At 50.1% G+C, this 112582-nt stretch overlaps 9 protein-coding genes and 1 pseudogene across 11 annotated transcripts; 5 read left to right on the top strand and 5 right to left on the bottom strand.

The window, feature by feature from the left end:
- Positions 1-321: 321 nt before the first annotated feature.
- Positions 322-1386, top strand: ADM2 (adrenomedullin 2; the record flags this gene model as incomplete). The annotated part of the gene is made up of 3 exons (XM_080706120.1): positions 322-437; positions 798-896; positions 1050-1386. 3 exons carry the CDS (start codon positions 322-324, stop codon positions 1384-1386), a joined length of 552 nt encoding a protein of 183 aa, XP_080562246.1.
- A 12172-nt stretch (positions 1387-13558) lies between these two features.
- On the top strand, positions 13559-15781 carry MIOX (myo-inositol oxygenase; the record flags this gene model as incomplete). The annotated part of the gene is made up of 10 exons (XM_080706639.1): positions 13559-13573; positions 14012-14092; positions 14289-14369; positions 14530-14692; positions 14816-14883; positions 15009-15118; positions 15193-15260; positions 15345-15394; positions 15479-15591; positions 15673-15781. The coding sequence occupies 10 exons, from the start codon at positions 13559-13561 to the stop codon at positions 15779-15781; spliced, it is 858 nt and encodes a 285-aa protein (XP_080562765.1).
- Positions 15782-23587: 7806 nt separating this feature from the next.
- On the bottom strand, positions 23588-27223 carry LMF2 (lipase maturation factor 2; the record flags this gene model as incomplete). The annotated part of the gene is made up of 14 exons (XM_080706119.1): positions 23588-23887; positions 23973-24069; positions 24142-24253; positions 24340-24508; positions 24582-24764; positions 24837-24933; positions 25008-25113; positions 25184-25318; positions 25475-25616; positions 25797-25975; positions 26048-26265; positions 26377-26405; positions 26480-26733; positions 27130-27223. The coding sequence occupies 14 exons, from the start codon at positions 27221-27223 to the stop codon at positions 23588-23590; spliced, it is 2115 nt and encodes a 704-aa protein (XP_080562245.1).
- Positions 27224-27677: 454 nt separating this feature from the next.
- Positions 27678-41664, top strand: NCAPH2 (non-SMC condensin II complex subunit H2; the record flags this gene model as incomplete). 2 transcript variants are annotated; one of them, XM_080706629.1, is made up of 20 exons in its annotated part: positions 27678-27785; positions 33439-33540; positions 35948-36003; positions 36343-36427; positions 36502-36570; positions 36709-36788; positions 36873-36994; positions 37302-37385; positions 37974-38095; positions 38949-39020; positions 39273-39339; positions 40026-40133; positions 40275-40328; positions 40459-40529; positions 40608-40701; positions 40777-40848; positions 40960-41009; positions 41103-41204; positions 41303-41452; positions 41524-41664. In XM_080706629.1, 20 exons carry the CDS (start codon positions 27678-27680, stop codon positions 41662-41664), a joined length of 1809 nt encoding a protein of 602 aa, XP_080562755.1. The 2 variants fall into 2 exon arrangements, with proteins under 2 accessions (XP_080562755.1, XP_080562754.1); XM_080706628.1 differs by having other exon boundaries at positions 40954-41009.
- Positions 41665-41926: 262 nt separating this feature from the next.
- SCO2 (synthesis of cytochrome C oxidase 2) lies at positions 41927-42724 on the bottom strand (the record flags this gene model as incomplete). Its single annotated transcript, XM_080706645.1, has 1 exon — positions 41927-42724. Exon 1 carries the CDS (start codon positions 42713-42715, stop codon positions 41927-41929), a length of 789 nt encoding a protein of 262 aa, XP_080562771.1. The 5' UTR covers positions 42716-42724.
- A 1709-nt stretch (positions 42725-44433) lies between these two features.
- Positions 44434-48950, bottom strand: TYMP (thymidine phosphorylase; the record flags this gene model as incomplete). The annotated part of the gene is made up of 12 exons (XM_080706118.1): positions 44434-44570; positions 44667-44849; positions 44927-45067; positions 45151-45381; positions 45466-45628; positions 46009-46127; positions 46331-46460; positions 47048-47146; positions 47833-48035; positions 48170-48369; positions 48432-48673; positions 48717-48950. 12 exons carry the CDS (start codon positions 48948-48950, stop codon positions 44434-44436), a joined length of 2082 nt encoding a protein of 693 aa, XP_080562244.1.
- CIMAP1B (ciliary microtubule associated protein 1B) lies at positions 48950-50394 on the bottom strand (the record flags this gene model as incomplete). The annotated part of the gene is made up of 6 exons (XM_080706638.1): positions 48950-49030; positions 49155-49295; positions 49376-49497; positions 49586-49690; positions 50013-50216; positions 50286-50394. The coding sequence occupies 6 exons, from the start codon at positions 50392-50394 to the stop codon at positions 48950-48952; spliced, it is 762 nt and encodes a 253-aa protein (XP_080562764.1).
- A 12560-nt stretch (positions 50395-62954) lies between these two features.
- On the top strand, positions 62955-63379 carry LOC308270314 (small nuclear ribonucleoprotein Sm D3-like; annotated as a pseudogene). The gene has a single exon. The product of its transcript is annotated as a small nuclear ribonucleoprotein Sm D3-like (transcript).
- Positions 63380-70927: 7548 nt separating this feature from the next.
- On the top strand, positions 70928-74698 carry KLHDC7B (kelch domain containing 7B; the record flags this gene model as incomplete). Its single annotated transcript, XM_080706117.1, has 2 exons — positions 70928-72259; positions 72821-74698. 2 exons carry the CDS (start codon positions 70928-70930, stop codon positions 74696-74698), a joined length of 3210 nt encoding a protein of 1069 aa, XP_080562243.1.
- A 1418-nt stretch (positions 74699-76116) lies between these two features.
- On the bottom strand, positions 76117-106006 carry SYCE3 (synaptonemal complex central element protein 3; the record flags this gene model as incomplete). Its single annotated transcript, XM_080706644.1, has 2 exons — positions 76117-76274; positions 105898-106006. 2 exons carry the CDS (start codon positions 106004-106006, stop codon positions 76117-76119), a joined length of 267 nt encoding a protein of 88 aa, XP_080562770.1.
- Between the last annotated feature and the right edge of the window lie 6576 nt (positions 106007-112582).

Raw genomic sequence — 112582 nt, 5'->3', positions numbered from 1 at the left:
CGGTCGAGCTCCGCCTCCTGCTGGAAAGCCTATTTAGTGCTCTAAGTGCCGCGGAGAGCGGAGGCTCAGGTCCCCGGCAGGACCCCACGCCGCCAGCTGGCCTCCGACCCATCTGCTCCGCGCTCCAGGACCCGCCAACAAATCCTAGACTCGCCGTCTTCTCCGCGCGCCCCGAAGTACGCAAGTACTCAACATGCCTAAGCCCAGGGGTCACCGAGGGCTCCCGAGCCCGCCGGCGCGGGGGGGGGGGGGGTGGCTAGAGGCGGAGGCCGCCCCCACCTGCCAGCCTCACCGCTTCCTTCCTCTGCAGCTCCGCCCGCCATGGCCCGGCCCCTGGCCGTCACGGTGGCCCTGGGTTGCATCAGCCTCTTCTACCTGCAGCTCCCAGGTGCACTGTCTGGTGGCCTGGGAAGGGGCCCCTGGCCAGCCAGAGCCAGGTGAGTGCGGGTTGGGACCAGCAGGAGCCCTGGTCCAGAGAGCAGGTGTTCCCCACCTCTCCCCCTGGGACTCCCCTGATGGGGCTAACCTTCCAAATCAAGAGCTCCACCCCACACCTTCAGCTCTCCTGAGCAGAACTTCTCTTCCTTTGCTCCCCACTACCTGGGGTAGTTGCCCCTCACATGCTGGCAAAACCACCCCTCCACAAGAGGGGGCTGTTGGGAGAGGGGAGACTGAAGGCATCCCCAGGCCAGCAGGCTGGCTGCTCATCACCCTAAGGGAAGGGCTGAGAGGGGTCACTCTGAATCCTGGGAGTAGTGGCCCACAGAGGCCAGGCTGCCTGTGTGCCCTTTGCCCAGGGAGACGCTGCAGGGACATGTGATCTGGGCTCCTGAGACAGCCAGGCTGCTGGGACTGAGCTCCCGAGTGGTGGGCTTCCCCTGGCTGCGCTCCAGGCTGTATGTAGATGGGGGCCGTGGGCTTCCCCTGGTCCTGAGCCAGGCTGTTAGGGAAGCCGTGGGCTTCCCCAGCCATTGGCCCCAGGCCCAGTGGAGGAGAAACTAGGTGGGACTTGGCTTTGAAAGATTTACATTCTCCCCTCCTCCCCACAGGGAGCCCTCAGCTCAGACCCCTTCCAGAGGCCTGCGACCCCAGCACTCTGCACGCCAGCCTGTGGTCTGGAAGCCTCGTCAGGTTCCCCATTCACAGGGGAAAGCCAGCCTGACCTCCATCATAGGTCAGCCTCTTCAGGATGGTGGTCGACGACACTCAGGCCACCGGAGACCTCTGGGGCCCCGAAGACCCCAAGCCCAGCTCCTGAGGGTGGGCTGTATGCTGGGCACCTGTCAGGTGCAGAACCTCAGCTACCGCCTATGGCAGCTTGTAGGGTCAGCCGGCCGGCGGGACTCAGCTCCTGTAGACCCCAGAAGCCCCCACAGCTATGGCTGAAGTGGGCTTGGCCACACCCCTGCCCATCCCATCCCAGCTGGAGTGCTGCGCCCTGGAGCTGCAGCTGAGCCCCCACCCGGCCCTGTCCTCGGAGCCCTGGCAGGCAGCAGGTCCCACAGCAATAGCACCCATGGGTCTTTGGCCACATAAACCCACCCAGATGTGTAGACCCAGTCAGTCTACTCCCAGCATCTGCTGCCCAGGGTCCCTGCACCTCAGAACTGTACACACTCCGGGGGCAGGTGCTGGGCAAAGGTGGCTAGCACCAGATGCCAGAAGACTTCAGAGAGGAGGGGTCTGCTTGAGAACATGGAGGAGAAGCCAGGGTGATGACCACCAGAGCCACCTCTGAACAAGTGGGCCCCAGGCGGCCCCCCAGGAATCAGGCCCTGCTGGGGCCTCGCCAGTGAGGCACCATTTGCCCTTCTGTGTGTGTGAGACTCACTGGAGGCCCGCGACATCTCCCTGACTGTGCCAGGAGACGGCACTGGGCTGCTATGCTGAGCACCCTCAGCGGGGAGGGAGGAGGTCGTGAAGGAACCTCTGCAGATCCAGTGGAGACTCCACCTGGATCCCCTGCGGGCAGCCACGGAAAAGGGCTCAAGGTCACTGCTGGACAGGGCAGAGACACCCCTTCCTATCCCCAGCACAGGGTAGAACTGGGGTAGGGGCAGGATTCCCCTAGCCCAAATAAGCAACTTAAGATTCACCCCTGCAAGCTGGGCTGGCGCACGCTTGTAATACCAGCATTTGGGAGGCTGAGACAGGAGGATTGTGGTTCACAGACAGCCTCAGCTATTCAGTGAGACCCTGTTTCAAAATAAAGAATAAAAAAAAAAAAAATAGGGCTGGGTTCCATCCTCAGTACTGCCAAAAAAAAAAAAAAAAAAAAGATTCATCCCTCCAAGCTGGGCGTGGTGACGCAAACCCTTTATTCCAGTACTTGGGAGGCTGAGACAAGAGGATTTCAGGTTCAAGACCAGCCTCAGCAATTTAGATCCTATTTTCAAAATAAAATAGAAAGTGGGCTGGGGGTATAGCCCAGAAGTAAAAGACCCCTGGCTTCCACTTTCAGTACCACATTAAAAAAAAAAAAATCCACCATTGTACTGAACTTGGTGGTACAGTCCTAAAACTTGGGAAGCTGAGACAGGAGAATCGCAGGTCCAAAGCAGCCTCGGCAATGTAGCGGGGCTCTCAGCGACTTAGCAAGACCTTGTTTGCAAGACCTTGTTTCCAAATAAGAAATAAAATGGCCGGGCATGGTGGGCACGCTTGTAATCCCGGCGCTTGGGAGGCGGAGACAGGAGGATCGCGCAGGTTCGAAGCCAGCCGCGCTGGCGTAAGAGACCCTGTTTCAAAAATATAAAATAGGTCTGGGAGTGTAGCCCAGAGGTAGAAGGGCTTCCAGGAACCCCAGTACCACCAAAAAAAAGAAAGAAAGAAAGAAAGAAAATGGGGATGGGATATAGCTCAGAGGTAAAATGCCCCTGGGTTCAACCCATAATTCACACTCATGCACGCGCGTGTGCGCGCGCGCGCACACACACACACACACACACACACACAATGAAAAGGTCCACCCCTGCAAACCAGGTATAGTGGTACATGCCTGTAATCTCAGTACTTGGGAGGCTGAGGCAGCAGAATCTCAGGTTTAAGGCCAATTTACTGAGACCCCCAGCAACTTTGTGAGACCCTGTATCAAAAATCAGCAATGAGAGCCGGGCATGGTGTCACACGCTTGTAATCCCAGCATTCGAGACGCTGAGATGGGAGGATCACGGTTCACGGACAGCCTCAGCTACTAAGTGAGGCCCTCTGCAACTCAGTGAGACCCGGTTTCAAAATAAAGAACAAAAAATAGACGCTGGGTTGGGAGGCAGAGACAGGAGGATCGCGCTGGCTTAGGAGACCCTGTTTCCAAATAAAAATGTAAAAATAGGTCTGGGAGTGTAGCCCGGAGGTAGAAGGGCTTCCGGGTACCCCAGTACCACCAAAAAAAAAAAAAAAAAAAAATAGGGCAGGAGGTGTAGCTCGGAGGTCGAACGCCTCTGGGTTCCACCCCCAGACCCACACACACACAAAAAATCAGCAAGGGGCCAAATGTGGTAGTGCACACTTGTAATCCCAGCATTTGGGAGGCTGAGACAGGAGGAAGGAGGTTCGAGGACAGCCTCAGCTACTTAGTGAGGCCCTTTGCAACTCAGTGAGGCCCTGTTTCAAAATAAAGAATAAAAAATAGCTGAGTGTGGTAGCTCACACTTGTAATCCTGCGCTTGGGAGGCAGAGACAGGAGGATCACACACAGGTTCAAAGCCAGCTGCGCTGGCTTAAGAGACCCTGTTTCCAAATAAAAATATAAGAAGTAGGTGTCTGGGAGTGTAGCCTAGAGGTAGAAGGGTTTCCAGGAACCCCAGTACCACCAAAAAAATAAAAAATAATAAAAAATAAAAAATAGGGCTGGAGGTGTAGCTTAAAAGTAGAATGCCCCAGGGTTCCATTTCCAGTACTGCAAAATAAATAAATAAATAAATAAATAAATAAATAAATAAATAAATGTACTGGGGTGCAGCTCCTCAGAGATAGGCCTCTGTATTTAATACCCAGGATCAAAAAGGAAAGAAAGAAAGAAAGAAAGAAAGAAAGAAAGAAAGAAAGAAAGAAAGAAAAAGGTAGAATACCTCTGGATTCAAGCCCCAGCACCAAAAAATAAAAATAAAAAAGAAAGAAAGAAATTTACCTCTGGGCTACAGTGTCCATCCGTAATTCCAGGGATGCTGGAGGTTGAGGTTATAGGATCACAAGTTCAAGGCCAACCTGGGCAACTTAGCAAGACCCTGACTCAAAAAATAAAAAAAGGGCTCCAGTAGAGCCGGGCGTGGTGGCGCATGCTTGTAATCCCTGCGCTTGGGAGGCTGAGACAGGAGGATCGCGCAGGTTCGAAGCCAGCCTCAGCTACTTAGTGAGACCCTGTTTTAAAATAAAATGTAGAAAAGGTCACGCCGGGCGTGGTGGCGCACGATTGTAATCCCCGCGCTTGGGAGGCGGAGACAGGAGGATCGCGCAGGTTCGAAGCCAGCCGCGCGCGCTGGCTTAGGAGACCCTGTTTCCAAAAATGAAAATGTAAAAATAGGTCTGGGAGTGTAGCCCGGAGGTAGAAGGGCTTCCAGAAACCCCAGTACCACCAAATAAAGAAAAAAAAAAATATATATATATATATATAAAAGGTCTGGGAGTATAGCCCGGAGGTAAAAAGCCTCTGGGTTCCACCCCCAGTACCACCAGAAAAAAAAAAAAAAAAAAAAAAAGGGCTCCAGTAGAGAACTCCGAGGTTCAATCCCCAGTAGTACAAAAAAGACAAGAAAGACCTCAGGTCTCAAGGGGGTGGGGCAGCCACACAAGGATGGGCTCCCTCCACAGGCAACGCAGGCCCCCCCCGTGCAGGCACCCAGCAGAACCGAGGTTGGGACAACATGGGTAGACAGGCTATTCCTCTGACCCCTGCGAGAGCACGAGGAGGTGAGACCAGCCAGGGAGCAGAGCTTGGTATGTGTGAGCTCTGTAGGTGCTGGCTGGCACAACTGGAGTTCAGAAGGGTAGTTATCACTTAGCAGTCACTCCAGCCGAGGCCAGCCATGTGCCCCTGGTCACGGCAGTGCCCACCGCAGAGCCCAATCTTAGAGTCTCTGCAGGCCTGCATCAGGCTCCCGGCCCCAAGGTAGGAGGGTCCTGGAGTTGCCCAGCTGTGCTCCCATTCTGCTCAGGAACCACCTGGATCAGGTAACTCATTTCCCTCCACTGGGCTGTGGGGGAGAGTGTGCTGGGGAGCACAGAAGGCAAAAGGCAGGCTGCCTTGAGAAGCCACGGCTCCACCGGGACTGGGGCTCCCTGGGCAAGGAGCTGGAGGCCCTGCCCACAGGAGGTGTGGCTGGAGCCCTGAGTGTGAGCTGAGCTGGATGGCAGCCTGCGGAGTGAGGTGCCCTGTGGCCACTGGAGGGTGCTGGCGGAGACAGGTGGGCAGTGAGGATGGACCTTGGGGTTCTGGGAGCAGAGGTGGGGAGGAGCCAGCCAGCTGGAGAGAGGCAGGAGCTCAGTCCCCATGTTCAGCTCTGCCAAGACCCTCCCAGGCTCCCTGGGTGCTGGGCAAAGTCCAGCCTTGCACCCATCCTGCGCCTGCTGTGGTCAGTTCATCAGCACAGGCTGTTCCCTCTTCCAGGAACATCCCCTCCCCCTTGGCCCTTCGTGCTCTCTGCCTCCTCCTGACCCAGACCCCTGGGTGGTCTACGGTCCCCAGAGTTCCGTCCACAAGTGGCCTCGGCCAGGGCCCCGAGCCTGCAGTCAGGAGGTCGCCTGTCACGGATCGCAGCCTCGGATGTTGCATGGTACACAGCCACACTCGGCTGCCACCTGATGCCTCCACCATGCAGAGTTCCAGCAGCAGTGCCCTGCACCCCGGCGGCCTCCCAGCCCCCCTCCCACCAGGTCTTCCTCTCATAGCCACATCCAGATCCTCTCGGCCCCTCCTAGAGAACCTTCCAGACAGGCCCTTTCCCTGACTGAGGAGCCACCGCTGTGGGGGTGATGGCCCCAGCCAGGTCAGCAGTCCAGCCTGCCTCGTGGGGCTGCCCTTCCAGCAGGACAGCGAAGCAGAACGGCAAAGGCAGAAGAGGGAGGACGGGCCGTTTTCAGTAGCGAGTGTTGGCTGGGTGTCCCCCACAGTGTCCTCTCTGCACAGCCAAGGAGGGCCCTTTGAACAGAAGCCAGCTCCAAAGCTTCGTGCCCAGGGCTGGCCTTCAGCTCCTCTGCTCTGCGCTCTTCTGTCCCCAGCGGCCCGCACCTGTGGCTGCCTGGCAGGCGCTTCTGTCTGCTTGGTCACCACTGTGTCCTCAGAGCTAGCGGACCAGAGCTGTGTTGCTTTAGCGCTGGTCAGTGCTGGCTGGCTGATGGAGCCCTTGGTCCAGAAGCCTGGCCAGACCTCAGACAGGCTGCCCTCGGGCCTCTTCAGGACTAGGCCAGACCTTGGCCCTATCCTCGCTGAGCCTGCCTAGCCAGGGCCAGCAAGAACCCTAAGCGTGTTTGTGGAGACCCCCTCCTACCCACCGTGTCTGATCACCGCCTCTGGTAAGGGTCCAGCAAGGTGGCTTCCCCAAAGCCCATCTACCCTTTAGTCTCGGCAGCTTCCCACTCAACCACCCGCCCAGTGCTCCCTGGCTGTACAGACCCAGCTGTTTGGGCTGTATTCTGTTCCACTTCTCGGTTGCCACAGTCTCAAATAAAATTCTCCTTGCCATCTTGAAAGTGTCAGAATAATGTATTTTCTCTTCCTCCCTCCCATGGTCCCTTCCTTCCTTTCAGTGTTGGGAAGCATCCTGGCACTGAGCTGTACCTGCAACCCTAATAATTTTCTTTTCTTTTTCTTCCTTTCTTTCTTTCTTTTTTTTTTTTTTTTGTACTGAGGTTTTACCTCTGAGTTATACTTTCAGCCTGTGTGTGTGTGTGTGTGTGTGTGTGTGTGTGTGTGTGTGTGTGAGACGAGGGATTGAACCCAGGGGCGGCCTACCTCTGAGCTACATGCCCAGTCCTATTTTATTTTACCTCTTATTTATTTGTTTAGTTTTACTCTATTTTTTATTCTTTTTTTGTATGTGTGTGTGGGTCTGGGGATGGAACTCAGGGGCCTTCTACCTCTGGGCTATACTCCCAGACCTACTTTATATTTTATTTGGAAACAGGGTCTCTTAAGCCAGCTGAGGCTGGCTTCGAACCTGCGCGATCCTCCTGTCTCAGCCTCCCAAGCGCAGGGATTACAAGCGTGCACCACCACGCCCGGCTTTATTCTTTATTTTGAAACAGGGTCTCACTGAGTGCAAAGGGCCTCACTAAGTAGCTGAGGCTGTCTGTGAACTGCAATCTTCCCATCTCAGCCTCCCAAATGCTGGGATTACAAGCTTGCTCCACCACGCCCATCTTATTCTTTATTTTGAAACAGGGTCTCACTAAGTTGCAGAGGGCCTCACTAAGTAGATGAGGCTGGCCATGAACCTATGATCCTCCTGTCTCAGTCTTCTAAGACCTGGGAGTTTCCTTTTTTTTTTTTTTTTTGGTACTGAGGATTGAACTCAGGGGCATTCTACTTCTGAGCGACAACTCCTTCCCCTTTTTACTTTTATTTTGAAATAAGGTCTCACTAGATTGATGAGAGTCTCTGAGAGTCTCATTACTTGCTAAGGCGGTCCTCGAACCTGCAATCCTCCTGTCTCAGCCTCCCAAGTACTGGGATTACAAACATGAGCCACCATGCATTCAGTCTCCAAGCCACACTCCCAGCTCTATTTATCTATTTATTTATCTTTGTGCTGCTGGGGATTGAATCCAGAAACATTCTACCTCAGAACTGCACCCCCAGCCCTATATTTATTTATTTATTTATTTATTTATTTATTTATTTATTTTTTGTGTTTGATACTGGGGATGGAACCTAGGGCATTCGACCTCCAAACTACACCCCCAGCTCTATTTTTTTTTAATTTTTTTATTGGTGCACTGTATTCATACATCATAATGGGATAAAAAAAACTTTTGTAGACATACATGCACACATCGCCCAGTCAGCCCCCACCCGATCCTCACCACATTCCCTCCCCATCCCTCCTTCCCATGCTTGGCTTAGTGGTTGACATCTAGTATTATAGCAATTTATCCAAAATTAAAAATGATAATCTCACATAACAGTTTCATTTGATTGATACCAAGCTTTTGATAACTTAAGATAACATTTCAATATTTCTTTTTGCTTTCTTTCTTACCAGAGAATATTTTTTTCTTTTTTTTTTAGGTGAAACTATCATATATTTATATATTTATTTTTCAGAAAAAAATCTATCCTAATATGGAATATGGACTCTAGATACCCAAAACGATCTCGAAAAAGAACAAAGCTAGAAGATATATATTTTCTGATTTCAAACCATATAAAGCTACAGTAATTGAAACAGTGTAGTACTGTTCTAAAGGCAAATATATAAAACATTGGAGTTAAATAAAAGCCTTGAGCTAAATTCTTCCATATATTGTCAAGTTATTTTTGACAAGGTTTCCACGAACATTTGGTGTGGGAAATAATAATCTTTTAACTAAATATTGTTGAAAAATAATAATTACACAAAAAGAATAAAATTGAACCCTTTCCTAATCCCATATACAAATATTAACTCAAAATAGATAAAAGACCTAAATATAAATCTTAAAACTATAAACTTTTAGAAGAAAATCTGGGTCATAAAACCTCACAACATTGAAATTGGCAGTGATTTCTTGGATATGCTTTCAATGGCACAGGCAACAGAAGAGTATACAAACTCCCTAAAAAATTAAAAAAAATATTGTATATACAAAGACAATGTAAACAGAGTTAAAAGTTACTGATAGAATGGGATAAAATATTTCTAAATGCTATATCTGAAGGTATATTAATATTCCAACTAGAAATCCTAAAAATTAACAACAATAAAAGCAAACAATACAATTTAGAGATAGGTAAAAGACTAACATAAATAATGAATCTCCACAGATAACTAATCTTAGTTGTCTGTTGGATGGAAAATCTTGTTTCTCTGGTTCTGGTGTGTGTTACCTATTTCTTCTTTGTAGTTAATCTCTTTGAGTATTTTCTCTAGTGCTGGTTTTGAAGACATAAATTCCTTCAGTTTCTGTTTGTCATGGAAGCTTCTTATTTCCCCATCTAATTTGATAGAAAGTTTTGCTGGGTAGGAAATTTTTGGCTGGAAGTTGTTTTCTTTCAGAGTTTGGAATATGTTACTCCAAGCCCTTCTGGCTCTCATGACTTGGTTTGGGAAGTCTGGAGTGATTCTAATTGGTTTGCCTCTGAATGTCACTTGGCCCTTTGCTTTTGTTGCCTTTAAGATTCTCTGCTTGGCTTCCACATTGGTCATTTTGACAATTATGTGGCGTGGGGATCCTCTTCTCCGATCCTGTCTAAAGGGAGTTCTATAAGTTTCCTGGACCTGTGTATCGACCTCTTGCTCTATGTTTAGAAAATTTTCTGCTATTACTTCCTTGAAGAGATTGTTGATCCCTTTAGTTTCACCTTCTTTTCCCTCCTCTATTCCAATTATTCTTAGGTTAGCTCTCTTAAAATGGGCCCATATTTGTTCAATGTCAGATTCCTGCTGTCGGATATTTTTTTCTAAATTAGAAACTATGCGTTCATTTCTGGAGTGATCATCTTCTAAGAGCGAGATTCTGTTCTCCATGTGGTCTAATCGGTTGTTTGTACTTTGAATTGAGGCCTTTACTTCATTAATTGCATCCTTTATCTCTTTTTGGCTCTCTCTGAATTCTTTTTTGAAACACCTCTATTATTTCTACAGTTATTTTCCTGATTTGATCTTCTAGAAATCTCTGAATTTCTGTTTTATCGGGTTCTGAAGTTGTGGGGTTGTGGGCATTCATTGCTCCATTGTTATTCCTCTTTCCCATGATTTCGGAAGTTTGTGCCTTCTCTGGGTTCTTCTCTTGGGTCACTAAGACTTCAATTAAGGTGCTCTGGATCTCGAGTCTGTGGTATCTCGGTCCCCACTACTCCTTTACTGGGTTGTATCGCAGAGTCTCAGACCCAGGGAGTTGATAGAGGCTGCTTTAGACCATGGGGGGGTGCCAGGTTGGGTGTTCTCCTATGGTGTGATATCTCTGCCACTGCCACTCCCCCACTGGGTCAAGTCCCTGGGAGTCAGTACTGGGATTTCTCCTCTGGGGCCCGCAATTTGACTCACTGTTGTTGAGTGCGCAGATGGAGCTGTAGTGGACTTGGTGAATTCGCTGCTGCTGCTGCTGCTGGTGGCGATATGGCGCCACTGCCACGCCCTCAGCCGTGAGGCTGGCATATTTCTTCTCTGGTTTTGAGCTCTGCTCTGAGTCCCTGCAGCATGTGCTGAGCTCAGCCACTGGGAGCTTTAGATGCTCCCTGCGCCAAAAAATCCCACCCGGCTGTTCCGCAGCGGCTCACCTCGGCTCGCTGTAGCTGTTGGTGAGCTCGCCGCTGCCGCTGGCAGTAAGGCGCTGCTGCCGCGTCCTCGGGCGTGAGGCCAGCGTATCTCCTTTATGGCTCTGAGCTCCGTTCTGAGTCCCCTTCCTCTCTGGAGCCTGGTGATTTTTTTGTTTCTCTGGTGATAGTGTTTTCTGGCTATGAAAGGCGCTGATTTTGTGGTAATGGAGATTGGTTGTTAGCAGGGCTCTTAAGCCCCGCTTTTCTCGGTCGCCATCTTCCCGGAAGTCAGCTCTATTTTTTTTAAGTCCTTTTTATGTTTAAAACAGGTCTCACTGAGTTTAGAAGGGCCTTACTAAGTAGTAGCTGAGGCTGTCTGTGAACTGCGATCCTCCTGTCTCTACTGCTGGAATGCTGGGATTACAAGCATGCACCAACACGCCTGGCTCCTATTTTATCTTTATTTTAAACAGGGTCTTTCTAGGCTGATGAGAGTCTCACTACTTGATGAGGCTGTCCTCAAACCTGCGATCCTCCTGTCTCAGCCTCTCAAGTACTAGGATTATAGATGTGGACTGTCACACCTGGTTTTTGGTTTTTATTTTTTATTTAATTTAATTAATTTATTTATTTATCTATTTATTTATTTATTTTTGCGGGTCTGAGAATAGAACCCAGGGGCATTTTTATTCTTTCTTTCTTTCTTTCTTTCTTTCTTTCTTTCTTTCTTTCTTTTGCGGGTCTGGGGATAGAACCCAGGGGCATTCGACCTCCAAGCTACAGCCCCTGCCCTATTTTTTATTCTTTATTTTGAAACCGGGTCTCACTGAGTTGCAGAGGGCCTCACTAAGTAACTGAGGCTGTCCGTGAACCGCGATCCTCTTGTCTCAGCCTCCTGAATGCTGGGATTACAAGCGTGCGCCACCACACTCGGCTTATTCTTTATTTTGAGACAGGGTCTCACTAAGTTGCAGAGGGCCTCATTAAGTAGCTGAGGCTGTCTGCGAACCATGATCCCTCTGTCTCAACCTCCCAAATGCTGGGTTTGCAAGCATGTGCCACCACACCCAGCTTATTATTCTTTATTTTGAAACAGGGTCTCACTGAGTTGCAAAGGGCCTCACTGAGTAGCTGAGATGGTTTGTGAAACACAGTCTTCCTGTCTCAGCCTCCCAAATGCTGAGATTACAAGCGTGCACCACCAGGCCCAGCTCCTCCAAACCTCTTTTTTTTAATTTTTTATTTTGAAACAGGGTGTCACTATGTTGCAGGAGGTCTTACTAAGTAGCCGAGGCTGGCCACGAAACTGTGATCCTCCTTTCTCAAGCCTCCCAAATTACTGAGATTACAAGTATGCATCACCATACATACCTGGCTCTGGTTTATATTTTTTATTTTGAAACAAGGTCTCAGCAAATTGCAGAGTGCTTCACTAGGTTGCTATTTGTCTTGGCACTGATACTTGAACTCAGAGGCATTCTACCTTTGAGCTATCCCCACAAACCCTGTTTTATTTTTATTTCTTTTTTATTTTTTATGGTGCTAGGGATTGAACCCAGGGGTATACTACCTCTAAGCTACACTCCCAGCCTAATTTTTTTATTCTTTTTTTTTTTTTTTGCGATACTGGGGGTGGAACCCAGGGGCATTCCATCTCCGAGCTACACCTCAGCCTATTTTTTATTCTTTATTTTGAAACAGGGTCTCATTGAGTTGTAAAGGGCCTCACTAAGTAGCTGAGGCTGGCCACGAACCATGATCCTCCAGTCTCAACCTCCCAAACGCTGGGATTACAAGCGTGCGCCACCACGCTCCGCTTTATTTTTTATTTTGAAACAGAGTCTCCCTAAGTTGCGGAGGGCCTCCCTAAGTAGCTGAGGTTGGCAGCAAATCTGTGATCCTCCAGTCTAAGTCTCCCAAGTACTGGGATAACAAGCATGTACCACCACACCTGACTTTTTTTTTTGGTGGTACTGGGGTTCCCGGAAATCCTTCTACCTCCAGGTTACACTCCCAGACCTATTTTTATACTTTTTTATTTGGAAACAGGGTCTCTTAAGCCAGCGAGGCTGGCTTAGAAACAGCACAATCCTCCTGTCTCCGCCTCCCAAGCTCAGGAATTACAAGCGTGTGCCACCATCCCCGGCTGCACCTGACTTTTTTAAAGCTTATCTTTTATTTTTTATTTTTATTTTTGCGGTATTGGGGATGGAACCAAATGGCATTCTAACTCCGAGCTATACCCCCAGCCCTATTTTTTTTATTCTTTATTTTGAAACAAGGTCTCACTAAGTTGTAGAAGGCCTCACTAAGTAGCTGAGGCTGGCTGCGAACCCTGATCCTTCTGTCTCAGCCTCCCAAATGCTGGGATTACAAGTGTGTGTCACCATGCCAGGCTCCCTTTATTCTTTATTTTGAAACAGGGTCTCACTCTAGTTGCGCAGGGCCTCACTAAATAGCTGATGCTGTCAGAGAACTGTGTTCCTTCTGTCTCCGCCTCCCAAATGCTGGGATTACAAGGGTGCGCCACAATGCCCAGTTTTGTTTTTTATTTTGAAACAGTCTTGCTTAAATTGCTGAGGCCAGCCTTGAACCTGTAATCTTCCTGTTTCATCCTTCCAAGAACTGAGATTACAGGTGTGTACCACCACACCCTGCTGAGTAATTTTTTCTTTAACAGAATCCTGCTTTATCATACCACACAGGCGCCCTGAGGACACATTTTTGCTTTGAGAGCTATGGCCCCAGGAGAATATGTGCTTTAGGGTGGGGTCTGGGGTCTGCACTGGGAGGGGCTGTGGCGAGGATTTGTTGAAAGCTGGGGGCAAACAGAGAGGCTGGCCATGGAGTTGTGTTCCGACGTTGAAGCAGGTCAGTTGCTGAAGGACAGGAGATACTGAGAGCAGGGAAAGGGCTGGGGCCACTGGGGACTGCTCTGTGCTGACACATTAACTTGCCGAGGCCAGGAGGAGGACAATGGTCACTCATTACCAAAGCCCAAGGCCAAGGGGTAGGTAGTACCCGGTCACTTATGTAACCTGTGGGCATATATAGGGGCACCTGGGCCGTGGACTCTCGTCCACCTGCGAGATTCTCTTCTGAGGGGCACCTGGACCGTGGGACTCAATCCGCAAGCCTTGTGTCTGAGTGCCGTCCCCTCTCAGGATGAAGGTGGTTATGGTGAGTACCCAGGACAGGGCAGGAGCAGCTCCCAACTGCTCACCAGGGAAGCAGCAGCCATGCCCCCTGCTTCCTGTTGGTCCAGGTCAAAGGGCTCCCTCTTTCCTGTTGGGGTCTACCTGGGGCAGGGCCAGCAGTCCTCATCTCCCTTGATGGACTCAGACGTCCTCCTAAGAGCAGCTTCCATTCTGCAAGGATGCCGAGTGGAGTTGGCAACCCCTGCTCTGGAGGCAGGCATGGGGACAAGGCCTGGCAGATACGAACCCGGGGGGTGAGGGCGCCTCAGACCTGCCAGGGCTGTGCAGGGGCTGGGCCGGTGCTCAGGCGTACTCAGCCCACCACCTGCCTCCAGTGAACCCAAGGGTCCAGCCCGAGGAGGCCCTGGTTTCCTCTTGGCGCAGCACAACAGTGAATGGGACAGACTCCCCATCTTCCTAGGGCCCGGACCCTTCTCTGGTCTATCGACCTGATGTGGACCCAGAGATGGCCAAAGACAAGGACAGCTTCCGAAACTATCTCGTGAGGACCCCTCTCCGCCCCCTCGGGCCCAGCCCTCGCCATCCCTGGGGTAGCAGCCCTGCCCCTTCCCACAGCTCCAGGGGTGCCCTGGGGACGCCCCTGCTTATTCACCCCCAGGGGCCTAGCCTGGGGGTGGGGGCCAGCATTCTGGAGGCCAGCCAGCCTGGCACAGCCTCTGCTGCTGTCTGGCTTGCAGTCGGGCCCCCTTCTGGACCGGGTCTTCAGCACCTACAAGCTCATGCACACCCACCAGACAGTGGACTTCGTTAGAAAGAAGGTACGCATGTCTGCTCTGGAGCAGGCTCTGAGGGTGGCCCTGGCCTCAGCCCCGTGTGCCAGGGTAGAGACAGAGGCCTCTGTGGATGTTTCTGTGGACATGCCTCAGCCAGTCCCAGTCCTTCTGTCCTGCGAGGGTCTAATTTCTCCCTTCCCCTTAGCACGCCCAGTTTGGGAGCTTTTCCTGCAAGAAAATGACTGTCATGGAGGCTGTGGACATGCTGGACGGCCTAGTGGACGAGTCGGACCCGGACGTGGACTTCCCCAACTCTTTCCATGCCTTTCAGACAGCGGAGGGCATCCGGAAGGCCCACCCAGACAAGGGTGCGCCCTCTTCGAGTGGTGGCCCCGCCCTCTTCCAGGGGCCCACTGGGGGAGCCGGCCTGGGCTCCGGCTCTCTGGCCAGCATGGCCCCTGCGGTCTGATGACCCCTCTTACCTTCTTCAGACTGGTTCCACCTCGTTGGGCTCCTGCATGACCTGGGGAAGGTCCTGGCTCTGTGGGGCGAGCCCCAGGTGAGGGCCGGGAGAAGGTGAAAGGAGGTGGCCTCGGGTCTGGGCCTGCTTGGGATACCGCGCCGGGGGTAGGCTGTCAGGGGTAGGGCGCGTGCCCCCACCCACGGCTGCCTGTCCCTCGCTAGTGGGCAGTTGTTGGAGACACCTTCCCTGTGGGCTGCCGACCCCAGGCCTCCGTCGTGTTCCGTGACTCTACTTTCCAGGACAATCCTGACCTCCAGGATCCTCTATACAGGTGACCCCCTGTCCCACAGCTGGCTCTCCCCCTCCCCAGGCCTCTGGGTCCCTCATCCGCCTCTCTCTCTACAGCACAGAACTCGGCATGTACCAGCCGCACTGTGGGCTAGAGAACGTCCTCATGTCCTGGGGCCATGATGGTGAGGCCAGTCAGGGGTGAAGGGAGACTGGGTGGGGACAGGTGAGCCTGAGCCTTGGGGGCCGTGACACCCTCTCTCCCGCAGAGTACTTGTACCAGATGATGAAGTTCAACCAGTTCTCCCTGCCTGAGGAGGTGGGTGGGGAGCGTGAGGGAGGGTCCAGCCAAGCCCCGCCCATGGGCCTGAGCCTGAGCCCGAGCCTGGTGTGACCTCTGCAGGCCTTCTACATCATCCGCTTCCACTCCTTCTACCCGTGGCACACTTCGGGCGACTACCGGCAGTTGTGTAGCCAGCGAGACCTGGACATGCTGCCCTGGGTGCAAGAGCTTAAGTACGTGCTGGGGGAGGCAGTGGCGGAGCCCGGGGGCCTGGGGGCTCCTTCTCCAGGCTCACCGCCCCTCCTCTGCTGCAGCAAATTTGACCTCTACACCAAGAGCCCCGACCTGCCAGACGTGGAAAAGCTGCGGCCCTACTATCAGGGGCTCATTGACAAGTATTGCCCCGGCGTCCTGAGCTGGTGAGCTGTGACCAGCCTGCCAGCCCTTGCTCACCACCTACCCAGCCCGGGCACTGGCTGGCACAGTGAAGTCCAGCCAGCCTTGCGGGGGACCCCACACCCAACCTTCAGTCACCACCTCCTCTGGCCACCAGCCTGGGGGAATAAAGACCATGAAAGAGCCCACGGGTCTGACTCTTCACGGGACTCTGGGCGTATTGTGTGGCAGCAGAGATAGCTGCAGTAAAGGGGCAGAGCCACATAAGCATCCTGCGCATCCTCCTGACTCCTGGTTTAGAGCCTGAGGAAACATCGCCTGGCTCAGACCAACATTCTATCTATCTATCTATCTATCTATCTATCTATCGGTACTGGGGATGGAACCCAGGGGCATTCTATCTCCGAACTACACCCCCAGCCCTATATTATTTATTTATTTATTTATTTATTTATTTATTTATTTTGGTGGTACTGGGGTTCCTGGAAGCCCTTCTACCTCCGGGCTACACTCCCAGACCTACTGTATATTTTTATTTGGAAACAGGGTCTCTTAAGCCAGCGAGGCTGGCATCGAACCTGCGCGATCCTCCTGTCTCCGCCTCCCAAGCACGGGGATTATAAGTGTGCACCACCACGCCCGGCTATTATTCTTTATTTTGAAACAGAGTCTCTCTAAGTTGCAAAGGCCCTCACTAAGTACTTGAGGCTGTCCATGAACCACGATGATCCTCCTGTCTCAGCCTTCCAAATGCTGGGATTACAAGTGTGCACCATCATGCCTGTCCTAGCCCAACATCCTAGAACTAGGCAAGCTTGGTGTCATAGTTCACCCCTATAACCCTAGTATTTGGGAGGCAAAGACAGGAGAGTTGAAGATTCAAGAACAGCTTCAGCAAGTAGCAAAACTCTCAGCAACCCAGTGTGACCCAGTTTCAAATCAAAAAGTTAATGCTGGGCGTGGTAGTGTGCACTTGTAATCTCAGCATTTGGGAGGCTGAGACAGGAGGATCACAGTTCTTGGACAGCCTCAGCTACCTAGTGAGGCCCTTTGCAATCAGTGAGATCCTGTTTCAAAATAAAGAATAAAAAAAAGAGCTGGGAGTGTAGCTCAGAGGTCGAATGCCCCTGGGATCCATCTCCAATACCGGGGGGGAAAAATAGGGCTGGGGAGCCTGGCGTGGTGGCGTGCAATTGTAATCCCAGAATTTGGGAGGCTGAGACAGGAGGATCATGGTACATGAACAGCCTCAGCTACTACTCAGTGAGGCCTTTTACAACTCAGTGAGACCTAGTTTCAAAATAAAGAATAAAAAATAGGGCTGGGGGTGTAGCTTGGAGGTAGAATGTTCCCAAGTTCAAGTTCAATCCCCAGCACCACACACACATACAAAAAAAAAAAATGTTGAGGCATGCCTGTAATCCCCAAACTTGGGAAACTAAGATAGGAGGATCGCAGGTTTGAGGCCAGCCTGAGCAATTTAATGAGGCTCTCAGCAATTTAGTGAGACCCTGTTTCCAAATAAGAAAGTAAATTGGGCTGGGAAGTATAGCTTGGAGGTAGAATGCCTCTGGGTTCAATACCAGTACCAATAAATAAATAAATGGAGCTGAGCATGGTGGTGCACACCTGTGATCCTAGTACTTAGGAGGCTGAGACAGGAGGACCACAGGTTTGAGGACAGCCTCAGCAAAACAATGAGACTCTCATCAACCCTGTGAGACCCTGTTTCAAAAAGAAAAACAAAAATAAAAACAGAGCCAGGCGTGGTGGCACACGCTTGTAATCCCAGCATTCAGGAGGCTGAGACAGAAGGATAGCAATTCACAGGCAGCCTCAGCTACTTAGTGAGGCCCTCTGCAACTCAGTGAGACCCTGTTTCAAATTAAGAATAAAAAATTGGGCAGGGGGAGTAGCTTGGAGGTCAAATGCCTCTGGGTTCCATCCCCAAACCTGAAAAAAAAAAAAAAAAACCCAAACCAAAAAACAGTTGGGGATGTAGCTTGGAAGTAGAATACTCTTGGGTTCAATCAATCCCAAATACAAAAAGAAGAAGAGAAGGAGGAAGAGGAGGAGGAGGAGGAGGAGGAGGAGGAGGAGGAGGAGGAGGAGGAGGAGGAGGAGGAGAAAATAGGTGTGAGTTGGGCATGGTGGCGCACACGTGTAATCCTAGCATTTGGGAGGCTGAGACAGGATTGCAGTTCGTGGACAGCCTCAGCTACTTAGTGAGGCTCTTTGCAACTCAGTGAAGTCCTGTTTCAAAATAAAGAATAAAAAATAGGGCTGGGGGTGTCATTCACAGATAGAATGCCCCTGGGTTCTATCCCTAGTACCCTTCCCCCCCAAAAAGCCAGGTGTGGAGGCGCTGGGCTGTAATCCTGGTACTGCTACTTGGGAGGCTTAGACAGGAGGACCACAGGTTCCAAGGGCAGCTCCAGCAGTGAACCTAGCAAGACCCTGTTTCAAAACAGACCAAAAAGGGGGGCAGGCCAGGGAGGAGGAGTCAGATGAGGCCACTCCCCTTCTCCTTAAGGAACAGCCCAGCTCAGGTATATGGAAGGAGAGGGCTGTGAGATCAGGGCATGTTCTTTGGGGATCATAGACTTGCCCCTGCCCTGGGGAGGAGGAGGAGACAGGTTGAGGTCCTACCCCTTGCCCTAAGGACTGGCCTAACCAGATCTCCTGGAATAAGATGTTGGGTCTCTGGGAACTGCCAGTCTAACCCATGCTGGCTCTGGAAAAGGAGTCAAAATGATGGTGGTCCCATCATTTTGCCTGGGCTGCCTAGGCAAGGTACAGAAGTGAGATGTGACCCAGCCCCTTGGCCTGAGGCCTCAGACCTGGCCTTATAGAAAGGGAGGCCTGAGCAGCCCCTTCTCCAGAGGAAGAGCCCAGCAGAGGTATTTCAGGTGTGTGGGAAGCAGTAGGATGTGGCACCCCACTTGGAGATCACAGCCCCGCCCTAGGTCCTTAGCAGCCTCCCCTGCAAGCATCCCACACCGCAGGGGGAGCAGTGTGGGGGTCAGGCCTCAGACCTGACTAAGTTCTGCGTTCCTCATTTAGGGAGAGTTTGGGGAGGGAATGGGATTATTGAGGCCTCAGTCCAGGGGTCCAAAAACATGTACCCCGGTATTGTCCCACATGTAGAAGACCAGGGAGGAGGGAGGATTCTTCTGAGTAGTCCTCTAGCCAGGAAGGAATAGAAGTTTCCCTTGTGAGACAGAGCTTGCAGGAAGGAATGCAGAAGTGTATTGTCACCCCCAATTTGTTAATCTGAGTTTTTCTGTGTGTATGGTATTGGGGATTGAACCCATTCTACATTTTTTTTTTTTTTTGCGGGTCTGGGGATGGAACCCAGAAGCATTCGACCCCTCTGAGCTACACTCCCTGCCCTATTTTTTATTCTCTATTTTGAAACAGGGTCTCACTAAATTGCAGAGTCTGGCCACGAACACCGCACGATTGTAATCCCAGTATTCGGGAGGCTGAGACAGGATGATTGTGGTTTGCGGACAGCCTCAGCTACTTAGTGAGGCCCTTTGTAACTCAGTGAGACCTTGTTTCAAAATAAGAATAAAAAATAGGGCAGGGGGTATAGCTTGGAGGTCGAATGCCCCTGGGGTGCATCCCCACACCCGCCAAAAAAAAAAAAAGAACAAAAGTTAAAAATAAACCAAAACTGGAGGTATAGCTCAGAGGCAGAATTCACCTGTACATCCTGGCCCTATTTTATTTTATTAAAAAAATTTTTTTGGCCGGGCGTGGTGGCGCACGCTTGTAATCCCCGCGCTTGGGAGGCAGAGACAGGAGGATCGCACAGGTTCGAAGCCAGCCGCGCGCGCTGGCTTAGGAGACCCTGTTTCCAAATAAAAATGTAAAAATAGATCTGGGAGTGTAGCTCGGAGGTAGAAGGGCTTCCAGGAACCCCAGTACCACCAAATTAAATAAATAAATAAATAAATAAAATAAAAAATAAAAATTTTTTTTGTGGTAATAGGGATGAAACCCAGGTGCATTCTACCTCTGAGCTACACCCAGCCTTATTTTTTATTCTTTATTTTATTTATTTACTTATTTATTGTGGGTCTGGGGATGGACCCCAGAGGCATTTTACTTCCAAGATACCCCCACCCTATTTTTTATTCTTTATTTTGAAACAGGGTCTCACTAAGTTGTGGAGGGCCTAAGTAACTGAGGCTATCTGGTCTCAGCCTACTGTCACTGCATCATGCATGCCCTATTTTTATTTTTGAAACAGTGTCTCACTAAGTTGCTGAGGCTTGCTTGGAACCTGCAATCTTCCTAAGTACTGGATTGCAAATGTTTACCACCAGCCCTGTGGGGCTGGGGATCCTTAGCTTAGACTTAGTGCACCCTTAGGCTCAATTCCCAGTAACACACCCACACCCACCTATGGACATGTGGGGAATGAACACTAAATCAACCATTCCCCCCCCACCATGGAGCTGGGGGGTGCTAGAACTCAGGGTCTTATGCATGCTGGGCCTCAAAATCAATCATCTGAATGTCCACCTACATTTAATTTTTTTCTTTTTTTGTAGTATTGAGGGTTGAACCCAGGAGCATTCTACCTCTGAAATACACCGCCAGCCCTGTTTTTTATTCTGTTATTTTATTAATTTATTTTGGTGGTACTGGGGGTGGAACCCAGAGGTTTTCTACCTCTGGGCTATACTCCCAGGCCTATTTTATATTTTATTTGGAAACAGGGTCTCATTAAGTTGCAGAGAGCTTCACTAAGTAGCTGAGGCTGGCTGAGAACCTGCCATCCTCCTGTCTCAGCCTCCCAAGAACTGGGATTACAAGCATGTACCACCATGCCTGGCACCAGCCCTACTTTCCTCCCTCCCTCCCTCCCTCCCTTCCTTCCTTCCTTCCTTTTTCTTCTTCCTCTGTCTCTCTGTTTCTGTCTCTGTCTCTCTCCTGTACTGGGGATTGAACCCAGGAGTGTTTTATTCTGTATTTGAAACAAAGTCTCACTAAGTTGCAAGGAGCCTCACTAAGTAGCTGAGGATGTTTGTAAACCAAGGTCCTCCTGTCTCAGCCTCCCATAGACTGGGATTACAAGCATGTGCCATCAACCCAGCTCCGCGCGCGCGTGTGTGTGTGTGTGTGTGTGTGTGTGTGTGTGTGAGTGCGCGCGCCCCCGCACATGGTACTGGGGATATAACCCAGGGGCATTCCACCTCTGAGCTGCAGCCCCAGCCCTATTTTTTTTTTTTTTTTTTTTTTTGGTGGTACTGGAGTTCCTGGAAACCCTTCTACCTCCAGGCTACACTTCCAGACCCATCTTATATTTTTATTTGGAAACAGGGTCTCTTAAGCCAGCAAGGCTGGCTAAGAACCTGTGTGATCCTCCTGTCTCTGCCTCCCAAGCACGGGGATTACAAATGTCAGCCACCACGCCTGGCCCCAGCCCTATTTTCTATTCTTTATTTTGAAACAAGGTCTCCCTGAGTCGCCAAGAGCCTCACTAAATAGCTGAGGCTGTCTGTGAACCTCCAGTCTCAGTCTTATTTTATTTTATATGTTGAAACAGGGTCTCACTGAGATGAGAGGGCCTCACTAAGTTGTAGAGGCTGGCTGCAAACCTGTGATCCTCCTGTCTCAGCCTAAGTACTGGGATTACAGGTGTGTACCACCACACTCAGCTAAAAGGAAATTCTGACTTGTATTATAACATGGGTGAGCCTTGACGATATTATGCCAAATAAGATAAATGAGATTTAAATGGAAAAGAAAACATTGTGTGACTTGCCTTGAGGAACCTAGGATAAAATTCAGAGACAGAAAATGAAGAGGCTGCCAGGGGCTGAGGAAGAGCCACTGTTGAGTGGGTTAGGGCTTCTGTTTGGGGCAAGAGAAAAGTTCTGGATGGTGACTGATAGCCACATGGGACTTCTTCAGGTGATGAAAAGCCAGACATGGTGGCACACACTTGTAATCCTAGTACTTGGGAGGCTGACAGGAAGATCATAGGTTTGAGGACAGCCTCAGCAAGTAGTGAGACTCTCATTAACCTAGTGAGACCCTGTTCAATGCCCCTTGATTCAATCCTCAGCACCATTAAAAAGAAAGAAAGAAAGAAAGAAAGAAAGAAAGAAAGAAAGAAAGAAAGAAAGAAAGAAAATTCAGGCGATGAAAAAATTATAAATTGGCCAGTGATGAAGACACAACTCTGAGCCGGGCGTGGGGCGTGCACTTGGAATCCCAGTGCTTGGGAGGCTGAGACAGGAGGATCGCAGGTTTGCGGCCAGTCTCAGCTACTCAGTGAGGCCCTCTGCAACTTAGTGAGACCCTGTTTCAAAATAAAGAATAAAAATAGAGCTGGAGGTGTAGCTTGAGGTAGAATGCTCTGGGTTCAATCTCCAGTACTGTGAGAGAGGGGGGGTGGAGGGAGGGAGGGGAGGGGAGGGGAGGGAGGGAGGGAAAGAGAAGGGAAGGGAAAAGACAAGAGAGACAACTCTAGATACACCAGAAGTTATTCAACTGTGTACTTTACTTTTTTGTGGTACTGGGGATTGAATCCAGAACCTTCTATCTCCATGCTACACCCCCAGCCTATTTTATTTTTTATTTGGTAATAGGGTCTCACTAAATTGTTGAGGCTGGCTTTGAAGCTGCAACCCTCTTGTTATAGCCTCTCAAGTACTGGGATTACAGGTATTTGCCATCATACCCAGCATCACTAATGTTTTAAACCAAACCCAGCTCCTATCCTGTTTAGTGTGGGTGTAAGTGCCCTGTGAAGCCATCTGCAAACTTGCACCACAGGCTCTGCTGAGCATGGTACCACATCTGTCCAGATGGGGGAATGGGGGCTGCCAGGGGTCTGTGGTGAGAGCATGGGTGGGGTGGACAGAGGCCAGCTGCAAGGGAGGGTGGTGTGCCTTCCTGAATGACAACTGACCTCCAAGGGAAACCCTGACGTGTGAATTCCTGCCTCTACTGGCGTCCTTCCCAGGCCAGAGGCCGCCGGCTGCACCTTTCCTCTGCTCCGGGCCGGGGGCCTCTGCCAACCTACAGCCCCCTCCCTTCCTCAGGCTCTTTGTTCCCCTCACCCCTTGCCCACTCTGGACCTTTTGTCCTTTCTCAAGGCCAGGCAGTAGAGGAGGGAAACTCTGGGTTCTAGCAAGTTCTGTGGCCCCTGGATGGTTCTGGTAATGCCCAACTGTGCCACAGGACCAGGGTAGCAAGAACGCCAGGCTGTGCTGACCTCCAGGTTCCTCATGGCCAGGCCCTTGTGCCTACTGAGGGTCGGGAGGGCATCCATGAAGCAGATCGTGACACGTGCATGCGGGGCTGCGTCTTCAGGCCTCCCAGCAGGAAGGACACGGTAGGCACACAGCCAAGCATAAGGAATGCCTTTATTAGTGTATGGCTGGAGGACGAGGGGGCTGGGTGAAGCTGACACTGTAAGTGACCACTCTCCTCTCCTCAGTGAGTACACCTTACCCCTCCACGCCGGAGCTGGGCTTGGGGCCTCTGGCCTCAGACCCTGCAGCCCAGGGCAGGGGTGGGCCTTCCACAACCTGGTTAAAAGGTTCCAGGAAGGGTCCCCAGCTGGGCCCACATGCCCACCTGCTGGGCCAATCGCTGAGGCAGTGGAGTGACTGGGAGGAGTGTTGGGTGTGTGGGGAGGCCAGCAGGCCCAAGGTAACACTCGGCGCCTCTGGCAGGCGGCACTTCAGCCTAGGCCTGCCAGGCAGGACTGGCTAAGGCACGGTGGCTAGGCCATCTCCTGCAACAGGCTGGAGCTCTGCAGGGCCCTGACCCTGTGGGATGTGTGGCTGATTTAGGACTCGTGTGTGGCTACTTTCTCTGCCGGGGAGGCCGGGAATTGCTGCTGTAGTTGTTAGTAGCTGGGCTGGCCTGCTCAGAAATAGTTCCAGCGTCTTTGGGGACTGGCTTTGGCTTCTCCCCTCTGGCTGGCGGGGAGGACCGGCATGACCGGGGGGCCAGCAGGGCCTGCATAACTCTGACAGTCCCCACAGCCCCCAGGAGCCCCCAGAGCAGGGCGGGAGGCTCCATGGGAGACAGTTGCGTCCGGATCCAGTGGAGGGCCTGGGCCAGGGTGCTTCTGGGGCTGTGGGCCCGGGGTGGGCTCTTGTCCTGTGAGGGCAGGATTGAGGAAGACCTACAGGTTCAACAGGGGCCAGCCCTGTCACTGCCCGCAGCCAGGTGGACACCGTCCTACCTGAAGTCCAAACTGCTTGAGTAGGGTCTCCAGTATTGGGTCTCCAAGGGACACGGGCGGGAAAAACTCCTCTACCCACTGGCGGCGCCACCACCGGCTACAATAGGGCGGATGGTCAGTACATAGTTGGAACCCAGGTCCCAGACCCCATCTGGTGCCCAAGCCTTACCCCTGCTCCCCAGGCTGAGAGAACCAGTACTTGTAGCGCTGGGCTCGGATGTAGGTGGGTGGCTGCTTATAAAAGGGATACCTGGCGACGTGACTCTGGACCAGCTGGATCACTGGCGGTAGGGAAGGGACTCAGCACGACCCAGCAAGTGCCCTCTCCACTCTTCCCCACACTCCAGCCCCCAGCCCCAGTCCTCACCTGGCTCCTTGCCCTGCAGTAGGCGGAGCACCAGGCTGGTGAACCAGGGGCTATGTGTGTGGTGGCCCAGGGCTGCGAACCACATTTGCCAGTCCAGGCGTGGCTGGTGGGGCACTATGACAGGCGGCGGGCGGCTCATATTCCCAGGCTTGTACATGAACTCGATCTCCTGCCGGGGAACGTGTGGTCAGCTGGGCTGGCGGTACCAGGTCCCCAAGCCCCCTGACCAGCTGGACGCTCACCGTCCAGTGGTGTCCGTCGTAGCTGCCTTCAAGCACTACCTCAGGGCGCCCACCCAGGCCTGTCATCCGGCGGAAGAGGCCATACGAGTTGGCAAGCTGTAGGTGTCCCACGGCACCCGACAGGCGGTGAGCCCCTGTCCAGAGGCGCCCATGGGTCTCGGGCTCCACGTAGGAGTAGGGCACCTGAAGCGGGCAGGCAGAGGCTCAGGGCTGCCCCAGGCCTCTTGTGCCCTGTGCCCCCAGAGTGCTACCCACCAGGCTGATCAAGAACAAGGCCACCGTAGCAGTACCCATGATGGAAAGCTGGACGGCGGCACAGAGCTTCTGCGGCCATCCCCGCACCTGGGTCCACCTGTGGACAGGGAGCCCAAGTGTGGTCAGGCCTGCCCCGGAAGCTCTCGCACCCCACTACTCCTGAATGCCTACCTCCACAGGGAAGTCAGCAGCTCCCAAGCCAGGGAGGCCACCCCCAGCCACACGGTGGGCAGGGTCACCATCTTCAGCCACTGGGAGAACTGGTGGAAGGTGAAGGCTGCCGAAGGAGGAGGGTGTAAGGCAGGCTGGCCCAGTCCCTCCCCGCTGGGCTCCCAGTCAGCACTCACTGGTTCTGGAAAGGATGATGCGCTGCTGCCAGTCAACCTCCAGGCCAAAGTAGTGCAGGGTGCCATAGGCCAGCAGCCCGTAGACAGCCAGTTCCAGCAGCAGGGACAGTGTGGCCAGCAGGGCCTTGGGCCAGGCTGTAGAGCAGGACAGTCACAGTTTGGGTGAGGGTGCACAGCCAGGAGGCTACGTTGAGCTAGAGCAGGACTCTCAGGGGTTACTGGACGGAAGGAGAAACCCTGGGAGGGGAGCAGGAGTGGGGATGCCGGCCATCCTGATAGGCTGATGCTCACACGTAGCCATCCTCTTATGGCGGTTGAGGCCGGGTTTGGCAGCCAGGTGCTGGTCATCCAGGAGGGCAGTGGTGAGCACCAGGGTTAGAAGGTTGAAAAAGTTGTAGTTGCCAGTGATGATAATCAGGACTTGCAACAGCACCTGGAGGAGTGCCTGCATTCAGAGCTGCAGCTCTGTGCAACAGCACACACCTTTGCACCGGAGTGACATCCCTCTGCCTTCTAGGTATCCTAACGGCAGCCACCCGTCCCCGGGGTTGCCCTGTTCCAGTGCAACCCACTGGCCAGTGTTCAAGAAGCCCAAGCCTTGTCCCCTACCCACCTGGGCATAGAAGGAGGCCAAGCGCAGGCGGCGAATGGGGGCAAAGAACAGTGGGGGCACTGCGATCTCGATGAGGAAGGTGGCTACCACGCTGAGCTTATGCAGCCAGATGGGCAGGTGATGGGCAAACCAGGCCATGGGCGTGGGCAGGCACTGCGTCTCATAGTGGTAGGTGAGGGCTGTGGGTGATGGTGGGTGATCAGTACTGGGCAGAACCTCCAGACCACCCCAGGTCACACCAAGACTCTCACCAGTAAGTCCCCACCATGTGGGGCAGCGGCTGGTCAGCTTGACTACGCCTGAGGCAAACATGAGGCGAAACAGCAACCAGCGCACCAGCCAGAAGGGGAGGCCTTCATGGGGTGAAACACCTGCCAGCCTGCCCTGGGGGCCCTCCTTGTGTTTGGGCAGCTGCCTCAGTGGGGCTACCAGCACAGCCAGGAAGCCTGTCTCCAGCAGCAGAGAGTCCCTAGAGGGAGAGGAAATAGTGCAAAGGGCTCCTCCCCATCAAGGGTCTCCCCTTGAGGGTCCTCTAGGAGAGGCAAACAGTCCCATCAGCCCTGGCCCAGGAGTCACTCACCACTGGAAATAGAGGAACACCTGGCCCACCTGCAGGGAGAGGGCTGTCAGGGAGCAGGCAGGGCAGAGTGTAGGTGGGGCTGGAGGGCCAGGGTCACACTTGCCTGGTAGGCCGACAGGTAGGCAGCCCAGAGCAGCAGGTAGAGGAGGGGGTGGCGCAGTGGGCGCAAGAGCAGGGCACCCAGGGCCAGCACTGTGCCCAGAAGGCTCAGCAGCTCCAGGCCCTGGGCTGTGTCCAGACCCAGCCTCGGTGCCTCCCACAGCAGGGTCGGTGTCTCCCATAGTTGCTGCCAGCGCCCCTTGCCCTGGGGGCGCAATGTCCTCCGTGCAGGCAGGATGCCCTCTGGGCCATAGAGGCCTGTGGAAGAGCAGATTAGGGCCAGGCCCTGCAACTGCCCTCTCACATTAAATTCAGCCTGAATCGGGGTCTGCAGGTGACTCCCACCCCAGGCAGGGCCTGCAAATGCTCCGCCAGATGCCCCCACCCCGTCAGAACCTGTTGATATCCACCCAGGTCCAGAAGGACTGTCCGACTCTCTGGGTCAGCACCTCCAGAGTCAGGCAGAGCCCATTTCCCTCTCCTACGTGGTCCACTAGGTCTGAGCGGAAGTCCATTCCACCCCGGATAGGAATCACCCCCTACACCACCGCATCAAGGCTTAGACCTCGAGCCCACCCAGATGGCGCGGGGTGGGGCGCGAGGATGCAGTGCCCGGACCCGGGTTGGAGGGTGTCCCGCCCTTGGTGCCCTCACCCGGGATCTGCGTGTAGAGGGAGGCGAAGGCGAACATGAAGACGGCGGCCACGCCCTGGAGGAAGAGCTGCCGCGGGAGCCGGGAGCCCGCCATGTCAGCTACGCCGCCACCGGGAGCAGAGCTGGCGGGTCCTGCGGCCCCGCCCCGGACGGCCCCGCCCCTCCCCGCGCCCAGCCAGGGCCCGGCCCAAGCTCCGCCCCGGGATTCCACGCGCCCCGGGCAGGCCCCGCCCCTCGCCCAGGCTCCATTCGCTCGGCCTCGCCCAGGGCCCCGCCCCGAAGCTGGCCCCGCCCACCGGAGCCCGACGCCCCGCCCCGCCCCGCCCCGCCCCGCCCCCGGGCGCAGCTCCGCTCTGCTGGTGCACCTGGCGCTTCCGGGCGCGGGATTTTTAAGCCGGTGTGCGTCATAGATGCGCGCGGCGCCCAGCTTATGTACTTCCTGGGCGGGAACAGCAAAATGGCGCCAGAAGCAGTGGCTGGCTGAGCCGGCGGGCACCCACGGAACCCGTCCTGCAGCCCCCGCCCCGGCCGCCCGGCCCCTCCCGGACATGGAGGACGTGGAGGCGCGCTTCGCCCACCTACTGCAGCCCATCCGCGACCTCACCAAGAACTGGGAGGTGGACGTGGCGGCCCAGCTGGGCGAGTATCTGGAAGAGGTGAGCGCGCGGGATGCGCGGGCCGGCGCGCGAGCGTCCAGCCGCCTGAGGTCCGCGGCCGCCGGGCTCTCGGGCTGCGCTGGTTCTCAGGCTCGCTTCTTGCCCCGCGACTCCCTCCCGCCTCTTGCAGCCGTCCCGCCCCCGTTAGCCTGCGGCTGTCATTGCCGTGAGGTGGTCGGTGGGTGGCGACCGGCCCTTTGCTCCAGGGTTAACAGGACACACTAGGAAGCACGGTTGTTTTCGCCCTCGTTAATGTGCGCGTGTTTGAGATAATGGATCGCTGTGTAAGAGCCATTTCTTATCTCGGATGTCCAACCTGTTGCAAGCCGGTTGATTTCTGTCAGCATTTACTTTCTCCCACATTTGGCACCTGTGTCCATTCCTCTGCTAAGGAGCTGCCTGCTGCACTGCACAGGACTTTCACTTTTAAGCCCAGCACAATCCGGCTTCCGCGGCCTGTGCTTACACATGTCTTGATCAGTACTGACCTTCATCTTACCAAATCCAATAGATACCAGAAGTGTCATCTGACTCAATCGGCAGCATTTGACCACTTGTTTATAAAACAGTGTTGCCAGCCGGGCGTGGTGACACACGCCTGTAATCCCAGTATTTGGGAGGCTGAGACAAGGGTATCGCAGGTTCCGAGCCAGCCTCAGCAGGTTATTGAGACACTCAGCAAGCTAGTGAGACCTGTTTCAAAATAAAAATTAAGCTGGGCAAGGTAGCATATGCTTGTAATCCCAGTACTTGAGAGGCTGAGACAGGAGGATCACAGGTTCATGGCTAACCTCAGTTACTTACACCCTCCGAAATGTAGTGAGACCCTATTTCAAAATAAAAAATTAAAAACTAGGGCTGAGGGTGTAGTTTGGAGGTAGAATGCTTCTGAGTTCCATCCTCAGTGAAACACATACACACACACACACACACCCCATAATGATGTCATGATTTTCTTCCTATTTCATTGCTTACATTTTTTTTTTTTAACTTTTCAGTGTTGGGGATTGAACCCAGGTACAATCCCCAGCTACACTCTCAGACCTATTTTATTTTGAAATTGCTTTTTATTTTTTGTACTGGGGATTGAACCAAGAGCACCCTACTTCTAGAAACACTCTCAGATATTTTATTCATCTAGTGTTTTTGTGTGTGTGTGGTGTTGTGGATTAAACCCACACCTCTGAGCCACACCTCCCTATTTTATTTTTTGTTTGGAAACAGGGTCTTGCTAAGTTAATGTGAGCCTCACGGAATTGCTGAGGCTGGCAACAAACCTGCAGTACTTGGAATAGAACCCAGGGGCGTTCTACCTCTGAGCTACATTCCCAGCCCTATTTTTTGTTCTTTTTTTTTGTGCTTTTATTGGTGCATTATAGTTTCACATCATAATGTAAATCATGTTGACAATGACATACATGCACACACTTTTATTTTTTTTTAAACCGGGCATGGTGGTGCATGCTTGTAATTCTAGCACTTGGGAGGCTGAGACTGGAGGGTCGCAGGTTCAAAGACAGCCTCAGCAATTTATTGAGGCTTTCAGTAACCTAGAGAGTGAGACTGTTTCCAAATAAGAAATAACAGGTGGCTTTGGGCTTAGATGGGACGTCCAGCCTGGCGTCTGAAAAGGCTGATGGAGCGTGATCAGGCTTAGAGCTGAGGCCCACTTCAGGCCCCCTACACATTCCAGGCTTTCAGGGCCTGGCCACTGCAGCCCTCATGCTCTGTAGACTCGTGCTGCTCCCCACCTGGACTCCCTTTGTCCTTCAGGAACTAGTGGTGAAGGTGCTCCTTGGTGACAGCCTCCAGGCCTCCCTTGCTTTGTGCTCCCACAGTGCCGCCTTGGCGCTCTTGCCAGCCTGCCGCACGCTGTGGCCATGTTTGGGCATTGCTTGTATTTCTTGCTGTTTCTGTGGGCATTGCTTGTATCTCTGCTAACTGCTTCTGTTTGGATGGTTGCGCCTAAAGTACCATGCCTTTACTTGCCTGGTGAGCTTATATCTCCTTCTCACACTGACATGACCACTTCATTAGTTCATCAAATGTTTACTGGGGACCATCATCAGGCATTGAACCAAAGGCTAGAATTACCCTAATGCTGCTCACAGTCTGCCTCAGACTTTGCTCAGTTTGGGGCGCGAGTCCACTCACGATCGATCTCAGAAAAGATGGGGGAGGATAGGGTGCCCGTACTGCAGTCACTTATCTGCAGTGATTCTTTCCCTTCTAGGAAATAAATTTCTATAAGTTCCTATTAGTGGCGCTTCTGAAAAGAACCTGACATGGATCAATGCTTCTTGTGCAATCGAACACTTTATTCTAGACACAAGATTTTTTATATATTCCCATCTCCCAGTGATTCTCTAGTAAAAAAGTGTAAACACCCAAAATACAATAGAGGGATACACATGCAGATTACCAGCCCTGAACAAGACAAAAGTAAGGCCTGTGATATCACAGGTCTTTGTGATTGAAATCAGTCCCATGACCCCAGGTGGGTCTTGTGCTCTGATTCAGCCCCTTTGGCCTTGCAGCTGCAGAGGCTTTTAGTGGGCTAATTCCAGAAGAACAAAAGTCACACCCAAAATCACTTGAGGAGTCCGGTTTTTAAGAGTTTTCTTTAACCCTTTCGGAACTTTTATTCCTAGGGCTTAGTCCAATGTCCTTCTCTATCTAGCAACCTCCTTGAGCTGAATGGGGGACGAAGTCCGAGATTCCAGCTTTATTTCGATGAATGTCTGGGTTCATCGAAGAAAAATGGGTTTTTTCTGCAATACAATCTGCTGTCTGAAAGCTTAAGCAAACTCATAACACAGTTTAGCAGGTAAACACCAAGAAATAACATGAAGTTTTTAGATTTAGTTGTCAAATATACTTCTCTAGCAGCTGAGCACTTTTCCTCAAACGATAGGCTTATTAACCAGGTGGTGTGCAAAGGTCAAGATTCCTTTCAGCCCTTGGCTAATGAAGGTCAAAGATAGGGGAGGAGTTCTGCATTTGTAATTACTAACTGGAATGCTGCCACTGCATCTGAATTCTAACTAAATTTTTATTACCATTTGAACAAAGCCGAGGACGTTTACCAGAAAGTTTATTTTCCACGGACTCAGTTTCTCTCACAGTCCTGATCTTACACCACCGGAGCAATTCGTGTGGAGAGTTAAAAGAATCATTACCAAAAGAATAATAGTTATGAAAGAATATCTAAGAGTGGAGAATACTTTTGGCCAGCGACCACACCTTCTCTCGGGGCTATTTCTCACTTTGAGATTTTGCCTATGGACTGCATGAATAATTAGCATGTAGATGCCGAGAGGGCGTGGCTGTAGCTGGTATCTGCAACAGTCCACTAAGAAGAGACTTGAAAATAGTGCAACAGAGCTGGGTGCAGTGGCACACACCTGTAATTCCAGTATTGGGAGGCTGAGACCAGAGGACGGTAGGTTTGAGGACAGCCTCAGCAACGTAGACTCTCAGCAACTAAGTGAAAATGTTTCAAAATAAAAAAAAATAAAAGCTGGGCATGTGGCGCATACTTGTAATCCCAGCATTTGGGAGGCTGAGACAGGAGGATCATAGTTTGCAGACAGCCTCAGCTACTTTAGTGAGACCCTTTGCAACTCAGTGAGACCCTGTTTCAAAATAAAAGAATAAAAAATAGGTCTAGGGGTGTAGCTCAGACGTAGAATGCCCCTGGGTTCCATCCCCAGTACCACAAAAAATAGTAAGTAAATAAATAAAAAGAAAAGCAGTTGGGGTGTAGCTCAGAGATAAGATGTCCTTAGGTTCATTCCCTGGTATTCCCCCCAAACAAAACAAAACAAAAAACAGCGCAAGCTGGGCATGGTGGCTCAGGTTTGTAATCCCAGTACTTGAGAGGCTGAGACAGGAGAATTCCAGGTTCGTGGCCAGCCTCAGCTACTTAGTGAAGCCTTTTGCAACTAAGTAAGACCCTGTTTCAAGGTAAAAGAATAAAAAATAGGGCTGGGAGTGTAGCTCAGAGGTAGAATGCCCCTGGGTCCAAACCCTGTGCCAACAAAACAAAACAAAAACAACAAAAAACTCAGCATGTAGGTATGTACATGTAATCTTAGTGCTTGGGAGACAGACAGGAAGGATTGCAAGTTTGAGGCCAGCCTCAGCAATTTAGCAAGGCCCCTCAGCAACTTAAGCTTTGTTTCAAAATAATAAAATAGGGCTTGGGGTGTATCTTGGTGGTAGAATGCTTCTGGGTTCAATCTCTAGCACCCCCCCAACACATATACAAAAGGCTGGGGTATAGCTTGGAGTAGAATACCCCTGGCTTAAATCTTTAGGACCAAGAAAAAGGTGGGGGGCCTAGGAGATAGTACAGTCATAGAATCTAGCATATGTAAGGTCCTGGTCTCAATCCCCAGCACCTCAAAAAAAAATTCTGGGTCTGTTTGGTATCCCTGGAGATCCTTAGCAGTCAGCTGTCAAAGAGGTGCCACAGTTCCCGCAGCAAGCTGGTCTAGAGGTAGGTTTGGGAATCAGAAGGTGGTTGGTAGTTTGGGCAGGGGGGGTGAATGAATACATCGGTGGAAGGTATACCATGGGGGAAAGCAGATGCGGTTGGAGCCCCAGGACACTGGTGTTTAAGAGGACACAGAAACTGGGTTTGGAAGCTGGGCATGATGACACACGCTTGTAATCCCAGCATTTGGGAAGCTGAGACAGGAGAATCGCCGTTTGCGGACAGCCTCAGCTACTTAATGAGGCCCTTTGCAACTCAGTGAGACCCTGTTTCAAAATAAAGAATAAAAAATAAGGTTGTGGGGGTAGCTCGAAGGTAGAATGCCACTGGGTTTTATCCCCAGTACTACAAACAAACAAACAAACAAACAAAAAAATGGGTTTGGTGGCGCATATCTGTAACCCCAGTACTTGGGTGGCTGAGACAGGAGGATTGCAGATTCAAGACCAGCCTCAAGCCGGGCTTGGTTGCTAACGCTTGTAATCCTAGCATTTGGGAGGCTGAGACCGGAGGATCACGGTTCATGGACAGCCTCAGCTACTTAGTGAGGCCCTCCGCAACTCAGTGAGACCCTGTTTCAAAATAAAGAATAAAAAATTGGACAGGGGTTGTAGTTTGGAGGTCAAATGCCTCTGGGTTCCATCCCCAGACCCACACACACAAAAAAAGACCAGCCTCAGGAACTCAGCAAGACCCTGTTTCCAAATTTAAAAAGAAGGGTGGGAGCATAGATTGAAGTGCCCTTGGGTTCAGTCCCCAGTAAGGGGGGGGGGATTCAGGGGCCAGGGCTCAAGGGGCCAAGGGTTGTGGAGGAAGGAGGATGCTTGCTGGACTTGATTCTTAGTTCTTTGCTCAAAGGATGGAGTATGTCTGAGTTGGCCCTGACCCGCAGTACCTTCCCAGGGACCTAGTGCGCAGCTCCAGCCTTGTGGACAGTGTCCTCTAGGGCCCTACGGTCTAGAACCTGTATGGTCTCAGAGCACCCAGGAAGTCAGGGAAATCACAAGACCTGTCTCCCCACCAGGAGCACCCAGGGACAGCGGGTGTGCCCAGAGCAGAGCTAGAGCTGTCAGTCTGCCAGCAGGTGGGGCGGCCCCGGGAGGAAGTGGGTGGGCTTGGCCTTGGTTTTCCTTGCATGGGCATTATTTCTCGCAGCTGGACCAGATCTGCATTTCTTTCGATGAAGGGAAAACAACAATGAACTTCATGGAGGCGGCGTTGCTGATCCAGGGCTCAGCCTGTGTCTACAGTAAGAAGGTGGGCCCCGCCTAGCCACTGGCCTGGTGCTTTAGTGGCAAGTGGGTTGTGGTTTTGTCTTGTTGGGGCAGACGGCAGGGCTCATCCCGTGTGGCCTTACCAGATTCCTTCACATTTTTTAATATGAAATAAACTTGGGCCGGGCGTGGTGGCGCACGCTTGTAATCCCCACGCTTGGGAGGCCGAGACAGGAGGATCGCACAGGTTCGAAGCCAGCCTCAGCTACTTAGTGAGGCTCTCAGCAACTCAGTGAGACCCTGTTTCCAAATAAAGTATAAAAATAAGTATGGGAGTATAGCCCAGAGGTAGAAAGCCTCCTGGTTCCACCCCAGTACCACCAAAAAAAAAAAAAAAAAAAAAAAAAAAAAAGAAAGAAAATAAATAAACTTGGGGCCAGGCATGGTGGCACATTCTTGTAATCCCAGCCTTTGGGAGGCTGAGATAGGAGGATCACACGGGTTTGCAGCCAGCCCCAGCTACTTAGTGAGGCTGGAGGTAGAATGCCCTTGGTTTCATCCCTAGTACCGAAAGGAAAAAAAAAAAAGAATAAAAAATAGGGCTGATGGGCAGGCCAGATGTGGTGGTGCATACTTATAATCCCAATATTTTGGAAGCTTATACCAGAGAATTGCAGGTTTTGGCCAATCTCAGCTACTTGGTGAGGCCCTCTGCAACTTAGTGAAACCCTGTTTCAAATAAAGAATAAGGGCAGACTTGGTGGCGCATACCTGTAATATCAGTATTTGGGGGGCTGAGACAGGAGGATCACAGGTTTGTGGTTAGCTTCAGCTATTTAGTGAGGCCTCTGCAACTTAGTGAGACCCTGTTTCAAAGTAAATAATAAAAAAAAAAATAGGCCTGGAGGTATATCTCGGAGGTAGAATGCCCTTGGGTTCAATCCCCAGTACCACCCTCCCCCCAAAAAATGTTAATCAGGCTGGGCACCATGGCACACAACTGTAACCCGAGTGCTTTCGAGGCCAAGGCAGGAGGATCACAGGTTTCAGGCCTTCATGGTAACTTAGTGAGACATTATTCAAAAATAAAATCAGCCGGGGGGTGGGGGTGCACACCTATAATCCTGTACTTGAGAGACTGAGACTAGAGGATTACAAATTCTAAGCTAGCCTCTGCAATTTAGTGAGACCCTGTTTGAAAATAAAAAATAAAATAGGACTGGAGGTATAGTTCAGATATAGAACATCCTGAATTCAACCCTCAGAACCAAAACAAACATACAAATAAATATAAGAAGCCGGGTGTGGTGGTGCACACTTGTAATGCCAGCATTCGGGAGGCTGAGACAGGAGGATCACAGTTCGCAGAAAGCCTCAGCTACTTAGTGAGGCCCTTCGCAACTCAGTGAGACCCTGTTTCAAAAAAAATAAAAGAAGCTGGGTGTGGTGGCACACGCTTGTAATCCCAGCATTTGGGAGGCTGAGACTGGAGGATCATGGTTTACAGACAGTCTCAGCTACTTAGTGAGGCCCTCTGCAACTCAGTGAGACCCTGTTTCAAATTAAAGAATAAAAAATAGGGCAGGGGGTGTAGCTCAGAGGTTGAATGCCCCTGGGTTCCATTCCCAGTACTGCAAAAAACCCCCAAACAAATAAATATAATAAACAAATATACAAAAACAAAGCCAGACACACTTGTAACCCCAGTACTTGGGAGGTGGAGACAGGATGATCACAGGTTTGAGGCCAGCCTTAGCAATTTAGTGAGGCCCTCAGCAACTTAGCAAGACCCTGTTTTAAAATAAAAATAAGGCTGAGGGTGAATGCCCCTGGGTTTAATCCCTCGTACCACAAAAAATATAAAAACTAAGAACAGTTGACGGGTGTAGCTGAGTAATAGAGTGCTCTTGGGTTTAATCCTCAGTTCCATGCAGATATTTAAATAAGTAAATACCTAAGTAAAATGGTATGTCGGGGTTGGGGGCATAGCTCAGTGGTAGAGCAGTTACCTAGCACACAGGGAGCCCTTCCATCCCAGCATCGCACACATTCACAGTCAGTCAGTGGAGTGAAATACAGTGGTCGGGAAGAGCGTGAGGTGAGCTGCAGGCTCTCTGTCCCTGTGCACCTTGCAGTAGGCCAGAGGTGGCTGGTCTCCCTGTTCATCAGCATCTCAAAACTTCCCCTTCCACCCTCTGGTAGGCCCTCCTGTCCTGTGGAGGAGACACACGGGATGCAGGGGCAGCGACAGACTCGCCAGTTGGGCCCACTGTGGCTGGAGCGGGGCGAGCGCTCAGACTCCTGGGCTTCTGAGAGGAGCACCTGGCTTGGGGACTGCCGAGCTGGCTGGAGCGTGTGGGCGGAGTTGGGAAGGCCTCAGGGGAGGGCTGCTGGCCCTGGCAGGTGGGCCGCTCCTTTGCACATCCTCACTGCGTGAATCTGCTTGCTAGGTGGAGTACCTGTACTCATTGGTCTACCAGGCTCTTGATTTCATCTCTGGCAAGAGGTGAGTCCTAGCGCGGGCATGGTGGCACATGCCTGTAATCCTAGTACTTAGGAGGCTGAGATAAAAGGATCATAGGTCCCAGGACAGCCTCACAACCTAGTGAGACCCTGTTTCAAAACAAACAAAAAAAGGGCTGGGGGTATAGCTTGGAGGTAGAACGCCCCTGGGTTTAATCTTCAGGAGCACATGCCTGCATGCACACAGCCAACCCCAGGTGGGAGCCCAGAGGTGAGTCCTAGAGGCAGGAGCCGGGAGACAGGCCTGCCTTTGCACGGCTGCACCTGCTCAGGGCTCCGGAGGCCTGCACCTCCCAGGATGCCCAGTGTGTTCTTCTCTCAGGCGGGCCAAGCAGCTCTCTTCAGTGCAGGAGGATGGAGCCAATGGGACTGTCAACTCAGGGGCCCTCCAGGAGGCTGAGGACGAGGTGAGTGGGGCTCACAGACGCCGCCCGTGCGCTTGCCAGGGCCTGCTCCCATGAGCTCTCCCCATCTCCCACAGTTCCTGTCACTGGATGACTTCCCTGACTCCCGGATGAACGTGGATCTGAAGAACGACCAGGTGCCCAGTGTGAGTGTCCCAGCCTTCAGCTGGGTAGAGCAGCACTCCTCCGGGCTGCGTTCCAGCAGTGTGGGAGGCAGTGTTGCTCTTGTGGGTCCCCATCTGGACCTTGGCTGCACGGCTCACCCACCCCTGGCCTGCACACAGGAGCTGCTCATCGTCCCCCTCCTGCCCATGGCCCTGGTGGCCCCTGACGAAGTGGAGAAGAACAACAACCCCCTGTACAGGTATGGCCCTGAGCCCAGCACATGGGGAGGGAGGGAGGCCTGTCTGGAAAGGGTCTCCACAGAGGGTGCATTTTGCCCATGCAGCCGCCAGGGCGAGGTCTTGGCCAGCCGGAAGGATTTCAGGATGAACACATGCACCCCCCACCCCCAAGGGGCCTTCATGCTGGAGCCGGCGGGCATGTGCTCCATGCCAAGGAGCCAGAAGGGTAAGGGCTTGGGTTTGGGGCTTGGCAGGAGGGAAGGAGTAGGAGGTCTTCCGGTGGCACTCCTGCTGTTATGCTGCCCACCAGTTCTGTTCTTGGGAGCTACCTATTCCGAGTGGCCTGCTTGGCTCTGGTAGCTGAGCTGGAGCTCCCCCCCTTCTGTGCCTTCATTGCCAGTTTTGAGATAACAGCGGCTTCCAGTACTGGCACCTGACACCTGCTCCTCCTCCGCAGCCTGGGGCCTGCTGGGCTCTGTAGGGACCTTCTGGGAGCAGGACTGGGCTGATCCTGTCCAACTCATCTTTCCCAGATGCAGAGAGGGTGGAGGAGCAGCCGATGGAAGTCTCTGGGTACAGGAATCCTGTCCCTGTGCTTGGCTTCTCCCAGGAACCAGGTGAGAAGAAACCTCTCTGGTGGGACTGGCAGGGCTGAGGAGGAGGCCAGGGAGGCAGAGTTGCACAGATGGTGCTCTAAATGGGCTTCTCTCAGCTCCCCCAGCCTGCCGTGCCTGCTCCCCACTCCCTGCTCATGGTCTGCCAGCGAGGACGAGGAACAGTTGGAGCAGTCACGGTCTCAGAAACTGCCCTCCAGGCAGACCTAGATGGCAACCTAAGGAAGAATGTTTGCTAAGAAATGAGATGAACTGCCAGATGTGGTGGCGCGTCCCTGTAATCCAGCCACTAGGGAGGTTGAGGCAGGAGGATCACAGGTTCTAGGTCAACCTGGGCAATTTAGAACTAAGGTTGTATCTCAGAGGTAGAATACCATGGGGTTCAATCCATGGTACTGAAAAAACAAAGCACAGCACAGCACAGCACAGCACAGCACAGCACAGCACAGCACACTGATGTGATGGAATGTGACCCTGCTGAGCTGCTCCATGTACTAACGAATGAAGCGCGAGGAGGATTTGTCAGCAGGTTCCCTGGACTTCAGCTGAGGGCAGCCCCTTCTGCTGTCTGTTCTCTGGCTCTCTCTGCAGGCAGTTTTCCAGAAGACCCAGTACCCAGCAGTGGGTGTGAGGATGAGGATGCAGTGGAACTCCCCGAGGCCACAGCCCCCAAGGCTACTCTGGAGCCCGAGGAGCCCAGGAGCCCGCAGCAGGTGGGGCCCCTGAGGCTAAGAGCCTTGCTGTGGACCAGAAAAAAGGCTCTGGTCCGAGTCAGACTTGATGGGAGGACAGGGCAGTGAATGGCCTTGCTCCTGGGCCTGCTGGTCTTTGCCCCTTCTCTTTTTCTTTGTACATCTGGCCAGTGGGGGCCCTGCCTGGAAGCCCAGCCACTCTTCTGTTGGCCCCTAACCTTTGGACTGCAGCTTCCATGCCCCTCCCTCTTGAGCTGAGCAGCTGCTACTCAGGATTGGGCTGGTTTCCAAGGGTCCGAGCCCCAGGGAGTTCACAGTATCTGGGATGCCTGCTGGTCTCCAAGGCTGACCTCTCCAGGCCAGCAGGAGGGGACTGATCTGGAGGTCTTTGCTGCCTCCCTCAGGATGAGTTGAGTCTATCCAGTGTAGAGCTGAGAAGTCCTTAACTGTATGTTAAAAGACCCAACCTGCTGGGTGTGGTGGAAGATGCCTGTAATCCCAGTACTTGGGAGGAGGATTGCAGGTTTGAGGATAGCCTCGGCAACTTATTTAGACCTTATTTTAAAAATAAAAGGCACTGGACATCTAACTTAGAGGTAGAATGCTGCTGGGCTCAATCCCCAGTCCCCCACAACCCCCCCCCCCCCAAAAAAAAAAACAGAATAAAGTCTTCCATGATAGCTAGTTTATGTGTAGATTTGAGTTTTTCTTAAGATTTTTGTTTTACTGTTCAATCTTTGAACTATTTGAACTTCTTGCTCCAAAGAGGGTACCTGCAGGGTTCTTGACATGGACCCCAGGGCAGAGCTGTTGGGCACAAGAGCCTTGGGTGAACAAGGTAGGAGAGGGGAGCTTATGGGCTCTTTCTTTGCAGAGTACCACCCCGCCCAGGAGATACATGCTGCGGGAGCGAGAGGGGGCCCCGGAGCCTGTGTCTCCACTGAAGGTGAGGGGTGGCAGGCCCTGGCTCCCTCTTAGCACCTTGGCTCCGGTGGCCATGGGTGCCTTGAGCCCTGCTCCCGTGGCCTTCACACTCGCACTGTCCTGCAGCTCTGGCCGCCTTTGTCCCTGGAGGGTCACTCTGTGACCCTGGGTTTGTGGGTGGCCCCTCCCAGGGTCATTACTGGCCTTGGTTTCTGGGCTGGGGAGGGAAGGTGTGCAGTCCTACCCCCTCACTTTGCTCACGATCTGTGTTCAGGAGCCCCCAGACCCCTGGCAAAGCCTGGACCCCTTCAACTCCTTGGACTCTAAGCCCTTCAAGAAAGGTAATTGGCTGGGTGTGGTGGTACACACCGTAATCCCAGTATTTGGGAAGGTGAGACCGGAGGATCCCAGGTTCTAGGACAGCCTCAGCAACACAGTGACAGTCTCTGGATGTGATGTGGTGGCGCATGCCTGTAATCCCAGTACTTGGGAGGCTGAAACAGGAAGACCACAGGTTTGAGGACAACCTTAGCAAGTAGTGAGACTCATCAACCTAGTAGGTTCGTGTTTCCAAATAAGAAATAAAATCAGGCCGGAGATGTAGCTTGAAAGTAGAATGCCTCTGGGTTCAATCCCTAGTTCCACCAAAAAAAGGGGGATCTGGGGGTTAGCTTAGAGGTAGAACGCCCATGGGTTCAGTCCCCAGCACAACACACACACATAAAGGTAACTGGTGGGGAGCCATACGTGGTAGGGCACGCCTGTAATCCAGTACTTGGGAGGCTGAGAAAGGAGGATCACGGTTCGTGTCCAGCCTCAGCTACTTAGTGAGGCCCTCTGCAACTTAGTAAGACCTTATTTCAAAACAAAGAATAAACAGTAGGGCCGGGGGTGAAATTTGGAAGTAGAATGCCCCTGGGTTCCATCCCCACTGCCGGGAAAAAAAATGCCAACACTCAAACTGCCCTGTATTGGGGGTAGGCCCTGTCCCCAATCCATGGCTGCTCAAGACCCACTTTGCCCCCAGGTAGGCCCTACTCCATGCCCCCCTCCGTGGAGGAGGCCTCAGGACAGAAACGCAAGAGGAAGGGAGGTGCCAAGCTGCAGGACTTCCACCAGTGGTACCTGGCCACCTGTGAGTGGTGTGGGCTGGGTGGTACACCCCATTGCCTTGGGAGTGGGGTAAGCCAATGCCAGCACCTTCCTTGGTGCTTGAGCATTCCCGTGCGGGGCCCGGAGGCCTTGGCTTGGTTCCTGCTGACCCAGTTCTCCACAGATGCTGATCATGCAGACAGTGGGAGGCCCCGGCGGAAGGGTCCAACCTTTGCGGGTGAGGCTAGGGTCCTGTGGGAAGATGGCTGTACTCTGCTTCGGCCATGCCTGCCCAGGGTCACTCAAGCCTGCTGGGATGATGTGAGCCTGGGCAGCATGTGGAACCCCTCACATGGCCTTGTCTGCAGACATGGAGGTCCTGTACTGGAAGCACGTGCAGGGACAGCTGGAGACCCTCCGGAAGCTGCAGAGGCGGGAGGTGAGCACCCTCAGGGCGAGGTCTGGGGCCCCACAGGGCCCTGATGAGGTGACCAGGGTCTCCGGGATGTTCTGATAGATGGCTGAGCACTGGCTGCCTAGGGCCGAGGAGGGGCTGTGGCCTGCGGAGAATGACCGCCTGGAGGATCCCCTGGAGGACCTGGGGGCTGCAGGTGGGTGCTTGTGCAGGGCTGTGGGAGGGTGCAGCACCTACCACCATCTGACCAGACACTTCTCCCTTGTCTCAGAAGATGACTTTCTTGAACCCGAGGAGGATGTGGAGCCCGAAGGGGCAGGGCCCAGGGAACCTGCTGACTTGGGTAGGTCTGAGTGGGCAGCTGGCCTGGGTGTGCAGAGGGAGCTAAGCTTGGGAGGGAAGGGAGCGTGTGGCACTACAGCAGCTCAGCCCAGCTGGCCCTTCGCAGATGCAGAGGCCATGCCAGAGTCCCTGAGCTATGAAGAGCTGGTTCGAAGGAATGTGGTAGGTTTGGGTCAGAGAGGGTGGGAAGCTGGGTGAGGGTCCCCAGGCCTTGCAAGCAAGGTGAAGCTGGAAGCCACTGTGGTCCTCCCCTAGGAACTCTTCATTGCCACCTCCCAGAAGTTTGTCCAGGAGACAGAGCTGAGCCAGCGTGTCCGAGATTGGGAGGATACCATCCAGCCCCTGCTCCAGGAGCAGGTGAGGCAGGGCAGGTATCACTTGAGAACTAGAGCCCCTGCCTGGGGTCTGTCCCAGACCTTGCCTCTTCCTGCCGCCAACGTGTCCCCCACCTGCAGGAGCAGCACGTGCCCTTTGACATCCACACCTACGGGGACCAGGTGGTCTCACGATTCCCCCAGCTCAATGAGTGGTGCCCTTTCGCGGAGCTGGTGGCCGGCCAGCCTGCCTTCGAGGTGTGTCGCTCCATGCTGGCCTCCCTGCAGCTGGTGAGTGGCCTGGGGCACGGGGTGGGAGTGGGGCGGGGGTCCCCGAAGCCTGCTGACGCCTTGCCCTACAGGCCAACGACTACACGGTGGAGATCAGCCAGCAGCCGGGGCTGGAGGCAGCTGTGGATACCATGTCCCTGAAACTGCTCACCCACCAGCGAGCCCACAAGCGCTTCCAGACCTACGCTGCCCCCTCCATGGCCAACCCCTAAATGGGAATGCTGAGGTGGGGTGGGCCTGGGAGCCCTGTCCCTGTGTGCCGAGGAGCTGCCCATTCCTGTGCTGATTTCTGGCTGGCCCAACCCAATAAAGTAGTATTTTCATCCCACTTACCCTAAGAACAAAAACACCAGCCTTTAAAAGTGCCAGAGACAAGAGCTGCCCAGCCCCTGCACTCTCAGTTCCCTAGGCTGCTGCTAAAGACCATGCACTCACAGGTTAGCCACACCATTTAATGAGCCAAGCTGCGATGGTTCAGGGCAGGACGCTGCGGAAGGTAGCCATGTGCTGCTGCACGCTGTCTGCAATCTGCTCGGCGGACCTGCCTCTGTTGTAGTAGTCGGTGAAGAGGCCGTCAGGGTTGAGCAAGTAGATGGCGATGGAATGGTCGACAATATAGTCCTGGTCTTCGTCCTTGGGGCCGGCACTGTAGTATACTCGGTAGCTTCGGCTAACCTGGTCTACCTGCTCAGCAGAGCCAGTCAGCCCCAGCAGCCTGGGGTGGAAGTCCTGCACATATCGGGCCATGGCTGCCACATCGTCCCGTGCAGGGTCCACGGTGACGAAGACAGGTTGCACTGGGGGCAGGCCAGGCGTGGCTTCCAGTTGTCTCACAACCTGCACCAGCTTCTCCAGCTCATCTGGGCAGATGTCTGGGCAGTGTGTGAAGCCAAAGTACATCAGCACCCACTGACCCCGGAAGTCAGCCTTGCAGCGAGGCTGGCCCCAGTGGTCCAGGAGGCTGAAGTCACCGTGGCCCACAGCAGCCTGGCGCAGTGCTTCTGTCCGCTGTTGCAGCCGCCTCTGCTCCTTCTCGGCCCTGGCAGCCAACCAGGCTCCGCCCAGCCCAGCCCCAAACAAAACAGTGATAAGCAGCCTGGTTTGCAGCCCTAGCCTTGGGCCTTGGGGTCGGCCCTGCCCTGGCCCTGACAAGTGTCGGGGTCTCGGTTGCAGGGCCTCAACTCCCAGGGTCCTAGGGAGAAGTGGTGGCTTGAGCTGAGAGAGCCTGGGCCAGGCCTTTGGTCCCCAAGCCAGCAGCAGCATGGACCTGATGCTCCTGGAAGAGAACCAGAGGGAGGGGAATGAGGAGCCTGGGCCCCCACCACTAGAAAGCTGCTGCCCCACTCGGGTCTGCCAGCTGCCTGCACCTGTTCAGCTGAGCGAACTGCTGCAGCTTGTGTGGCACAGATGTCCACATCTGGCCAACTCCCATCTGTCATCCCGCCCTTCAGCCCTAGGGGCCTCAGCTGGTCTCCCCGGCCTGGTGCCTCCTGAACTCTGCAAGGCCCAGCCCTCTACTGGGAGCGCATTCCCAGCATGGCTAGCCTGGATTCTTGAGCACTTGTACCGACTTGCAATCAATCCATTTCTTTTTCTTTTTTTGTGGTATGGGGGACTGAAACTAGGGGCATTCAACCTGCAAGTTACATCCCCCAGCCCTTTCCATTTTTGTTTTGATCTTTTTGTTTTGTTTTGGTGGTACTGGGGATGGAACCCAGGGGCCTTCTACCTCCGGGCTACACTCCCAGGCCTATTTTAGATTTTATTTGGAAACAGGGTCTCTTAAACCAGCTGAGGCTGGCTTCGAACTGTGCGATCCAACTGTCTCAGCCTCCGAAGCACTGGGATTACAAGCGTGTGCCACCACGCCTGGCTTTCCATTTTTGTTTTGAAACAGTCACACCAGGTTGCTGAGAGCAGTTAAACTGCTGAGGCTGTCCTCTAACCTGAGATCCTCCTGTCTCAGCTTCCCAAATATTGGGATTACAGGCCTGTGCACCATGCCCACGACTGAGCCCAGAGGCATTCTATGTCTGAGCTACACCCCAGCCCTATTTTTTATTCTTTATTTTGAAAGAGGGTCTCACTAAATTGCAGAAGGCCTCATTAAAGTAGCTGAGGCTGAGGCTGGGCATGGTGGCGCACGCTTGTAATCCCAGCATTTGGGAGGCTGAGACCAGAGGATAGCGGTGCGCGGACAGCCTCAGCTACTTAGGCCCTCTGCAACTCAGTGAGACCCTCTTTCAAAATTTAAAAAAAAAAAAAAAAAATTGGGCAGGGGGAGTAGCTCGGAGGTCAAATGCCTCTGGGTTCCATCCTCAAACCCGCTCAAAAAAAAAAAAAAAAAGAAAGAAAAGGTAGTTGAGGCTGAAGCGAACCTGCGATCCTCCTGTCTCAGTTTCCCAAGTACTGGGATTACAAGCAGCCACCACCACGCCCAGCTCTTATTATTTTATTTGGGAACGGACTCATTAAGTTGTGGAGAGCCTCGCTAAATTGCTGAGGTTGGTTCCTCCCAAGTACTGGGATTACCAGCGTGTGCCACCACGCCCAGCAATAAACCATTTCTAGAAGGGAGGCAGATAGCTGGTTGGCAACCTTCAAGGGGTGGCCTCCAGCCCCTCCCGGTCACCCCGAGGTCACGTCCATCATAGCTTTCCCGCCCTTCTCTTGTGCACAGTACTGCAACTATGCCAAGGTCTCCGCCTGCTCTGCGGGTCGCCCCTAACCCCATGCTTGGCCTCCCCGCAGACCCGTGACCTCTGCACCTGCTCAGAGGCCCCGCTTCCCCGCAGGCTCGGCCTGGTGGCCTCAGCACCTTCCTCGCCGGTGCTACTGGGCTTGGGCTCTGCCGCCGGACTCGGGCACAAGGCTCCCCCTCCAGGAAGGTCCCAAGGATGGGAGCGCACGTTCGGGGCCACCTCGACTCGGAAAGTCCTCGTAAAACCCAGCGCGGGGTCGGCCAGACAGGTCCGCGGTCGCTAGGCCGCGCCACTGCCTGGGCCCGGAGAAGCCCCGGCTCCCGCGGCCGTAGCGTGCGCGTCGTCTCCGCGCCTGCGCACTGGGCAGTGCCCGCTCACGTCCCAGGTACTCTCGAGGTCCGCGGACGCCTCCGCGCCTGCGCACCAGGCAGCCCCCCCCCCCCCGCCGGTAACCCGAGGGCGGCGGCCGTCTCCGCGCCTGCGCACTGGGCAGCCCCTCCCGTCCCCAGTACTCACGAGGGCGGCTGCCGTCTCCCTCCCCGGCTGCGCGGCCGAGGGTGGCAGGATCAGCTCCGCGAAGGGCGAGGGCGCCGCGAAGGGCGCGCGGTCCGACAGCACCAGCGCTCGCTGCAGGCTCTGGAGCTGCGCGCCGCTGAGCGCGGGGCCGTCCAGGTGCACGCGGAGCCAGGGCGTCCCTGTGCGGGCCGGCGGAGCTGGGTCAGGGCGCGGCGCAGAGCGGCGGGACCGGGGCTCGGGTGCCCGCGGCACTCACCGCGGCTCAGCCTCTGGCCCACGTCCACCAGCAGCTCGGCGCCCACTCCCAGCCGGATCGGCTCCCCGGCGCGGCTGCGCCCCGCTCCGAGCTCGTGCAGCGCGCGCGCCAGCGGCAGCGCCTGCACCCGCTCCACCGTGCCTGCGGGAGAGGGAGGGCGCTGGGCAGCGGGGCGGGGAGGGCCGGGGAGGCGGGGCGGGCACAGGCGGGTCCCAGGCGCTCACCGTCCGCGGGCGACAGCAGCTCCTCCTGCCGGCGGGCGCGCGGCAGCAGCTGGCGGCGCTGCGCTGGGGTCCCGGAGCACAGGGCCCTGGCCAGGCCCGGGTCCACGCCTTGCCCTGCAAGCATCCGCTCGAATCGGCCCCTCGCGGAGCCGTCGTCCAGCGCCGCGGCCACACGATCGGCACCCTGGGCCTGGTCCGTGGAGTGTCCGCTCAGCCAGAGCAGGGCGCCCCCTGCCGACGGGAGCGGGGCTAAGGTGAGGCAGGGCCTGGGGCTGCTCTGTAGACCCGAGTCCCCGCTTTTCCTACTTCCCTCACCAAGTTTAGTGACCAGGTCCCGCAGGTCCGGCGGTCCCGCACCATCCAGGCAGAGCAGGGCTTCCTCCACTTCCAGGCTGTGGCCTACGCTGCGACCCAGGGGGTTGTCCATGGCTGTCAGGGCTGCCGCTACCCGAAGCCCCAGGCTCGCCCCCACACCGACCTGTAGAGGCATGGCGCTGTGTGGGCCCCTCCTGAAAGCCTCCCCCAGTAAGGCATCACTAAACTCCAGCCCTGCCATTGTAGGTGGCCAGCACCCAGGACAGGTCAGGAAAAGCTTGGGCTGGGCACCAGCAACCAGCACTATGCCAGACCACAGTGGTGGAGCCAGGAGGACGCCGTCCCTTCGCCTGAAGTTTCTCCAGGCCAAGAACAGGCTCCTTGATGGGGGATGGCTGGTGCAGGGTAAAGGAGGGAGGGACAGCCAGGTGGGATCCGCATTGCTGCTGAGTGGGTCCAGGCAGGGTGAGTGTGAAGGGAGGTCTGGCCCACATGGGGCTGCCTGCTGCAGAGAGGCCACGCCTCAGCTGTGCAGGGACTCACCAGCACCCTTGCCAGCTTCCGGGCTTGCTCCTGATCTGGAAAGACTGCAGCCCCGCCAAACTTAACATCCAGCACCAGAGTGGACAGCCCTTCCACGACCTTCTTGCTGAGGATAGAGGCTGTGGGTGTGGGCAGAGATGTCACAGGCTGGGGGGGGGGGTAGGGGCAGGCCCTGTAGGCAGTGTGGAGTGGTGGCCGTGATTGGTAGCCAAGCACCCTGTGATGAGGTTCGGATCGCCTGTGTTTGGAGGAGGTCTCACAGTAGTCACCCCTAGTGGGAGGGTCTTGGAGGGAGGGTCTGTTCCATGCAGAAGGTGGTCACCTGTGATGAGTGGCAGGCTGTCCACTGTGGCCGTCACATCTCGTGCAGCATACAGGACTCCATCTGCAGGGACCAGCTCCTTACTCTGACCCACAATGCAGCAGCCAACTTGCTCCAGTAGTACTTGCATCTGGTTAGACCCCCCCCCACCCCAGGACATCTGATGAAGGGCTTGTCATTGGCCCCAACCAGTGAGAAACCAGAGGTCCAAAACTCCCACCAGTTACTATCAGCGACCTTACCAGATGATGCCGATAAGTTATCAGCAGTGACTGACCTTTGACCTGACAGGGTCCAAATCAGTGTATAACTTGTAATGATTAGCAGTAACCTATAATTTTTTCTTTTTTCCAGTACTGGGGATGGAACCCAGTGGCATTCTACCGCAGAGCTACACCCCTAGCCCTATTTTTTATTTTTTATTTTGAAACAAAGTCTCACTGAGTTGCAAAGGGCCTCACTAAGTAGCTGAGGCTGTCTGGGAACCTATCCTATCTCAACCTCCCAAATGCTGGGATGACAATCTTGGACCACCACGCCCAGCTCCTATAGGTGTTTTTGACCCAAGTAATGATCCCTAAGTTCCATTGGCTCTGACCAAGTTCAGTGACTGTCAATCTTTGAATAATCAATATCCTCATTAGTGACCCAGATACATAATGATTCTGGCTAATGGCTCCAACCCGAACCAAAGATCATTCAGTGGCCTGCCTGTACCTGTTGCGGGCTCTGGATGACACTGAACCCCGGGATAGACTCCAGCTTGTCCAGGGTGCCACCTGTGTGCCCCAAGCCACGTCCACTGATCATAGGCACCTGGTAAACAGAGAAGCTAGGTGTGCCTGCAGGGTTCCCGCAGCCCCACCCCTACATGGCTCCTCACTGTCCCCAGTTAGGACTCTGGCAGGAAGTAAAAAGAACTAAAATATTCTTTGTGTGTGTGTGTTGGGGGGGTACTGAGGGTGGAACCCAGGGGCTTTTCTACCTCCGGATTATACTCCCAGACCTATTTTCTATATTTTATTTGGAAACAGGATCTCGCTAAGTTTCTGAAATCCTCAGTAAGTAGCTGAGGCTGGCTTCGAACCTGTGTGATCCTCCTGTCTCAGCCTCCCAAGCGCAGGGATTACTAAAGTATTTTAAGCTGTTAAAGTGGGTGTCTAGCAGGTGAAGAGGGAATGAACAATAAATTGTCCTGGTTGGGGAGGGAATATGGGTGCCAGTTAGGGAGGGGCTGGTACCCATCCCTGGGGACAAGAGAAAAGTACCTGGCTCTTCCCTTCCGGATTCTCTGGTGTAGAGGAGGAAGTGTCTGTGGAACTTGTTTCTGTTCCAAGACAACTCTAAGTCTAGTCTTAAGGAAGACCCAAGTTCTGTCCTGGGGGCCAGTTGGGACAAGCCTGGGTCTTGTCTTTGGGGCTCTATCTGGACCAGACTCATTGGGAGTTGTGGGTGGCCGAGTCCCTGGGGTCAGAGTGTTAGGAGAGGAAGTGGTCTCTAACCTTGCAGCCACACGCAGCCAGAGCAGGTGCTAGGACCAGGCTGACCTTGTCGCCCACACCCCCTGTGGAGTGTTTGTCCACAAGCTGCTGGTTCCAGGCCTCTGGCCACTCCAGCCGCTGTCCAGACTCAGCCAGGGCTCGGGTCAGTGCCGAGGTCTCCTCCAGATCCATGCCCTGCAGCCGGATGGCCATCAGCATGGCCCCTGGGGGCAGACATATTGGGAGGTGTCCCCACAGCCTGGGCAACTTGGGGCCAGTGGTGGTGGGGTGCTGTGCCATCCCTGGGGGCAGGCGTCTAGGTTGGAATCGGGGGTCCAAATTAGCCCTCCCAACACACCAATCTGTGTGCCCTGTGCGCCTCCGTCCACCACAGCGCGCACAAAGGCCCTGATGTCTGCGTCGGTGAGGCGGTCTCCGTCTCGCTTCAAGCGGATCAGGTCCGGGAGCTGCTTGGTCTCTGGGGTGGGGTCAGGAGGTCCCGCGCTCCCTTCCTCCAGTGATGGGGCCGGAACGACTGGGTCTGCCATCGCACTGGGGCTGCAGGGAAGTGAGACGCTCCTGGCCCGTGCCCTCCACTCCGCGCCACAGCTTACACTTGCCTGACCCTGCTCCTCTCTCTCCGACCCCCTGCCCGCACCCGTGTGGGTCTGTTCGGTTCCTCACTACTCAGCTTCACAAGCTTGACCCCGGCCCATACCTCTTCAGTAGCGCAGCCGGTCCGGTTCTGGATTCTGAGGCTTCCTCCTAAGGAGCCCAGGGCCACCGGGTTGCGTCGGCAGGTGCGGCGCACAACTGGCCCTGGCAGTGCCAGCGCTGGACGGTGTGAGCTGAGCAGGCGGGGCTGTGTGCCAGGCCAAAGGTCGCCCGGGGAGCCTGGCTCGCACACTGCGTCGGATCCCCAAAGCGCAGAGCCAACGCTGGACGTCCGGGACCTCGGGGCGCAGCCTCTGCGGGCGGGTCCCGCCTGCCCCGCCCGGTTCCTGGCAGGGGTGCGTCCTGACCGCCCTCTCCGCCCTCCTGCTGAGGCAGCGGTCCCGCCTGCCACGGCCCACGGCGCGGAGAGACAGACACAGGGCTAAGTCGGAAGCTTTATTGGTGCAGGGCCCGCGCCCGCCCATCAGTCGTCCACGTCGGTCACCATCGGGGCCAGGTACTCCGAATGCCGGATCCCGAAGCTCCAGCCCCCGGGCCGCCGACGCTGCGGGCCGGGAGAAGCCGCTGACCTCGCGCCACCCGCAGGCGGGTCCGCAGGGAGCCCCGCCCCGCCCGAGGGCCCAGGTCTCCGGCCCCGCCCCGAGCCTCGGCCCCGGACGCCCCGCCACCTGCTCCACGTGGTAGGCGGCGGGTCCCGGCTTCAGCGTGCTGTCCCGGGGCAGCGACGTCCGCGCCAGCATGGTGTACTGGGGCGCCCGGCTCTTGTAGACCCCGGGGTTGACCACGTGGTAGGCGCAGGGGCCCGGGGTCTGCGGGGGCAGGCGGGCTGGTGCGTCCGGCCTCCGGCCCCCGCGCGGCCCCGGCTCCCGCGCCCTCGTCCCGCTCCCACCTTGCTCAGGTCCTCGAAGCAGCTGCCCACCGTGCTGCGGCCGTAGATGGAGTAGGTGGGGGCCGAGACCTTACCGACGACGCGCGGGCCCAAGAGCGACGGCACGGTGTAGGCCGCCGGGCCTGCGGAGGAGCCCGCGAGGGGCCGGGCCGGTGGGTCCGCGGCGCGGGCCCGGGCCTCCCTGCGGCCGCGGCGGGGCCCCCCGCTCACCTGGGGTCGGCGGCGGCGCGTGCGCGCCCCAGTTGCGCGCGGCGAGGCTGTGCCGAGGCGCGCAGGGGAACGTCGCGTTCCCGGCCCTCTCCGGGAAGTACCTCCCTGCGGGACGGACGGAGGTGGGGCCGGGCCGGGGCGGGGGGCTCGGGCGCCCCCGGGGTCTGGGGGCTCGGGCGGGGGGCTCGGGGCCGGGCGCCCCCGGGGTCTGGGGGCTCGGGCGGGGGGCTCGGGGCCGGGCGCCCCCGGGGTCTGGGGGCTCGGGCGGGGGGCTCGGGGCCGGGCGCCCCCGGGGTCTGGGGGCTCGGGCGGGGGGCTCGGGGCCGGGCGCTCCCCGGGGTCGGGGGGCTCGGGGCCGGGCGCCCCCGGGGTCTGGGGGCCGGGCGCCCCCCGGGGTCGGGGGGCTCGGGCGGGGCGGGGGGCTGACCGGGTCCGGGCGTGCGGAAGGGCGCGGCGTGGCCCGGGCGGCCGCAGATGGAGAAGGCGGGGGCGCCGGCGGGGCCGCGCGCCGTCATGCCGGCGGGCACCAGGTGGCCGGGGCCGGGCCCGCACGCGGCCCGCGGCGGCCCGAGGCGCGCGCCGAAGGAGAAGGCGGGCGCGCGCGGCCGGGACGGGTCGTGGCGCGCGTAGCCTGCGGGGGGCCGCGGTCAGCGGGCGCGCTCCGGCCCCGCCCGGCCCCCCGCCCGGCCCCGCCGGCTACCGGTGTTGGAGGGCAGCTGGTACTTGGGCCCCGGTCCGCGGTAGAGCGCCGCGATGGGGCCGCGGGGCCGGTGCGGCCGCCACGGGCCGACCCACGAGTCCGAGCCCATGGCGCCCGCCGGAGTCCGTGGGACGCGCTCCCGCTCGGCTGCGGCCGGGAGCCCGCGCGCCGGGGGCGGCCCCGCCGGTGTCCAGGCCGGTGTCCAGGCGCCGGGAAACAAACAGCGGCTTTCCCGGGCCGCGGGGGGCCGGGCGGGGGCCGGCCGAGGAGCGGGGGGAGGCCGGGGGCAGCCTCGGGCGGCACCGACGCCAGGAAGGGCCCTGACCCGCGCGGGTGGACCGTGGCCTGCAGGGCCGGGTGGGGTCGCTGCACCCCCGCTCCCCACCCCACCCCTGCATTGTGCCCCCATCTGCTTCCTGGCAACCGGACTGATCCCCATCCTCAGCCCGGCCTGCGGCCTCCGCTCGGACGGCAAGACCCGGGCAGGACCGCGGGCTCGGCTGGGGAGCTGGCGAGCTCGTCTCGGAGCTCCGTACACTCCATCCAGAATCACCGATCTGCAGGCAAGCACGAGTGTCCCGCCTGGAGTGGTGGCCAGCACTGTCATCCCAGCACTCGGGAGGCCGAGACCGGAGGATCGCGGTTTGCAGACAGCCTCAGCTACTTAGTGAGGCCCTGTGCAACTCAGCGAGACCCGTTTCAAAATAAAGAATAAAAAATAGGGCAGGGGGTGTAGCTCGGAGGTCGAATGCCCCTGGGTTCCATCCCCAGACCCGCAAATAAAATAAAATAAATAATAAATAAAATAAAAGCGTGGGACTAAAGGAATTGAATAGTTCACACAGCAAGATCAGTATAATTATGTGTAGACTTTTCACCTGTTTAATCCCATGTAATATTTGCCAAAAAATCATGTATTCAGCCTGAAAATAAAGTTAAAAATGAAAGAGGACTGGTGGTTAATTTCAAAGTAATTTCGTATTTTATACTTTGTAGTTAGAATTGTATTGGACTGTGATCAAGTGTTCTGTTGTATCTCTATTCAATTTCTGTGAAGGAAGTATATTTTTGTAGTGTTTTATATGTAATTTGTAACTTGAGATTCAAGTTTCTTTTTGACCCAGAGACTTTGTGTGTGTGTGGTGTGTGGCACTGGGGGTTGAACCTGGAAGCATTCTATCTCTGAGCTGCACTCTCAGCCCCATTTAATTAATTAATTAATTTATTTTTGGTGGTACTGGGGTTCCTGGAAACCCTTCTACCTCCGGGCTACTCCCAGACTATTTTATACTTCTTTATTTGGAAACAGGGTCTCTTAAGCCAGCGCGGCTGGCTTCGAACCTGCGTGATCCTCCTGTCTCCGCCTCCCAAGCGCAGGGATTACAAACGTGCGCCACCATGCCTGCCCTATTTTATTTTTTATCTTGAACAGGGTCTCACTAGGTTGATGAGCATCTTACTATTTGCTTAAGCTGTTCTCAAACCTGCAATCCTCCTGTTCCAGCATCTCACATACTGGGATTACAAGCATGCACCACCATGTCCAGCTGATCCAGAGGCTTTTTTTTTTTTTTTTTTTAAAGAGGACTGGTAGCTGGAGATGGTAATTTATGCTTGTAATCCCAGTACTTGGGAGGCTGAGAGAGGAGAAGCATTGTTTCTCAGCCAGCCTCAGCTACCTAGTGAGACTTGGGGAGTCCCTGTTTCAAAATAATAATAAAAAATGGGACTGGGGTATAGCTCAAAGGAAGAATGCCCCTGGGTTCAATCCCCAGTACCAAATATGAATAAATAAAAAAGCCAGGCATGGTGACGCATGCTTATAATCCCAGCTCTTGGGAGGCTGAGACAGGAGGATTGCACAGGTTCGAAGCCAGCCTCAGCTACTTAGTGAGGCTCTCAACAACTTAGTGAGACCCTGTTTCCAAATAAAATATAAAAAATAGGAGCCAGATGTGCCGGGCGTGGTGGCACACGCTTGTAATCCCCGCGCTTGGGAGGCGGAGACGGCAGGATTGCACAGGTTCAAAGTCAGCCTCGCTGGCTTGAGACCCTGTTTCCAAATAAAAAGTATAAAATAGGTCTGAGAGTGTAGCCTGGAGGTAGAAGGGTTTCCAGGAACCCCAGTACCACACACACACACACACACACACACACACACACACACACAAAAGCCAGGCATGGTGGCGCATGCTTGTAATCCCAGCATTCGAGATGCTGAGACTGGAGGATCGCGGTTCACGGACAGCCTCAGCTACTTAGTGAGGCCCTCTGCAAGGTAGTGAGACCCTGTTTCAAAAGAAAGAATAAAAAATAGGGCTGGGGCGTAGCTCGGAGGTCAAATGCCCCTGGGTTCCATTCCCAAACCTGCAAAAAATAAAAAATAAAAAAAATAAAAAAATAGGTCTGGGTGTATAGCCTGGAGGTAGAAAAGCCCCTGGGTTCCACCCAGTACCACAAAAATAAATAAAATAAAAGAGAACTGGTAGCTGGGGATGGTGGCACAATAAAATAGGGCTAGGTGGTGTAGTGCCAGGGATTGGGTCCAGGGTTGTTCTACCTCTGAGCTACAACTCCCAGTTCTGTTTTATTGTTTTGTTTTGAAATAGGGTCTCACTAAAGTGCGGAGGCCTCACTAAGTTCCTGAGGCTGGCCACAAACCTGCGATCCTTCTGTCTCAGTCTCCCAAGTACTGGGATTACAAGTGTGCGCCACCACACTTGGCTACTAGTCCTCTTTTTAAAAACCTCTGGATCAAAAAAACTTGAGTCTGAACTTACAAACTATAAAACACTGCAAAAAATAGAATTCATACCTTACTTCTATTAGGATGCAAATAAACCTGTATTCAGAGGAAAATTTATAGCCTTAAGATAACATCATTAGCTGGGCGTGGTGGCGCACGCTTATAATCCCAGCATTTGGAAGGCTGAGACCAGAGGATCGCAGTTCGCAGACAGCCTCAGCTACTTAGAGCATCTGCAACTCAATGAGACCTGGTTTCAAAATAAAGAATAAAAAATAGGGCAGGGGGTGTAGCTCAGAGGTCGAATGCCCCTGGGTTCCATCCCTAGACTCAAAAAAAAAAAAAAAAATAACATTAAAGCCGGGCGTGGTGGTGCACGCTTGAGACCGAGGATCATAGTTCGCGGACAGCCTCAGCTACTAGTGAGACCCTCTGCAACTCAGTGAGACCCTCTTTCTAAATAAAGAATAAAAGATAGGGCAGGGGGTGTAGCTTGGAGGTCAAATGCTCCTGGGTTCGATCCCCAGACCTGCAAAAAAAGAGAGAAGATAACATCATTATTAATGGAAAAATTAACAAAACTTAGAACGTATTTTACAAACAAAAAAGGACAAGTAAACAAATAGAATGAAGCATGGACTAATACAAACAAAATAGGGGAAAGGATTAATAAATACAATAGCTGTTTTAAAAAGAAGGCAGGTTAGCCGGGCGTGGTGGCGCACACCTGTAATCCCTGCGCTTGGGAGGCGGAGACAGGAGGATCGCGCGGGTTCGAAGCCAGCCTGAGCTGGCTTAAGAGACCCTGTTTCCAAATAAAAATATAAAATAGGTCTGGGAGTGCAGCCTGGAGGTAGAAAGGCTTCCAGGAACCCCAGTGCCACACACACACAAAAAAGTAAAAGCATACAAAGATGAAATACCAATTAGAAGAGAGTAAAATAGTCTAAGAGACTTTATTGGGCAACTTTGTGACAATGAGTTTAGAAACCTCGAAGAAACTGCTGATTTTTCGATGACATAAATTACATAATTAAACTAAGAAGTAGAACAGTTTAATGGACAATTTTCTGTACGTATACGAAATTACATTTGACAACGAATAACAAAAATCCCCTTAAATAAATAAACAACAGGAAAAAAACACAATTCATTGGTTAAGTGCCTGTGAGTGTTACCTTGTTCAGGTTAAAAAAAAAAAAAGGCTGTAAATCAGGCGAGATAGCGCACACTTGTAATCCCAGCATTTGGGAGGCTGAGACAGGAGGATCGTAGTTCGTGGCCAGCCTCAGCCACTTAGTGAGGCCCTCTGCAACTCAGTGAGACCCTGTCTCAAAAAAAAGAATACAAAATAGGGCTGGGGGTGTAGGTCAAAGGTAGAATATCCCTGGTTCCATCCAGCCAGGCCGGCATTCAGCTGATGCGCCCTTAGGCCTGCTATTCTGTCCTCGTCCGTGTTAGGGCTAGATGCTCCACATCTAGGAGGAGCAGTAAAGGGCCACAAGGTGCTCACCAACCGGGGTGGCCTGGGCTGGCGAGCCTTTCAGGAAAGTCTAGTTTCAATCATACTTCTTGGGCTAGTCCTGTGTCATATGACCTTAGCTCAGAGCTGGGGAATGGTCTTTAGCTTGTATTATTACTCAACAAAATTGAGGACCAGGCGAGGGGCTGGGGAGCTGGGTGCATAGCTCAGAGGTGCAGTGCATACTCAGCTTGCTTGAGACGCTGGGTTCAATGCCCAACACTAAAGAGAAGCAAAAAACAAAACAAAACCAAAAAACTTCACCATGCCAAAAGATCTCTTTCAGAGACTTCTAACCTACTTAAGGACAGATAATTTTGCACCATTAAGAAGGGGAAATGAGCCGGGCGTAGTGGCGCACGCTTGTAATCCCAGCATTTAGGAGGCTGAGACTGGAGGATCAAAGGTTTGAGGCCAGCCTAAGCTACCTCTGTAATTTAGTGAGAACCTGTTTCAAAACAAAAAAAATGGCACACCCTTGTAATCCCAGCATTTGGGAGGCTGAGACTGGAGGATCGCAGTTCAAGGACAGCCTGTTATTTAGTGAGGCCCTCTGCAACTCAGTGAGACCCTGTTTCAAAATAAAGAATAAAAAGTAGGGCAGGGAGTGTAGCTCAGAGGTCGAATGCCCCTGGGTTCCATCCCCAGACATGCAATAAATAAATAAATAAATAAATATAAAACAAGGGCCGGTGTGGTGGCACACGCTTGTAATCCCAGCATTTGGGAGGCGGAGACCAGAGGATCGTGGTTCGCAGGCAGCCTCAGCTACTTAGTGAGGCCCTCTGCAACTCAGTGAGACCCGGTTTCAAAATAAAAAATAAAAAAAAATAGGGCAGGTGGTGTAGCTCCGAGGTTAAATGACCGTGGGTTCCACCTCCAGACCCGCAAAAAAAAAAAAAAAAAAAAAAAAAAAATCGAATAAGAAGGGCTGTGGGCGTAGCTCACAGGTGGACTACTCCCAGGTTCAATCTAGTAAATAAATAAATATCACTTTCAAAATGAGAGCCTCAAGCCTGTTCCAACTGCTGACATTGCAGACCAAGCAGGTGGGAAGGAAGGACACGTTTCTTCTCTTGGACTTCTAGCTCTCCAGTTTCAGAGTTCATTGCTCTGTTGATTTCTGGGTTTTGCTTTTAATCTCTATTGTTTAAGAAAAAGAAAAAGCAGCATGCTTTCAAACTTGGCCCCATGGCACACATGACATCCCCAAATAAAGGAGGCCTTCTTTGCAGGACATCTGGATTTCTGAAGTCTTAGAGGATTCACTATTAGAATTTGCCTCACTGGCAGCTGGGCGTGGTGGCACACACTTGAAATCTCAATACTTGGGAGGCTGAGACAGGAGTATCCAGGTTCTCAGCCAGCCTCAGCCACTTAGTGAGGCCCTCCACAACTTAGTGAGACCTTGTTTAAAAAATAAAGAATAAGCCGGGCGTGGTGGCGCACGCTTGTAATCCCCGCGCTTGGGAGGCTGAGACAGGAGGATCGCACAGGTTCGAAGCCAGCCTCAGCTACTTAGTGAGGCTCTCAGCAACTTAGGGAGACCCTGTTTCCAAATAATAATAAAAAAAAAACGGTCTGGGAGTATAGCGCAGAGGTAGAAAGCCTCTGGGTTCCACCCTCAGTACCACCAAAAAAAAGAAGAATAAGCCGGGCATGGTGGTGCGTGCTTGAAGCCAGGCACACTGGCTTAAGAGACCCTGGGAGTGTGGCCTGGAGGTAGAAGGGTTTCTAGGAACCCCAGTACCACCCCCCCAAAAAAAAAAAAAATATCGGCTGGGGGTGTAGCTTGGAGGCAGAATGCCCCTGGGTTCCACTCCCAGCACCACCAAAAAAAAAAAAAAAAAAAAAGAGTTTGCCTCACTGGGCCCACTCAGGGCCACTCTAGGGCTTGCACTTGAGATTACGCAGTCATTTGTGGGTTTTTTTTTTTTTTTGGTACTGGGGATTGAACCAAGAGGCATTCTACCTCCAAGTTATACCCCCAGTCCTATTCTATTTATTTATTTATTTATTTATTTATTTATTTATTTATTTATTTTTGCGGGTCTGGGGATGGAACCCAGAGGTATTTGACCTCTGAGCTTCACCCCCTGCCCAATTTTTTATTCTTTATTTTGAAACAGAGTCTCACTGAGTTGCAAAGGGCCTCACTAAGTAGCTGAGGCTGTCCGCGAACTGTGAACCTCCAGTCTCAGCCTCCCAAATGCTGGGAATATAAGCATGCGCCACCACGCCCGGCTTTATTTTTATTTTAAAGCAAGTTCTTGCTATTTGTTGAGGATGTCATCAAACCTGTGATCCTCCTGTCTCAGCCTCAGAAGCACTAAGATTACAGGAGTAATCAATCCACTGCGGCCAAATTTTTTTATTTTGGTACTGGGAATTTTTTTTTTTTTTGGTGGTACTGGGGGTGGAACCCAGGGACTTTGTACCTCCAGGCTATACTCTCAGACCTGTTTTATATTTTATTTGGAAATAGTGTCTCATTAAGTTGCTGAGAGCCTCACTAAGTAGCTGAGGCTGGCTTTGAATCTGTGCGATCCTCCTGTCTCAACCTCCCAAGTACTAGGATTACAAGTGTGTGCCACCATGCCCGGCTGGTACTGGGAATTGAACCAGGGACAGTCTACCTCTGAGCTATACCCCCAGCCCTGTTTTGTTTTTATTTGGAAACAGAATCTCACTAGACTGATGAGAGTCTCAGTACTTGCTGAGACTGTAATTGAACCTGCAATCCTCCTGTCGTAGCCTCCCAAGTACTGGGATTACAAGTGTGTGCCACCAGGCCTGGCTGAGAAGGTCTCCCTCCACACCTCCTTACATATTTCTTTTTTTTTTTTTTTAGGTGGAGGTACTGGGAATTTAACCAGTGGCATTATACCTCTGAACTAAACCCCCAGCCGTATTTTTTTATTCTTTATTTTGAAACAGGGTCTCACTAAGTTACAGAGGGTCTCACTAAGTAGCTGAGGCTGGCCACGAACCTGCAATTCTGGGATTATCAGTGTGCACCACCATGCCTGGGTCCCCCCCCCCTTTTTTTAAAACAGGGTCTTATTAGGTTGAGAGTCTTGCTGTGGCTGGTCTTGAACCTGTCATCCTCCTGTCTCAGCCTTCAAGTACTAGGATTACAGGTGTGTGCTACCACACTTGTCTGGAGGCAACATTTGACTACACAAATGCCTCTGCTAGTTCATGAAGCTCTCTTTACAATCTTGATCCAATCTGCCTTTTAAGAAGTGGGAGGCTGTGGCACTCTCTGGCAACAAGCCCTTAGTGTTGCCGTTTGGGAGAATATGGTTGTGGGGAAACTGTTCCCCGGAAACCTCTACGAGGGTTCCGGACGCACTTTCCCCCAACCCATAACAAAACCCAAAATGACCAAAAATAGAAAAACCGCCAGTTCTTGTCCTAAGCTAAGAATAAATATGCATAGCTTGGACAGTTGCTGAAGATTTAAAGTTTATTAAAAAGATAGAAATACAGAAAATAGTTACAGCCCCATGCCAAAATGGCATGAGGGGGGAGGGTGCCCCGGGCCAACACACCACTCCCAAGACACAGAGCTTTCACAACCACTTCTCCTTTCGAGAGGGCCTGAGGATGGGTTAGAGCCAAAGGCAGCTTCAGCCAGGGTTCCTGGTTTCTTTGGTAAACCGAAACCTAATGGACTTCCCTATTCTCTTCTAGTAAGTTCTGTGCTCTCAGTAACCAGTTCTCTTTTTGCCTCCCCTCCCCCAGTTGGTGCTTAGCTGGCAGCTCTTCTGAGCCTACACCCTGTCCTTGCTGGCTCTCCTGAAGGCCTACAGTTAGAAGGGGATTTCAGGGAAACCACAAATAAAGACTCATGAAACCAAAAGTAAGTTGGCAAGGCAATTTACTTCTGTGCAGAAGGGCACAAGGGCCAAGTACAACCAGCACATGGGCTGGCCGCCCTTTGCTTCTCTACCGCAAAGGCTGCCGCGCCATCCCCCATTGGCTGGAGTGTGATGGTTTTTTACACTTTCATCTGGTTGGCTAATTTCAAAATGAGATTTTACAAGAGAAACAGGAAACCAGTACATCTGGGAGTGAGTGGTTTTTTTTGTACAGACACATGTGCAAAAGTTACAAAATGGATGGAAGCCTGCCAGTACCTACGAGGTCCTGTAACTTCCATAGATGGTTGCTTTTGTTTCTTACACTCCATGTGGGACGGTTTTCTAAAATCTACCGCTTCTGTGTTCCTTGGGTCTTTCTTATCTGCTTCAGTTGCTAGCCTTGTTACGTGTCTGTATTATTAGTTTTGTCCCCCATTCACATTTCTCGCATGGTTTTGATCAGAAGATTGAAACCATTTTTTTTTTTTCAGTACTGGGGATTGAACCCAGGGGCAATTCTACCTCTGAGCTACACCCCCAGACTTTTTTTTTTTTAATTCTTTATTTTTGAAACAGGATCTCACTAACTTGCAAGGGGCCTCACTAAGTAACTGGGGCTGGCCCAAAACCTGTGATCCTCCTGTCTCAGCTTCTCAAGTACTGGGATTGCAAGTGTGTGCTACCTTGCCCAGCATAACCAATTTTAAGTTATGGATAGAAATGCCATTTACTAAGCCAGGCATGCTAGTACACACCTGTAATCTCAGTATTTGGGAGGTTGAGGCAGGAGTATTGCAGGTTTGAGGACAGCTTCAGCCAGTAGTGAGATTCTCATCAATCTGGTGAGATCTTGCTTCAAAATAAAAATAAAATAGGGATGGGGGTGTAGCTTGGAGGTAGAATGCCCCTGGGTTCAATCCCCAGTAACACACACACACACATACACACACGCACAACAAATACATAAGAAAATAAAAAATAAAAAGGGCTGGTGGCGTAGCTAAGGGGCAGAATGCCCCTGGGTTTAATTCCTAGTATCACCACAAAAAATAAATAAATTACAAAACAGCACAAAAATAATTGTGGACTGGTGGTGTAGCAGCCTAGTAGCCCTTGGGACCATTGACAAGAAAGAGAGCCAGGCATGATACGTGCTTGTAATTCCAGTACTTGGGAAGCTGAAACAGAAGGATTGCAGGTTTGAGCTCAGTCTCAACCACTGAGCAAGATCTTCAGTAACTTAATGAGACCTTGTTTCAAAATAAAAAAATAAGGGCTGGGGGAGCCAGGCATGGCTACGCACACCTGTAATCCCAGTATTTAGGAGGTTGAGACAGGAAGATCACGGGTTCAAGAACAGCCTTAGCAACATGATGAGACTCTCATCAACCTAGTGAGACTCTATTTTATTTTTTTTAATTAAAAAAAATTTTTTTTTGGTGGTACTGGGGTTCCTGGAAGCCCTTCTACCTCCGGGCTACACCCCCAGACCTATTTTTATACTTTTTTTTGGTGGGGGGTTACTGGGGGTGGAACCCAGAGGCTTTCTACCTCCAGGCTATACTGCCAGACCTATTTTATATTTTATTTGGAAATGGTCTCACTAAGTTGCTGAGAGCCTCACTAAGTAGCTGGGGCTGGCTTCAAACCTGCGCGATCCTCCTGTCTCGGCCTCCCAAGCGCGGGGGTTACAAGCGCGCACCACCACGCCTGGCCGTGAGACTCTTATTTTAAAACAAATAATAACAATAATAATAAAAGAGCTGCGGGTGTGGCTTGGAGGTAGTCTGCCCTTGGGCTCGACCCCCAGAATAGAGGAGAAGGAGGGACTTGGGCAGCGTGACCGGTGCGCATGCGCCCACAGCTGCACTTCAGCCTTGCCTCCCCGCGCTTGGGAGGCTGAGACAGGAGGATCGCACAGGTTCGAAGCCAGCCTCAGGCACTTAGTGAGGCTCTCGGTAACTTAGTAAGACCCTGTTTCCAAATAAAATATAAAATAGGTCGGGGCTATAGCTTGGAGGTAAAAGGCCCCTGAGTTCCATCCCCAGTAAAAAAGAAAGGAAGGAAGAAAGAAAGAAAGAATAAAAAATAGAGTTGGGGTGTAACTCAGAGGTAGGAGGCTCCTGGGTTTCATCCCCAGTACCACAAAAAAAAAAAAAAGAAAAGAAAAGAATAAAAATAGGAGCTACATCCCAGTCCTGTTTTTTATTCTTTATTTTGAAACAGGTCTCACTGAGTTGCAAAGGGCCTCACTAAGTAGCTGAGGCTTTTAGTGAACTGCGATCCTCCTGTCTCAGTCTCTCAAATGCTGGGATTACAAGCATGTGTTTGCCACCATGCCCGGCTTATTTTTTTATTCTTTATTCTATTTTATTACTTTTTTTGTAGTACTGGGGATGAAACCCAGGGGCCTTCTACCTCTGGGCTGTACTCTCAGATCTATTTTGTAATTTATTTGAAAACAGGGTCTCACTAAGTTGCTGAGAGCCTAAGAAGCTGAGGCTGGCTACAAACCTGCACAACCCTCCTGTCTCGGCCTCCCAAGTACTGGGATTACAAGTGTGCGCCATCACACCCTGCTTATTCTCTATTTTGAAGTAGGGTCTCACTGAGTTGCAAAGGGTCTAAGTAGCTGAGGCTGTCTGCGAACAGTGATCTTCCTGTCTCAGCCTCCCGAATGCTGGGATGACAAGTGTGTGTGCGCCACTATGCCTGGCTCAAGCTATTTAAAAATAATGATGAAGCCGGGCGCGGTGGGCACGCTTGTCATTCCAGCATTCGGGAGGCTGAGACCGGAGGATCGTGGTTCGCGGCCAGCCTCAGCTACTTAGTGAGGCCCTCTGCAACTCAGTGAGACCTGGTTTCACAATAAAGAATAAAAAATAGGCCAGGGGGTATAGCTCAGAGGTCGAATTCCCCTGGGTTCCATCCCCATACCTGCAAAAATAAAATAAAATAAAAAAATAATAAAAATAATGATGAAGGTGGCACACATCTGTAATCCTAGTACTTGGGAGGCTGAGACAGGATGATTACAGGCTCAAGGATAGCCTCAGAAATGTAGTGAGGTTTTTGGCAACCTATCAAGATCCTATTTCCACATAAATAAATAGGTGAGTAAATAAATAAATAGGGATGGGGTATAACTCAGAGAAAGAATGTTCTTGGGTTCAATCCAAGTACCACAGAAAATTTAAAAAACAAAGCCGGGCGTGGTGGCGCAGGCTTGTAATCCCCTCGCTTGGGAGGCGGAGACAGGAAGATCGCGCATGTCTGAAGCCAGCCTTGCTGGCTTAAGAGACCCTGTTTCCAAATAAAAATATAAAATAGGTCTGGGAGTGTAGCCCGGAGGTAGAAGGGCTTCTAGGAACCCCAGTACCACCAAAAAAAAAAAAAAAAAAAAAAAGAAAAAAAAAAAGAAAGAAAGAAAAGAAAAAGAAAAGAAAAAAAAAGAAAAGAAAAAGTGCTGTGAACATTTGTGTTTAGGTTTTTGTGTTGACTGCTGCTTCCCTTTCTCCTTGATTCCTAAGCAGAGGTGCTGCCTCCAGGCAGTACGTAAGTGTGTGTGTATATGCTCTAATGCCAGTACTTGAAAGGCTGAGACAAAAGGATTGCAGGTTCCAGTCAAGCCTTAGCAACTTAGTGAGGCCTCCATAATTTAGTGAGTTCCTGTTTCAAAATAAAAAAACAAGCCTCAGCAAGTAGTGAGACTCTCATCAACCTAGTGAGACCCTGTTTCAAAAAATTAAAAATCAAATAGGGCTGGGAGTGTAGCTCAGAGGTAGAATGCCCCTGGGTTCAATCCCTAGAACCGTAAAATATAAAATAATATAAATAAATTTAAAAAAGGAAGGAGCGCAGCATGGTGGCACACGCTTGTAATCCCAGTACTTGGGAAAGTGAGACAGGAGGATTGCAGGTTCGTGTCCAGCCTCAGCAACTCGTGAGACTGTCCACCACTTAGTAAGAACCTGTTTTAAAATTAAGAACAGCTGGGCATGGTGGTGCACGCTTGTAGCCCATCGCTTGGGAGGCTGAGAACTCAGTGAGACCTTGTTTCAAAATAAAGAATAAAGAATAGGGCTGGGGTGCACCTCAGAGGTAGAATGTCCCTGGGTTCCATCCCCAGACCTGCAAAAAAGAAAAAAGTCCCAGCATTCGGGAGGCTGAGACTGGAGGACAGCCTCAGCTACTTAGTGAGGCCTCTGCAACTCAGTGAGACACAGTTTCAAAATAAAGAATAAAAAATAGGGCAGGGGCTGTACCTCAGAGGTCGAATGCCCCTGGGTTCCATCCCTAGACTCAAAAAAAAAAAAAAAAAAAAAGAAAGAAAGAAAGAAAGAAAGAAAGACAGACTTTTCAGGAGAGTGTCACCACCTTATTCTCTCCACCTGGCTTGCTCCACACAACTTCACAGTTGATAGAAGTCTTCGTGGCCGCCATTCGCTTGACTCACGCCTTGGCGGTCGCTGCAGCGTTTGTCGCCACACTGAAAAGCAAGAAGGAGGCCGCAGCCCAGCTCGCTTCCCACCAAGATGTCTACTGGTGTGCCAATTAAAGTCCTGCACGAGGCCGAGGGCCACATCGTAACATGAGACAAACACTGGCGAGGTGTATGGGGAGCTCATCGAAGCAGAAGACATGAACTGCCAGATGTCAACATCACGGCCACCTACAGAGACGGCCGGGGGGGGGGGGGGGGGCCCAGCTGGCGCAGGTGTGCATCCGTGACAGCAAGATCCGCTGATTTTGCCCGACATGCTGGAGAGGGCGCCCATGTTAAAGAGCATGAAGAGCAAGGACCAAGGACCAAGGCCGGGGCTGGCCGGGGCAAGGCCGCCATTCTGAAGGCCCAAGCGGCTGCCAGAGGAAGAGGGCGCGGCGGGGGCGCGGGAACATCTTCCAGAAGCGAGGAGAGCTTTCCCTGCCCGCACTTCGCTCCTTTCTCCAGATTACCTAAGTCCATTGCCTCGAGCGCCTGTGTCTGTCCGAGGGTTTTGTTGCTGTTTTTTTTTTTTTTTAATCTTTCTCTTTAGATCAGAGGAAATGTCAAACTAAATAAATTTGGTTGTTTTGTTTAAAAAAAAAAATCGTGATTTTGGACGGTGTATGCACAGCACGAGCACCAGAGGGCGCTCTGCACACACTGCTGCACTGGGGGTCCCTCTGCCCACTTTCTCAATTAAGGTATCGTGCCAGATGTAGTGGCACACGCACGCTTGTAATCCCAGCTTTCGGGAGGTGGAGACAGGAGGATCCAGGTTCACAGACAGCCTCAGCTACTTATGCCCTTTGCAACTCAGTGAGACTGTTTCAGAATAAAGAATCAAAAATAGGGGGAGCCAGGCGTGGTGGCGCGCGCATGTAATCCCAGTACTTGGGAGGCTGAGACAGGAGGATGCCGGTTCGGGGCCAGCCTCAGCTACTTAGTGAGGCCCTTTGCAACTCAGTGAGACCCGGTTTCAAAATAAAGAATTAAAAAATAGGGCAGGGGGTATAGCTCGGAGGTCAAATGCCCCTGGGGTCTACCCCCAGACCAGCAAAAAAAAAAAAAAAAAAAAAAAAAAAAAAATAGGGCTGGGCGTTTGCCTCGAAGGTGGAATGCCCTGGGTTCAATCCCCACTACAGAAAAAAAATATTATTATTATTATTATTATTATTATTATTATTAGTAGTAGTAGTATTCTGGCACTGGGAATTGAATCTAAAGGCTTCTACCTCCCCAATATGATTTTAGTTTTTATTTGGAAACATTGTTGGTCTCCCTAAGTTGCAGAGGGCCTCACTAAGTTGCCAAAGCTGGCTTCAAACCTGCGATCCTCTTGTCTCAGCCTCCCAATAACTGAGATTACCTGGCCAGGCTCAATTAAGATTATTAGAATCAGTGAGATTTAAGCTGGACATGGTGGCGCACACTTGTAATCCCAGCATTCCGGAGGCGGAGACCAGAGGATTGCAATTTGCGGACAACCTCAGCTACTGAGTGAGGCCCTTCACAATTCAGTGGGACCCTGATTCAAAATTTAAAAAACTAAAAAACAAAAAACAAAAAACAAAACAAAACAAAAAAACCAACAAGAAAACACAGGGTTGGGTGTGTAGCTCAGAGGTAGAATGCCCCTGGGTTCCATCCTCAGTACTAAAAAAAAAAAAAAAAAAGATATTTTGTTCTGTAAAAAAAATTTTGAGCTTTTAAAATTTATTCTTGGGGCCGGGCGTGGTGGCGCACGCTTGTCATCCCCGCGCTTGGGAGGCAGAGACAGGAGGATCGCGCAGGTTCGAAGCCAGCCGCGCGCGCTGGCTTAGGAGACCCTGTTTCCAAATAAAAATGTAAAAATAGGTCTGGGAGTGTAGCCCGGAGGTAGAAGGGCTTCCAGGAACCCCAGTACCATCAAAAAAAAAAAAAAATTTATTCTTATTTTCCACAAACCTCACAGCAAACACATTCAAGTGTGATTTTTCCACTACATCAGTGTTGTACACCAGTATACTTAGAGGCACTCTCCTCTGAGAAGATCTCCCTCCACACCTTGTTATATATTTCTTTTTTTTGGGGGGGGTACTGAGAATTGAACCCAGGGTCATTCTAACTCTGAGCTAAACCCTCAGCCCTATTTTTTATTCTGTGTGTGTGTGTGTGTGTGTGTGTGTGTGTGTGTTACTGGGGGTAAAACCCAGAGGCTTTCTACCTATGAGCTATACTCCCAGACCCATTTTATATTTTATTTGGAAACAGGGTCTCACTAAGTTACTGAGAGCCTCACTAAGTAGCTGAGGCTGGCTTCGAACCTGTGTGATCCTCCTGTCTCAGCCTCCCAAGTATTGGGATTACAAGGGTGTGCCACCACACCCAGCTTCTTGTTACATATTTCTAAATAAAGCATAATAAACTTTGTTTTTTCAAATGTTATTTCCAAATGTTATTTCTCAATTTACTTGTTTATTTTTATTATTTACTTGTCTGTTGAAGTTACTTTTTTTTTGCGGGACTGGGGATTGAACCCAAGGGGCATTCTACCTCTGAGCTACATCTCCAGACCTATTTTTTAAATTTTGAAACAGGGTCTCACTAAGTTGCAGAGGGCTTCACTAAGTAGCTAAGGCTGGCTGCAAACCTGTGATCCTCCTGTCTCAGTCTCCCACTGCTGTTACTTTTTTTTTTTTTTTCGGTACTGGGGATGGAACCCAAGGGCATTCCACCTCCGAGCTACACCCCAGCCCTATTTTTTATTCTTTATTTTGAGACAGGGTCTCACTGAGTTGCAACAGGCCTTTCTAAGTAGTAGCTGAGGCTGTCTGCGAACCTTGATCCTCCTGTCTCACCAGCCTCCCAAATGCTGGGATTGCAAGTGTGTGCCACCATGCCTGGCTTCTGATGTTACTTTTTTTTTTTTTGGTGATACTGGAGATGGAACCAGGGGCTTTTCTACCTCCTATTTTATACTTTATTTGGACACAGGTTCTAAGTTGCTAAGAGCCTCACTAAGTAGCTAAGGCTGGCTTCGAACATGTGCGATCCTCCTGTCTCAGCCTCCCAAACACTGGGATAATAAGCATGCGCCACCACACCCGGCCTGATGTTACTTTTTAATTAAATGATTCTTAGTGGAATTTCTAAGCAGTAGACAAGTGTGCACGTTTTTTCCGGTTTGGGTGCTGCCTAAGAGCATGCCCCTCTGGACTGAGCCAGCCTGTGGGTAAAAGCAAGGCCGTGGCAGATGCCTGTCTTGCTGCCAGGATCCCTGTATGCACCCCGGAGCTTTCCTCACCACTCCCCTGAAGGCTGTTCCTGGGCCCAGGAGCTCTGATCCATTTCTCTGACTGGAGAAGCTAGGGCTTTGCTGCCCCCTCTCCGTGGACTGATGGTTGTTTGACAGCGTGACTGTGCCTGGCCAGGCTCACTGTTGACTTGACATGGTGCCTTCACAATATCTACGTGCAGCCTCTGCCAGAGAACAAAGAGTTTGGGGGTGGTGTGGTCATATTTTATCTTTTCGACCATACAATTCAGTGGCAAATAATTCACAATGCTGGGCATCCCCCCACATAAACTCTGTACTACAAGTAATACCTCCGGGGCCGGGCCTGGTGGGCACGCTTGTCATCCCAGCATTTGGGAGGCTGAAACCAGAGGATCGCGGTTCGCGGACAGCCTCAGCTACTCAGTGAGGCCCGGTTTCAAAGTAAAGAATAGAAAAATAGGGCAAGGGCTATAGCTCAGAGGTCGAATGCCCCTAGGTTCCATCCCCAGACCCGCAAACAAAACAAAACAAAACAAAAACAAACAAGTAATACCTCCGTCCTTTCTTCAACCTCTAGCCCTGAGTAATCGTGTGTGTGTGTGTGTGTGTGTGTGTGTGTGTGTGTGTGTGAGATGGGGGTTGAACCCAGGCGCACTGTACTGAAAAACTACATCCCCAACCCTGTTGTATTTTTTATTTGGAAGTAGGGACTTGCTAAGTGGCTGAAAGCCTTGCTAAATTGCTGAAGCTGGCCTTGAACTCGCATTCCTCCCGTCTCAGACTCCCTAGTACTAGGATTCAGGGTGTGCACCACCATGAGAGGCTTAGCTCTATGTAATTGCTAATTCACTTCCTGTCTGTATGAATTGCCTATTACAGGTGCCTCATATGAGTGGACTTTTAGGTATTTGTACTTTTATGTCTGGCTTGGCCTACTCAGCAGTGTCCACTGGGGTGGGCATGGTGGTGTACACCGTAATCTCAGCTTGGGAGGCTTAGATCGGAGGTTCAAAGACTCGAGGACAGCCTCAGCAACATAGTGAGACTTTCAGCACCTAGTGACACCCTATTTCAAAATAAAAATAAAAGCCGGGCATGGTGGCGCACCCTTGTAATTCCAGCATTTGGGAGGCTAAGACAGGAGGATACAGGTTCGAGGCCAGCCTCAGCTACTTGGAGAGGCCCTTTGTAACTCAGTAAGACCCTGTTTTAAAACAAAGAATAAAAAAAAAAAAAAAAAACAGGGCTGGGGGTGTAGCTTTGAGTTAGAATGCCCCTGGGTTCCATCCCCAGTATCACAAAAACAAAATAAAGTAAAATAAAATAAATAAAAATATAAAAAAGGGCTGGGGGTGTAGCTCAGAGCTAAAATACCCCTGGGTTTAGCCTCCAGTACAAAAAAAAAAAAAAAAAAAAAAAGAAAAAGAAAAAAGTTCCTGTAGGTCCATATACATGTCAGAACGTCCTTTCTTCTGCAGCTGACCTACTGTGTATGTATACCACAACGTATTTGCTACCAGCTGATGGGTATTTGGGCTGTTTCCTTCTTTTGGCCTTGTGAATTATTGCTACAAACATGTGCACATAGAGTTGTTCAAGCCCCTCCTTTCACTCCTTTTAGGTAGAGACCTGGTGACTTTGTTTAGTTTTTTTTTTTCTTGGGGGGGTACTGGGATCAAACTCAGAAGTGTCCTACCTCTGAGCTGCACCCCAGCACTTTTTTAATTTTTAATTTTAATTAAAAATTTTTTTGGTACTGGGGATGGAATCCAGAGGCATTCTACCTCTGAGTGACACTCCCAGCCCTATTTTTTATTCTTTATTTTGAAACAGGGTCTCACTGTGTTGCAGAGGGCCTAAGTAGCTGTGGCTGTCCAGGAAACACCGTCCTCCTGTCTCAGCCTCCCAAATGTTGGTATTACAAGCGTGCACCATCACACATCGCTGTGTGTGTGTGTGTGTGTGTGTGTGTGTGTGTGTGTGTGTGTGTGTGTATTGAAATAAGGTCTTTCCAAGTTGCAGAGGGGCCTTAATAAGAAGCTGAGGCTAGCCTTGAACCTATGATCCTCCTGTTTCAGCCTCCCAAGTACTGGGATTACAAATGTGTGCCACCACACCTGGCTCTCTGTGTGGTTTTGATTTGCATTTCCTCAGTGCCTAATAATGTTAAGCTCTTTTCGTGTGTCTGCTTGACATTCGTGTGTCTGCTTGACATTCGTGTGTCTGCTTGACATTCATGTGTCTGCTTAACATTCGTGTGTCTGCTTGACATCTGTAGGTCTTATTTGAAGAAATATCTATTTGAGTGTTTTGCCCACTTTAACTCTTTTTTTTTTTTTTTTTGAGGTACTGGGGATGGAACCCAGAGGCATTCTACTTCTGAGCTACACACCTAGCCCTATTTTTTATTCTTTATTTTGAAACAAGATCTCACTGAGTTGCAAAGGGCCTAAGTAGGAGCTGAGGCTGTCCTTAAACTGCGATCCTCCTGTCTAAGCCTCCCAAATGCTGGGATTACAAGCATGTGCCACCATGCCTGGCTTTTTGTCCAGTAAAAACAAAATTTTTTTGTAGTACCTCTGAGCTATACACCCAGCCCCTTTAATTTTAATTTTTTTTTGCAGTACTGGAGATTGAACCCAAGGGTATTCTACCTCCAAACTACACCCCCAGCTCTATTTTTTATTCTTTATTTTGAAACAGGGTCTCACTAAGTTGCAAAGGGCCTCAATAAGTAGCTGAGGTTGGCTGAGAACTGCGATCTCCCTGTCTTAGTCTCCCATACGCTGAGATTACAAGCGTAAGCCACCACACCCGGCTTTATTTTCATTTTAAGACAGGGTCTCAGCCAGGTGTGGCGGTACACAACTCTAATCCCAGTATTTGGAGGCCGAGACAGGAGGATGGCAGGGTCAAGGACAGGCTCAGCAAGTAGTAAGACACTCATCAATCTAGTGAGACCCGTCTCAAAATAAAAGACAAAATAGGGCTGTAGTTCGAAGGGTTCCATTTGTTCAATTCCCAGTACCACAAAAACAAAACACACACACACACACACACACACACACACACACACCAGGGTCTTGCATGATACTCAAAAGTACAGGGGGTGAGCATCTTTGTCACAGGAACGCCAGGCTCTTTTTCATGTAGACTGAGACAGGTGCGTGGGTGACTTCTGTGCTGGTTCCTCCCCACTGTGGGGTCCTCCATCTCTTGCCCAACTCTCCTCTGGTTGATGGCAGCCAGGGCTCTGGCTGAGGACAGGTCTTCAGAAGCAGGGCATGGCTGACTGAAGGGGAACTGCAGGGCCTGTAACGAGGTGCGGGGGCTTCAGCTCCATCCTCTGAAGGTCTTTGGACCCCAACTTAACCGAGAGGCAGAGCCTGCAACTGACAGACAATAAGGCCAAGAAAGTCTTCCCTAACTTGAACTCCACCTTAAGGCGAGGGGCCCACCCCACCTGCTCGCTGTCACCTAATAGTCCTGGGGGAGCTGGGGGGCAGCCGGGTGAGACACTTGAGGCTCTGTAGAGCCCAGGCTGGGTGCCAGGGACACTCTTGGCATCTCCTTGCTGCCTGAGTCAGAGAGAAGTGCTGGCCCACTATGTCCCAGAGGAAGGAAAAAACCACTTCGGGGATGGGAGCAGGGGGAGGCTATATTTGTCCTAGGGACTCCAGGTTCTGTTTCACCTCTGGGTTCCATCTGGTACCTGTCCTAAGATTCGCTCCTGAGATGGGCTTAAGTGAGACGCAGAGGAGACGGCTCCTCCCTCAGAAGCCAGCTCATGCCAGTGAAAGTGCTCGTGCAGTGAGGAAACAGGTGGAGTGCAGTGAGGCCCAGCTCAAACGGGAGGCTGAGGACTGAGCAGAGGACACGCAGGTGGGGCTGCCAGAGACCTGGGCCCGGGGAGGTTTCTGAAGGACCTGGGTGCTGGCTGGCATGGTAACCGGAGTAAAGGCGGTCTGGCTCAGGGAGCTCCAGGGACAGGGAACTGCACTGAGCAGTCTGGAGGGATGAAGGGGGCCCAGGAAGTCCTAGGCCAATCCATTAGAAAAAAGTAATTTTGAGATTTTCATTAATTCATTCATTTTTTTTTCTCTTGACTTGAAAACTTCACCCTATCTTTGGTGACCTCAGGCAAGGAAAGCCCAGGGGCTGCTGGAGAAGGGTTGCGGGATGCTAGTCCTTACATCTTACTGCCTGGACCCTGGTCCAGGGTCTCTTCCCTCTGTCTGAGAGACCATCTCAAGGTATGCCCTCCCCCCTGATCATAGTTGGACTGGCCTCTCTGGTTTCTGGTAATTTCATCAGGGCCGCATCGTGTTGCTGAAGCTAGAGATAACATCTACCCATGGGTAACCTTCCCTGCCAGCCACGCAGCTAGACCCAGGCTCAGAGGTGTGGGATGAACCCGGGGTTTGAGGGTCTGTCAGGCAGAAGCTGTTGGCTGGGCTGTTGGCATAGTATCTAGGAACACTGCCATTTGACTGTGACCCCCGGGGAAAGAGTGGGTGCAGGAGCTTGTGGGAAGCCTGGGAAGGAATTTGAAGACTACAGGATCTCCTGATATTTCCAACTGGGTTCTGGGTTCACCAGCCTGCACAAACCTCGACCTCCCTCCCCCGCGCTGGAGAACAAGTCCACCTTAACTGAGTGGCCCTGGGCGGGGCTCTCAGGATGCCATCTGCACAGGACACGGTGCAAGGCACACACAGCTGCTGGTCAGCTCTGGGCTCCTCACACCAGGCCTGCTGCCCAGCACCATGATCCAAGGTGCCTTGGAGGCTGGAGGGCCCTCCTGGGGCTGGGAGGGGGACGGTGAGGATGACTGGGATGGGGCTGTGCTCACCTTGCTGGCCCTGGCTGTGGTGGCTGCTACAGCACTGGCTCTGCACTGGTTTGGCTCCGGGCAGGACCGGGAGGTGGCAGGATCAGCGTCCACAGCCCCTGGGATCCAGCCTGCGAGTGTAGGAGAAGCCAGCCTGGCCCTGCACCCAGAGCCCAAGGTCAGTGGCAACAGCAAGGGCCAAAGACCTGGGCAGAGGCTGCCAGACCCTCCAAGATGTGGCCCGGGGAGCCCTGCTAAGACTGGAGTCCCGAGCTCAGAGCCCCTGAGAGGCCGAAGTCTGGCTGCCCCTGCTGGGATCCCACTCAAGAATCCTGGAGAGAAAGCCCGCAGAGGGACCTCCGGCAACGCTACTCCAGGAGCCTCTCCTCGTGAAGGAGTGGAGCCTTCCAGGCCAGATAGCACTCTCCCGGGCAAGAGCGGAGCAGGGGGGCCGCCTGCCCCGCTGCTGATCCACTTCACCCTCCGGAGTCCTGGCTGCCCAGAGGGGCAGGTGCAGGCCGGCGGCGCCGGAGCCCAGGGGCCGGCCCGCAGGCCCTCGGCCCGCACAGAGCGACTGGACATCGGGTCCTGGCTCCCAGGCTCTCTGGACAGCGGCCGCGGCAGCCGGCGGCGGATGGATGCCGGCTCAGGAGACAGACCCTGCCGCCGCCCAAAGCCGGACCCCCTCCGTCTGGGCGCTGCGGTGAGTGTGTGGGACGCGGTGGACGCTGCCTCCGCCCAGGGGCCCGACGGCTCCGAGGGCGGGCGCCGAAAGAGCGGTCCCGAGCCGGCCCCAGCCCGCGCCCGGGGCCTGGGAGCCGCGGCCGGCCAGGACAGACACGCGGCCGGCCCAGCCGCCCGGGTGGCTCTCGGGGCCCCACGCACCGGTCTCGCCCCGAGCCTGGTTCCCGAGGGCCCGCGCCCAGCGGGGGCTGCTGATCCCAAAGACGCCTGGGGGCTGGGCTGGACAGAGGAGAGCGGGCGGCGCTACGTTGGAGAAGGGAGCACGTCCCAGCAAGGCCAGGGCAGAGAGCAGGTGGCCAGCCTTCTGGCTACCGATGTGGGGCGGCCGCGGCTCCTGGACAGTGCCCGACACAGCCGCGCCCTTCCCCCCGGCGGTCCAACCATGCACCTGTTTTGCGGCCCTGAGTCTGGTGCACCCTCGCCGGCTGCCTCCGGTTCCCGTGCTGGCCCTCTCCCTGCAAACCCCAGCCCCTCCTCTTCAAACTCTTTGGCCCACGAAGAAGTTAACCAGGGTCCTTCTGAGGTTGGAAATCCCACCGCAGCGCCAGCACCCTCGTTAGCCCCAATGTCAATCTCAACTTCAGTCCCGACCTCAGTCCAGGCCCTTTCCCCATCCCCATTCCCAGTTATAGCCCCAGCTGAAGCCCCAGCCTCGAGCCCATCCCCATCTCCAACATTGCCCTCAGCCCTGGCCCCAGCCTCCACCCCATCCCCATCTCCAACACTGCCCCCTGCCCCAGCCTCGACCCCATCCCCATCTCCAACACTGCCCCCTGCCCCAGCCTCGACCCCATCCCCATCTCCAACACTGCCCCCTGCCCCAGCCTCGACCCCATTCCCATCTCCAACACTGCCCCCTGCCCCAGCCTCGACCCCATCCCCATCTCCAACACTGCCCCCTGCCCCAGCCTCGACCCCATCCCCATCTCCAACACTGCCCTCAGCCCTGGCCCCAGCCTCGACCCCATCCCCATCTCCAACACTGCCCCCTGCCCCAGCCTCCACCCCACCCCTATCACCAACACTGCCCTCAGCCCTAGCCCCAGCCGCTGCCCCAGTGAGGGGGTCAAGGCCTGCTCCCCAGGAGCCCAGTGTAGGCCTCTGCAAGGTTTACCAAGAGGGGCAGATTCCAACTAGCTGGGGAAACCTTATTGCCATGGTTCTCAGAAGTCACCCCTTTCCTAGGCAAGAGGGCTTCCAAGGAAGCATTGACTCTGTGGGTCCCAGCACTTCCATACCCTCTGAGGACAGATGGTCAGGTTCCTGCTCTGAAGGGGCCATCCCTGGCCTCCAAGACAGGCACAACTCTTCAGCGGGGATGGCCATGCAGGCCGGCACAGGAGGCCTGGCTAAACCTGAACATCAGCCACAGCCAGTGAGCTTTGAGACCAATGGGGCCCCTGCCCCGAGTCCACTTCCAGGCCCAAGAGGAGATGAAACTACGGAGAAAAGTCTAGACTTACTGCCCCCAGCTGCAGGGCCTGGGGCTCCTTCACAGCCTTCTGTGGAGGCTCAGCCTGGCCCTGCATCCTCCTTGGCGAGGAGGGACCCTCAACCTGTCCCCCGACCACGGAAACGCAGTATGTGTGAAATAGCCTTGAGCTCTGAGCGGGTGGCTGGCCAGGCAGCCTCAGAGCAGCGCCAGGTACCGAGGGAGGGGGCCAGCCCTGCAGGCAGCAGGGGGACCCTCACAGAAAAGCAGAAAGAGGCCAAAAAACTCATGGTTTTTTTGCAGAAGCCCGGGAGTTGGGGGGTGGTCGAGGGGCCCCGGAAGGCCTGCACCCGGGCCTTGGAGCCTGCTGCGGAAGCAGTTCTGTGGCCCCAGAGGCTAGACCTGGGCGGCTGTCTGGAGGCACTGGCCTTTGCCCAGCAGCACGGCGAGCCTGGCCTCGCCCAGGCAACCTACACCTTGATGAGCAACAACCTGCTGCACGTGCTGGGCGACCCGCACCTCTACCGGCAGCTGAGCGGGGCTGACCGGGAGCGCATCCTGAGCCTGCGCACTGGCCAGGGCCGGAGAGTGCTGGGAGTCCTGGTGCTGCCCAGCCTCTACCAGATGTGCCGCTCAGGGCCGCTGAGGGGCTCTCGTGGTGTGGAGGCTCCTGCGGCTCAGCCGGTACCCCCGCCTCCTCGCACGCTCCTCCATGTGTTCAACCCTCAAGAGAATACGTGGCGACCCCTGACCCAGGTGCCCGAGGAGGCCCCACTCCGGGGCTGTGGTCTCTGCACCATGCACAACTACCTGTTCCTGGCTGGTGGCATCCGCGGCTCTGGTGCCAAGGCTGTCTGCTCCAATGAGGTCTTCTGCTACAATCCTCTGACCAACATCTGGAGCCAGGTTCGACCCATGCAGCAGGCCCGAGCCCAGCTCAAGCTGGTGGCCCTGGATGGGCTGCTTTATGCCATTGGGGGTGAGTGCCTGTACAGTGTGGAGCGCTACGATCCTCGCATGGATGCCTGGACCTCGCGGGCGCCCCTCCCTGCAGGCACCTTCCCGGTGGCCCACGAGGCTGTGGCGTGCCGTGGGGACATCTATGTCACGGGGGGTCACCTTTTTTACCGCTTACTCAGATACAGTCCCGTGAAGGACTCGTGGGAAGAGTGTCCCTACAGTGCCAGCCACCGGCGCTCCAGCGACATGGTGGCACTAGGGGGCTTCCTGTACCGCTTTGACCTGCTACGGGGGGTGGGGGCCGCAGTGATGCGCTACAACACGGTGACGGGCTCCTGGAGCCGTGCTGCCTCCCTGCCCTTACCGGACCCTGCCCCTCTGCGCTGCACCGTGCTGGGCAACACCATTTACTGCCTCAACCACCAGGTTACAGCCACCTTCACTGTCTCTGAGGGGACTGCCCAGTTCCAGGCCAAGGAGCTGCAGCCCTTCCCCCTGGGGAGTCAGGGGGTCCTCTGTCCGTTCATCCTCACTCTGCCCCCCGAGGCCCAGCTGCAGACCTCTCTGTGAGTGTCTGCAAAGAATCAGGGCTCTGCCTGCTCTCCAGAGAGAGCCTTCATCTGGGTGGGACATGGGAAGGAGGTGGGGGTTAGGACTTTCTGCTCCTGTGTCTGGGACACCTTTCCCTATGCTTTGTCTCCTGCTTTAAAGATTAACACGTATTTCTGGAACAACACCCCTTCCACCACCCTTCTTCAGGACACGGGCTCCCCCATCCCCTCTTCACCCTCCCTACATCCTGGGGTCTCCTTCCTTGCCTACTTAGGAAGCCTCAACTCACTCACAGCCATCCCTCTACCTGTGTGATCCCTGGGGCTCAGGGCCAGGGAAAGAGGTAGTTGGAAGCCTATTTGTTTCCTGTGTTCTGTCAAAGAGGACTGGGAAGCACAGAGGCTCCCAGAAACGCCCTCACCCGGGAGGCTTTGCTGTCCTGAGGCTTGACTCTTCCTCCTGGGTCTGATTGGACCTGGAATCCTTGCCTTGAAGCTGGGTTGGATTCCCTACATCCTGGGGTCTCCTTCCTTGCCTACTTAGGAAGCCTCAACTCACTCACAGCCATCCCTCTACCTGTGTGATCCCTGGGGCTCAGGGCCAGGGAAAGAGGTAGTTGGAAGCCTATTTGTTTCCTGTGTTCTGTCAAAGAGGACTGGGAAGCACAGAGGCTCCCAGAAACGCCCTCACCCGGGAGGCTTTGCTGTCCTGAGGCTTGACTCTTCCTCCTGGGTCTGATTGGACCTGGAATCCTTGCCTTGAAGCTGGGTTGGATTCGTGCTCTGCTGCCTGTATCCCCTGCAAATTACCCCCGCTCAGACGAGGCAGGAACACTGGGCTCCTCTGTACCTGTAGAGGCTCTCGCTCCTTCAGACTCCCACCCCTTCCCTCTGCCCCTCAGGTGAGCCCTGATTTTCACCCTGGTTCTGTCCCTTACTGGCGATGTGGACTGGGGCAAGGCATCCAGCCCCTTTTCCTTATCTGTGAAGGTGGACAATGAACACCTGTCCCGTAGGAGCTCTGAGAATGTGACCACCAGTGGAGTACCTGGCACAGGGCCTGGGGCCAGCACAGAACGGTGTGTTCTCTCCTTACCCACTTTGAAACCCAACTAGGCAGGTAAATAAGTCTGAGCGGTACTATGGCCTGTCCTAACCCCAACTGGTCCAACCTCATTGGCCCTTTTTCTTTCTCTTGCTCCACACAATACACACGTGTTTAATCCATCACAAAGCATCTGCTTTGTCTTAAAGTTCGATATGCAGCTGAGCTGATCACAGCACAGGACAGAAAGTGTCCTCGAGTTGTGCTTAAAAATAAGTTTATTGAGAAACAAGTACTGTGCATACAGCTATATATCTGGGCACCTGGCCCCATCCCCATGGCTTCCAGGCAGGGGCACCTGATGGATGGCGGCCACATCTGGGCAGTGGGGCCTACTGATTGCGCTTGGTCTCACTGAGCAGCTCCTGCCAATTCTTCTCCATCTCCTCCTTGCAGTTGAGGAAGGCGTCCTCCAGCCGACGCATGGACTCCGCCAGGGTGGGGTTGGTGCGCATGACCACCATGTCATAAGCCATCCAGGTCGCCTGCACTGCAACAACCAGACAGGCCAAATCAGGCCACAGGTGGCGCTGCGGCTCTGGGGCACCTCCACCTGTGCTCAGCGTCCAAGGAGCCGGACTCCTCTGGGACACTGATTAAGAAGAGAAAGGCAGTGGGCTAAATGTTATAGAGCTCATAAAATGTCTACTAAAATGCCTTCCTGCAAACGGCAATAAGGCCTTCCTAATCTCTAACACCTCTTATCTGGACACATCAGCTCATGGGAGAAAAGGCTGGAGACCAGCCTGATCTGAACTGTGAGGAAACTGGAGCGAGCTAAAGCGTTTTCCCACATGCAGTCCACAGCTCAAGCTGCAGGGTGACCCAAGGAGTCAAAGCATCTAGCCCAGCGTACACACTCAGGCAGGCTGACCATGCCCAGTCCTGCGAAGCCTCAAGTCTCACATTTCCTCGTGTTCAGTGGCCTGGGATACCTGTCCACCTGCTGCTGGGCACCTCAGGGATTTTATGGAGGCTCAGGTCAGGGGCTTCTCCTTCGCTGGGTCCTCTTAGGAGCCTTGAGCACTCACCACTGCACACACGTTTCCTTGCTCCTTCCTTTGGAAGGGCAGCATTCCCAGGGCCTACAGGCAAACCCATGCCTCTCTGTGCAGACTCAGTGGAAGTGTCCAGAACCCCGTGCTAGCACCCACTATCACTCTGGCTCCACATTCCACAACTGCACAGAACAAAGGTCACCCTTCTGAATGACAGCTGAGCACAGTAGATACATCCCCTTGGAATTCCTCTGTTTTTTTGTTTTGTTTTGTTTTGTTTTTTGGTGGTACTGGGGTTGCTGGAAGCCTTCTACCTCCGGGCTACACTCCCAGACCTATTTTACATTTTTTAAAATTTGGAAACAGGGTCTCTTAAGCCAGCAAGGCTGGCTTTGAACCAGCGCGATCTTCCTGTTTCTGCCTCCCAAGCACGGGGATTGCAAGCGTGTGCCACCACACCCGGCTTGGAATTCCTCTTTATTGGACTAAAAATACCGGATGCTTTGGGAAACTATGTCCTCCAGGAAATTAAGCAAAAAGGATATAGGGAGAATGATCAATAAAAAAAAGCAAGCTGGGCATGGTGGCACACACTTGTAATCCCAGTACTTGGGAGGCTGAGACAGGAGGATCGCACGCAGGTTCATGGCCAGTCTCAACTACTTAGTGAGGCCCTCTGCAACTTAGTGAGACCCTGTTTCAAAATAAAGAATAAAAAATTGGGCTGGGTGTAGCTCAGAGGTAGAATGCTCCTGAGTTTAATACCCAGTATCTCAAAAAAGTAAAAAATAAAAAAGCACATGTGTGTTTATACACAGCCAAGATAGCCACAAGGCAAACTTGAAGTTTTACTTAGAGTAACATATGTTTGGTTAGCAAAAATTGTTAGAAAGGTATGTGCAGTGTCTTAACAGAGTTCATGACCCTAGGGCTAGTACAGGGATTCTTGGACTTTTGGAAGCACAGCGCCTTGGGACACTTCTTACCAGGTACATGGCTGGCTCTTCCCACCGCCTACAGGGGATCTTGTCTAGTGGGCTGGGGTGGTGCTGGGGACCTGCACCCTAATAAGCACCTGGATCATTCTGGCACATGGAGTCTGCAGACCACCCTTCCAGGCCCTGGGCAGCAGGTGATGCAGACCTGGAGCCAGTGCAGTTTGCTTCCTAGCTCTCCGTTTGCTAGCTTTGTGACTTTCAGCAAGCTAGCCTCCATCTTCACGTCTGTAAAGCAGAGACTACTTACTGTCTCATGGCCTGCTTTGAAGGTTACATGTGAACTGCCTAGCACAATGTTTATGTACCCCACATTCACATGTTGAAACCCTGAGATCGGGATATTAGGAGGTGGGGTCTTTGGGAAGTAAGTGCTGATGAGGGTGGAGCCCTACTGAACGGAGGGTGCTCTTATAAATGGACACAGGCGCTGGCTCTGGCCTGGGAGGACACGAGGGAAGGTCACTGTCTACAGTGAGGTGGAGCTTCTCACCAGACAGCAGGTCTTGGAACTTCTCACCAGGCACCCAAATCTTGGCTTTCCAGCCTCCAGGACTGTGAGAAATACATATTTGCCTTTTAAGCCATTTGTCTATGAAAGTTTGTTTTAGCAGCCCCAAATTATCAAGACAGAAACTGGTACCAAGAAGGAGGGGTTGCTATGACAGACACCCGAAAGCATACACGTGGCTTTGGAGCTGGGAAGCAAAGTAGAGGCTGCAAGAGTTTGGAAGAGCATGGCAGAAGCTGACAGAGTGTTGCCCTGGAGAGAGCTTGAAAGGTAATTCTGGAGAGAGCTCAGAAAGAAAAGAGGAATTTAGAAAGCTTCTATCAGCGGGAATCCCGCGCTGGGGAGGCTGAGACAGGAGGACCGCACGGGTTCGAAGCCAGCCTCAGCTACTTAGTGAGGCTCTCAGCAACCTAGTGAGACCCTGTTTCCAAATAAAATATAAAAAAGGTCTGGGAGTGTAGCCCGGAGGTAGAAAGCCTTTGGGTTCCACCCCCAGTACCACCAAAAAATAAAAAAATAGAAAGCTTCTATCTGGCCAGGCATGGTGGTGCACACTTGTAATCCCAGCATTCGGGAGGCTGAGACTGGAGGATTGCGGTTCGCGGACAGCCTCAGCTACTTAGTAGGGCCCTCTGCAACTCAGTAAGACCCGGTTTCAAAATATAAAGAATAAAAAATAGGACAGAGGGTGTATCAGAAGTCACATGCCCCTGGGTTCCATACCCGCAAAAAAAAAAAAAAAAAAAAAAAGGAAAGCTTATATCTTCTTAGAAAATATACATGTGATCATGAATATTTGTTGATATACAGATGGTAAAGCTATTCTGATGAAGTATCAGATGGAAATGAGGAATAAATCATTAGATTAAAGGTGATTCTTGTCATAAAGTGGCAAAGAACATTGCTAACTGTTCATGTTTTAGTGTTCTGTGGAAGGTAGAACTTGTGAAAGATGAAATTGGGTATTTAGCTGAGAAGAATTGCTAAAAAAAAAAAAAAAAAAAAAAAAAAGAGGAAGCCGGGCATAGTGGTGCACGCTTTTAATCCCAGTATTTGGAAGGCTGAGACAGGAGTATCACAATTCAAAGACGGCCTCAGCTACTTTGTGAGGCCCTTTGCAACTCAGTGAGACCCTGTTTCAAAAAATAAAGAATAAAAAATAGGGCTGGGGATGTCATTCAGAAGTAGAATGCCCTGGATCCTATCCTGAGTACTGACAAAAAAAAAAAAAAAAAAGACACCCATAAACCGGGCGTGGTGGCGCACACTTGTAATCCCCGCGCTCGGGAGGCTGAGACAGGAGGATCGCACAGGTTCGAAGCCAGCCTCAACTACTTAGTGAGGCTCTCAGCAACTTAGTGAGACCCTGTTTCCAAATAAAATAGAAAATAGGTCTGGGAGTACAGGTCGGAGGTAGAAAGCCTCTGGGTTCTACTCCCAGTACCACACACACACACACAAAAGAAGACACTCATTATAAATTAAATAATTGGTGGGCATGGTAGCACATGCTTGTAATCCCAGCATTTGGGAGGCTGAGACAGAAGGATCATGGTTCGCAGATAGCCTCAGCTACTTGGTGAGGTCCTTTGCAATTCAGTGATATCCTCTTTCTTTCTTTCTTTCTTTCTTTCTTTCTTTCTTTCTTTCTTTCTTTCTTTCTTTCTTTCTTTCTTTCTTTCTTTCTTTCTTTCTTTCTTCCTCTCTCTCTCTCTCTCTCTCTTCTTTCTTTCTTTCTTTCTTCTTTTTTCTTTTTATTTTTTGGTGGTACTGGGGTTCCTGGATGCCCTTCTACCTCCGGGCTACACTCCCAGACCTATTTTTACATTTTTATTTAGAAACAGGGTCTCCTAAGTCAGCGCGCGTGGCTGGCTTCGAACCTGCGCGATCCTCCTGTCTCTGCCTCCCAAGCGCGGGGATGACAAGCGTGTGCCACCACGCCCGGCAGTGATATCCTATTTCTAAATAAAGAATTAAAAATAGGGCTGGGGTTTAGCTTGGAGGTAGAATACCCCTGGGTTCTGTCCCCAGTAATGCAAATAAATAAATAATCGACGTATTTAGGGCAAGAGATAGGGTGGGTAAGAAGTTAAAATCAAGGGAAAAAGCATCTCACAGAAATGATTCTCGTATAGTCTTCCATAGCAGCTGGAATTCTAGCTCTTGAATATTCTAGAGCAAAGCAGAGAAGAAGGCATGCTCAATTGTAGGAGTCAGTAATCAGAACAGAGAAAGAAGTCCACGGATGAGGATGGATACAGAGCCCTCTTGTTATACGATCCATGTAAAACATGAGAATAGGTAGAAGAGAAGCCAGGCATGGTGGCTCACACTTGTAATCCCAGTACTTGAGAGGCTGAGACAGGAGGGTTTCAAGTTTGAGGACAGCCTCAGCAAGCAGTGAGATTCATCAACCTAGTAAGACTCCGTTTCCACATAAAAAATAAAACAGCTCTGGGGATATAGCTTAGAGGCAGAATGCCCCTGGGCTCAATAGTCTCCAGTATCACACAATAAAAAATACACAGAATAGGAAGGTCTCATGATCATCAGAAAATCCTCCAGAAATATATCTCTTGAGTTTCTCATTCATTTGTTCAATATTTACTGAACATCACTTTGTGCCAGCATTTGCTAAGGCCCTGGGGGTAAAGTGGCCAGTAAGGCAGACACAGCTGGTGTTCCTCGAGTGGGAGGAGACTGAACCCGCATGCAAGACAACACAGACTGAAAAGTTCTGTGAAGAAAGAAGCAGAGGAGCGGGCGCAGCGGGCACGCGTGGCATCCCAGCACTTGGGGGCTGAGATGGGAGGGTTCACGGTGCGTGGCCAGCCCCAGCTACTTAGTTAGGCCCTCTGCAACTCAGTGAGACCCTGTTTCAAAATAAAGAATAAAAATAGGGCTGGGGGTGTAGCTCGGAGGTAGAATGGCCCTGGGTTCCATCCCCAATACCACACACACACACACACACACACACACACACACACACACACACAAGAAATAAGCAGGGGATTTGTGATAGAGAAATGAGGTGGGAGGAGTCTTATTTTATATATATATATATATGTATTTTAATATATGTAATATATAATAAAAGTATATATTTATTTCTAGGCTCTTTATTGTATTTTGTTGATTAGCTTGTCTATTTCTATGTCAATATAACATGCTTATAGTTTTATAACTTAATTATATAGCATTATAATAATATATAATATTACATACTTTTGAATATTTTTATAATAAATCCTGTTAATTGTAGGGTAAATCCTCTGTCCTTAATTTATATTCCTCAGAAATATCTTAGTTACTTTGACTCTTAGGTCTCTCATAAATGTTTCAGAATCAATCTATCACATTCCATAAAAAACCAAATAGGCCGGGCGTGGTGGCGCACGCTGTAATCCCCGCGCTTGGGAGGCTGAGACAGGAGGACCGCACGGGTTCGAAGCCAGCCTCAGCTACTGAGTGAGGCTCTCAGCAACTCAGTGAGACCCTGTTTCCAAATAAAATAGAAAATAGGTCTGGGAGCATAGCCCGGAGGTAGAAAGCCCCTGGGTTCCACCCCAGTACCACCAAAAAACAAAACAAAACAAAAAACCAAATAGGATATTGAGTAGAATTACTTTGAGAGCTGGGTGTGGTGGCACACACTTGTAATCCCAGCATTTGGGAGGCTGAAATTGTAGGATCGTGGTTCACAGACAGCCTCAGCTACTTAGTGAGGCCCTCTGCAACTTAGTGAGACCCTGTTTAAAAAAAATAGGGCAAGGGGTGTAGTTTGGAGGTTGACTGCCCCTGGGTTCCATCCCCAGACCCCCCAAAAATTACTTTGAATATTTAGATGGAATTTAGAAAAAACGGAAACATTACAGCAAGCCTTTCTCCTTACGAGTATAGCTATGGCTTAATTTATGTTTTTAATCTTTTTATTTTGTTTTGGTGGTACTGGGGGTGGAACCCAGGGACTTTCTACCTCTGGGCTATACTTCCAGACCTATTTTATATTTTATTTGGGGTTAGGGTTAGGGTTAGGGTTAGGGTTAGGCTCCTGTCTCAGCCTCCCAAGCACTGGGATTACAAGTGTGCACCACCACACCTGGCTGGCCTTGCATATTTGTTAATATGTTCTGAGTTTTTTTTTTTTTTTTTTTTTTTTTGGTGGAACTGGGGATGAAACCCAGGGCATTCTACCTCTGGGATACAGCCCCAGCCCTATTTTATTTTTTATTTGGAAACAGAATCTCACTAATTTGCTGAGAGCTTCACTAAGTTGAAAAGGCTGGCCATAAACCTGTGATCTTCCTGTCTCAACCTCCCAAATTCTGAGACTGTAGGTGTGCACAACCATGCCTGGCTTTCCTGAAGTAATTTATAGATGTGTGTGTGTGTGTGTGTGTGTGTGTGTGTGTGTGTGTGTGTATTACTATTGCTGTTATTGTAAATGGTGCCTTAAAAATATGTATTGTAGAGCTGAGCGTGTAATCCCAGCCTTTGGGAGGCTGAGATAGGAGGATTGCAGTTTTGGGAGGCTGAGACAGGAGGATTGAGACAGGAGGATTGACAGCCTTAGCTACTTAGTAAGGTCCTTTGCAACTCAGTGAGATGTTGTTTCAAATAAAGAATAAAACATAGGGCTGAGGATGTAGCTCAGAGTAGAATGCTGCTGGGTTCCATCCCTAGTACTGGAAAAAAAATTATGGGAGGGGTGTGGAGCACACACCTGTAATCCCAGTAATGAGGCCTCACTGAATTGATGAGGTTGGCTTTCAACCTGTGATCCTCCTGTCTCAGCCTCCCAGATACTGAGATTGCAGTCATGCACCACCATGCCTGGCTTTCCTGAGGTAATTTACAGATGTGTGTGTATGTGTACCTATTACTATTGCTATCGTAAATGGTTCCTTTAAAAATATATAGTATAGGCCGGGTGTGGTGGCATATACCTCTAATCCCAGTACTTGAAGGGCTGAGACAGGAGGATCACAGGTTCAAAGCCAACCTCAACAAATTAGGTAGGCTCTCAGCCAAATAAAGTAGGGCTGGGAATGTAGCTCAGAGGTAGAATGCTCCTGGGTTCAATTCCTAAGCACCACAATACTGAAAATAAATAAATAAATAAATAAATAAATAAATAAGAAAGAAAAGAAAGAAAAAAACTTATAATAAATATTTTTAGTTTTCAGCTTCTAAATTTGGGTTGATTTGTTATACAGCAATAGATAATAAATACTGATTTTGTCACTGGAAATTTGATTCTTACATAAAAACCTAAAATGTGGGAGTTGGCTTTGGAATGGAGTATAGAATAGAAGCTGGGAAAGCTGTAAGGGTTTTGAAGAGTGTGAGTAAAAGTTTGAAGTGCCCTGAGTATACTATTCATAGAATTTGGACTTTAATGTGACTACCAATAAGGGCTTAAAGAGAAGGACAGAATTTTTTTGGAAACTGAAGAAGAAGGGATCCTTGTTATTAGAGGCAGAAAATTTAACAACACTGTCACACAAAGTAATTCTGAAGGTCAAAAATATATATCAAGGTGTGGTAGTCATGTCTGTGATCCCAGTACTTGGAAGGATGACACAAGAGAGCTGAAAGTTCAAGGCTAGGCTGGGCAATTTAGTGAGACTTTATCTCAAAAAAAAAAAAAAATCAAAAGGGCCAGGGGTGTGGCTCAGTGGTAGAGCACCCAAGTTTCAATTCTTAGTGCCACATACACAAAACAATGTACTGAATGAACTATTTATTAGCATTTATTTACCTTTTTGTTTGGTTTATTTTTTGTTTTTGGGCCGGGGATTGAATGTAGGGCTCACACGCAGACTAAGCTCATGCTCTATCACTGAGCTACACCCCTAGCTCCAGTCTGCATGTTTAACGTTTATCTGTTCTCCATTGCTTTGTGAATTTCAGACCTTCCTTCCAGGGGACCAATTCCTTTTATTTGGTGCAACTTTGAGAGGTCTTTTAGAGTACGTTTCTTTGTCATCTGCAACTATCTTTATTTTGCCTGCCTGCCTGCCTGCCTTTCTTCTCTTTGCAGTACTGGGGATGAAACCCAGGGGCATTCTACCTCTGAGCTACACCCCTAGCCCTATTTTTTATTCTTTATTTTGAAACAGGGTCTCACTAAGTAGCTGAGGCTGTCCACAAACTGCCATCCTCCTGTCTCAGCCCACCGAATGCTGGGATTACGAGTATGTGTCCCCACGCGTGCCCGGCTTGTCTTCTTTATTGCAAGATGTTTTTTCTGATGCATAATTCTGAGTTTATGGAATTTTCATGATAATTAGATATTATTCCACCAATTTCTGGCTTTCATTATAGTTCCTGGAAATTCATTCAAATTGTTATTCCTTTGATGATCTCTTTCTTCGTAGCTTCCAATAAAATTTTTCCTAGTCTTTGATATTCTGAAGTTTCACTATCTAGGTGTGGATTTCATCTTCTTTTGTTCAGAATATGTTTTATTCCTTGGTTTTCTGATTCCATTTTTCATTAGTTCTGGAAAATTCAGTTATTATATTATTAAATATTGTTATTGTTCCTGTTTTAATGTCTTTTTCTGATATCCAAAGAACTCTTAATCTCTTTATATAGATTGTAGTGCTGGGATCTAACCCAGGGCTTTGCACATACTACCTACATACTAGGCAAGTGCTCTACCACTGAGCGCCCCCCACCCCAGTCCTCTCTTTCTTTCATTTAATTGATACTTGGGATTGAACCCGGGAGCATTCTACCTCTGAGCTACACCACCCAGCCTTTTTTTTTTTTTTTTTTTTTTTGGTGGTACTGGGGGTAGAACCCAGAGGCTTTCTACCTCCGGGCTATACTCCCATACCTATTTTATATTTTATTTGGAAACAGGGTCTCACTAAGTTGCTGAGAGCCTCACTAAGTAGCTGAGGCTGGCTTTGAACCTGCGCAATCCTCCTGTCTCAGCCTCCCAAGCGCAGGGATTACAAGCGTGCGCCACCACGCCCGGCTCACCCAGCCCTTTTTATTTCTATTTTGAAACAGGGTCTCACTAAATTGCTGAGATTGACCTTGAACCTGTGATTCTCCTGTCTCAGTACTGGAATTACAGGCGTATACTACTGCACCTAGCTTTCTTCTTTATTTTTATATATTTATACTAGGAATTAAGACCAGGAATGTCCTGCCTTGTAATCCTCGCGCTTGCGGGGGTGGAGACAAGAGGATCGTGGAGGTTCGAAGCCAGCCTTGCTGGCTTAAGAGACCCTGTTTCCAAATAAAAATATAAAAAATAGAGCTGGGCATGGTGGCGCACGCTTGTAATCCCAGCATTCGGGAGGCTGAGACTGGAGGATCGCGGTTCGTGGACAACCTCAGCTACTTAGTGAGGCCCTCCACAACTCAGTGAGACCCGGTTTCAAAATAAAGAATAAAAAATAGGGCAGGGGGTGTAGCTCAGAGGTCAAATGCCTCTGGGTTCCATCCCCAGACCTGCAAAAAAAAAAAAAAAAAAGGTCTGGGAGTGTAGCCCGGAAGTGTAAACTGGAAGTGGGTTTCCAGGAACCCCAGTACCACCTAAAAAAAAAAAAAGAAATAGGGTCTCCCCAAATTGCTGAAGCTGGACTCAAACATGTGATTCTCCTGTTCTAGCCTTCCAAGTACTGGCATTACAGGTGTATGCCACCACACCCTGCTCCCTTTCTTACTTATTTTTATTTTTTGTTTTGTCTTTTTTCCTTTTTTTTTTTTTAAGTACTGAGGATTGAACCCAGGGACATTCTACCTCTGAGCTACACCCCCAGCCCTATTTTATATTTTGTTTATATTTTGTTTTGAAACAGGGTCTCACTAAGTTGCTGACGCTAGCCATGAACTGTGATCCTCCTGTCTCAGCCTCCCCAGTACTGGGATTATAAGCGTGAACTACCATGCCCGGATCCTTCTTTATTTTCGATGCATTCTTCTTCAATTGACTACTCTCTTCAAATTTTTTATTTCACAATTATATTTTTCATTTTGGAATCTCTAATTTTTTTTATCAATTCTGTCTGTTCATTCTTGAGTTACTTTTATATTTATCTTTGTTATCTCATTTATTACTTCTATTTTTGTGTGTGTGGTACTAGGGGTGGAACCCAGGGCTTTTCTACCTCCAAGCTATACTCCCAGACCTATTTTATACTTTATTTATTTATTTATTATTTATTTTTGGTGGTACTGGGGGTAGAACCCAGAGGTTTTCTACCTCCGGGCTATACTCCCAGACCTTTTTTTTTTAATATTTTATTTGGAAACAGGGTCTCACTAAGTAGCTGAGGCTGGCTTCGAACCCGTGTGATCCTCCTGTTTCAGCCTCCCAAGCGCGGGGATTACAAGTGTGCACCACCACGCCCAGCCTTATTTTATACTTTATTTGGAAACAGGGTCTAAGTTGCTGAGAGGCTCACTAAGTAGTTGAGGCTGGCTTTGAGCCTGTGTGATCCTCCTGTCTCAGCCTCACAAGAACTGGGATTATAAGTGTGTACCTGAAGGGGGTCGGGGGTCTTCGGGACCAATGAAGGGGGGTCGGCGCAGGAAAGACCCAAGGCCAGCCGTCGGAGATAAGCAAGCAAGCAAGCAAAAGCTTTATTAAGACAGCCCAGCTCCCTTTTATATCAGGCAGCGGGGAGGAGGGAGCTTCCGCTCGCTCACAGCAGAAGATCGCACAAAGTACGGGGCGTTTACTGATCGGGCCGCTCATACCCCAGTGGGTGTGTTATCAGGGGACTGATTGTTGGGCATCCCGTGGCCCCTTTGGCAAGCTATGAGGTAATCAGCACAATCCGGAAGAGAAGCCGGAGAGGCGCCATCTTTGGCATGACTGGGCTGCTTATCCTAACAGTACCACCATGCTCAGCTTCATTATTTCTTTAACAATTTTATATATAGCTATTTATGCCCTACATCTGACATCATCTTCAGTCCTGGAGATCTAAACATACTGACTCAACTGGGTGCATTGGTGCACGACTGTCATCTCAGTACTTGGGAGGCTGAGGAGGATTGTTATGTTCGAGGACAGCCTCAGCAACCTATGCTGCGTTCTGGGACTTACTAAAACCCTATGTTTGATTTCAAAAATTTCAACCTTATTATTTATTTCAAAAACATAAGCTGGGTGTGGTGGCACATGCCTGTCATTCCAGCATTTGAGAGGCTGAGACAGGAGGATCCTGGTTTGCAGACAGCCTCAGCTCCTTACGCCCTCAGCAACTGACCCTGTTTCACAATAAAGAATTAAAAAATAGGGCTAGGGGTATAGCTTGGAGGTAAAATACCCTTGGTTTAATCCCCAGTACTGCAAATAAATAAATAAATAAATAATAAACATAAGTAAAATAAGGCTGGGGATGTAGCTCAGAGGTAGAATACTCCTGGGTTCAATCCCTAGTACTGCAAACAAACAAACAAATAAATAATAAACATAAGTAAAATAAGGCTGGGGGTGTAGCTCAGAGGTAGAATACTCCTGGGTTCAATCCCTAGTACTGCAAACAAACAAACAAACAAACAAATAATAAACATAAGTAAAATAAGGCTGGGGGTGTAGCTCAGAGCTAGAATACTGGGTTCAATTCCTAGTAACCCCTCCCAAAATAAAATAAACAAACATATAGCCTCTTGATTCTTTCATCCCCAGAGGTTTGTCACTGCCTGTATTTGTCAGTCTTCGTATGGTCATGCTGAGACAGCTGCCAGTCCAGAACTCTCGAGGGTTGTGGTGTAGAATGAGAGTCAGACAATTAGCTTCTCTACTTCTGTGTTGTTTCAAGATTCAGTGTCTAGTATGGGATAGATTTTTTCCTCTCTAAATTAATCTGCTGAAGCCTGGTGTGGTGACTCACCCTTGTAATCCCAGTATTTGGGAGGCTGAGATAGGAGGATCCCAGGTTCATGGCCAGCCTCAGCTACTTAGTGAGGCCTTCAGAAACTTACTGAGACCCTGTTTCAAAATAAAGAATAAAAAATAAGGTTGGGGGTGTAGTTCAAAGGTAGAATTTTCTTGGGTTCAGTCCCCAGTTCTGCAAGAAAATTAATTAATGAATTAATTAATCTCTTGACGCTCTAATCCCTCATACATCAGAATGTGATTGTTTAGAGATAGGTCTCACTGAGTTGCAGAGGGCCTTACTAAGTAGCTGAGGCTGTCTGCAAATCACAATCCCCCTGTCTCAGCCTCCTAAATGCTGGGATTACAAGTGACACCCCCATGCCTGGCTCTTAGAAAGAGGATTTTGGCCGGGTGTGGTGGCGCATGCTTGTAATCCCCGTGCTTGGGAGGCAGAGACAGGAGGATTGCGCTGGTTCAGAGCCAGCCTCACTGGCTTAAGAGACCCTGTTTCCAAATAAAAAAATATAAAATAGGTCTGGGAGTGTAGCCCGGAGGGAGAAGGGCATCCAGGAACCCCAGTACCACCAAACAAAACAAAACAAAAACAAAAAAAAACAAAAAGAGGATTTTAATTTTTTAATTTTTATTTTTTGTGGTGGTACTGGGGGTGGAACCCAGAGGCTTTCTACCTCTGGGCTGTACTCCCAGACCTATTTTCTATATTTTATTTGAAAATAGGGTCTCACTAAGTTGCTGAGAGCCTCACTAAGTAGCTGAGGCTGGCTTCGAACCTGTGCGATCCTTCTGTCTCAGCCTCCCAAGCACTGGGATTACAAGCGTGCGCCACCACGCCCAGAAGAAATAGAATTTTTTTTTTTTTTTTTTTTTGTGGTACTGGGGTTCCTGGAAGCTCTCTATCTCCAGGCTACACTCCCAGACCTATTTTATGCTTTTTTAATTTTTGGAAACAGGATCTCTTAAGCCAGCAGGGCTGGCTTCGAACCTGCACGATCCTCCTGTCTCTGCCTACCAAGTGTGGGGATTACAAGCGTGCACCATCACGCCCGGCAGAAATAGGATTTTTAAAGAAGTGGTTAAATTAAAATGAGACCATTGGGGTGGGCTCTAATCCAATGTAACTGGTGTCCTTTTAAAAATAGGGGATTAGGACACAGATAGGAACTGAGGGACATCATATGAAGACACATGGAGGAGATGGACATCTGTAAGCCAAAGAGAGAGACCTCACAAGGAACCAACCTTCTCTCTGAAACTTTCGCTTGCCTTGGGTGGCTTGATAATACTCTTCTAGCTCTTTCTGTGCCCTCAGTGACTGTCTTCTCCCATATGGTGAAACATTTTTGCCTCCTTTTACAATTGATAGTGTTTCTTTGGGTTTTGCCCTTGGATTGCTATTCTTCTCTAAGGAACTGACATCACAGTCACTATCATCTACATACTTACAGAACCAAAACAATCAGACCTTTTGAGGATTATCGGACATTAGTTCTGAATTTACACTACTTTCTGGAGATTCAAAACCTCACTGGGTAGCCAGGTGTGGGGGTGAATGCTTGTAATCCCAGTAATAGGGAGGCTGAGACAGGAGGATTGCAGGTTCGTGGTCAGCCTCAGCAATTTAGGCCCTCTACAACTTAGTGAGACCTTGTTTCAAAATAAAAAATAAATGATGGTTTACGCTTGTAATCTCAGCATTTGAGAGGCCGAGACAAGAGGATCGTGGGTTTGCCAACAGCCTCAGCTACTTTATGAGGCCCTCTGCAACTTAGTGAGACCCTGTTTTAAAAATAATGAATAAGGCCGGGCGTGGTGGTGCACGCTTATAATCCCCGCGCTTGGGAGGCGGAGACAGGAGGATCGCGCAGGTTCAAAGCCAGCCGTGCTGGCGTAAGAGACCCTGTTTCAAAAATATAAAATAGGTCTGGGAGTGTAGCCCGGAGGAAGAAGGGCTTCCAGGAACCCCAGTACCACCAAAAAAAAAAAAAAATGAATAAGCTGGGTATAATGGTGTATGCTTATAATCCCAACATTCAGGAGGCTAAGACCGGAGGATTGTGGTTCAAGGACAGCCTCAGCTACTTAGTGAGGCCCTCTGCAACTTAGTGAGACCCTATGTCAAAATAAAGAATAAAAATAGGGCTGGGGGTATAGCTTGGAGGTAGAATGCCCCTGGGTTCTATCCCCAGTACCACACACACACAAAAAAAAATAAAATAAAATAAAATAGGGCTAGGGTTAGTGTAGCTCAGAAGTAGAATGCCCCTGGGTTCAATTTCTAATAGAAAGATAAACAATCACTGAGGTCCACCAGTTGGAATAGGGGCTTATGGAGGCCAGGGGATCAATGGCATTCTAGCTCAGGTCTGTCTCAAAGTGGGCACAGTGGGCATTGGACTCGCTCTGTGATTATTTTCCTGATTTCTGGATTCATAATTGAAACAGACATACTCAGCAACTGCGAGAATCTATACACTGGTTCCTTGATCCAGAGTGAGGGCTGTTATGGTGGAAAAGGCCAAGTGTAAGCCAGCAGGACTACCTCTACCTATTCGAGTATTAAGCCAAAAGCAACCCTGTAACCCCAGACCAGCTTCAGAGATTAGTACCAGCACTGAGGACATAAAAGGCACAGCGGGTAATTCCTATCACATTCCTATTCAACTTGCCTATTTAGACTGTTCAGAAGATAGAGCTCAGGGAACGACAGCCGATTATCATAAACTCAATCAGAAGGTGACTCCTGTTGTGGTTTTGTTGCTTAAACAAATGAGCACATCCCCTGGCACCTGATCTGCAGCTATGACCTGGAAAATTTTTTTTCTTTATACCCACTAGTAAAAATCATCAGAAGTAGTTTGCTTCGGGCTGACAATGCCAGCAACACAGCTTCACTACCTAACTCAGGCATGCCAACCCTTCAGTTGCTAGAGTTTGGACCTGAAGAGTCCCCAAAGGTCCACATGTTGGAGGCTTGGTCACCAGCCTGGGGATAGTTGGGAGGTGCTAGAGAACGTGATGCTTCGTGGATGGAGGTTAGGCAGGTCACTGGAGGTGTGCCCTTGATGAAGATATTGGAATCCTGGCCTCTTCCTCTCTCTGCTCCCTGGCTACCAGAAGGCAGATGGCTGTGCTCCACCAGGGGCACCCTGCCATGCTGCTCTGCTGGACCGCAGGCTCAAACACAATGGGCAGACACTATGAATTGAAACATCCATAACCATGGGCCAAGATCAACATTTCCGTCTTTAAGTTGATTTTCTTAGGTATTTTTCATGGTGATGGAGAGCCGACAACACATTAGCTCTGTGTCACTCTTGCATCAACAGGGTTTTCCCTGCCACAAGACACCCAGCTGGCACACTATATGGATGGCATTATGTTGGTTGGACCTGGTGAGCCAAAGAAAGCAGATACAAGAATATGTGCTGTGTGAGTGGGCACGGTGGCTCATGCTTCAATTTGAGAGTCTGAACAGGAGGATCATAGGTTCAAGGCCAGCCTCAGCTATTTTAGTGAGGTTCTCTGTAACTTAATGAGACCCTGTTTCAAAATAAAAAATAAAAGTTCCGGGAAGATGGCGACGGAGAAAAGCGGGAGTTATGAGCCCCGCTAACAACCAATCTCTATTACCACAAAATCAGTGCCTTTCATAGCTAGAAAACACCATCAGCAGAGAAACAAAAAATGTAAATACAAGGGACAGAGAAAAAGAGGGCTGGAAAAATGAGACACCAGAAAGAAACCAGACCGCAGTGCTGCGGTTGGAGCCGCGGTGCGGAGCAGCAGGCGTCATCTTCCCTTGCAGCACCAGGCCCCAGAGAGGAGGGGGACTCAGAACGGAGCTCAGAGCCACAGAGGAGATATGCCAGCCTCATGCCCGAGGACACGGCAGCAGCGCCTACTGCTGGCGGCAGCAGTGAGGTCACCGGACGGCTCTAGACCAACGCACTCAACAGCCCACCAGGCTCCAGAAAGGAGTGGTGGACAGCGAGCCGAGGTGAGCCACTGCGGAACAGCCAGGCGGATTTCGGCAGATTTTTCGGAACAGGAAGCATCTAAAGCTCCCAGGGGCTGGGCTCAGCACATTCTGCAAGGACTCAGAGTGGAGCTCAAAACCAGAGAAGAAATACACCAGCCTCACGGCCGAGGGCATGGCAGTGACGCCATATCACCACCGGCGGCAGCAGCAGCGAATTCAACGAGTCCACTACAGCTCCATCAGCGCACTCAACAACAGTGAGTCAAATTGCGGCCCCTAGAGAAGAAATCCCAGTACTGCACTCACAGGGACTTGACCCAGTGGGGGAGTGGCGGTGGCAGAGATATCACACCATAGGAGAACGCCCAACCTGGCACCCCCCCCCATGGTCTAAAGCAGCCTCGATTGACTCCCTGGGTCTGAGACTCTGCGATAGAACCTAGTAAAGGAGTAGTGGGGACTGAGATAACACAGACTCGAGATCCAGAGCACCTTAAGTGAAGTCGTAGTGACCCAAGGGAAGAACCCAGAGAGGGCTCAAACTTCCGAAATCATGGGAAAGAGGAATAACAATGGAGCAATGAATGCCCACAACCCTACAACATCAGAACCCGATAAAACAGAAATTCAGAAATTTCTAGAAGATCAAATCAGGAAAATAACTGTAGAAATAATAGAGGTGTTTCAAAAAGAATTCAGAGAGAGCCAAAAAGAGATAAAGGATGCAATTAATGAAGTAAAGCCCTCAATTCAAAGTACAAACAACCAATTAGACTACATGGAGAACAGAATCTCGCTCTTAGAAGATGATCAATCCAAAATGAATGCATAGTTTCTAATTTAGAAAAAAAATCCAACAGCAGGAATCTGACATTGAAGAAATATGGGCCCATTTTAAGAGAGCTAACCTAAGATTAATTGGAATAGAGGAGGGAAAAGAAGGTGAAACCAAAGGGATCAACAATCTCTTCAAGGAAGTAATAGCAGAAAATTTTCCAAACATAGAGCAAGAGGTTGATACACAGGTCCAGGAAACTTATAGAACTCCCTTTAGACAGGATCGGAGAAGAGGATCCCCACGCCACATAATTGTCAAAATGACCAATGTGGAAGCCAAGCAGAGAATCTTAAAGGCAACAAAAGCAAAGGGCCAAGTGACATTCAGAGGCAAACCAATTAGCATCACTCCAGACTTCCCAAACCAAGTCATGAGAGCCAGAAGGGCTTGGAGTAACATATTCCAAACTCTGAAAGAAAACAACTTCCAGCCAAAAATTTCCTACCCGGCAAAACTTTCTATCAAATTAGATGGGGAAATAAGAAGCTTCATGACAAACAGAAACTGAAGGAATTTATGTCTTCAAAACCAGAACTAGAGAAAATACTCAAAGAGATGAACTACAAAGAAGAAATAGGTAACACACACCAGAACCAGAGAAACAAGATTTTCCATCCAACAGACAACTAAGATTGGTTATCTGTGGAGATTCATTACTTATGTTAGTCTTTTACCTATCTTTAAATTGTATTGTTTGCTTTTATTGTTGTTAATTTTTAGGATTTCTAGTTGAAATATTAATATACTTTCAGATATAGCATTTAGAAATATTTTATCCCATTCAATCAGTAACTTTTAACTGTTTACATTGTCTTTGGATATACTTTTTTTAAGGGAGTTTGTATACTCTTTTGTTGCCTGTGCCATTGAAATCATATCCAAGAAATCACTGTCAATTTCAATGTTGTGAGGTTTTTGAAAGGTTCGAGTCACCCCCTGCCCCACAGGGGGCAGGGCCGGAAGCTAGGAGGTGGAGCTCTGCGATTCCGGGAGGGAACCAGGCCTCCCGGGTCCGGAAGAAGACAATGCAGAGTTCAGAGAGGAGCCTGAGAGGGAGGGACGCACTCTCTCCCCCGCCACCAGCCCCCCACGCGGGGGGCTGGAGGCCGATCTCCCACGAATAAAGGCATCCATAATATCTACTATGGATCTCCGTGTGTCTCTATGCGCCAGTGGGACTCGCTTAATATATTATCATTCATTTGGTGCCGAAACCCAACATATTGTGTAGGCATATGACTTAACGTGGCGAGATTTGCATGTCATTCTAACCTCTTCTCTAAATCCAGACGAACGTGATCGGATCCTGAAGGCAGCCAGAGAGAGGGCTGACCAGACTCATTTAACAGATCCAGGGCTTCCTATCGGTGCAGCTGCAGTTCCATCTGAGGAGCCCCACTGGAATTATAATGTAAAGGAGGGAATAGAAATGAGAAATTATATGATACAATGTCTTCTTGATGGTATGCGAGATGCTTCCCATAAGGCGGTTAATTATGATAAGCTTAGGGAAATCACCCAGGGTCCAAATGAAAACCCAGCAGTTTTTCTTAACCGGTTGCGAGAGGCCCTTACACGCTATACCCGTCTAGATCCATCCTCTGAGGCAGGCTCGATCATATTGACCACCCATTTCATTGGGCAAGCGGCTCCCGACATAAGAAAAAAGCTGAGGAAAGCTGAGGATGGCCCGCAGACTCCTGTTCGAGACTTGATGAACATGGCATTTAAAGTCTTTAATTCCAGCCGGGCGTGGTGGCGCACGCTTGTAATCCCCGCGCTTGGGAGGCAGAGACAGGAGGATCGCGCAGGTTCGAAGCCAGCCGCGCGCGCTGGCTTAGGAGACCCTGTTTCCAAATGAAAATGTAAAAATAGGTCTGGGAGTGTAGCCTGGAGGTAGAAGGGCTTCCAGGAACCCCAGTACCACAAAAAAAAAAAAAAAATTAAGTCTTTAATTCCAGAGAGGAACAGGCCGAAGTGGAGCGTACTCTCCATCTTCGTCAGATGGCGGGCTTACAGTCCCAAGCCCTGATAGCAGCCCTGAGGCCGGAGGAGGAAGGTCAGCCCTCCGGGTGCCAAGCACCACCCAGGAGAGGACGACAGTAAAGACAACCACCTCCAGGAGCCTGTTTCAGGTGTGGAGTATATGGCCATTGGAAAGGCGAGTGTCCTTTAAAAAGCGGTGGACCTCCGGTACCTCACTACAGGGGGTCTACCCTTCTGGACAAGGACCCGCTGCTGGCCCTATTTGGTCTGACCAAGGACTGACAGCTCCTGGAATCCCTCGTCCTCCTTCCTCCATCTTCCTTGCTGGCCCAGGGTAACTGCAGGTACAGGGTAAGCCAGTTTCCTCTTTGGTGGCCTGCTCGATCTTTCAGGCCGTAGTCTCCTTCTCAAATCTTGGTCCAGGGTGATGACGGCAAGGACAAATTCTCTTGCACGGTGTTGGGACCCACTAAACTTTGTTTATCTCGACATAACTCTCTTTGATGTTTATATTTTAGCAGGTCCACTTGTTTACATACTATGGTGCTCTCCCTCCTCGGATGCCAAATTGCCTAAGTATTGAACTTCTAAAATGGGTAACTGATGCTCCTAATGCAGTAACAGGTGTTTGACCAGACAAATCCATACTCACTCAATGCTGAAAAGAGTGGTGTGGGGTCTGCTTCGGGAGTTGCTGCTATTAATAACTCTGGTCTAATGAAAAACTGCTAAAGGGGCGGTAGACGTTCTCCTCAGGAAAATGTTGCTATTTAAGTTAGTAGATCTAGTGACTGCCTTACGTCTAAAAGGGCTTCTGCCCAGCCTGGGTTCCACTCTCACAATTTTCTTTTTCTTTAATAGCACCTTGCCTGTTAGTCTCCTCAAAGCAAACCAGTCACCGAGCTCTCCAGGGTAACCTCCAACTCTCGCTGCGACCACAGCCACCTGCTCCCTTCCAGCGCTCAGATCCCGGTTTCTCCCGACCTGGGGCCCTGACTGACTGACTGACTGACTGACGGCGTCCCTTCTCAGCAGGAAGTCGCTAGATGAACAAAAACCCCACCCTTCTTCACCCCTTAGACAAAAAGGTCGGAATGAAAGGTTCGAGTCACCCCCTGCCCCACAGGGGGCAGGGCCGGAAGCTAGTAGGTGGAGCTCTGCGATTCCGGGAGGGAACTAGGCCTCCCGGGTCCGGAAGAAGAGAGTGCAGAGTTCAGAGAGGAGCCCGAGAGGGAGGGACGCACTCTCTCCCCCGCCACCAGCCCCCCACGCGGGGGGCTGGAGGCCGATCTCCCACGAATAAAGGCATCCATAATATCTACTATGGATCTCCGCGTGTCTCTATGCACCAGTGGGACTCGCTTAATATATTATCATTCAGTTTTATGACCCAGATTTTCTTCTAAAAGTTCATAGTCTTAAGATTTATATTTAGGTCTTTTATCTATTTTGAGCTAATATTTGTATATGGTGTTAGGTAAGGGTCCAATTTTATTCTTTTTCATGTAATTATTATTTTTCAACAATATTTAGTTAAAAGATTATTATTTCCCCCACGAAATGTTCGTGGAAACCTTGTCAAAAATAACTCGACAATATATGAAAGAATTTAGCTTTAGGCTTTTATTTAACTCCAATGGTTTTTATATCTGCCTTTAGAACAGTACTACACTGTTTCAGTTATTGTAGCTTTATATGGTTTGAAATCAGAAAATATATATCTTCTAGCTTTGTTCTTTTCCGAGATCATTTTGGGTATCTAGAGTCCATATTCTATATTAGGATAGATTTTTTTTTTCTGAAAAATAAATATATAAATATATGATAGTTTCACCTAAAAAAAAAAGAAAAAAATATTCTCTGGTAAGAAAGAAAGCAAAAAGAAATATTAAAATGTTATCTTTAAGTTATCAAAAGCTTGGTATCAGACAAATGAAACTGTTATGTGAGATTATCATTTTTAATTTTGGATAAATTGCTATAATACTAGATGTCAATCAATAAGCCAGGCATGGGAAGGAGGGATGGGGAGGGAATGGAATAGGGATCGGGTGGGGGCTGACTGGGTGATGTGTGCATGTATGTCTACAAAAGTTTGTATCCCACTATTATGTATGAATACAGTGCACCAATAAAAAATAAAAAAAAGAATTGTTCCCTATGGGTAGAGAGAGGGAAGGGAATGGACTGAGGATTTGAGGGGACAAATAAAAAAATTAAACTGGAAGGGCCTTGCATGGACCGATGATCATGAAGAGTGCAGCACGATAAAATCCATTCTCTACATCTGAGGTAGAAAATAAATTAAAAACTTATGCAAAAGCACAATCTGAGAATAGGGGTGTAGTCTTGAGGAAATCACGCAAATAAAAGGAAACAGAATGGAGAAATTAACTAATCACAGATATATCAACAAGAAAGAAAAGACAAGAAGATGCACAATATATCTCATTGGAACTCCAGAGGAAAGAGACCAAGGAAATAGGAAAATAGTACCCAAGATGTGACAGATGAAAAGCTCTTAGAAAAAATCCCAAGTCTATTGCTCGAGAGGGTGGCCATGTCCCAGGAAAGATGTTACAGAATATTAGCATCAATCTTATCCTGATGAAGTTATAGACTTTCGAAGCTAAAGGAAGAATCTTATAGGCAGAAAAATAAAGCCACTTACTTAAAACACAGAGGCATGTCTCACACAATCCACAGTGTACTACATGCTGAAAACTCTACTAAGTTATAAAGAAAGTAATTATACGCTAAGCCAAGTTGCCATCCAGTTATAAGTTCACAAAGATATACTCAAGCATTTATAAAATAAAGGAACACACATCCATAACTATAGTTACTAGGTTTAAATTTTTATGTGTGTGTGTGGTATTGGGAATTGAACCCAGAGGCCTTTGCCACTGTCCTTTCTCGGCATATACGTGCATGAGAAATGCTTGTATTATTGGCACGCTTCACGGAAGCAAGCCCCGAGGAGGAGGCATCATCTCTGGCAAAAATACTCCTTGCTGTTAGATTTCTATACTAATAAGCTCCAATGATGTAAAAACGGGATCCCAAGAATTAGGACTGTGGAAGAAGTTGAATCCATGAAAGATAAATTTTCTAGTAAAATGTCTGAGCCCTCAGACTTTCTCTGTATTGTTCCAGCTGTAATAAAGGGCAGTCAGAATTCAGGGGCTGCAAAATTCCTCTAGGCCTTTCCGCAGCAAGTCCTTTGATCTAAGGATTAGCTCCCAACACCTCTCTGCCAGCAGAGGAAGTTGCAACTACCTTTTGCCCCACTTTCCAAAGAGATGTAAAATTGTCTCTGGAATCTGGGCCATTTGTTTTCCCCTTAAGAGATGCTAATAAGCTCTTTTCTAGCCTTGACTTAACAAAAGCCTATCTCATTTGTGACTCAGCAGCAGGACAGTAAAAACCCAAAAGTCTGCTTCAAGATTATGCATTAAAGAACAATTATAGAAATCCAATCACCTGTGTTATAATGTTTTTGCCCTGTCTACTAACTGTAATATAAGTATTGCCTTATAGGGGATGGTGGAGCAGACAGGACCCGACGAATCCTCACCGCAGCCCTATGGATTTTGCCAGGCAGAGGAGGGCCTGGACTAAACCCTAGGGACAAAAGACTCTGAAAGGATTAAAGGAGATCCTAGAAGACTGAATTTCTCCAGTGACCCCCCACCCCCTTTCAGATTCCAGACCTTGCCCCCTAGGGTTCACCTGTGAGGCCAGAAACCTGATTTAAATCACAAAAAGCCAAGGGGGCTAACTGTAATTGCCAGGTCCCAGACGAATCTTTGAATCTTAAACTGTGACGCCATGGATCTTCTTTCATCCTGTTTATCTTGTTTACACTTAATGCCTCACTATTGTCCTTTGGTGGGGATAAGGGTATAAGTACTAGTTATGAAAGTTAAAACTTTGTCAATTGCACAAGAGGCAGTTGTCTGTGTCATTTCTTCAGATTCCTCTCTTCCAAGCCCCCAGGGACGAGACCCCATGCTTAAGGGGACTTGAAGGAGCTTTTACTTGCTAAGGGGGAGGAATTGCTGTAGGACTTAACCCCTGCAGAACCTCAACCGAAGCCTTTGCCCACCTTTCTGAGAATCTCAGTTCTGAGCGGACTCAGTGCCAGATTTATTGTGCCCAGTACTGAGCTAGCCATCGCAGGCCTTCTACTTTTGGATTACACTCCAGCCCTGTTTTGTTTTTTATTTGGAAACAAGGTCTTGCTAAATTGCTGAGTGCCTCACTAAGAGGCTGGCTTTGAACCTGCAATCTTCCTGTCTCGGCCTCCCAAGTACTGGGATTACAAGTGTGCACAACTGTGCCTGACTTAAGTTTAAAATTTTGATCTATTTGAATACAGAATATATGTCTCAACAATTATATGAATTATGATTACAGAATAGAATTTAAATATTATATATAATATTTATATATTGGTGCTGGGTATTGAACTCAGGGGCAATGTACCTTGGAGCTACACTCTCAGCCCTTTTTATTTTTCATTTTGAACAGGACCTCACTAGGTTGCTGATTGTCCCATAAATTTCTGAGGATGGCCTCGAATCTGTGATCCTCCTGTCTCAGCTTCGTAAGTACTGAGATTTCAGGCATGTAGCACCATGCCTGGCAAATGTTATGAATCTTGATTAACATACAAATACAAATAGCAAGACAGTTAACAACTAACCCCGCCTCAGTTTATCTGTAAAGCAGAGATAATTAGAGTCCCTAATCTCAGAACTTGTGAAAATTCAATGAACTAGTTTGATTATTAGATATTGAATGATGATAAAAGATATAACTAAAAAACAATAATGTTTTCCTGCTAACACACACTCTGGCTTTCTCTCTCTCTCTTTTTTTTTTTGCAGGTCTGGGGATGGAACTCAGGGGCATTCAACCTCCGAGGTACACCCCCTGCCCTATTTTTTATTCTTTATTTTGAAACTAGGTCTCACTGAGTTGCAGAGGACCTCACTAAGTAGCTGAGGCTGTCTGCGAACCACGATCCTCAAGTCTTAGCCTGTCGAGTGCTGGGATTACAAGCGTGCACCACCACACCCGGCTCTTTCTCTCTCTCTTTTCTTCCTTCCTCCTTCCTTCCCATTGGGAATTGAATCCAGGGCATTCTACCTCTGAGCTACACTCCCAGCTCTATTTTGTATTCCTTATTTTTAAACAGTGTTTTACTAAGTTGTGAGCGCCTCACTAACTTAGCCGAGGCTGTCCTCAAATCCACGATCCTCTTGTCTCAGCCTCCCAAGTACTAGGATTACAAGCCTGTGCCACCATGCCTGGCTTCTCCCAGCCCTGTTTTATATTTTTTATTTTATAATGTTTTGTGGTACTGGAATTGTACCCAGAGGCATTCCTCCTCCAAGCTACACCCTCAGCCCCCCCCCCCTTTTTTGTGGTGAGGGTGGAATCCAGGGACTTTTCTATCTCCAGACTATACTCCCAGACCTATTTTATATTTTATTTGGAAACAAGGATTCACTAAGTTGTTGAGAGCCTCACTAAGCAGCTGAGGCTGGCTTCGAACCTGTGTGATCCTCCTGTCTCAGCCTCCCAAGTGCTGGGATTACAAGTGTGTGCCGTGATGCCTGGCTCCAATTTTATTTCTTATTTGGAAACAGAGTCACACTAGATTGCTGAGAGCCTCACTAAGTTGCTGAGGCTGAACCTGTGATCCTACTGTCTCAGCCTCCCAAGTACTGGGATTACAAACGGGTGCCACCATGCCTGGCTTTTTATTTATTTATTTATTTATTTATTTATTTATTTATTTATTTATTTGTTATTTATTTATTTATTTAATTTTGGTGGTACTGGAAACCCTTGGATTCCTGTAAATCCAGTACTTTGGATTCCTGGAAACCCTTCTACTTCCAGGTTACACTCACAGACCTATTTTGTATTTTTATTTGGAAACAGTGTATCTTAAGCCAGTGAGGCTGGTTTCAAAACTGTGCCATCCTCCTGTCTCTGCCTCCCAAGTTTGAGGATTACAATCATGTGCCACCACGCCCAGCGATCTTCTTTTTTATTTTGAAAGAGTCTCACTAAGTTGCAGAGGGCCTTGCTGTGTTGCTGAGGCTGGCCTTGAACCTGTAATCCTCTTGTCTCAGACTCCTAAGAACTAAGATTATAAGCATGTGCCACCGGTTCCAGTACTATTAAATTAAATTAATTAATTAGCTAGTTAATTAATTCATTTTTGCAGTACTGGAGATTGAACCCAGGGGCATTCTAACTCTGAACTACACTTACAACCCTAATCTATCTATCATCTATCTATCTATCATCTATCCATCTATCTAAATCTTTTCTTCCTTCCTTCCTTCCTTCCTTCCTTCCTTCCTTCCTTCCTTTCTTCTTTTGCAGTACTGGGGATGGAACCCAGGGGCATTCTACCTCTGAGCTACACCCATAGCCCTATTTTTTTATTCTTTATTATGAAACAGGTTTTCACTAAGTTGCAGAGGGCTTCATTATGTAGCTAAGGCTGTCTGGGAACTGCGATCCTCCGGTCTCAGCCTCCCAAATGCTTGGAATACAAGCGTGCGCCACCACACCTGGCTTCCCAGCCTTCTTCTTCTTCTTCTTCTTCTTCTTATTATTATTATTATTATTATTATTATTAATAATTAATTAATTAATTTTTTTGGTGGCACTGGTGTTCCTGGAAGCCCTTCTACCTCCAGGCTACGCTCCCAGACCTATCTTTTTTTTTTTTGGTGGTACTGGGGTTCCTGGAAGCCCTTCTACTTTCGGGCCACACTCCCAGACCTATTTTATACTTTTTTTTATTTTTGGAAACAGGGTCTCTTAAGCCAGCGGGGCTGGCTTTGAACCTGTGCAATCCTCCTGTCTCCGCCTCCCAAGCCCGGGGATTACAAGTGTGTGCCACCATGCCCAGCTTATTCTTTATTTTGAAACAAGGTCTCACTGAGTTGTGAAGGCCTCACTAAGTAGTTGACACTGGCCACGAACCCATATTCTTCCTGTCTCAGCCTTCTAGGTCTGGGTTTACAAACTGCACCACCATGCCTAGCTTATTATTTTTAATTTTGAAACAGGGCCTCACTAAGTTGCTGAGGCTGGCTTCGAACCTGCGATCCTCCTGTCTCAGCCTCCGGAATTTCAGGTGTGCACCACCAGGTCCAGCTCCCCACAAATTCATTTTGTCTCTCTTTTTTCTCAGCCTCATGGTGGCTGAGAAGAAAAAAAAAAGTTTGGTTTTGACCGAATTGTATTTTGATTGAATTTTGAAACTGAACATGCAACATTTCCTTTAAAAATTATTATTAGCTGGGCATGGTGGCACATGCTTATAATCCTGGTACTTGGGAGGCTGAGACAGGAGGAACACGGGTTCATGGCCAGCCTTAGCTACTTAGTGAGGCCCTGTGCAACTTAGTGAGACCCTGTTTCAAAATAAAGAATAAAAAATAGGGCTGGGGGTGTAGCTCTGAAGTAGAATGCCCCTGGTTTCAATCCCCAACACCACACACACACACAAAAAAAATTATGACTATATATTTGATAATTATAAATTTATTTTGAAATGTTCATGTTCACACAAGAAAATTCTGACTATATATAGTTGCATACTAATAAATTAGAAAATGTTGATTATATGGGTGACTTGGGAAAAATGTGAAATATTCAAGCTGACACAATCTTTTTTTTTTTTTTTTTTTTGGTGGTACTGGGGATGGATCCCAGGGGCAGTCTACCTCTGAGCTACACCATCATTCCTATTTTATTCTTTTATTTTGAAACAGGTTCTCACTAAGTTGCAGAGGGCCTCACTAAGTTGCTGAGGCTGGCTGCAAACCTGTGATCCTCCAAGCCTCCTGTTCCAGCCTCCCAAGTACTGGGATTTCAAGCTTTGCACTACCAGGCCTGGCTCCCATTTTTCTTTTTTTAATATTTTGGTTTGAAACAGGGTATCTCTAGGTTGCTGAAAGTCTTCCTAAATTGCTGAAGCTTAATCGGGAGGCTGAGACTAGAGGATCACAGGTTTGAGACTATCCTCGGCAAGTTACTGGAATCCTGTTTCAACATAAAAAAATAAAAAGGGCATTGTGGCCCATGCTTCTAATTCCAGTACTTGGAAAGCTGAGACAGGAGTATCACAGGTTCAAAGCTTAAAGTGTAAAAATTTTAGCCGGGCATGGTGCCTCATGCTTGTAATCCCAGCATTTGGGAGGCTGAGACTGGAGGATCGCGGTTCGCGAACAGCCTCAGCTACTTAGTGAGGCCCTCCGCAACTTAGTGAGACCCTGTCTCAATATGAAGAACAAAAAATAGTGCAGGGGGTGTAGCTTGGAGATCGAATGCCCCTAGGTTCCATCCCCAGACTTGCAAAAAAAAAAAAAAAAAAGAGTAAAAATTTTAAAAAAGGCTGGGGAAGCTGTGCATGGTGATGCACACCTGTAATCCCCATACCTGGGAGGCTGAGACCAGAGGATGGCAAATTCAAAGCCAGTTTCAGCAATTTAGAAAGGTCTTCAGCAACTTAAAGAGACCCTGCTTCAAATTGAAAAATAGCCAGCATGGTGTTACACACTTGTCATCCCAGTACTTGGAAGGCTAAGGCAGAAAGATCGCAGGTTTGAGCCAGCCTCAACAACTTTTTGATGTCCTCTGCAATTTAGAGAAACCATTTCCAAATAAAAAATAAAATAGCCCTTGAGGTGCAGCTCAGAGGTAGAATGCTCCTGGGTTCAATCCCCAGCATGAAAAAAAAAATATATAAAAAAATAAAATAAGATTGGGTTGTAGCTTGGAGGTAGATAGCTCCTGGGTTCATTCCCTAGTACATACACACATAATAAAAGGGCTGGGGAATGCAGCTCAGTGATACAGTGCTTGCTTAGCATGGGTGAAGTGCTGTGTTAAACTCTCTGAATATCTGGGACAGGAAGATTTTTTTTCTTTTTTTTTCTTTCTTTTTTTGTGGTACTATAGAACCCAGGAGCTTTCTACCTTTGAGTTATACTCCCAGACCTATTTTCTATTTTATTTGGAAACAGGGTCTCACTAAGTTGCTGAGAGCCTCACTCAGTAGCCGAGGCTGGCCTCGAACCTGCGATCTTCCTGTCTCAGCCTCCCAAGTGCTGGGATCACAAGCGTGCCCACCACGCCTGGCTTTGTTTACATTTGAGTAAAGTACACGTGCTATTCACTTTGTGTGTGTGACACTAAGGAGGGAACCCGGGGCCTCTACCTCAGCTGCACCCAGCCCTTGCTGCTTTTGCTCTGAAGTGGGGTCTTGCTAGGTCGCTGAGTCTCGCTGTTGCTGAGGCTGGCCTGGAACCTGTGATCCTCTGACTCCGACTCAACCTCCCGAGTACTGGGATTAAAGGTGTGTGCCACCACGTCTGGCTCAAGTACACATGCTTTCTAAAATTTGTTTTATATTTTCTCTAGCAAAGCTTAGGCTCACAAATGATAAGAATTACCTATATTATGAATTAATAAAGAACAAATGAAAACTTAAAATGGAGCTGTTACCACTGCTGAGTGAAAATATGTTGAATAAAACAACAAACTAACATTCCTTTCCAAAAACTTATAAACTTGCTTAGCCCTGTTGTTGATTTATTCTACTCACTATACCTCCCATTTCAGAATATCATCAGTCTTATCACCATTACTCTGAACCCTTTTCTTTCTTTCTTCTTTCTTTCTTTCTTTCTTTCTTTCTTTCTTTCTTTCTTTCTTTCTTTCTTTCTTTCCTTCCTTCCCTCCCTTCCTTCCTTCCTTCCTTCCTTTCTTCCTTCATTTCTTCCTTTCTCTTTCTTCCTTTCTTTCTATTTTTTGGGGGTACTGGGAATGGAACCCAGAGGCACTCTACCTCTGAGCTATCTCCCCAGCCCTATTTTTTAAACTTATTTTAAAACAAGGTCTCACTAAGTTGCAAAGGGCCTCACTCAGTAGCTGAGGCTGGCCATGAACCTGGATCCTCCTGTCTCAGCCTCCCAAGTGCTGGGATGACAAGCCTGGCCACCACGCCCGCTACGCTGAACCCTTTCTATTTAAATGGTTCACAGAAAGAATGTCCCAGTTCTGCTCACAGGTATCATACTTATCTGCTGTCCTTTCTTTCTTTCTTTCTTTCTTTCTTTCTTTCTTTCTTTCTTTCTTCCTTCCTTCCTTCCTTCCTTCCTTCCTTCTTTCTTTCTTTCTTTCTTTTTTCTTTCTTTCTTTCTTTCTCTTGGCAAGTCTGGAGATGGAACCCAGGGGCATTCTACCTCCAAGCTACACCCCCTGCCCTATTTTTTATTCTTTATTCTGAAACAGGGTCTCACTGAGTTGCAGAGGGCCTCACTAAGTAGCTGAGGCTGTCCACAAATTGGTATCCTCCAGGCTCAGCCTCTCAAATGCTGGGATTACGAACTTGCGCCACCACGCCCGGATTTTATTTGCTGTCATTTCTGAGTGTGTTATCTAGCATTTGGTCCTGTGCCTGTTACAAGTCACTTCTTTTTTTTTTCTGCCCTCAGGAGTCCAATTACAGCCGGGTATGGTGGTGCATGCTTGTAATCCCAGCATTCAGGAAGCTGAGATTGGAGGATTGTGGTTCGCAGACAACCTCAGCTACTTAGTGAGACCCTGTTTCAAAATAAAGAATAAAAAAAAATAGGGCAGGGGGTGTAGTTCGAGGTCAAATGACTGTGGGTTCCAACCTCAGTACCACACACATATACACACACAAAACTGAGGAAACATTTGAGGCAGTTTAGCGGTCAGCATCAAATGTTGTGGTACAGCAGTTACATGCTATAAAAGTAGAAAGGTAGTCAGGGAAGACCTTGTTTAAAGAAAGGATTTGATGTGAGCTCGGAGGGAAGATTGGAGCTCCTGGAGGAAGAGGAAGGCGCCTTGTCTGGGAAAATGTCCTACCTGAGATTTTTTCCATCTCTTCTAACAGCTTTTCCAAGTCCTTATTCAGGTCTGACAGCATTCTCATCATGTTGTCGTAGTTTCTTTCTCCAGAGTCAGCGTCAGCCATCTAGGCAGTACACAGAAAGAGGACACCATGAAACAGACTGGCATTTTAGTTCCAGCTCCATAGTTCATAGCTTTTTTTTTTTAATTTTTATTTATTTATTTTTTGGTACTGGGGGTGGAACCCAGAGGCTTTCTACCTCTGGGCTATACTCCAAGACCTATTTTATATTTTATTTGGAAACAGGGTCTCACTAAGTTGCTGAAAGGCTCACTAAGTAGCTGAGGCTGGCTTTGAACCTGTGCGATATTTCTGTCTCACCTTCCCAAGTGCAGGAATTAGCATTAGGGGTAGGGGCCCATAGAAAATAAATTCTCCCTCTAGAGTAGAACTATAGGTCCAATCTTGGCTTCCCTATATATATATTAGCTGTGTTACCCTGGACAACACACTTTTTAACAATATAGTTTTATAATTTGTAAAAGGAAATTGTTAATAGTATCCACATTTTATGGAACAGGGTTTTAGTGAGGATTAAATTATATAAATTAGCTGGGCGTGGTGGCAGCATGCTTGTAATCCCTGAGCTAGGGAGGCAGAGATGAGGATCGCGCAGGTTTGAAGCCAGCGACACTGGTTTAAGAGACCCTGTTTCCAAATAAAAGTATAAAATAGGCCTGGGAATGTAGCCCAGAGTAGAAAGGTTTCCAGAAACCTCAGTACCACCAAAACAACAACAACAACAACAACAAAAAATGTGTGTGTGTGTGTGTGTGTGTGTGTATTTATTAGCCAGGCATGGTGGTGCATGCTTGTAACCTCAGTATTTTGGAGGCTGAAACTAGATCACAGGTTTGTAGTCATCCACAGCTACTTAGCCCTCCACAACTGAGTGAGACCCTGTTTCAAAATAAAGAATAAAAGCCAGGGGTGGTGGCGCATGCTTGTAATCCTAGTACTTGGGAGGCTGAGATAGAAGGATTGCAGGTTCATGGACAGTCTCAGCTACCTAGTGAGGCCCACCACAACTTAATGAGACCCTGTTTCAAAATAAGAAATAAAAAAATAGGGCTGGGGGTGTAGATCAGAGGTAGAGTGCCCTGGATTCAATCTTCGATACCAAAAAAAAAGTTTTTTATCTAAAATACTCTTTAGCACAGTGCCTTTCATAATAAACATTTAATAAATCATATCTGTTGTTAAACATTGAATTTTAATTAAATCACTCCCAATTTTCTACTGATCTTTACTAATATACATTGATTTATTCCATTAATATTTGACACCCATCTATTTATCTACAAGGCCCTTAGTTAAGATAGGGATCTAGATTTATAAGGCTGTAGGAGCTGCAGGTAATTTTGTCACCTCTTGAAGATAAAGGAAGGGCCAGGCAACTATGACAGTGAAGGACAGGGTCTGGGGGTTTTGTGCTGTTTCCAGGTACCTATGGATGTGTTGGGAAGGCCTTTTTGGCCCTTGTAAGGAGTCAGAATCCTCCAGGCCCGCTCTTAGCATGACACCTCTCATTAGCTGATGTTGTGATTCTGGACTCCTCTACATTCTCAAAGACTATGAAGCCCTAGAGTTTTTTTTTTTCCTTTTTTTCTTTTTGTGGAACTGGGGATTGAAGCAATCTACCTCTGAGCTATATCCCCAGCCCTTTTTTTATTCTTTATTTTCAATCAGGATGTCACTAAGTTGTGGAGGGCCTCACTAAGTAGCTGAGGCTGGCTTCGAACCTGAGATCGTCCTGTCTTAGACTGGGATTGCAAGTGAGTAACACCATGCCTAGCCCTAGAGCTATCTTTCAACTATTCCTAGTGTTCAGCCAAGGGCTAAGAAAATAGCAAGTGCTCTGCAAATGGTGGGTGAATGAAGGAAGGAGTACCTATGTAAAACTTTGATTCTGAAAGGAAATGTTGGTCTTTCTCCTCCTGCAATCCTTCTTGTAAAGGGTAAGGATTCTGAGTGAGGAGCAGGGGCCCCTCTAGCAGATCTGAGAGGCAGATCCAAGAGCTTAAGGTTCAGGATCAGGGTGTAGGGTTTTTTTCCTCCTCCCCCTCCCCTCCTCCTCCTCCTCCTCCTCCTCCTCCTCCTCCTCCTCCTCCTCCTCCTCCTCCTCCTTCTTCATTCTACCTCTCAGTTGCACCCCAGACTGGTTTATTTCTTATTTGGAAACAGGTCTCCATAGGTTTCTGAGAGACTCACTAAATTGCTGAGGCTGGCTTTGAACCTGTGATCCTACTGTCTCAGCCTCCCAAGTACTGGGATCACAAGCATGCGCTACCATGCCTGGCCATATATATATATATGTTAATGTGCTACTTTTGTGGGCGTAAAGCCAGTCTTCATTGGGATTCCCACTCTTCCTCCTAACTTTTCTTTCTTTCTTTTCCTTTCTTCCTTTTTTTTTTTTTTTTTTGTAAATAAGGAAGTTTGCTAAGAGCCGGTGGGGAAGTACAGGTAGAGGCTAGGGGGCTGAGAATGAGTGATGGGAAAAAGAAGTGTCTGACCTTCTGTTCTATGATCACTCTCTACCTTTTCCTTTCCTAGCCAGGTCTCACACACTTGCTGCCCTGCAAGTCCTATTTCCTCAAGCACTTGTCATCTGACACCTCTCCACCACTCTCACCAGAATTGTGACTGGACACCCAGGCACTTTCCGTCCTACTTGTACTTAACTTCCCCGGAGCTCCTGTTAGTCATTTTTTCCTATTCAAAGTTTCCTTCTTGGCGTTTTAACCTTGTTCTCTCCTAAACTCTGATGACCTCTCTGGTAGCTTCTTCCTGATCCCCTCTGCTGGCTCTCAAGTATCAAAGAGAATCCTCTTGGCTCTTTCTCTCCGTGACACATACTCAGAGGTAAGGCCATCTCTGCCATAGCTTCACTGTCCTGTTTATTTATTCATTTACTTATTTATGTATTTATTTTTTGGTACTGGGGATGGAACCCAGGGACATTCTACCTCCGAGCTATATCCCCAGTCCTATTTTTTATTCTTTATTTTGAAAGAGGGTCTCATTGAGTTGCAAAGGGCCTAAGTAGCTGAGACTGTCTGGGAACCACGATCCTTTTGTCTCAGCCTCCCGAATGCTGGGATTACAAGTGTGCACCACCACAGCTGGGTCACTGGCCTGTTTATGCTGAGGATTCAGACCTTGTTCGCGAACCCTACATATGTATGTCTACCTGCCCACTGCAGTTGTTCTCTTGGCTGTTCCCTGAGCATTTCAAACTCAACAACCAAGATAACTTACTTTTTTTTCTTCTTCTTCCCCAAATCTGCTCTCCTTCCTTCATTCTAAAACCCACTGGATGGGCTGGGGATATGACTCAGTGGCAGAGTGCTTGCCTAGCATGTGTGAGGCCCTGGATCCAATCAACAGTATCACCAAAAAAATAAGATGAACAAACAAATAAATAAAACCTAGGTACTGTTCACCCAGAAGTATGTGTCACATGAATGTCATATTTAGCTGGGTGTGGTAGCACATGCCTATAATCCCAGTACTTAGGAGGCTGAGACAGGAGGATTGCATGTCCAACGACAGCCTCAAAAAATAGACTCACATTAACTTAGTGAGACCCTCTTTCAAAATAAAAATAAAATAGGGCTGGGAGTGTAACTTGGAGGTGGAATGCCCCTGGGTTCACAAAAAAGGAAAGGAAGGAAAGAAAGAAAGAAATTAAGGAAGGAAGGAAGGAAGAAAGAAGTCATATTTACACCTTCCCTTCTTATCTTTCTAACTTACATGGACATTGAAATTCATTAATTTTAGCAGGCGTGGTAGCGCACGCTTATAATCCCAGCATACGGGAGGCTGAGCCTGGAAATCACATTCTCGGACAGCCTCAGTTATTTAGTGAGGCCCTCTTCAATTCAGTGAGATCCTGTTTCTTTTTTTTTTTTGTTTCTTTTTTTTTTTTTTTGGTGGTACTGGGGGTGGAACCCAGAGGCTTTCTACCTCCGGGCTATACTCCCAGACCTTTTTTATATTTTATTTGGAAACAAGGTCTCACTAAGTTGCTGAAAGCCTCACTAAGTAGCTGAGGCTGGCTTCGAACCCATGTGATCCTCCTATCTCAGCCTCCCAAGCGCAGGGATTACAAGCATGTGCCACCACACCCGGCTGTGAGATCCTGTTTCAAAATAAAGAATAAAAAGCAGGGCAGGGGGTGTAGCTCAGAGGTTGAATGCCCCTGAGTTTCATCCCCAGACTTGAAAAAAAATTTCATTACTTTTATCTGTTCATGGAATAAATACTTATATATCTATGGGTCAGGAAGGTCCAGTGCCTGAGAACCACTGGTGAATTAATCTCTGACCTAGGGTACTCATACAGCCTGGCGCAGTTTATTATTTTTTATTTTTTATTTTTTTTTTGGTGGTGGTGCTGGGGATATAACTCAGGGGCATTTACCTCTGAGCTATAACTCTCTACCTCTCTCTCTATATATATATATATTTTTTTTTCTTTTTTCTTTTTTGGTGGTACTGGGGTTCCTGGAAACCCTTCTACCTCCGGGCTACACTCCCAGACCTATTTTATACTTTTTTATTTGGAAACAAGGTCTCTTAAGCCAGCGAGGCTTCAAACCTGTGTGATCCTCCTGTCTCTGCCTCCCAAGCGTGGGGATTACAAGCGTGCACCACCATGCCCAGCTAGACCTATTTTTTATTCTTTATTTTGAAACAGGGTCTCACTAAATTGTAAAGTATCTCACTAAGTAGCTGTGGCTGGCTTTGAATCCAAATCCTTCTGTCTCAGCCTCCCAAGTACTGGGATAACAAGTGTGTGCCACCACGCCTGGCTCTGGCCTAGTTCTTTTAAAGTGTCTCCAATCAGTGTCCTCCTCCTTCTCCCCCAAGGTTACTGCTTTAATTGAGGTCCATTCTATCAACTACCACTGTTTATATATTTTTTGAGAAACTACTACATTCTAGACACCTACTATGGCTCTGTAAACACTGCAGCATATCTGTGAAGCCAAAAAGACAAAACCCCTGCTCTCACAAGCTTCAGTTCCAGGGGAGGAGACAGATAATAAACAAACAAGTGGATTAATAAAGACACTTTCAGTTTGTAGGAATTGCTACAAAGAAAATAAGACAGAATAGTGTGAAAAGGAAGACCTTTCACAAAGAAGATGCATGTGAGCTTATCAAGTCAGGGAGTCCTTTCTAATGAAGGGACTTTTTTCCTGGTGCTGGAAACCAGACCCAGGGCCTCAACCATGCCAAGCAATCACTCCAACACTGAGCCACATCCTTAGTCCCACAAAGTGACATTTGAATGACAAAAGCATTGACCTTGTGATGATTAGGAGAAAAAGTTATAGGCCTAGGGAATGGTTCAGGAAAGGTGGAGTTGACATTGGTGTGTTTTGAGGCACAGAAAGTATAGACAGGTGTGGAGGAGGGTGGTATGACAAGATCAGCTAAGCTGCAAGAATGCTGGTTTATTTTGAAAGTGAGGAAAGCCTCTAGAAGTTGAGGGCCGGGAATTACATGATTATGTCTTGAGAGCCGGGCGTGTTGGCGCACGCCTGTGATCACAGCATTCGGGAGACAGATTGGAGGATCACGGTCCGCAGACAGCTTCAGCTACTTAGTGAGCTTCTGCAACTCAGTGAGACCCGGTTTAAAAATAAAGAATAAAAAAATAGGACAGGGGGTGTAGCTTGGAGGTCGAATGCCCCTGGGTTCTATCCCCAGACCCACAAAATAAATAAATAAATAAATAAAAATAAATAAAATAGTGTCTTGAGCCAGGTATGGTGGCTCATGTGTGTAATATCAGCATTCCAGAGGCTGAGACCAGAGGATCACGGTTTGTGGACAGCCTCAACTACTTAGCGAGGCCCTTTGCAATTCAGTGAGACCCTGTTTCAAAATAAAGAATAAAAAATAGGGCTGGGGGTATAGTTCGGAGGTACAGTGCCCCTGGGTCCCATCCCTAGTACCATTCAAAAACAAAAATAAGAACAGTATCTCGCTAAGTTGCAGAGGGCCTAAGTAGCTGAGGCTGGCCAGAACCTGTAATTCTCCTGTCTCAGTCTCCCAAGTACTGGTATTATAAGTGTGTACCACCATGCTCAGCCACTTGATTATGTTTTTGATGATGTCTTTGATGGGGCAAGAGCAGGAATACCATTTAAGAGAACATTATAGTGCTCTAAAGATGTTATCTAAAGTAGCTTGGACTAGAGTGGTGATGATATCAATGATGACTGTCATGATACGTCATGAATGAACAGCAGGTCCATCACCTGTTCTGAAAGATGAGGATTTGATAGGTGTAGGTATGTAATATGGAGGAGTCACAAGTATCTTTTAATTTGGGAGATGCTATACCAGTATTAAATATTACAAAATGGGATCATTAAAATTAGAATATTTGATGTGGATGTCACTGGTCATCTCAGTAAAACCTGTTTTAGGAAGCAGTGAAAGTAGCAATAAGATTCAGATGAGGGGTTTGGGAAAACAGAACATAGCTAAAAGCGATACAGAATAGTTTTTTTTTTTTTTTTTTTTTTTTTTGTACTGGAGATTGAACCCAGGGATATTCTATCTCTGAGCTAGATTTCCTCTCCTCTTTTAAAATTTTTATTTTTTGAAATGGGTTCCAAGT

This window comes from Muscardinus avellanarius, assembly GCF_963383645.1.
Source record: "Muscardinus avellanarius genome assembly, chromosome: 11".
Lineage (NCBI taxonomy): Eukaryota > Metazoa > Chordata > Mammalia > Rodentia > Gliridae > Muscardinus > Muscardinus avellanarius.
This window is presented reverse-complemented; position numbering and strand designations above follow the sequence as displayed.